Source organism: Artemia sp. Qi Xiang Cuo, unplaced genomic scaffold, assembly GCF_049724085.1.
Source record: "Artemia sp. Qi Xiang Cuo unplaced genomic scaffold, ASM4972408v1 HiC_scaffold_22, whole genome shotgun sequence".
In the NCBI taxonomy this organism is placed as follows: Eukaryota; Metazoa; Arthropoda; class Branchiopoda; order Anostraca; family Artemiidae; genus Artemia; species Artemia sp. Qi Xiang Cuo.
This window is the reverse complement of record NW_028297431.1, coordinates 5,200,943-5,343,248: the sequence shown is the minus strand read 5'-3', so window position 1 is coordinate 5,343,248 and position 142,306 is coordinate 5,200,943. Positions and strand designations below refer to the sequence as shown.

The window sequence follows — 142,306 nt, the reverse complement described above, 5'->3', positions numbered from 1 at the left end:
AAGAGACAGCCAAGCCAGTAGCTCTGTAGCCCACAGAGTGAATCAAAACGAAAAGGGCTAAATAGTATTAACTGAAAAGCCCGCCTGCTGTGAAATAGAAGAAGAAGAAAAAGAAGCCTTATCTGTATATTTAGAGATTGCCAACTATACCTGCACACAGAGCATAGAAATCGACATCTATCATCTCATAATTGAACTCCTAAAGTCGAAAGATCTACTGAAAGATATCTGAAATTATCTAATAAATATGAGGCAATCAAGCCAGTAGCTTTGTAGCCCACAGAGTGACGCAAAAGGAAAAGGGCTAAATAGTATTACTGAAAAGCCCGCTTGCTGATGAATAGAAGAAGAAGAAGAAGCTAAGTAATATCAACTGGAAAGCCTGCCTGATGTGAAATAGTAGAAGATAGAATTTAAAGGCGAAGTCTCTGCATGAGTAATACATAACCTGTACTGATTTTGTTGCAAGAACTAGCCTAATTAAGCTCAATAGGCCTATCCAGGCTGCGCAAAGTAGTTTAGGTTTGAAATGGTAGGTGTACTAGCATAGTTTAATAGTTTCTGTGCTCTTTACCCTCACCTACATTTCAAACTTCCTAAAAAGGCAAGTATTTGGCTGTCTAGGGTAGGATATCCTACTGTTTTAATGAGGGTAAATTTCTAGGTGGCACTATAGGCTAATTTAGCTAAGATGAAAGTGAAAATGTCATTTGATGCGGACATCCAATATACAGATAAATGAAAATAGTACAGTATATATATAAAGAAAAAAACCTTCGCCAAGCATTATATATAAAAAAAATGTCTAGTCAACTAGGAGGCTAATAAGAACGACCGTGTATATATATACAATCTTTAAATTAGCCAACTGGTTGGCTATTAGATTTCGGGGTACATTGTGCCAACATCGTTCTTTACTTAGGTCTCGCTATTGCGCTGCCTACGATAGTTAATAAAACTAAGATTATTCTTTATAAGGGTAAATTTTCTTCTTTTGAAATCTATTACATTTGGGACACAGTCCTACTCAAGAAGATTCAATTCTAAAACGGAGATTTGGCAACATTGTATATTCTAAAACTTGCTAAATTTAAAACACTAAGGACACAAAAAACAACATTTTTTCTAAATTAGAAATGAAAACCCGTATACCCAATTTATCTTAGTATATTAGAAAAAAGAGGGAATTCAATTTCTACTGAAAACGACCTCTATTTGTAGTTGTGTAGTTTTGGTAAGAGGGGGGAGGGGCTCTTAAATCCTGACAAATTATAAGGGATTTTAAATAACCAGCAACTTGACCTAATAAAAGCAAACAAAAAGGTCCCCTTAATTTTTCCACATAGATGACGTCTTGACACAAGATTCACAATCCAATGCATGATATTTAAAAGGCAATTTTAGACACAAATCTTTGATTCTTTTTGGTGGAAAAAAGACAATCAAGTGGATCCTTTCAAGTTGCTTAGAATGCTAATTTCGGTCAGTTTCTGCTGATCCCCTCTTAGACTGTTCACCAAACAAATCAAAACAGACTTATTGAGTCCATTTTTGGGAGGAGGGGACTTGCTCTTTTGCTACTTTTTTTCAGCATAAGAGCCCTTTTACACCATGAATTTGTCAGTATAAGTTCAGAATATATCCTTAAAAAATTGTTCTCATCCAACACCCTGTTCTCATCCCGCCACACTCGTCCAAAGTCAATAATGTCACTTTTGTCGGTCATCGTTACCTTTATCACCCTCTATTCCTCAACAATTTTCTTGGTGTTCCAACCGGGCATCTTGTATTTTTTCAACAAGCACATCAAGAGCTGAGTGGCTGACCAGTCCAAGGCCTTTTCCGTATCTACGAGTTCGGCTAGCAAAAACATTTCTGATTCAAAAACAAATCGCCTTTTTGTCTAAAGTATGGCTTCAACATAGAACTTTCTAGCTGCTTCGTATATCAGTTAATAATTTCTGAGACCACACTGGCTAATCATGATAAACAAAAAATCGAGAAGAAAGGAAACGAGGACAATTAACAGCCAGTGAAAAAATTATGCAAATATTTCGGTCAAGACCTCCGCTTGACCGTCCTCAGTCCAGAATAAAACTTATAAAAATATAAAAACCAAACCTTAAAATAAAAACACTAAACTAAAATTGGACGACCCTTTCCTAGTAACGGTGAAAGGGTAACTCACCGTTACTAGGAAAGGGTCGTCCAATTTTAGTTTCGTGTTTTTATTTTAAGGTTTGGTTTTTATATTTTTATCAGTTTTATTCTGCACTGAGGACGGTCAAGCAGAGGTCTTGACCGAAATATTTGCATAATTTTTTCACTGGCTGTTAATTGTCCTCGTTTCCTTTCTTCGCGATTTTTTGTTTATCGTATATCAGTAGTACAGACGCATGTAAAGCTCGTGTAAGATCAAATGTGTTTGATGTGTTTTGGGTTCCTCATCCAACACCAATCGGAAAAAAATTGGATTCTACTCGGAGTCCCGTTTTGGGGCAGCACCAGCACAATTATTATGAAAAAAACAAGTCTTTCAGTTTTCGAAATTTCGGTTACGTTGGTCAAGGACAGCGATTTAACGAAATCGTGATCATTTGTAGGTCCCCTCCCTGTCAAGTAAATCTTTTGGTCTACTTAAGCAAGCAAACGAAATCTAACATTCTAAAAATTTCAAAGTGATTCAGAAAGTAAATTTTTATCGCAAATTCTAATATCGAAACGCATTGAAATGTTGTATCGTAGATTTTCATTTTTTTCATTTTCAAGAAACAAAACAAAACTTTTCCCATGTACTGACAAAATAGAATTTCCAAGCAATTTGAAAACAAAGCTTTTGGGTCTTTTCTAAGATAATATATAGACACAGCAATGTTTTCAGTTCTTCTGTGCAGTTGGGTCTCATGGTCCAAAGATATATAATTCTGCACAATGCCATAAACAAAGTGGGGCAGCTGTGGCTGAAATTTATCTTACAGAGTTCGCTTTTCAATAAAAACCAGAGTAATTCAGTGAAGATTGTTTATAAAGAAGAAAAAGAAACGCATGGGCCAATTGGTTGCTTATAAATCCTGATTATTATGCATTTCAGTTTTGGACAATGTAAACTTCTGTTTCTATTGAGATTATCAATTAAAGAGCAAATTTTTCGGAAAATAGGGATTTGCCTTTTCGGCTCATGTGACTCCACGTTGGTCCTTGGATGCAAAGACTAGCTTCACTTGCAAAAATCGAAATTACCGGAAACCTATATAAATATCCAAAGTGTTAACTCAAATATGAGAATTAGCCAATTTAGAAGAGCTTTGATTCTTCATCAAGCTTTCTTCTTTAAATAAAAATCACTATGGTTCCAAAGGTCTTCTTGTAGTCTATAATCTCAGAGACTTTTTCTAGAATAGGTTGTTATATGCTTTTTCTAGAATAGGCTGTTAGATGCTAATTCAGAACAGATTTAAATGAAATTATTCTTTTGCACAAATCAAACTTAAATGGTGTCTCACATGTATACACTCATTTTAATTTTGTAATTTCTTACAACCATCACATTTATCACAATCAAGCAATTATTTATCACTATTTTTGTCAGAATGATGATGAAACTACTATTGAAACTAAACAAATGATAAAAATAGAAAAAAACCCTATTCGATGTATTACTATTTGGTTGTGAGGGTGATAACAACAAGCCAAAGAAGATACAGCTTGTGTTACAATAATCTTCCAGAACTCTCGTACACACTTTTTGATGCCTGTGGCAATTGCTAACATCAGAAAAGTTTTTCTACAGACATCACATATGAAAGGTTTCTCACCTATATGCAGTCTTTGATGTGTATTCACACTGAAAGCTTGCAAAAAACACTTCTAACATGCACACTATTTAATTGGTTACTCACTCGTATGCCCTCTTTGATGCTGTTTCAAATTTCCTGCTTGATAAAAGGTTTGGTCACAAATATCGCACTTAAACGGTTTCTCACCCGTATGCATTCTTTGATGGGTGTTCAAACTTCCTGTTTGAGAAAAGGTTTTGTCACAAATATCACACTTATACGGTTTCTCACCTGTATGCACTCTTTGGTGCTTGTTCAAACTTCCTGCTTCAGAAAAGGTTTTATCACAAACATCACACTTAAACGGTTTCTCACCCTTATGTACTCCTTGGTGCTTTTTCAAGTTTGCTGCGTGAGGAAAGGTTTTATCACAATATTCACACTTGAACGGTTTTTCACCTGTATGCACTCTTTGGTGCTTATTCAAATTTCCTGCTTCAGAAAAGGTTTTATTACAAACATCACACCTAAACGGTTTCTCACCCGTATGTACTCCTTGGTGCCTTTTCAAATTTGCTGCGTGAGGAAAGGTTTTAGAACAAACTTCACATTTGGTGCCTGTTCAAACTGTACAATTGAGAAAAAGTCTTGTCACATACCTTACATTTATGTATCTTTTTTTCGTCATGATTTCTTTGATACCCTTCCAATTTTCCATACTTTTTACTTGAAGGCGACTTTTCAAACCTGTTTTCTGACTTTCCAAGCCTTTTCCTTCAGATTTTGATGCAAATACAATTGAGGTAACGCCTGTAGATGGATTCTCTGAAACAACTAGTGACGTATTTCTCTGTAAGTGAAGTCCAGAAACATGTGTTGAAAAATGACCAATAAAAAAAAAAAAAAAAAAAAAAAACACAACACAAAATCAAAACTAAAAAAACGAAAACAATATCTCTCAAAATGTTTGGAAAGTCTACAGAGTTAAAAAAAAGAAGAAGTATGTCTTTCGAGAGGTTTTAAGAACTAATTTTACTTTGGATTCCTCTCCTCTCCCACATGGTGACGCTTATTTTGGCTTTTAAAATTACTTATTCTAATCAGAGGCAACGCTAAAGCGTTGCCTATAGTAAGGCCGTCAGGCTTCAATGTTTTATTATTATTTTTCCCCAGAGGCAATTCATAAGGAAGGGGTGGTAGTATGAGCTTTGGATGGGCTCATTCGATTGGAAATATGAAGTTCTAGCGCCCTTTTTAAGAGTCAAGATTGATAGGAGGGCATCAGCCCCCCCCGCCTTCATTTCCCAGATAAATATGATAAAAATTTGAGATAGCCATTTTGTTAAAAATAGTTTTTAAAAAAGATAACGAAAACTCCGCGGTCGACACAAACCCCCAGGGCCTGGGAGCAGGCGCTGTAAGTTATTCCCTGGGGGGATGTATGGTTTTTATGGAAATGATACTCGTTTAACCTTCAGAGAGGCCTCATTTCATTGGAAATTGAAAATTCAACTTCACTTTTTAAGACTCAAAAGAGATTGGATGACACTTACCCCCCCGCCCTTTTTTCCCTAAACCCCATCGGTAAAAAGTTTTGAGACCAGCCATTTTGTTAAAAATAGTTCAAAAGTCAGATAACAAAACTTCTGGGACAACACAACCCCCAAAAACCCTGGGGAAAGTGTTTTAAGTTATGCTCCGGGGGAATATGAGTTTTTATGGAAGAGATGTTCATATAAACTTCAGAAGAGGCTCAATCGATTCGAAATCGGAAGTTATAATACCCTTTATACAAGTCAAAAGTGATAGGAGGGCAACTAACCACCCCCCCCCCCACCATGCCTTTTTTCCCTAAATGCATCCGAGAAAATTTTTTAAATAGCCATTTGGATAAAAAATAAATCAAACATCAGACAACAGTACCTCCAGGGTGGACACAGCCTCCCAAGGCCCGGGGGTAGGCGTTGTAAATTATACCCCGGGGGTATATATAGTTCTTGTGGAAGGGATGCTCGTAGACACTTCAGAGGAGGTTTGTTTGATTGGAAAATGAAAGTTTTAGTTCAATTTTAAGAGTCAAGAGATAGTAGGGCCATTAGCACCCCCCCGTCCTTTGTTCACCAAACCCAATCTGATAAAAATTTTGTGATTGCCTATTCGTTAAAAATAGTTCAAACATCAGATGAAAAAACTCCGGTGTTGACACAACCCCCCAGCAAGCTTTTAAGTTATGCCCCAGGAGCATGTAAGGGGTGGTCGTATAAACTTCAGAGGAGGCTCATTTGATTGGAAATTGAAAGTTCTAGTTACCTTTGATGAGTCAAAATGACGGGAGGGCGTCTAACCCCTCCCCCCCCCACACACCCATATTTCCCCAAATGCATTGAATGAAAATATTGAGATAGCCAGTTTGTTTGAAATAGTCCAACGATCAGACCACAAAAACTTCGGGATCATTATAGCCCCCAGAGCACGGAAACGGGTTGTAACTTAAGCCCCGGGGGCATTAAAGGTTTTTAGGGAAGAGGTTGTCGCATAAACTTGGAATGGGACTCAAATTTTTAGAAATTGACATTTTTAATTCCCATTTTAAGAGTAGAAAGTGATTTGATGGCAACGAGCCCCCCCCCCCCCCCTAAGCCTCTTCCCTAAATGCGTCCAATCAAAACTTTTATGGACATTTTGTTCAGAATAGATCATATAACAAAACTCCAGGGATAAAACATCCGCCCGGAACCCCGGAGCAAGTGTACTAAATTGTGCCCCGGTGACATATAATATTTTTATGGAAGGAATGGTCAGATAAACTTCGGAGGGGGCTCATTCGATTGTAAATCGGAATTTCTCCTTTTGAAGAGTCAAAAGTGATCCGATGGCAACTAACCTCCCCTCACCAACCCTAAGGCTCCAATGTTTATTTTTTTTTTACCTTAGAGACACTTCATATGGATGGAATGTTCATATAAACTTTGGAGGGGGCTCATTCAATTGAAAATCGGAAGTAATAACTACCTTTTAAATAGTCAAACGCTATTGGAGGGCATCTACCTCCTCCCCTCCCCCACAAACACACACCCTCTTCCCCAAATGCATCCAATCAAAATTATGAGATACTTATTTTTTGTGAGCGATGATGCTCCAATTTTTGTGAGAGAGGCGAGGAAAAGACTGTATGAAAAGAAATCGTGTCCTAGTTCGCGAGGTATTACGTCATGGGTATCTAATACAGTGCCACCGTATCTCCATTTTGAACGACCGGGCGGTCGAAAAGTGAAGTTTACTTGTGATGAGTGGATCGATGAATTAGCTTCTGGACTCCCCCCCCCCCCACTCAGCGGATCCCGGGGGCCCTAAGAAAGGATTGATTTGATATTTTTTATTTTTTTTGTGGATGTTTGGTTGTTTAGAAAAATTATGAAAAGTTTAGCTTATGAAAAGAAAAAATGTTTTGTTGTTTGTTTGTTTAAGAGTAAAGATTTTTGATTTTAGTTTAAGGGATAAATATGAGAAGGTGGTAGCAGGCTCCTATGTTGTTGAATGGATGCGCTTATTATTGTGGCGGAATTTCCTTTCGCTACTTGTGTGTTAATTTGTTTTTCTTTTTTGTTTTTATTTTCTGTTCCATTTTTCTATAATTTGTTTTTTAATTTTTTTCCTTTTTTCAGATTTATACTCGTAGATACGGAAAAGGCCTTGGACTGGTCAGCTACTCAGCTCTTGACGTGCTTGCTGAACAAATACAAGATGCCCGGTTGGACCACCAAGCAAATTTTTGAGGACTGGAGGGTGATACAGATAACCATGACCGACACAGGTGACATTATTGAATTTGGACGAGTGTGGCGGGATGAGAACAGGGTGTTGGATGAGAACAATTTTTTATGGATATATTCTGAACTTATGCTGATAAATTCGTGGTGTAAGAGGGGTCTTATGCTGAAAAAAGTAGTAAAAGAGCAAGTCCCCTCCTCCCAAAAACGGACTCAATAAGTCTGTTTTGATTTGTTTTGTGAACGGTCTAAGAGGGGATCAGCGGAAACTGAACGAAATTAGCATTCTAACCAGCTTGAAAGGATCCACTAGATTGCCTTTTTTAACACCAAGACCAAAAAGAATCAAAGATTTGTGTCTAAAATTGGGTTTTAAATTTCATGCATTGGTTGTGTATCTTGTGTCAAGACGTCTTCTATGTGGAAAAATTAAGGGGACCTTTTTGTTTGCTTTTATTAGGTCAAGTTGCTGGTTATTTAAAATCCCTTATAATTTGTCAGGATTTAAGAGCCCCCCCCTCCTCTTACCAAAACTACACAACTACAAATAGAGGTCGTTTTCAGTAGAAATTGAATTCCCTCTTTTTTCTAATATACTAAGATAAATTGGGTATACGGGTTTTCATTTCTAATTTAGAAAAAATGTTGTTTTTTGTGTCCTTAGTGTTTTAAATTTAGCAAGTTTTAGAATATACAATGTTGCCAAATCTCCATTTTAGAATCGAATCTTCCTGAGTAGGACTGTGTCCCAAATGTAATAGATTTCAAAAGAAGAAAATTTACCCTTATAAAGAATAATCTTAGTTTTTATTAACTATCGTAGGCAGCGCAATAGCGAGACCTAAGTAAAGAACGATGTTGGCACAATGTACCCCGAAATCTAATAGCCAACCAGTTGGCTAATTTAAAGATTATATATATATACACGGTTGTTCTTATTAGCCACCTAGTTGACTAGACATTTTTTTTCTATATATAATGCTTGGCTAAGGTTTTTTTCTTTATATATAGACTGTACTATTTTCATTTAGCTGTATAGTGGATGTCCCAGGCTAAAGTATGTCCTGGGAAGGTATTTTGAAGTACCTACCTCAGTAAATATCTACCAAATCATATTATTGAGCTAGGACTAAAGTGAATTCACCATTTGATGCCTTTTTTATGCTGATTACAAATATGATAAGCATTTCTATCGGAAATGAATTTCAGCCCCCCCCCTATATCTGCCAAATATGAGTTTGGTGTGGTTGGGGTAGGTATATCTCGCAGGGGGGGGGCTGAAATTAATTTCCGGTATAAATGCTTATTATATTAATAATAAGCATAAAAAAAGGCATCAAATGGTGTATTCACTTTATTCCTAACTCAATAATATGATTTGGTAGATATTTACCCCTACCTCCACTCCTTTTCTCTGTAGAGGGTCCTGAAATTTGCTTACATGACAGGTCTATACTTATTGAAATTTAGACAAAATAATATTTTACCTTAATTTTCAGTTATCAGTTTCTTATTCTCTTGCTTTAGTTCTGAAAATACTATTCCTGTTATCAAAGTAGAATTTTAAGCCACATCAATTTTTTTTTCTAAATTTAGGAAATGCATTTGCATATCTTTAAAATCTTATAAATTGGGATCAAGCAAAGTTGTGAAGCTGAAAACAATTTTGTTGTACTTCATTTAAGCAGAAGATCTATTTTGCAAGGTTTCACTTCTATAACTCACATATTTTTAAAGGTCATAAAAGGTCACCCTCTAGGGTGAGAAGGAGTGGAGGTAGGTACTTCAAAATACCTTCCCAGGACATACATTAGCCTGTATACCCATCCCTGAAAGTTTCATTTTCCTAAACTAACCCCTTTCCAAGATAGCCAGAAGTAGCTAAAGTAGAATTTTACCAAAAATAGAATTGATCATTTTCAGGAGACATCATAGACAATAAAGAGACATTTGGTATAAATGTAGGACCATTCCAATCCACAAGGAGACATGTTAAGAAAACAACTCTTACTTCATGATATGCAAAATAATCCTTGTTAACATATTTTCCTGGGAGAAAACCTTTATCCTCACTATTTTTCTTGTTTTTCCAGTTTTTCAAGCACATTTTTCAACATTTGTGCTTATTCTCAAAGTCTTTAAAATCATTTATAAAGCAAACACCCAAGAGCCATCTAGCTAATCTAACCAAGCTTAACCCTAAATTTATCAATATTTGCCTGTTTATATCTTTTTGTTAGATGGCAGTGATGGTGTTTAACTTTCATATATAAACTATTTGAAAATGGATAAATGCAATCAAATCTGTTTATTTTTCACAATTAAAAAAAAAAAAATTTGCAACAGTGAAAGAAGTGATGATTAAGGTTTTCCCCCTGCAAAATATGTCAACTGAGATTATTTCGAATATTATGAAGTAAAAGAATTGTTTTCTTAACATTTCTCCTTATGTACTGGAATGGTCGTACATTTATACCAAATATTTTAGATTGCTAGTTTTATGCTGATGTTTATTGTTTAGTTTGCATTTTTGACAACTAGGCTAATCCCAGGCCCCTTCTAATTGTCTGCTGTAGCCTTGGGTGTATTCCCTTTTCTTCCAGTAGTTCTCTAGGCTTTGACCAAGCAGCTAACCAACTATGATGGAATCTTACTTTATAATATTCAGAACATTCCTGTTAGTACAATTATTATGTTCCTTTCTGTTGAAAATAAAATTTAGGTAAATATTGAAAACAATTTCGGACTAAACTTCAAGTCATTACACTACATCTATTGCTTCAAGTCATCAGACTTCATAAACACCTTTTCAATAGAAAACCAATTGCTTATGATAATGTTCAATAACAAAGAAATATATTATTAGTTGGGGAAAGAATGCATGACTTTTGTCTGAGTAATGAATCTTATATTGAAAAAAAACCCATAAAATAGGGAGTAAAATAGTCATATATGTTTTATTAGGATGTTTTCTTTCAGAAGAGCTGTAACTCTAGATGGTAAATTTGCAGTTGGCTATATAATTTAGCTAGGATGAAAGTGAAAATGGCATTTTTATGCTCTTTCATAACTCAGTTATTGCTTCTGGGTCTAATAGCATCTTGAGCCCCAAACCATTTTCCCACTGTTTCAATTTAACTGTTTATTTCTTGAATGCTGTCAACAAATTTAGTGCTGAACTTTGTGATTCAAAACTTTGCTGTCAACAACTCAGGGTATATATTTGCACACTAGAGTGGGCTGGTAAAGTTCATGGTGAATTTGCTGTGGGCCATGTAATTTATATCGGATGAAATTGAAACATCTTTTAATGTTTTTTTATGCTCTTTCATAATTCATATAAAATACCTTTGTATATTATATACATTACGTTTAAGGGCCCAAGATGCAATTAGCCCGAGAAGAAATAATTGAATTATGAAAGAGCATAAAAAAAGATATTAAATGACGTTTTCACGTTTATCCTAGCTAAATTATATAGCCAACTACAAATCTACTGTCCTTTTTTTTATTTTCTTTTTAATGATCATTTTACATGCAAATTTCCTTAAAATTTTTTGAGTGAACCCTAGAGTGATATCTAATTTCAACTATTCCATCTGTGGTAAAGCTTTCTAATTTAGTTAATTATTAATTGAGTAAAAATATATTAAGATGCAAAAACAAAGTTTCAAAATACCACTTTTTAAGATAAGGATACAAATTGTGGAATGTGTAAGCTTGGAGGGAACTTGCTCAATAACCAATTTCCTGGCTAAATGCGTCAATGTACCGGAAGGACGTGGTTAGTTTTTCATATATATACCCCGATTTTTGAGACTGAGGTCAGACTTTTTGACTTGCAGGGTGAACCTCTGCCCATTTATTTTCTTGTTAGAAATACCTTGGGATCTTGTCTGATCATTGTAAGTGTCTGTATCTTATTATATATTATTGTAGTTTCTGAGACTTGTGGTCTACTTGGGATAGCCAGTCCCAGTAGAATATCTATCTGTATTTATTATATGTAAATTGAATAAAAGTACTTTATTTTAGACAACCTCTCTACTATCTACCTTTAGCCCCTCAAACATACCCAGTTGGTATGCCTCATTAGTTTGGTCATAGCCTAAGGCACGCCAGAGTTTATCTCCCCTATAAAGGGAGAATAAAGGCATCTACGATTACACCCCCCAAATACCATAAATATACACTTCACAACAACTGGTGGTCGTTGGAAAAACTGGGTCGAGGAGACTAAATAAGGTTGCAAAATAAAAAAAAATCGAAATGACCGTATTAGAAGGGGAAAGTAAATGTACTTTTCTTTTAGCAGCGCTCAAATTAGTAGAATTTTGAGCAGCTTTGCTCGAACTTTGGCTATTAGAAATAGATTTGTATCCCCTCAAAGATTTTGGTACAATAGATAAAATGGAAAAAAGGCTTGATCAAGAATTGTAAAATAGAAAAAAAATACAGTATCTAGGTTTTAGCAAGTAGAAGCAAGTGTATAATTAGTAGTTTTTTTAGTGTTTGTAATAAATGCAATGTAGTAGTGCTGTATGTTACTAAATAATAAATTATTTGTACCGTGAATTGAAAGAATAAAATAAAAGATAATACGTAAAAAAAACAAAATCTAGCTGGACCAATGAAACATTGGTAGAAACAGAAGAATTTTAGGCATAATAGTAGCAAATAGGATCCTAATTCAGCCTTACTACAGGTACAGGCTATGGACTTATTGTTCAAGGATAACACTGCTACAATTTAGCAAAGACAGCACATAAATTGTGGTCCGAACAAGTATAGGTTAGATGCTGCCATTTCCGAGTGTTTTAGGAGTAAAGATGCTTCGAAAATATGACATCTTATGACGTAATAAGCAATAGAATTACCTTTGTTAAAGCTAACAAATACTAGGCTAGTTATGTAGTTTCACAAGCAAAAGGAAGGAAAAGACATATAAATATATAATTAAAGTACTTGAGGAGAGGGATGGAAAAAAAACGAGAAAAGTAACCTTATAAGTAAGAAAACAAATGTGGAAGCTTAGCAAAAGTCGCCAAAGGAAAAAAAAAAAAGAGTTGTTACCCAGCTCTGATGGGAACTCTGCGAAAGGTGAAGAGGTTGGTGAAAGAAAGCGTTATTCATAGAAAACGAAGGCATGGTGATAGGTCTGGAAAGGGTTTCCTATACCTAGACAGAGGACCTTCATCTGAATAATGGTGTTAGAAAAAGTTCAAATTCTGGATTAGCCGCACAAAATGCATCCAAAGAAAGTTCTAGTTTGAATTTCATGGCTGCTTTTGACCCATGTGGATGTGAAGCTACCAGTGTATGAGAACTGTTATGCTTGTTTACATAGAATATAAGCCACATTAGGACAAACAGAGAAGGCAATGCATCCTTTTGGGATAGCTAATATTGATAATTCTGGTCCGCTCTTACGGTTACTCAGGGTTGTTGAAAAAAAAAAACGAAGGAGGTTAGTCTACTGAAATAGGGTCATTGGAAGCTAGCAAATTTGGAGTGAGCTCAATCACTGCTGGTCTATTGTTGCTAAGTAAATGCAAAGCATCTACTGCCCTTTGACTCTCTCTTGGTAATACCTCCTGTCGAATTAGAAAAAAAATTTTGTTTTGAAGAAATTTAAAAAAAATGACAATTCGAAAGACAGCGAGGGTTTACATGAATCTGGACATGTATAAGCTAGCTGTAATCTTGTTATAAATAGTAGAAGATATAATAAATTAAACACTTAACAATAAGGACGATATATGTAAACAAGAAGCTGTAGATAAAATGGGTCAAAATTTAAAAAAAAGTATAGCACAGTGTAAAACAAAGTTTTCTTGGGTATAATTAATTTTACATATTAAATAAATTCACAACACACCATTAACGGAAATAACCAGGGCGAGGACATTGCAGGTGAAAGACACCAATGAAAGGACCATTGGCAATTCAACACGAAACTGCTAAACGTCTTGTCATTGCGGGGGATCCACCAAGCTAACCAAATAAATATCAGAAATAAAAGTCAAACTTGGGAGAAGATTTGAGCTGAATGTTCTGGTAGGGTCCTACGTCCTAGAAAAAAATAAATAAATATGACGTAGTCACGCTTCCAGGGCACTAAACCCATAAACTTGGAGAACAGGGTAATAGTCTTCTTCTTCTATTTAACAGCAGGCGGGCTTTTCAGAATAACTATTTAGCCCTTTTCCTTTTGCTTCACTCTGTGGGCTACAGAGCTACTGGCTTGAGTGCCTCATATTTATTATATATATTCAGATATCTTTCAGCAGATCTTTCGACTCTAGGAGTTCAAATATAAAATGATAGATGCCGATTTCTATGCTCTGTGTGCAGGTATAGTTGGCTAGGCTCTTGGCTGATAGTGGGATTTTGTGGTGTTTGAAGTATTTTAACAGTTTACAAAGCAAGGTATGTTGTGCAGACGTCAGCATATTACATTCAAATAGGCAATGGTCAATTGTTTCATTATTCATATTACAATGCCTGCAAAGAGGGGACAGGGGAATTGAACCACTTGAATTAGAAAGCTTATATGAGAATGCAAGGAAATTTTGTCCATTTGTTCCAGAACGAATTCTATGATAAATTTTAGAAAGATACTTATTGGGAAAGGGGGAAAATGTAGGATTAATCTTATTAAAATTAATATCTGATAGCCTCCATCGGTAAATATCTCTAATTGGGATTGGTCTCCCACTTTGCTGGTCAATATTTATAGCATTTTTTGCTATTTCATCAACCTGATGATTACCACTTATTCCAGAGTGGCTAGGAATGTACTGAAAGTAAGTTTTTATGCCGCTTGAAGCAAGATTATCAATAATACTGAGACAATGATAAGTGTCAATGTCCAACTTATATTGAGGAGTTGAGGCCAGCAACTCAAGGCTTGATAAAGAGTCGGAATAGATGATAATATTATTCGAATTTTCAATCAAAGGTTGGTTTTGCTTAAGGTGTTCTAATGCCATGATTATGGCATTTAACTCAGCAGACATTATAGATAAATTATTAAATAACCTCTCTCCCATTGCAATTTTCAGGTGAGGAAGGAAAACACCACTTGCAACCTTCTCATCGATTTTTGACCCATCAACAAATATTTGGAAGTGATTTTTATAGGTAATTGTATTAAGTTCAGCAAATTTTTTCTGGACAAAAGCAATGGGGGTTAAATCTTTATTCCATTTTGAAAATTCAGTATTTATTATGGGAAATGACCAAGTCCATGGAGGGGATTGGGGGAAAGTAGGTGCAATAGACTTTGCTGGTACAGGGAACTTCTTTTGAATATTGGCATACTCATCTGCAATACCTCTATACATGGATGGATTTCTTAATCAATTATGTAATGTGTGTGAACTATTTGATTCAATTTTTGTAAGATGTTTTATCAAGAGAAACTTATGTCTCTCCCTTATTGTGGCTAATCCACTCTCCATAAGCAGAAACTTGGTGCTTGTGGGTTTCCTAAGAGCAAATACGAGACGTATTATATCATTTTGTGTTGTTTCAATTTTTTGCATCTGGTTCTTTTCACATGAACAATAGAAGATGATCCCATATAAAATTTGTGGTCTTATATTTGATTTATAAAAAATTAGTAAGGTTTTCTCATTACACAAAAAGTGTGTTGAAAGAAGTCTTTTTAGTATATTTGCTTTTCTATAACATTTTTTTATTGTGTTTGAAATGTGGAGGTGGAAATAGTCAAATATCATAAAAAGGGACAAATTACACTCAATGACTGTATAAAACTAAGGCGCAAATTAAACTGAGGATAATACCAGACGCGAATAATATAAAAGATTATAGGGAAACCACAATACATAACCCCTATCTCTAAACAACTTTTGGCATGACATAGGCAATAATTTTTGGTAAAATACCACAGACAAGGAATATGTGTCTGCAATGAAAACCACACAATTTTGTGGGAATCAGGATATCATAAAAACGTACATTTTTATGAATGAATGAGAACTAGCAAATGCAGGGCAAAGCTTAATTAAAAATGTTCTAAAATCAGCTGGAGAAAAATGACAGTTGCAAACCTTAGGACCCCCCCCCCCCACCTCTTAAAAATATGGCGAGAATGAATTTGACCATAGAAGGGCAATCAGCATAAAAACTTGTTAAGGGTTTTTGAAAAATACGTGAAACATATAAATATAGGCTTAGGAGACATATTTTATTGAAAGATCGGGAAAAGACTTGAAAAAACTCTTATGCTCCATTGAAATAACGAATCCAAAAAAAAGATAAGGGTTAAAGTTGAAAATATAGCCAGACGAACTAAAAATGAAAATAAACTGAATGAAATCAGTTAACATCTGTAGACGCACTTATTGAGTTTGCTGAACAAAACTAGTATGAAAATTGTACTAAATAAGTAAAAAAAAGTAACATTAATTGTACTAAAATTGAAAATTGTACTAGCATGGCATAGAAAATTAAGAGTAAGGCACATAATAGCCTTTAGAACCTATAAATTAGTGTGTGCCATGAAGGCCAGGTATTTTCTGCAGAAGGGCCACTTTTTCTGAAAAAAGAATAGCCCAAGAGAAAACTGTGGCCACAAATTATTAATTAATTAATTATTGTGTGTGCAGGTTCAAAATAGTCCTTTTAGCTGTAGCCCATGACAAGAGGACCTGGAAACGTTATAAGGAGCTACCAGAAGGCAGTCTTGGTAAGCAAACCTTCAGAGTACAGGCAAAGTCATTTGATAATGGCATAACAGGTATAAGGTGAACAGCAAAATTTTTTAACTTATCAGATCTAAACTGTAAATGGAGCCTTATACCAAAAGGACATTAAAGCTGAAAAAAAAGAGATTAGTGACAAAAACGTCATAAAACTGTCTCAAGTACCAAAAATTCGAAAAAAATTGGAAAGCTCAAAAGTCTGAAAAGTTTGAGCAAAGTCAAGTTATATGAACTATTGCCAAGCCCTTAAATAGAGGCTAATCTTACTTATCAGTTATAGTGCATATATCTATTTGTTGGAGTTGCTTTTGTTTTGTAAATATTTTAATTGCAGTTAGGATTTATCATATAAAAGTCTTGACGGACTTATTTAAAAGTTGTACAAAGAATAAATATTGCAGTGATTAAATATAGTATTAAAGTACATAATTATTATTTGTTTTTAACAATTAAGTTATGTATCAACATAACTTTTGTTAATATATATATATATATATATATATATATATATATATATATATATATATATATATATATATATATATATATATATATATATATATATATATATATATATATATATATATATATATATATATATATATATATATATATATATATATATATATATATCCTAAACTATCCATGTAAATATAGTGAATTAAATGTTGAGTATTTGGGTTTTTTTATGTTTATATCATTCAAGAAGTATCCTACATTAATACTTTGTAAGCAATTAACAAAATAATAATTGGAATTATATCCAATGCTAATCTATACCGTGTATTATTTTTTAATGCTTTAAGTTTTAAACAGTAGTTAAATATCCTATCTAGTTTTGCAAAAAAAAAATACTTATGTAAGCTATTACACAATGCTTATATATATATATATATATATATATATATATATATATATATATATATATATATATATATATATATATATATATATATATATATATATATATATATATATATATATATATATATATATATATACTATGTTTTTATCAACTTTAAGTTTTAACTAGTGATTTAATGTTATATGTAAATGTTTGACCTCGAGTCAACGTATTAATAATTTTTATTGTGAAATAATCCGTTTAGTATTAAGTTTGAAAGAATAATCCAGCAAGAAACATAATGTTTCGATTTAAGCGGGATAGTATTTTTGGAGTAATTAAAAGAGAAAAGTAAATAAAAGTAATTAAACTTTACGAAGTTGAGTGTTTCTTTCTAATATATATGTAAAACTATATGCTTTTATATGTATTCTAATGTGAATATTTATTTTAGATACAGCCTTAGCTATTTTTTGGAAATCAAATTTTTCATAGCATCTTTTCGGATCCATTTTTCCTTCAATCATATTTTGACACATTTTTGGAAAGTAAAAAATTTTGAAGCCACTTCAAATACATCCTGATACTATCGTCTCATACCATCAGAAGCCAAACCATACTTGATCAACTGATATTTGAAAACTATAGCAGAAACACAGACTTTACTACAAGTTCATCAAAAGTGAAATAAGATCAGAACTTACTTTAGGCCTAGATATTGTGCTACATAGCCCAAATGGCTTATGTTATTGAAATATGTGAAAATACTTTTTGCTGGAAAAATATGTGAAAAATTATAAATCAATAATGTTATATATAATTTATCCAAGGTAATTCTAAAAACGAAAAATAAACGGTAGATCAACCACATCACAAAGATAAATTAAATTATTAAGGGGAATTATATTTAAACTCAAATAATTCATAAACTTGTCTAATATAACTTGAAATCTAATTTAAGCAAAACCACTAATATTATGTTTAAGCTGCTTGGGGTCAAGTTAAAACAGAAAATGTATATGAAGAAGGGTAAATGAGTAATTGTCAGTCCTAGAGACAGAGAAAAACAGAAACAAGGATGAATTTCAAATTGAAATTCTTCGACAAAAAAAAGAACATGGCCTATATTGGACCAGAAACATAATCCTAAGGAAACCCATTGAGGGTAGATGCACATAATGACCCAAAGATGGCAGCATAATAGCTGTAAACAAAATTAAATGGTTTTAAAAGTAAAATATTGAGAATTGGGAAAATTCTTCTTTAAATGGAGAGTATTGTGGTAAAGCTTTCTTATTTAGTAAAATATTAATTGAGTAAAAATATATTAAGACGCAAAAACAAAGTTTCAAAATACCACTTTTTAAGATAAGGATACAAATCGTGGAATGTTTAAGCTTGGAGGGAACTTGCTCAATAACCAATTTCCTGGCTAAATACGTCAATGTACCGGAAGGACGTGGTTAGTTTTTCATATATATATACCCAGATTTTTGAGACTGAAGTCAGACTTTTTGACTTGCAGGGCGAACCTCTGCCCGTTTATTTTCTCGTTAGAAATACCTTGGAATCTTGTCGGATCATTGTAAGTGTCTGTATCTTATTATATATTATTGTAGTTTCTGGGACTTGTGGTCTACTTGGGACAGCCAGTCCCAGTAGAATATTTATATTTGTTATTATTATGTGTAAATTGAATAAAAGTATTGTATTTTATACAACCTCTTCAAAATCTAATTTTAGCCCATCGAACATACCCAGTCTGCACGTCTCATTAGTCCTTTTAAAGCCAAAGGCACGATACCAAAGTTAAATTACCTTAGGGCCAGAGTTCACCTCCCCTATAAAGGGAGAATAAAGGCATCTACGACTACAACACTCGAATACCATAAAAATACACTTCGAAATTTAGGGGTTAAACTTATACCAAGTGGTTTTGACAATGCCCCTGGAAATAAATCAGCCAACTGTTTTAACAGGAAATACATGATACATAACAAGATGATAGACACAAAAAAATGATTTAAGACTGTAGATGAGACAACACTCCCCCCAGAAAATTACCCCTCCAAGCAATTCATCTTCTGCAGAAAATGTTTGCTCTGAAAATCTCCCCTCACCACATGTAAATTCCCCACCCATCTGATAATTCTCTCTCTGGAAAATTTTCCCCACGTGTCAACTAAAAATAAAAGTAGAGTTGCAGCAAAACCAGAGAATATACTCCTGGGTTATAGTTTACATTTTGAATTGCATTGGGAAAGTGGCGTTTTTTCTAGTTTAAAGGGAAGAAAAAAAAGGAAAACAGCCCCTTATTAAACATTTTTATTGATAAAGCATCTGAATTAGCTGCAAAATATGCCACTGGGCTCTGGTTTAGGCTCCAAATGAATTATGAGAATATCTCCTTTCCCATGCACTACATTTCTAAGGTAAAAAACTCAATTATGCAGTTTTACTTTGAATTTTGGTTATAAGTTAAATCCCAAACCTACTATAATTGGCACCTTGGAGAAAAATTAAGGTCCATACTGGATCTTTTGTGCTACACTTTATTTATCTTTCAATATGTAGACAACCTTTAAATTTTACTATTTTCTTTATTTAAAAAAAAAAAAAGCTAATGTCATTTCAAATCCTATTGACTGCTGAGGAAGTTTAACTTATGGTTTCAACTACATGAAGACACAATTAGCTTTGTGTTAATTCAAAGGAGTCACTGTAACTTGTGTATTTTCAGGGACTTTGTGCTTCTACTCACCCCTGTACTACTGGAGTATTCTATCCAAGTGTTATTGCTAGTAGAATAAATTTGATAAGCAGTATTTACTTGATTCAGAGGCTTTATTATGGACATCCCTCAAATTCCAGTGGCTGGAGATGTCACCAACTCTGAAGTTTTTGCTGTTAAGAATGGTAAGTTTTTCAATTAAATTTACGGTAACAAAATAAAATTAAAGCTATATTTGCTTTAGTAAAAAGTTTCTTGTGTTCTCTTGCTTATTAAGTATTGTTCAGGAAAAGTTACAAAGAAATATGCAACTGCATATACCCTTGTATCAAACCCTTAAGAGCTAAGGTAGATTAAAGTCTTTTGCTATACAAAGCAAATGAAACGTAAAATATTAACTGTAATTTCGTATGTTTGAGGAGGCAATATAACATCTGGCAGAAGAATTTTCTCTTTTTGTAATGCAGGTATAATAAAAAACAAATTTCAACCAAAAGTGAAGGTTGTTATCTGGCAGCCATAATATTTATCTGAATGATCAACTTATTTTACTAGTCATAACTCTTTTATACAACTTTTTAAAATTTTGTATTTAGATATTTTGTAGCTGGCCTAGCAAACATAAAAAAAGAACACAATTATATAGTAGCTACACATCAAGGATATGGAACGTTGCTAAAAAAAACATTAAAGGATGCCTTGTTAGAATTAAAGAACAATATTTTAGTGCAATTTCATAAAAAATATTGTAATCTGTATATATAATTTTCAACTTAAATTCTTCTTGGATTTGGCTATATTATTCTGTTTTCAATTTCTTTTTAAAGGTGTATCCAGGAAGGGGGAGGGGTTCAATCCCCTCCCGCCCCCCTGAAATGTTTGTCTGACTTTTAAACGTATAAAAAAATACATGTAAGCAATTCTTGATGCATTTTTTTTAGTGGTTATACCCCCCCTTCTCCCAACTAAAATCTGGAATATGGCCTTGAGTGTGGGTTTAGACATTTTTAACTGACTTAGTTTTACTTAAAAACCAAAAGAACCAAATTATATAGTAGCTACAAATAAAAAATGCAGAAGCTTGCTAAAATGTGTTCAAGGATGCTTTGTTGAAATTGAAGAACAAATTCTGAAAGAATTGGAATAAAATTAGAACTTTAGCGTAAAGAGCGAGGTATTGACTAGGGGGTGAACCCCATAATATAAGTATTAAAAATATAAGAATATAAAAGTTCGTTACGTAAGTTAATTTGTAGCTTAGGTATATTTATTACAAATAAAAACGTTCGTAAATAAAATTAAAAGTTTTAGTGTCTTTTTTGAGTAACCAAAAAACTGAAAGGCAACTAGACCCCCTCTTCCACCCCTTTTTTCTCAAAATCGTCAGATCAAAAATTTCGAGAAAGCCATTTAGCCAAAAAAAAAAAAAATTAATATGCAAATTTCATTTTAATTATTCATTTACGGTAAGCCAAAATCAAAACCTGCATTAATTCAAAAACGTTCAGAAATTGAATAAAAAAAGAAGTTTTTTTTAACTTAAAGCAAGGAGCGACAATAAAACTTAAAAAGAACAGAAATTAGTCCACGTAAGGGGTGTTTTTCAACACTATTATTTAAAATAATAAGGTTTCTAAAGATTTAGTAAAGTTTTTATGCTTTTATAGTATCCAACTGTGTATGTGTAATTTTGATGAATTTTGTATTCAGAATCACATGAAAGGCAATGTGAAGCCATGGACCCAACTGTGGAGAAAAAAATCTCCTGGACTTAGATTATGCTGATGATTTAATAATCCTAGATGAAAATGTGAGCAAAATTAATGAACTTTTAGAGGTTTTGCGAGTTCAGGGTTCTAGAATAGATTTGAAAATAAATGTTAAGAAGACTAAGTCACTAAGGCTAGGAATAAGGGAAGATGAAAAATTGACGTTGGGTAACGACAAAATCTATTAATATTTTTTTCCATATACAATATTATATATATATATATACAAAACAATATACAATATTTTTTTCAATGAAAAAGACTATGTCAATAAAAAACGAACAGAAATTATTTTAAAAACTTTTTCCACAAGACAGGTTTTCCAAAGAAAAGTAAATGGCTCCGTGAAGCCAAAAATGTGCAAAAATAAGGTGAACTATTCTTCCAAACGTAAAACTACCTCAAATCACTATCAATAAATAAATAAAACTCAAAACGCACAGAAATTACAATAGAACGCCGAGTCAAACTCAAAACTAGCAATAATTAACCCGAGTATGGCTGATAACTCTTATGCCTTCTCAATACCAGAAAAAAAATTGACCGTTAATGAAAACAAAAAAAAAGTTTGAAATGTTTCAACCTTTCTTACATACATTAATTAAAAATTTTTCAAAACCTTAACAAATAAATGTCATTATATGTCAATTTGACTGACAATCCACTTTTTTTTTTTTTTTTTTTTTTTTAGTAAAGCACAAATTGTGTTATGATCAGAAAGCATAGGGGTTATAAAGAGGTACTCTGAAAATCGGATGAAGATTTCCTAGATATTTTACATAGAAATTTTTTACGGATTGTTCTGGGTACCCAACTGACTGATCGTATTTCGTATTTAACAGTAGGCTGTGAAATACGCTGTAAAACCGTATTTAACAGCACTGAAACACGGGGACTTTTTAATTAGAATATGTAGCTTTTTTAAAAGTGCTAACAGATTTAGTTTAAAGAACAAGGTAATGAAAAGCGGGCAACCCTTTATATTCGGAAAAAATCTTCCAAAATTAATATGCAAATTTTGTTTTATGTACTATGAGCCAAATTCGAAACTGCATTAGTTGAAAAACGATCAGAAATTATATAAAAACAAAACAAGTTTTTTAACTGAAAGTAAGGATCGACATTAAAACTTAAAACGAACAGAAATTATTTAGTACCTGAAAGGGGCTGCCCCCCCCTCAGCCTCTCGCTCTTTACGCTAAAGTTTTTATTACTTTAAAAAGCAGAGTTGTGACAAAGAGTCAAACTTTAGTGTAAAGAGCGAGGCGTTGAGAAGAGAACAGCACCTTTCATATAGGGAATAATTTCTGTTCGTTTAAGTTTTATTGTTGATCCTTTCTTTTAGCTGAAAATAGCCAGTAGTTTATTTTTCTTTATCCGGAGGCTGAGCCCGTGTATTTTCAAATCTAGATTTTTCTGGCAAGTATTTATGTCATCGAAGCTTGTTTTTATAGCATGCACTATAATATATACTTTATGGCAAATAACATCGAGGCTATAATCCCTCTAAATTCTCTAAAGCCATGCGTTTTTTTGTGCTTTATTTAAATGATTTATATTTCGAGCAATGTGTTTTTGCTTGTCATAACATTAACAACCAGTGGTGTTGGTTAGGCGGCAAGAGGGCCTGTGTCTTCTATATTTTTTGGCACCCCTTAGACGTTAAAAAATACCTTTATTCGGGCATTTTTACTGAAAATGCCTTTTTTTGTTTTTTTCACAGAGAAAATTGAAAAAAGATCCCCACCCTCTTATATGTTGGAATATACATTCCCCCTCCCCCCTAAATTTTTGCTAATTTATCCCACTGAGAAAAACAAAATAAAGTCCAAATGCAAATCAATGTTTACAAATAAGAGCTATGACAAATGAGATTGAGGTCTCTCAAACCCTCTAAATGCTTGAATTTCACTTGCGATTTACTCAAAACTACATGTGTTTTGGAGATCATGCTTTTTATTTTTCAAAAGAGGTTGACAACATTTGTATATGCTATAAAGTATCTGTGGCAATATCAAACTAGAGATGCATAACAAGTCCTACCGGGCTTTAATAATAGAAACGAAAGACAGTTTTTGTGTTAGATATGAAATTCCATTATTGAGGTCCAGGGTGTATAAACCCTCGTAGAATTAGAAAGATATTTCTTTTGGGGTATTTGAAAACCGTATTTTTCTAGTACTTTTCATTGAAAAAAAATTGAAATAATAAAATAAAACGACAGATTTGAGGCCATTCCAGTGTGATATGGAGATACGTCATTTTGATACCCGACTGACAATATTCTGTGTGTGGTACTTTACCGAAAACAATTGCTCTTGCGTTCAAGTATTTGGTGAGGACCGGAAAGCTCTACTATGATCACCTCTAACGGCAATTACCGACTGTTTTGTGTAATGTGTTTACAGATTCTCTTAATCCTAAGATAACCCTTAATCCTGTAGTTCTCTAAATTAATTTATGCATCAGTTCTCAATATTAAAAAGTTGTTTGAACTAAAATTGAAAACCAGAGACAAAAAAGTAGCATTGTGATATATTAAAGCCACAAATATATTTTTTCGGATTTTTTTTTCTTTTGTTCCAACTTGATTTTATTCTTTTTTCTTTACAAAGCGCAAACAACTCTTACATTTTAGTAGTTTCAGGCCCCTCATCCATAAAGAAGACCACAGTCTACTTGCCAAGTGGTACTTTTAAGTTGCAGTGTAATAATAATTAGTGTAATTAGTTAAATTAAGGTAGTTATAAGTTTATGATCTCAATTCCTGACAGAAAGGTGATTAAAGAGCTTGAAAAAATTCCAGGCACTAGATGGTGTTGATATTTTTTTGTCAACACTAGTGCCAGTTCCCACTCCTATAAACTACCCCTGCACTTTGGGTATATCCCACTGAAGACTTACCGTCAATACTTTTTTTTTGTAATTTATTCGCTTTTGTCTAGCTCAAAACAATAGAAAACAAAAACTCTTGGAACAAACAATGTCTAATAGCTCTTGTTCATTTGAACTAGTTCGATTAATTGTAATTTCAAATTTTCCTGTTTTCTTTTTCTTAAAAGAGGAACGCTTTTTAGATTATTCCAAAAATTTGTGAAAAGGAAGACAATTAATGAAATTTATTGAAATAATGTTTAGATTATCACTCTTCAGTTTTGTTTGAGGGTTTCGTTTTACCACCGTTTTAAATTTTGCTCTCTGTTTTTTTTTTGCTTTCTTGGGTTTTGGAGGCGCATTGTTTAAGTTGTTGAGTAATTTGTCGAGATTGTGTTTTCATAGCTATTTAGGGTTTCTTTTTCCTTGTTATTTTTGTGTGTTATTGTAGGTGTTGAAGATTCTTTAACAAGTGCTGCCGAAACCCTGATGGAAACTTCAAATTCCCCTCTATCAGTAGAATATCAAAATTTCCCTAAGGCTTTTTTACCAAGGATTTCCACGTCACTTCTAGAATTTGACTCCCAGGAAGTTGACAGAGACTATCAAGGTATAATTAAAAGAATATTGTTGCTGAATAAATTTTTAATGATACAGAAAAAAATTTGTTCCAAGGATTCTTTTTGTTATGATAAAGCATAAAACATTACATATAGCTTCAAATAGCGTAACTGAAAGTTTTTACTTGCATTAAAAGTGTTACTAGCGTTAAACACGAAACGATTGTGAGATTTAATGTTGTACACCCTTTTTCATGTAGGCTAAAAGTTTTACAATGTTGACAAATGAATCTGTTTCTAATCATAAACATTAACTACTAACTACTTGATATGAAAATCTGTGAATAAAACTCTAAATTTCTGAAACTTGGTTCGTAACAATGAAATTTATCACTCTTGAATTTGTTCCCGCATCTTCTTATATCTAATTTTCCAAATTTGTAGACTGATATTTGTATGCTCTGTGGGTTTCATTCTGTCTGGGTAAATTATTCAAACAATGTTATTATAGATTGATTTTCTATATGTTAATTCCTTTTATTTTGTAGAAGCTGAAGCTGCTTCATCAATTGATACTGAAACGATGAGAGAAACTTCTAGTTATATTCCGTCATCTGAGCATCAAAATCGACCTTTGGATATTTCATTGGATATAGCATCTGAGACAGACTCACAGGAACTGGATAGAAATGACAAAGGTATGTTTGGAATTATCAGTGATACTTTAAAATTCAGGATTATTAAGGATCACTTTTCGAAAGATTTTTCCTACCTAACAAACCAGTTCCAGTTCCAAAAATTTATTCCAGGATGTATGAACTACCAATTAGTGTGTTCACCCTCTTGATTCTCCAAAAAGTATCATCGGATATTCAGAAATCCGTCGTCCTCTTCTGTAACTATGTCTACTTTCAGTTAAACAAAAAAAAAACAATCATCCAAATGAAAGTTCTTAAATCTATTGATGGGTTCTGGGAAGTGCAGTTACTTGAGTTTAACGTTTTTCACGGTTTTAGTATTTAAATGGTATTGCCAAAAATATTTTTACATTAAAATAAGTCATTAAGTGTTATTGCCAAAAGTCTATAGTAAGGCTTAGTTTACGTTTCGATTCGTAAGCAAGTAGATCAAAGGAATTTAAATACAAAGTACTGAAATAATATAATGCTAAAAGTGGGTCTTGAGCCTCTCAACATTAATCTAAAAACTTTCTTTTTAAGTAATTAGAAAGTTGCACTTTTGAAGACCAATTTTCTCTCGAACATGATGCTGCTTCAGAGAAAATTTTCAAACAAGACTAAATATACACAATTATAGAATTAAAATTTAAAGTAAATTATTTATTAAATAAAAAATAATTACTGGATTATCTGGCGCTTATTTTTTTTTCATTAGGGAATTTCTTTTTCTTCAGAACTATTTACAATTTTTGAAATCTAAATATTTTATGGCATCCGGAATTTATCAATAATAAATGATATTTTTTATAATATTATTTTTATTTCATCGGTGTTAAAATAATCTGTCACAACCGGAAGGTTCAGCTGTCTTTGGAAGATTATTAATATGTGAACGCTTATTATAAAATAATATTTTTTTTTCAAATTCAATGGACCTAATATGTTTTATTATACAATCTATTTTTTGTAATTATGGAAAAAAAAACCGAAACACATTTAATATAATGTCAAGTCGAAATAAAAGTTTTTTTATTTAAATTCTATAAAAATATTCTCGAATGATTTGAAGAAAGATAGACATTCAGCATGGAGAGCTTGACGAAAAAATTATTAATTGAAACCTTTCACACAAGCAAAAATTATATTAGGAAATCTGGAGCCATCTTCTGAATAAGTTGCGTAAAAACGAAAGAAAAAAATTGGCCGATATCCGATATTTATTTACCGATATCCGATATTGACACTGACCCCCATATAGGTCTGATAATATCAGTTGAGCCCGAATTTTCATAATGCTAATATCTAATTGTTTTTTCTTATTTTAGATCGTTTTTCTTATTTATTAATTTTGGTAAAAAAATTTTAATTTTTTTTTTACTACAGGAATGATGAATTATACTGCGTGCAGGTCTGTTGGTGTGAGTCAGCCAATACTCTTTGGCCCAAAACCCATCCTTAGTGTGAAAAAGCTGACAGAGAGGGCTATTGAAGAATTAACCGTTGGAATCTGGCGTTGCGGCTCCTGTGGAAAAGCAGAGAAATCCCTTTTGATTCTAGATCTTCACATTGACACTGGCTGTGAAGAGCTTTCACCAATAGAGTGTGATGTCTGCCCTGCAGTATGTCGTAATTACAGTAATTTTGTTGTTCATTTCATGGAACACCAAATGGGAGTGACAAGGAAATGTGCCATTTGTTTAAAAGAATCTAATCGCTACTACAACAACTACTATTTCTATTGTATCTACGATTTCTATTTCTATCTACAATTTCTATGTACTTGAGAAATGAGGTTTTTTGGCCCAAATCAGTTCCTTGATGAAATGTTGCTAGTCTTTGAATTTCTAGGGGTGCCAACTTTTAGAAAACTGCACACGTCAGGTGTTGCATGCCAAGCGTGCCAAACATGGCGAAACCGTACCAAGTGTGAAGGGATTACGCCAGTCTTGGCGGAACTGAGCGGCACATGTAGAACTCTGAGATGTACGCCAGGTGGCGCAAAATGGTAGACCCCCCCCCCTCAGAAAATTGAATACGGTACCGGCTATATGGAAGATTAGTCTATGCAATGGGCAAATATTTTCAAGATACGGCATTGCTTCGTAGGATAGGGAATGTACCCATTGCATAGACTTATCTTCGATATAGCCAGTACCGCATTCAATTTTCTGAGGGGGGGGGGTCTACCATTTTGCGCCACCTGGCGTACATCTCAGAGTTCTACATGTGCCGCTCAGTTCCGCCAAGACTGGCGTAATCCCTTCACACGTGGTACGGTTTCGCCATGTTTGGCACGCTTGGCATGCAACACCTGACGTGTGCAGTTTTCTAAAAGTTGGCACCCCTAGAAATTCAAAGACTAGCAACATTTCATCAAGGAACTGATTTGGGCCAAAAAGTATGTACCTCATTTCTCAAGTACATAGAAATTGTAGATAGAAATAGAAATCGTAGATACAATAGAAATAGTAGTTGTAGTAGCGTGTACATCTTGCGTTTGAGTCAATTGATAATCCCCCTCATCTTTCCCTGAATTTGGCCCTTTTGACAATCTGCATGAACATCGTGTGCTTTCATTTAGTTCAACATTCCCTGAAACCTTCACTTGACTGCCATTGACCTTTTTGGTTACCAAAGGTTAAAATTACCCCCATCCCAATAAAAAATACTATGTGTAAACAATGGGTGAATTGCATAACTTACAGCCGTTGCCTCTTGGGCTGTGGTTGGACCTTTCAACTATGCTGAATAAAATGGCTCTCTTGAAAAATTTGATTCAATGAACTTGGGAGAAGAGGTGCGTCGGAGGGGGCTGGTAGCCCTTCAATCGCTTTCAACTCTTAAAGAGGGCATTAGTTCTTTGGATTTCCAATCAATGCGGTCTTTCTGAAGCCTTTGATGGTGATTGGGTGTATTATTTATCCTAGATGATTGGGTGGGTGAGTAGGGTTAAAGCCTTGTTCTCTTATCTGTCTGAACTACTAAACCAGGAAAGGAGTTTTTTTTTTATTATTTTTTTTACCAAATAGTTACCTTTAACATATTATAAACTAGGGTTGTATCCATACATTTGAAGATGATAGAGGGGCAAAGGTAAAGCTGTATTGGAAGCAACTTCATGGAAGTCCTACAAATAGAAATTCTTAAGATCTAGTGGAGTACTTCAATCGAAGGAGGAAATAAACTGAAATAAACATGAAAAGGTCCAGAATCCGTTTTTAAACTGCATTCGTTCACATTAATTCAAACTGTCTAAAAACCACCAAAGTTCTCAAAACTTGTTCACAAACCTCGTTTTATATAGTTAGCAAATATTATTTACACCTCGTTATTCAGCAATCTGATAAAAATCACGTTGTTTTATACATAGGTCAACGCTAGCCCCAAGAAAAGAGCATTACTAAGCCTTGAACTGAGATTAACTTTTGAGCTGAGGCTCTCTAGCATAGGCACTTTTAAAGATTGAAAAAGGGTTCATTTTACCTGTTTCAAATATTTTTCCTGGGATAGTCGTTTGACTTATAGCAATAAACCTGGGTGAGTCACGTTTTAATGGTTACTAGAAAGATGTCTTCTGGTTGCGTTTCTTGGGCCAAGCAAATAGCCTATATGTAAATATCAATATATATTTTAAGTATTCTTTATGTTTCTTTTGTTGATTTTACTCTGAAGCGTGAATGAGGCGTGTAATTAGGTATGTAAAACAACTAGCTATTACAAAACTCGAATACATAAGTAAATTAAGTTTTAAAAATCGTAGATTTGCTCGCATTGTGGTACAAGTGAAGTATCTGAATTGCTTGGATGCATTATATGTCGGACCACAGATACTGCTCTTTATTTCTAGAATAAGTAAAAACTGGAGAGCAATTGTTACAAAAAGCTTAAGAGCCGTCTTCTGTTGAATTGCTTTCGTCTGAAATAAGTCTTAGTGTTTGTAGAATAGCACGTTAATGCAAGCGAATCTAGTGAAGAGATAGGATCCGTCACTAGATTAGTCCAAACTAGACAACACAAGTTCAAACTGCCGTTGTTGATCTCCATTCCACGACCGACAGTGCTGATCTTCTCCACAGATGAAAACCAATGCCTCAAGTGTGTGTCAGCTAGCCACTCATTCTTTTGTTCTTCAAGTTATTGTTGGGTTCTAGGAAAAATTTTATTTTATCTTTGAATCACCTTTTTGATCTCCAATTGCCTTCAAATGGCTCACAAGACTGATAGACTATTTGAGTCTTTCATCAGTTTGAGACTATCTCATGTCTTTAATCGCTTCCACAAAATTTATTCAAAGATCAATAGACTCAGAATTTTTTTCTGTGGAAACGTTTATTTTCCATAGAGGAGGGAAGCAGATTTCCCGGCATCATTCTAAGAAATTATCAAACAAGTTAAAAAAGACAAGTTTTTTAAACTGAAAGTTAGGAGCAGTATTAAAACTTATAAGAATACAAATTATTCTGTGTGTGAGACGGGCTACTACCTCCTCGATACTTCGCTTTTTACGCTAAAGTTTGACGTTTTGTTGTAGTTGTTTAAGACTGCCTCATGAACCATAAGGGCCGGGTCGCTCGATTAGAATCAGAAGGTTTTTTAAAAGTACTGAAAACTTTAAGGTGAAGAGCAAGGGATTGAGATGAGGGCAATCCCTTTCGTATATGGTATTATTGTTGTTCGTTTAAATTTATAATGTTGCTCCTTACTTTGAGTTGAAGAAAGTTTTTTATTTATTTAATCCAATGAAGGGTAGACATATTCCTAAAAAATTATTTACCTTTGGAAAATGATTAATGATCTCAAAAAATGATTTACAACATCTCTCAAACAAGAGATTGCTTGTTATTAACTGAATTCAGTTAATAAATGTGTACTAGTAGTGGAAAAAGTATAATAAAAAAAGTTGGTTGCTTACATTAACAGTGTTGATGTGTTAAGTTGTTATATCTTGTGACTCTGTTGTTAGTTTTTCTGTGGAATAAATACATTCAATGTTTCCCACAACATGGGGGAACGAAACTTTTCAATTTTTCTATATTTTGGAATCCTGTATATTAGACTGATGCTTCATTATGGTTGAACCCCCTCCCCCACGGATAAAATATGGTTCAATCATGATAACCCTAGTGGAAATGCGAATTGTAGTATTTTATACAAAAATAATGTATTTTGTTTGCTTTATGTTGTTTGTTTTTTATGGATTATTGGTAAGAATAAATGAATACGCGACAGCATCGTATTGATAGTACAATCATTATTTAGAAAGGAAACATTTAAGTCTGAATTTGAAAAAAAAATAATTGCTGGCCCTGAAATAAAAAAAATTAATTGCTAATCTAAAAATTAGCGTAAGAATTGAGGAAAGGTGGTGAAAGAGAAGGGTTGAGATCGAGGAAATGCGTCTGGAACTGGCGTTTTTGCTGCTCCGTTTTTGCAAGATTTTCTGGGAAATCCTCTAAATTTCGGGAATATTAAAACCCATAGGGCACAGTGGGCCTATTGGTAAGTTCTTAAGAAGAGTTTATAAATTTCTGTTTTAATTTGACAGCAAAAAGTAAGTTTAATAAAATATATAGATAAGTTTTTAAAAGGGAAGCCTGATTCTCATATCTTGGCTGCGAGCCAGGTAGGTATGATTAATGACTCAAAGAGGCATAAACAAGTTCTTGCCAACGGGGCCGTCACGTATGTGGGGGACCCCCCTCCTACTGTTTTTGGTCAGTAGGTAAACATAAAGATAGCAAAAATTGTGGCGATCTGCACCATGATTTTTCCAACGCCCTTCAAATTCTAGGTGGCTTAATAAAGACCACGAAAATACTGACATGTAATCTACAGGAATTTTGAACTTTTTCGGTAAACGCAGCAGTTCTTTCGACTCCTGCCGTGATTTTACAGAAGGTGTTCCAAATTTCCATTTGGTTAAATAAACAACACTAAAATAGTGACATAATCTAATATAGTAAATGCAGCGTTTTTACCGACTCTTGCAGTGAATTTACGTTTTGTATTTTAAACTAACATTATTCAAATTTTTTACAATAAAAGTCGTTAAAAATGACCAGCCAGTCGGTAAACTATTGTTCTCCCCCCCCCTCCCGTGTAAAAAAATTTTGGCTAGTAACGACCCTGCTTGCAACTAAGAATATTTAATTCTTTAGATGAGCGAAATATTGAATATGAAATTTCAAAAAAATTGAAGATCGTTCAAGTATAGTATTTTAAACTGGTTCTTTGCCTAAATGGATTTGATAATTTGGTGAGACATAGGTCATAGGTCATCATGGAGAAATGGAAGACAGGTGGTTATGACCAGACTTTCAGAAAAGCTCCTGAAGATGTCATATTTCTCTATTGCGAAAGCAACATATTTATTTAAACGCCCTGTATAATTTTAAGGATAGTTCATAACCAAGTGCAATAAAAAGAATACAGGATAAATTTGGCCTGAGTGATCTCTGGAACGAAAGCATGGGTACGGTGTGATAATGCAGAAAGCAAAGAAAAGGTCACAGGACCAGGAGATTCAAACATGGCAAGAGAAGATGGTGAATTATCAGGTACTAGATTTGTATGCACAGGTCAGAGAGGCACAGAAGGAGAAGATTTATTTTAGGACGAGGAGATTACTTGGGCTGTTAAAAGATGGCGAAGGAAGAAAGTATATGGATCAGGTAAAACTAGCAAAATAAATTGAGCTTGCAACTTGATTAATATTTTCTTTATCAATCATCACCTCTTGAACTTCACTTATTACCAGTCTTAGCTATTTCGTCTGCTTGATTTTAAGTTTCAAATGAAATTTAAGTTTTATTGCACTTTGAACTCCAAAATCCTTGAAAAATTCATTTATTTTTTCATTATAAATATCGGAGATAATTATAGTCCCATTCTTCTACCCATCAAAGTGCATCAAAGATTCTACGATTTCTGCACAGATTAATTATTTTCGCTTTATCAAAGTACTTAAATTTTATAGTTAACTGCAAACAGAATATTATTGAAATCTGATGACAATCTAATCAGAGTCCTTAAACCATTGATCCGGGCATAACAAAGAAGTGTTTGTAAGAAAAGAGTTTAAGAAGTTAAATGAAGGTACTTAGATTTTTTAAAATCCTATCTTGTCAAAAGATGGAACATCTTTGCAACCTAATAAGTCAAAACTGTTGGCGGATTTATTAAACGTATTCAAGTTCCAAGACTGGCATTATAACTTGCTTGATTTTTTTTTTTTTTTTTTTCAAACTGGAATTCAGACATTTTGTTTTAATTTTAGGCATAGGCATATAAAGTAAGTTTCTTTAGTCATTCATAAAGACCATACATAGGCCTAGGCTACTTCTGAGAAAGAAGCACTGAATAAATAGAGTAGCTGGCCTACAATTTAATTCCCTGTTTGATACTTTAAAGCTGATTGTTCCTTTCCTTTATAGTTATTGCTTCTCCCCTAATTTGTCTAGGTGTAGCCCTAATTAATACACATGGGCTTGTGTTTTTGGGTCAATGTATTAAAGATTCCAGAAATGACATATTTTGGGACAAGGTGAACATAGGCTTGGCAACTTGTCTCACTCCCAATTTATAAGGTTTTAAAAATATACAAATATATTTCCTAAATTTTGAAAAAAAAAACATTGATATGGCTTAAAATTCTACTCAAATAACAGGAATTGCATTTTCAGAACTAAAACCAGAGAATAAGAAGATGATAACCGAAAATTAAGGTAAAATGTTGTTTTGTCAAAATTTCAATGGATCATGTAGGCAAATTTCAGGACCCTCTAAAGGGAGGAGTGGAGGTAGGTACTTCAAAATACCTTCCCAGGACAAACTTTAGCCTGTAGACCCACCCCTGAAAGTTTCAGTTTCCTAACCCAACCCCTTTCCAAGATAGCCATAAGTAGCTAAAGTAGAATTTTATCTTATTGACTTACAAACAAAGTGAACATACCACTTGATGCCTTTTTTTAAGTGGCGTTCACAAGCGTGTCTAGCTAGAATCCTATGTCTAGACAAGTGTCTAGCCAGAATCCAATGTCTATACAAAGACTGTTCACAAGTAGATTTCGGCGCTTAGGTAGACACGCTGAAATTTAATTTTTTTTTTCTCATTAATTGTTTTTTTTTCATTTTAGGCGAATTTGCAACACCAGACATAATAATAAAGCACACTAAGGCAATTGTTTTGCTTATCTCATCGATTAGCATGTGACAGTAAAAATAGAGATTTTAATATTTGAAAGTTTTGCCCGCATAAGCTCTGTTGATTGGCTAGATTTGAAACTAAATTTGTAGTTTTAGCTAAGTACCGAATTTTACATGTGAACGGCCGTTGCCTAGACATTGGATTCTGGCTAGACACGTGTCTAGACATGGGATTCTAGCTAGCCACGCTTGTGAACGCCGCTTTATGCTCTTTACAAATATAATAATTGCTTCTATTGCAAATTCAAATTTACCAACCCCCCCCCACCCTAATTTGCAAATATATACCCTGAATTACAACCACACAAAGAAGTTATAAACACTACTTAAATTATTAAAAGTGGTTAAAAACGTATAACTAGTTTATAAATAAGTTGTTCAAGAGTAACGTATTGCAAAAATACTTATTTATAACAATTCAAACCTCATTTATTAGGCAACTCAAATATAAAATGTTTTCCTACCGTCTCAAGTTTTTTGAATGCTGTCAACAAAATAGTGCTGAATTTTGCTATAAAAACTTTGCCATCAACCATTCATGTTAGGTAGGCTACATTCCAATTCAAGGTATGTATTTGCAAATTATGGGAGTGAGTGTGAATTTGCGATAGAAGCAATTATTGTATTTGTAAAGAGCATAGAAAAGGCATTGAGGGGTATGTTCATTTTGTTCATAAGTCAATAATATGAACTGCATAAAAATTACCTGGAATTGAAACTTTTCAGGAGATTCTTGACAATAAAGAGACATATCGATGACTTCTTAAACCATATTGGCCTGCCATACATAAAGAAAGAAAACAATCAAAACTAGGGTTTTTAAACCCCATGCTAATAAATCTTCACCTAAAATTATGTACCTCGACCTTCCAATATGTAGCGACTTATCTTCTAAGCATAGCTAATCCCTAATTGCTGTGGCTAGTTGCTGCGCTCGGTTTACCTTTACAGAGGCATTTATCAGCCCTAGCTCCGTTTCGAACAAAATTTAGATTGACAATATTTAGAGAAATAAGAAAATATCTTCTAAGCATGGCTAACCCCTCATCGCTGTAACTAATCACTGCGATCGGTTTACAGAAGCATTTGACCCAATCCAATCTTCACGGTATGCCATAATAACTTAAGTGCTGTTTATCATTGTTATTTTTGTCAAATTATTGACACAGGAACAACACTTTTGTTCCTGTGCATATTTTTGTTTGTGTACAGTTTGGTTCGTGTTGTCGAGTTCTGTTTTATTTCAAATTTCGTTGTCCTCTTTTCCTTTGTTTCTACTGCATTTATAACATTTTGTAAGCTTGATAATGGGTAATAAAAGTAATAACAAGTACTGCAGGCACATGCGTGGGATCCTACCCCCCTCCCCCCTAAAAAAATCAACAACAGTTGATCACCTTCCAAGGTCGATTACTTACCTTGGAGAGAGGATGAATATGTTGTCCTAGCTTTTTTTAGTACTACAGTTTGTCATCATTTTACAAATAGTATATCACAATCAGTTCTTCCAAGAATTTTTATGAAGGCTTTAATTTCACAGTCGCTGATGGGAGGGTAAGAGGTCCAGATTGTTTAGAAATCTGTGTTACTTCAGCAGATATCACCCGTGATCCATATGCATCTTAAGGTCACGGGTTATTTTCTTTCTGGTTAAATTTTAAAGTCAGGATGCCATTTCCGAGGATCAGTATTCAAAAGTGCAGGAGAAATTGGTCTTTTGAAATTTGAATTTTTTTTCTTCATAAGGGAATGACCAGCAATTTCGGCAAACAACTCCTCAAATTTCTCCTTTTGCATTTGAGCTTACTAATTACAAGGTTCATGGTCTGCACTAACCTCAGTAAACCAGTTGAAACACTGGCTATGGTTTGACCTTTGGTTGTACCCAAAGACTAATTTTCCCAGGAAAAAAAAATCTACATTTTTTATATTGCTAATTTTGTTTATAACGAGGAACATATTGTAGGCATTTTCTACCATCAAAGTAGAGCAGCCTATTTTTAATGGGAAACAACTAAGCCTTAGTGCTATTAGAGTCAAAGTCTATGGCTAGAACCCTCTTATTGTATTTTTTTTTTGTTCTGAGTATAAAAAAAAAACCTATGGGACTGAAGGCTTGGCCTGTTTAAAGTTATTCTAATTTCCCTGTGACACCTTTGTCAGAATTTCATATTTGAGGGATAACATGTAGGCTAAATCACATTTGAAACCAGGGAGGGTAAGTGATGTAAAAGAAGATAAAACAAGAGCTACATGTCTAAATTATAATAAGGATGGATTTAGCTTTACAAACTGAAGGAAATCACTAAATATTGGAAATATTTACCTCAAAACCAATGCCAAACTTTCCCCAGGAGAAATTGGTCTTTTGAAATTTGAATGTTTTTTCTTCATAAGGGGATGATCAGCAATTTTGGCCAGCAGCTCTTCAATTTTCTCCTTTTTCATTCGGGCCCACTGATTATAAAGCTCATGATCTGTACCAACCTCAGCAAACCAATTGAAATACTGGCTGTGGTTTGACCTTTGGTTGTGCCCAAAGACTAATTTTCTTTTGTGGGTTCGGGGAAGCTCTTCAGTTTGCGTCCTTTGGCCCTCCTCTTCCTGCAAAAGCAATAACGCAGCTGCAGAAGTAAGAGCTGCAAAAGTCAACGACACTTTTCTGCTAGCCCACATTTTTTATTTTTGAATTTATCGCTGTTACACTCTTAATTGTCTTACACTGTATTTAAAACAAGGCAAAATCTACCCTCCATAATCTGTGAATAAGCTTCCTAAGCCACAAAATCCTTAACACCCTTGTTACACCAATTAAGACGGGGCTTAAGACGTTCCATATTCTGAAAAGATAGGATTTAAAGACAATCTGAGGACTTTAATTTGACTTCTTACAAGCATTTATTTGTTATGCTCTGATCAGTGGCTTAAGGACTCTGATGAGATTGTCAATAGATTTCTCTAATATTCGGTTTATAGTTAACTGTAAGATCTCAGCCCTTTGATACAGCAAAAATCAATAATCTGTGCAGAAATTGTAGAATCTTAGATTTGCAATCTTTACACTTTGATGGGTAGAAGAACAGGACTATAATTATCCCCAATATTTGTCATGGAAAAATAAATGAACTTTTCAAGGATTTTTGAGTTCAAATGGCAATGATGTTTAAAACTTAATGTCAAGAAGACAAAGTAGCTAAGACTGGGAATATTTGAAGTTCAAGAGGTGATGTTAGATAACGAAAAGATCCATCAAGTTGCCAGCTTAATTTACTTTACTGGTTTTTACTTATCCATATATTTCCATCGTTCCCCATTTGCTAACAGACCAAGTAATATTTTCGTCCTAAAATAGATTTTCTCCTTCTGTTCCTGTCTGATCTGTGCATACAGATTTAGTAGCCGAAAATTCACACTCTTGTCTTGCCACATTTGAATATCCTGGTCCTGCAACCCTTTATTTTCTTTCTCCCTAATCACAGTACCCATGCTTTCGTTCCAGAGATCATACAGGCCACATTTCTCCTTTACTCTCTTTATTGCAATTAGCTATTCTTTAACTTATACAGGGCGTTTAAATTAGTATGTTGCTCTCGCAATACAGCAGCTGACATCTTCAGGAGCTTTTTAGAAGGTCTGGTCATATCCACGAGTCTTTCACTTCTAAATGATGACCTATGATTCTCCAAATTATATAATCCTTTTACCTTAAGAACCCGTTTAAAATACTCTACCCAAACGATCTTCAATCTAGTAGCAATTTCATATCCCATATTTCGCCTATTTAATGCATAACAAATAATCTTAGTGGCAAGTACTTGTTTATATAGTGGATATAGTGGATTCTAAAACAATCAAAAATAGAAAAAAATGAACAGTATGGTTCACCCATGTTGGGGGGAACATTGAATGTATATATTCAACGGAAAAACTTACAACAAATTTCACAAGACTTAACAACATAACACATCACCACTGTCTTTGTAAGCTATCAACTTTTTTTTATACCTTTTCCACTACTAGTACACATTTATTAACTTAAATCAGCTAATAATAAGCAATCTTTTATATAAGAGATTGTTTAAATTATTTTTTTAGTTCATTAATCATTTTTCAAGCGTAAATAATTTTTTAGGAATATGTCTACCCTTCATTGAATTAAATAAATAAAAACTTTCTTCAACTCAAAGTAAGGAGCAACACTAAAAATTAAAACTAACAAAAAAAGTACCATATACGAAGGGGATTGCCCTCATTTCAATACCTTGCTCTTCACCTTGAAGTTTTCAGTACTTTTAAAAAAACCTTCTAATTCTAATCGAACGGCCCAACCCTTACAATTCATGAGACTGTCGTAAGCAATTGGGACAAAACGTCAAACTTTAGGATAAAAAGTGAAGTATTGAGGAGGGAGCAGCATATCATATACAGAATAATTCCTATTCTTTTAAGTTTTAATACTGCTTCTACTATTCAGTTGAAAAAACCTGTCTATTGTTTGTTTAATGTTTGATCATTTCTTCAAATAATGCCAGGAAATCCGCTTCCCTCCTCTGTGAAAAATAAACTTTTCTACATAGAAAAATTCTGAGTCTGTTGATCTTTGAATCAATTTTGTGGAATTATTTAAGGACTTGTGATAGTCTCAAACTGATGAAAGACTCAATTAGTCTATCAATTTGTTGAGCCATTTGAAAGCGATTGGATATCAAAAAGATGATTCAAAGATAAAATGAAATTTTTCTTAGAACCCAACAATAACTGGAAGAACAGAAGATTGAATGGCTATTAAATATGCAAGCAAAGCAAGGCTAATGCAAGCAAATATCCACTTGCATTAAAGTGTTATTCTACAAACACTAAGACTTATTTCAGACGATAGAAATTCAACAGAAGACGGCTCTGATGCTTTTTGTAACAATTGCTGTCCAGTTCTTCCTTATTCTAGAAATAAAGAGCAGTATCTTTGGTCCGACATATAATGCGTCCAAGCAATTCAAATACTTAACTTATACCACACTGCGTGCAAATTTACGTTTTTTTTACTTAATTTATATATGTATTTGCGTTTTGTAATAGCTAATTGTTTTACGTACCTAATTACAAGCCTAATTCCCACTTCAGAGTAAAACCAATACAGAAAGCCTAGAGAACACTTAATTTATATATATATATATATGTAAATATATATATATATATATATATATATATATATATATATATATATATATATATATATATATATATATATATATATATATATATATATATATATATATATATATATATATATATATATATATATATATATATATATATATATATATATATATATATATATTAGGGTGGTCCTTATTTTTCAAAGTAGGATTTCTTCAGCAGGCACCCCCTAATCTTGTTTCTATTGTTAAAATACCGCAAAATCCCAAAAAAGATCCAAATATATTGACATTAAGAGGTCCCTACCAGAGGTTAAAGTTTTTGGTTACTGCATGCTCATTGCTCAATGTTGCATGTCTTGCACAGTTTTCAACAGTCAACACAACACTATAGTACAGCATGTTAGCTTTCTGAACTGCTGGACTTATTTACTTGTTTATCTGCAGGCTTCCCACAATGCATTTCAACACAGGACGCCATTTTGTTGTATGCAATGTGAGTGAAAATGCAAATTTCAGTTTTTTTTAGTTTTATGAACTGCAATATATTAATTATGCTTCAAACTGATACAGGTAACTTTATTAATACGATATTTGGTTTCAGATACACTGACACTGACACAGCAATGAGTGACAGCATGGAATGCAAGGTTTGTACAAGTTACAGTACCGATGCAATATTAAAACCAACAACAAGAAGTAAAACAGACTTATGGCTCAGCGGACAATCATCAGACACTGATTTCAACAAAACTACCGTCGAAAAAGGATGTCATTGCGCTATTCTATAACTACAAGCAAGTGACGAACAAGACAGTCCGTGAAGCGGCACATTCCACAGCCAATGACGTTCTTGCAGTTTGGGCAAAGACACACATTCCAACGAGGCTCAAGAAACATGTGGTAAACAAAATTCAGTGTCTCTTTAAGGAGTATGACAACCTGAAGAGAAATAAAGAAAACAAAGCCAAGCGTTCTGAAACATTGAAAAAGAAGGAAGAAGAGTGGAAAGTGGGCCTCGACGTTTTGTTTGACATTGCCCACGCCAACGCAATGGAGATGATATGTATTCAAGAAGACCATGAGTTTCTGTTAGCGCAGCGGGAACCAGGACGCCGTGGAAAGATGGGCAGTGTCGACAAGGTATTAGAAATAAAGATATCATCATCTATGAAAATTAAAGAATACCATTAAATAATAATTGAGAAGGAGAGGAAAGAAAAAACAACAAGAGAAAAGATAGTGACACGGGAATCTTCATTTAACAGCGACATTGCCATCAAAAAGGTCAAGAAATGAAAGACCAAGAAACAGAAGATATGAAACCGTCAACCTCAGCAAAACGTCGAAAAAGAGGACGAGTATACATATTTGATGACAAAATGTAAGCTTGACTGGATGTGGCTAAAGTTAGTGACAGAAGTGCTGTATTACTTCTTGTTCCGACTCAACACCTTGGTCATGATCCTGCTGAATACAATGTCAATCGCTCTTCAATTCGCAGAGACAGAATGAAGCGGCGCCAGGCAATAGCCGAAAATCTACGACAGGAGTTTAAACCATCAGTTCCTCTAACTATTCACTGGGATGGAAAACTCCTAGAGGATATCTGCAGCAGACAGATTGTCGATCGCCTACCAATTTTGGTCTCCAGAGCAGGTGTAGATCAGCTTCTTGGTGTTCCAAAGCTAGCCTCGGGAACTGGCCAAGCTTCTGCGGCAGCAGTTTTTGAAGCAGCTGTGGCTTGGAACATTACAGATAATGTAAAGTGCATGTGTTTTGACACCACATCTGTCAATTCTGGTCCAAGAAATGGTGCTTGTATCCTTCTGGAACAAAAACTTGACAAGGACATGCTTTGGTTTGCTTGTCAACATCATATCTTAGAAATAGTCTTGCAAGCAGTGGTTCTTGATTCCCTTGGTCCTAGCAAAGGCCCAGAGATAACAATTTTCAACCGGTTTAAGAAAACCTGGCAGTTTATTAACAGAGCAGATTTTCAGACAGCTTCATCAGACGAGCGTGTGTTTACAACTGTTTCACATGTAATCACAGATATCATAGCATTTGCTGAGATGCAGACACTACTGTATCAACCCCGTGATGATTACCGTGAGCTTTTGGACTTGACAATCATATTCCTCGGTGGCACGCCCTCTAAGGGAATCTCGTTCAGAACTCCAGCTGGGCTGCATCAAGCAAGGTGGATGGCAAAGGCCATCTATGCACTAAAGATCTGGATGTTCAGAAGTCAGTTCAAACTCACGAAAAGGCAAGAAAAGGCTCTTGCTGATATTTGTCAATTCACTGTGATCATCTACGTGAAAGCATGGTTTCAAGCATCGTCAGTACCATCAGCCACTCGCATTGACCTCCAACTTTTAATGGACATCTACAGCTACAGAAAAATATCAGAATTGATATCAAAACATGCCTTGAACAAAATAATAAGACACCTATGGTACTTATCAGAGGAATTGGTGGCACTCTATATATATATATATATATATATATATATATATATATATATATATATATATATATATATATATATATATATATATATATATATATATATATATATAATATGTCATAATATGTTTCTGTGAGGCAGGTGACTAGAATGACATTTCATAAGTTTTGAAGGATAAATTTTGAAAATCGATTTCCTGCTCTAGAAGAAATGAACATTCAACCTGGCCCCCAAGGGGGTCATGGTGCAGGTGGAAGTGGTACAGGTCTAGATTCAGGATGCAATTCTGTGTAGGGGGCGGGGTATATACTCTGTAAATATATAGGTTCTCAAAAATTCATGAATTTCTTAGAAAAACTGCTAAAATAAGGATGAATTCCCCCCCCCCCTCAAAAAATGTGTAAGCTTTGATTATTTTGCACAATATGGAGTAAGAATTGTTTTCTCAACATGTTTCCTTATGTCCAGCTTGGCTCCTAGGCCTATAATAGGGCTACTAGTTGGATAATTTAAAGCTTTGTAGGTAAATTTCTAGGTTGCCCTATGATTTAGCTTAGACAAAAGGGAAAATATCATTTGATGTCTTTCTTTATGCTCTTTAATAATTCAATAATTGACTTCTTTTGCCAATTGCATCTTGAGCTCTTAAAGGGGCCCCAAAGGTAGGCTATTTCATTTCGGTAACCATGCAAAGAAGTTATAGCCTAACCTGACCTGCAAAATACTTGATTTTCAATTCAAACTGTTATCCTATTGTTTCAAGTTTTTCAAATGCCATCAACAAAAATAGCACTGAATTTGCCAATTTAAAACTTTCCTGTTGACAATTCAGGGTATATATTTGCACATTAGGGGGGGGGGGGAGGGTAAAGTTCATGGTAAATTTGCAGTGGGACTTATAATTTAGATAGGATGAAAGTGAAAACTTCATTTGATGCTTTTTTATGCTCTTTCATAATTAATATAAAATACCTTCAGGGCCCAGTTAGGGGCTCAAGATTCACATTTCAAAAGAAGCAATTATTGAATTATGAAAGAGCATAAAAAAGACATCAAATGATGTTTTTACTTTCATCCTAGCTAAATTATAAGGCCACCTAGAAATTTACTGATTTGTATATATAATACAAGCCCTTGGGCTTCACACATACCAACAATATTTTTTTTCATTTTCACTAGGAACCCATGTGAAAATAAAAAAATATTGTTGGTATGTGTGTAGTTCATGGTTATTGCTAGGGAAATGGTCTACCCATTCATGGCTTTAGGCATCTGTGAATAAGTTCTAAGGCAAGAGAGGAATTTGGAACAGTTTTTGGAGGCACCCACCAGTGTCTCTGGCAAGTGACCCAAGAATTTGTATTTGTCCAATAAGAGAGTTGTACTTACTCCTGCCATTTAAACATTTGCCTCTCAATTACTCAGACTATCTGTCTTGGCTTTTTCTACAATTGGCCATGTCTTGATGCCTATTGCAAAATACTTGATTTTCAATTCAAAACCATATAGAAGGGATACCAATAGAAGGGAGAAACCTTCTATTGGCATCATCCATATTTTAAAATAAAATTTAGGTAAAAATTTATATTAATTAGACACCCTAATTAATATACATGGGCTTGTATTTTTTGGGTCAATGTATTTAAGATTCCATAACTGTCATGTTTTGTGACAAGGCAAACATAGGCTTGACCTACTACCAATAGAGGAATAGAATTGAACTTTTTCAGGAGATTCTAGACAATAAAGAGACATATTTTTAGATTGCTAGTTTTATGCTGATGTTTATTGTTTAGTTTGCATTTTCTGTTGGTCATCATCAACCCCTTCTAGCCTAATTGTCTCACATAGCCCTTGGGTGTAAAAAGAAACTAACCAAACAATGACAAAATATTACTTTATAATATTTAGAATATTCCTATTAGTCCAATTATTATGTTCTCTTCTATTGGTATAATCCATCTTTTAAAATTAAATTTGGGTAAATATTGAGGTGTAAATTTATGACCTTTCCACCTCATAAGTAGATGTGTTACAAAATAATTCTTACTTTATTATGTGCAAAATAATCCTAGTTAACATATTTTCCAACAGGAGAACCTTTATCTTCACAACTTTCCTTATTTTTCCAGTTTTTTAAAGAAATTCATAATTTTTCACAGTAACATATTGTAAAATTTTGAAAAATCTGCTAAATGCCCTATCATTTTAAAAAGTAATTTATATGTGTTGCTATTGAAAACACAGTGGCAGAAGTATGGAAATATACATGCTATGGCAGATTGTTACTAAAAAACTGGTACTTGTCTGGAATGAAGTAAACATGTGATAAGTGAGGTTTTGTTAATGCTAATGAAAGAAAACAAAATAGGATTAAAATATAATAGTTTAGAAATAAATTTAGGCTAAATATTTGCACATTAGGGGGGCAGGGGTAAAGCATAGCATATATTAAATACATAACCTAGCAGAGGTACCTTTTTCCCCCCTTCAACCCCAAAAAACTAAAGTTTAAATCTTTGTCAGAGAGTGAGCAACACCTCACTAGGCAGTAGAAACCTGTTTTTCATATAGCATCTTTGAAATTCTGCATGCAGTCTTTCCTGCGTTTTTACTGGATTCTAGACAAGTTCCAAGAAACTTCTAGAAACTTTTTGCAGAAAGTGTTCTGCCATCTATAAATAAATTTGTAGGACAGCATATCTTTCAGCACAAATTTGAAAACCAGCAAAATGCTAATCAAAAGCATGGCTTTTTTCAAAAATTTTATTGCAAAACTGAAAAAAAAGTGAAGATAAAAGTCCTCCTGCTGGAACATATGTTATCTACAATTTTTTTGCATAATATGAATTAAAAATTGTTTTTTAACATGTCTTCTTATGAGGTGGAATGGTCATGCATTTACAAAAATAATGAAAACAGTTTCAGATAAAACTGGTTGCTTCAAATCATTAGCCTACACAAACACCTTTCAAGGAGGCACACTTGTGCCTCTATAAAGAGGCGACCCACCACAATGTTAACCGATTTCAGGTCCTAGAGGTCGCAGAGAGACGGCGGTAATCGCATTTTGTAGCCCAAGCTCAAACTAAGAAACTTGCAAAATTTCCTCCTCCTCCGACTTTATCTTCATGGGGTAAACTGGGCCGGAAGTTTGGATCCTCCCACCACAGCCCCCCTTTAACGTTGCCTGATTGGGCTGAAATTTAGAGGTTAAGCTTTCCTAGGGCCCGGGAGCTTATCCTCAAAATTTCAGCTCAATCCGATCACTCCTTCCCTGTTTTCAAAAAACCAAATATAGCCACTTAAAATTCATCATCATTTCTTTTTTTTCTTAGCCACGCCTACAGGCCACAGTTGGCAACGGATCCGGTTGAATGAGGACTCATTCGAAGCAGAATTCGACCTGTTAGGGCCTTTTGATATTTTCAGACCGAAAAAATCATCCCCCGAATTTACATTTACGAAAAACCTTAGTTTTTTTCAAATAATACAGATAAACAGGTTAGACATGCTTTGTTATGAAAATTGACGCGCAGATATTTTCATAACAAAGCATGTCTAACCTGTTTATCTGTATTATTTGAAAAAAACTACGTTTTCTAAAGAGTTAAAGAGGCTGAGTTACAAGGTCAACCCTTAAAACGTACAGGGATTAGGAGGCACAGTTGGGGGGGCTGTTAAAGAGGCTGAGTCACAAGTTCGAACCTTAAAACGTACAGGGATTAGGAGGCACCCTGTACGAGGTGATTTGAGTATTCAGGAATTAAAAGCCTTGACACAAGAATGTTCAAGAGCGGGGGGTTTGGGGGCGGCAGCCCCCCAACTTCAACACTTGACACGATCAGCTAACAGTTAGTCAAGCAATAATAAGTAATAAACTGTACAAAAACGTGCAGAAATTATTTGAAAAAAACTACGTTTTCTAAAGAGTTAAAGAGGCTGAGTTACAAGGTCGAACCTTAAAACGTACAGGGATTAAGAGGCACAGTTGAGGGCTGCCGCCCCCAAACCCCCGCTTTCGCAGCCTTTAAATAAAAAAAGTTTTTTAAACTGAAAGTAAGGAGCGACATTAAATCTTAAAACGAACAGAAATTATTCCGTATATGAAAGAGGCTGTGCCCTCCTCAACGCCTCACTCTTTACGCTAAAGTTTTTATTGTTTAAAAAAAGAGTTGTGAGAAAGTCAAACTTTAGCGTAGAGAGCGAGGCGTTGAGGAGGGCACAGCCTCTTTCATATACGGAATAATTTCTGTTCGTTTTAAGATTTAATGTCACTCCTTACTGTCAGTTTAAAAAACTTTTTGTTTATTTAAAGGCTGTGAAAGCGGGGGTTTGGGGGCGGCAGCCCCCCAACTATGCCTCCTAATCCCTGTACGTTTTAAGGTTCGACCTTGTAACTCAGCCTCTTTAACTCTTTAGAAAACGTAGTTTTTTTCAAATAATCTTTCAGATAAGACAGATTCTTTTTTGGCAGCATTAACGGAGATGATTTTTATTTCATTATATTAGCTCCTTTAGGTAAAATTTTCTTCGTTAATTGATCATTCCCTGTAATATATTAAAGTTTTTAATTTTAATTTTTCCTTAATAGTATAATCTGTTTTCTTAAAATTGTTAAATAGTTAATTACCAAACAGTTCATGGTAAAGAACTGTAAGTAAGGAGCGACCCGGCTCAATAGTAACCGAAACTGTAGAAAACGGAATTTTGATACCGATTCGATACATCAAAAGAATCAGATTTTAATGCTAATTTCAAATATATAAGTTTCATCAAGTTTAGTCCTACCTATCAAAAGTTAAGCGCCTGGAAAAATTTGGCTCATTTTCAAAAAAAGGGGGAAAGACCCCCTAAAAGTTATAGAACCTTAAGGAAAATCACACCATCATGTTCAGCGTATCAGAGAACCCTACTAAAGAGGTTTCAAGCTCCTATCTACAAAAATGTATATTTTTGCGTTTTTTGCCATAATAAATATCACGGATGCTTGTTTTTTTTTTTCAGTGGTAATCGTATCGAACCCGTGATCCCAGAAGATTAGGAGAGGGCTCATTCCAATGGAAATTAAAAGTTATAGTGCCTATTTTAAGTGAAAAAAAAAATGGAGGACAACTAGGCTCCCTCCCACGCTTATTTTTTCCCAAAGTCATCCGATCAAAATTTGGAGAAAGTCATTTTGTTCAACATTGTCGAAAATATGATAACTATGTCTTTTAGGATGATTTAAGCCCCCCGAAGTCCCCAGGGGGAGGGCTGAAAGTTATGAACTTTACCCAATGTTAACATATAGCATTCGTTATTGGGAAGTATACAGACGTTTTCAGGGGGGATTTTTTCTGGTGGGGGGGTGGGGGTGGGGAGTGGGTCTAGGGTGATGTGGGAGGATCTTTCCAGGAAGGGAGTTTTCTGGGGGGAAGGGACATTGCTATGAAGGGGGCGCCGTATTTCCCAGCATTATTAAAAAAAATGTCAGAAATTATATATAAAAAAAACAAGTTTTTCAACTGAAAGTAAGGAGCAACATCAAAACTTAAAACGACAGAAAAGATTACGTGATTCATTACGTGATTCATAACAAAGCATGTCTAACCTGTTTATGTGTATTATTTGAAAAAAAACTACGTTTTCTAAAGAGTTAAAGAGGCTGAGTTACAAGGTCAACCCTTAAAACGTACAGGGATTAGGAGGCACAGTTGGGGGGCTGTTAAAGAGGCTGAGTCACAAGTTCGAACCTTAAAACGTACAGGGATTCGGAGGCACCCTGTACGACGTGATTTGAGTATTCAGGAATTAAAAGCCTTAACACAAGAATTTACAAGAGCGGGGAGTTTGGGGGGCGGCAGCCCCCCAACTTCAACACTTGACACGATCAGCTAACAGTTAGTCAAGCAATAATAAGTAATAAACTGTACAAAAACGTGCAGAAATTATTTACGCTAAAGTTTTGACTTTCTCACAACTCTTTTTTTAAACAATAACAACTTTAGCGTAAAGAGCGAGGCGTTGAGGAGGGCACAGCCCCTTTCATATACGGAATAATTTCTGTTCGTTTTAAGATTTAATGTCGCTCCTTACTTTCAGTTTAAAAAACTTTTTTTTTATTTAAAGGCCGCGAAAGCGGAGGGTTTGGGGGGCGGCAGCCCCCCAACTGTGCCTCCTAATCCCTGTACGTTTTAAGGTTCGACCTTGTAACTCAGCCTCTTTAACTCTTTAGAAAACGTAGTTTTTTTCAAATAATTCAACATAAAAACCAATTGCTTATGATAACATTCAATAACAAGGAAATATATTACTAGGTCTATGCATAAAACTATTGGGAGGGGGGGAGAATGCATGGTTTTTGTCAGAGTAATGAAATTTATATTTAAAAAGAATATAAAATAGGGAGTAAAATAGTCACGTATGTTTTATTAAGTTGTTTCCTTCAGAAGAGCTCTAACTCTAGTCTGCTACCAAACATTCTAAATTGTTTCTTTATGTTATTGATGGAGATGGCCTTTCTTCTTTTTCACCATGTCCCCTAGTGGACAAATATATAGCCCAAATTGTAAGTATTTTTCTACTGTCCAAACAAAAACTGGGTTTAAAATTAGGGATGGTTCCACCTCTCTTACATTGAGAACAGGTGAAGACAGAGCTCATTGCCCTTTTTATTTTATTTTCAAATACCATAATCATTTTACTTGCAAATCTTGATTAAAGCTTTTGAGTGGACCCTACAGTGACATCTGATTTCAACAATTCTATCAAAATTGAGTGGTAAAGACTTATACCAAGTGGTTTTCACAAGTCCCCTGAAAACAATTCAGCCAACTGTTAACAAGAAATACATGATATATAACAAGATGGTAGACAAAATAATATGCAACTAGTTGTATATTATTTTCAACTATAGTTAAGATAATTCTCCACCCAGAAAATTATCCCTGCAGCCACTTCATCCTCTACAGAAAATTCTCCCCCCAAACATCCCCCGCCGCACCATGTGTAAAATCCCCACCCTTCTGAAAGTTTCTCCCTACAAAATTTAATACACATGTAAAACAAAAAAATTAGGATTTTAATCAAAACCAGGGACCATCTTCCTGGGTCCTAGTTTAGATTTTGAATAAGATTGAGAAGGTGTCACTTCTCCAAGTTAATAAAAGCCTATATTCTTCTGCAATTTTATTGTGGAAATATTTTGAAATTAAGCAAAAGATATGCTGTTTTTGAGCTTTCATTGCCTCCTATCCTAGAAAAGAAAGATGAGAAAACATCCCATTCTTAAGCATCTTTATTGAGGAAGCTGCTGAATTAGCTGCAAAATATGCAATTGCGCCCTGGTTTAGTCTTCAAATGAGAATATCTCCTTAACCATGTACTAAATTTTTCAAAGTAAAAAGGTAAATTCTGCTTTTTTACTTTGAAATTTGGATTGAGTTAAATTCTAAATTTAAACTTTGTTTACAGTTAGATATGGAGACAGGTTTTAAGTTATAGCATGCTCTTTATAAAAAAAAAAAAAAAAAAACTAATCATATTTCAAATGCTATTTAATATTTAATAATTTTAAATTATTATTTTAAATAAATAAATACACAATCAGCTTTGTGGTTATTTGAAGCAGTCACTATAGCTTGTGTATTTTTAGGGACTTTGTGCTTCTACTCACCCCTTGTAAAATGGAAGTAGCCTAGTGTATCCAAGTGTTATTGCCAGTAGTAAACATTGAATAAGTGATATTTGCTCAATTTGGAGGTTCTGTTATGGACTTGCCTCAAATTCCAATGGCTGAAGATGTTTCCCTTTCTGAAATTTGTGCTGTTAAGAATGGTAAATTTTTTAATTAAATTTCCAGTAACAGAATAATAATAAAGTTTTATTTGCTCTAGTAAACCATTTTTTTCTTTTCTTTTTATCTTCCTTAGGCTATTGAGTACTGTTCAGGGAAAAAAACACCAAAAAGTATGTAACTGTATATACCCTTGTATCAAACTCTTAAGAGCTAAGGTAGATTAAAGTGTTTTGCTATAGAAAACACATAAAAGGTTAATTTATTAACTGTAATTTTGTCTGTTTGAGGAGAATTTTTTCCTTCTTGAATGCAGTCATGATGAAAAAAACAACATTACAACCAAAAGCAAAGGTTGTTATGTGGCAGCAATAATAATTATCTGAAGGATCAGCTTCCTTTACTCGTCATTTTTCTTTTATACTATTTTAGAAATTGTTTATCTAGCTATTTTTTAACTTGCTCAACCATAGATAGAAAAAAAAAAACAATATAAGTATATAGTAGCTACAAATCAAAGATACAGAATATTGCTAAAATGCATTAAAGGATGCGTTGTTAGAATTAAAAAGTAATATTTTAATGCAATTTTATTAAAATTTCATAATTTAAATGCAAAGTTATCAAGCTTAATATCCCTTGGAAATGGCTCTTACCTTTTGAAAGTTTGGATTTGTGCCTTCTTTTCAATTTGTGTGAAATGTTTTTTTATTATATTCTTATATGAAATGTGGTTTGTTGATTTTCTATTGACTTCTGCTTCAATCAGAGGTGTTTTTAGAGGGCTAAAATAAATTTCAGTGACACAAAATTTTAAATAAATAAAGTAGCATTCATAATTGTCTTGTAATTTTGAAATTTTCTTTTCATCAAAATAAAGTAGAGGACACAGTTGCCAGTAATTATAAGTAAATTGAATCCGAAATTTTTTTCCCATATCTGTTTGTATATAAAGTAAGAAAAGCTCAGATTTTAATAAATAAAATATTTTGTTGTTAAATAAAATTTTGTTGAAATTTGGCATTACATTTTTTGGGAGACTAATCGGGGAGGGGGGGGGGCTAATCAACATTTCATATGTGCTCAAAAAGCTCAGAACCACCACTTGCTTCAATTGCTCTTTGTTACCAAGTTATATTCAAGATTGCAACAGAAGTGATCATATTTTTTTTTGTTGCTTGTGGTCTGTGTAAATTTAAAAATCCATTAAATTTATTAAAATGAATTTATAAACTATAAAAATATATAAAAAAAATGACAGTCTCAGCCCTTTCTAGAAAAACAAAAGTCTTTGGCCATAACTCTTTAGCCCAAGATAATTTCTAACCCCTTTCAAAATCAATTCCCACATACAAAAAATACCCATCTTTTCCATTAAAGTTTTAAGAAAGAAGCAACTGGTTCACATACCTGTTTAACAAAATATTCAACTAAAAAATAAAAAAAACAACTTTAATCCACTCCATAAGATATTTTTTAATATTTTTGTGGAACAAACTTAGTGAAATTGATTCCTTTATATAGTTGGGCAACAAAGTTCACACCTCTACTCCAACTTGTCGTAATGAATGTGCACTTCTATGGCTGTGGTGCATTTCTGACATGAGTAAATTATTTTCAGGTAAAGGTTTTGGGTATGGATCATATTCTGTAGCAATTTGAAACATAATAAGTTGTCTTTGTCCAGGTGGTGCTAAAGAATTAATACAAAATTTAACTTGGAACTTGAAGCTTAGGTATTTTAGAAACAGTTAGAACTTTTGCCAGTGAGAATGAATCACTTGTAGAGTATTTATATGAAAATAGAGTTTTTACTGTGTAATCATTAAGTAAAATAGAGTGTAATCATTTCATCAACAATTATTCCCAAATACTTCAAATTGGTTACCCTTTCAATCACTACATTTCCAAATGAAAGTATCTCATTTGTTTCGAAATGTTGTATATTTGAAAAAATCATGTATTTTTTCTCTAGAAGACCCACATGTCCTTAGCCCTATTCCTCTTTGTGGTAGTTTCTCCTCGTTTTCAGTTTGACTTGGTTATCCCTTGTAATTTCAGTTCTTTTTGGATTTCTTTTATTTATGTTGGTAGTTCTGGTTCTAGGCGTTTACCCCCCCCCCCTCCCGGAAAACACAACCCCCTCGTGGAAAATACTCCCCCGTGGAAAGTAATACCCCCGCCCACCTCTCCGAGGAAAATATCCCCCCCCCCCCGCGGAAAGTGCCTCCGGTAAATACTCCGGTCTCAATGATTAAAATTTGGTTGAGAGTTGTCCAGTTACCAAGTGACAGGTTGCTTAAGGCAGCTTATGAAGATTGACAGGGGAAAAAAAGAACATGACCACTAAAAAAAAACACAATTTAGACAAAACAGGGTTTTCTTTTGTTTGGAATGAAGGTAGAGGACCAATGGATATAAATGCAAAATAGGAAAATGAGATTAAGATAGTACTAGCGAATCAAATGATCCAAAAATAGAATGAGGAGATAGAAAAAGCAGAAACACTATTTAAAGATATTAATGTGGTTTATGGGCAAGAGTCCTACCTTAAGCAGAATTGACCATCTAGATATTTGACGTTCTGGATGCGGCTCAGAGCTTTTTGCCTGGCACATAGTGCAAGATTTAAAAGATATTCTAAAGAAAAATGTTCCAATGAAGACAGATATACTTACCCACTTTTCAGAGTTAAAGAAGATTATTTGGTGCATTGCTTGAGCTGGTGCCAGGGGCTCTCTACTGATAAGGGAAGGGATATTTGGAAAAGATGCTTCCAGGTGTCTTAAATGGTACATAAGTAAAAAAAAATCCCAGTATAAAGTAAATGTAATGTTTCATTTAAATGTTTTTTCCAAGTGTTAAGTGTTTTTTCCAAGTATTAAGTGTTTATTATTTTCAATGACCGTATTTCCAAGTATTAAGTACTATTATTAGGTCAATGTAGTGTTTTATGATTATTGCTGATCAAAGTTTATGTTATTTGTGCCTTCCATTTATGTTACTTTACTGTGTTCATGGCCGTATATTTGGCTTTAAATTACACTTATCTATCAATCTATCTAATATGAATAATAATTGCACCTAACACATTTTGCATGCAGACCCGCTATACTTTACCCCCCCCCCCCCTAATATGCAAATCTATAGCCCACATTTGTTTATAAAGTAACGAAAAAATTGGTTTGTTCTTGAGTTTTACACAGCGTAAACTTGAGTGAGTGGTGCATAATACCTAAGTACCAAAATTCCGTCCCCCTACGGAAATTAAAAAAACAAAACTCAAATAGAATTCTAAAATTTGGAAAGCCTTATTTTCCACGGGGGTATTTTCCGGCGGAGGGGGGGGGGAGGGGTAAGCGCTGACCGCCAGTAGCTCTATGCTTCAAAAATTATTTGACTTTGTTTCTGCTCATCTTTGGATTAATGTAACCATTTATTTTTCATTAAGACAGTTTTTAAAATTATTTATAAAATGAAAAACAGTTGGATTTGTTATGAAAGCTTCGCTCTTGTGCTTTATATCCCTTTTATTCATGTTTCGTTTTAGAAGTTGAAGACGCTTTACCTAGTGAGAGTGAGGAGCTCTTTGATATTTAAAACATTTGTTGGTCTCCTAAGCTTGAAGCTGTTCCTTTGAATACTTTTCCTAGCATTGCAGGACCATATAAATTGGAAGCTGACATCCAGGAATTGGAACCCATCAGTTTTGACAATGAAGGTATCTTTCAAACATTTGGTTTTGTGGAATCATGAATATTTAATAAAAAAAAAAACTAGGGTTCATGGACTAAATTTTAGTATTTTAAACTAATCTTTTTATGAAACTTTTTTATTATCTTATTCAGGTAAGAAGGCATTTGCTAAACCGGTTTGGAAGTTTAACAACAACTTTCAAAGTGTTAATTGAAAGGCCTTTTGTGAAATCCGTACATCGGGATGGCCAAGAATAAAGTTCTGAACTATAGTGTCTATTTTTCTTTCTGAATTAAGATATAAATCTGTTTATTATTTTCCTAATCTCATCTTTCTGTACATAAACAAAAATAATCAATACACTTTGTTTTGTATATTTTGAAATGAAAATAATTATATCATTCGTGCATGTATTTATCCATTACATTTATGTATATATATGTACAGATAGAAAAAAAGACTAGGCATCAGTATAACCTCTGTTGTCTTGTAGTGGGACTGATTTCTGCCTGGTAATATGGAACCCGGTGTCTGCAAGGACCTGGAATCTAATTCACGTAATGAAATAATTCAAAAGCTTCTCCGTAATAATTCAAAGAGGAAGAAGAAAAACAGCATAAGATCCGTTAGGAGAGGAAATAAAAATTGTGTATTGGATATAAATGATTATGCAAAATATAGAAAATCAGAAAAGGCACTTAAATTAGGAATATCATATCATCAGCGACCATAATTTGGTTTTCTTCAGTCATGAAGTCAATTGCCACACGAACCTCTTCGTCTGTAAACGTCTCATATCCTGTTTTTGTTTCAAGTGTAGAGCGCACAATTGACATTTCTACAGTCTGAGCATTTCTTGCCACCATCAGTTCTCGAATTGTGTTACGGAACAACTCAAACCTATAAATGAACACTGAATTAGATGACACAGGACTGAACGCTAGGATTAAAAAAGAGATTGCGATAGAAGAATAAACATGTCAGTTTAAAAATAAATATTCAACGCTTTTATCTCAGTTGTAGTAATAAATGAAAACAAAAAGAAAAATTTTCAACACTTAAAATAACAGTGTTTGGAAGGTGTGACATAAAGTCTATCCTCAAATACTTGTAAAATATTTCCGGATTCTCAAAAAACTTAGAATTTTCTTGACAGCAAGAGAAAAAAGTTATATGGTTTTTTTTAGATTTGGATATTAAATCGAGATCAAAGATCACTTTAATTTTTGGTAATTTGTGTGATTATTTTTCACGATTACAAAATTTTAACATGAGATTTATTTTCTAATACTCAAGATATAAAACTGGTCTTTTGCAACCTTGTAAGATTTTTTACCTTAAACTGTTCAACCTAAAGACCAATTAAGGAGAGCAGTGTGAAGGCAATTTCTAATTTATTATTCCCAGGATCCAAATCTTGGGAAAAATGCTAGGGAGTGGCAGTCATGGCGTGGCCTAGGAGAAACGGTACAGTACCTGTTATTTGAATATACCACCTTTTCACTTGAATATTATTTGGTATGAAAAAGACGATTAAAACTTTGTGAAATATACACTGAAAATTAAGCGTTTTAGTTCGTAATTGCACTTGTTCTTTTTGTATGCTTATAGTTGATTTATTCAGCAAAATATGGGTTTAACTCCTTAATATATTCATTAATACTACTACTACTACTACCAACTCGCCACAGCACCAAGCCACCTGAGGCCAACACTGCTACGTAGGCTCCCCTCCATCCGAATCAATTAAAAGCCTCTCACTTTACACCCTCCCAGGAAGTTTCCATTTCCCTTAAGTCTTTCTTTACTACATCCTTCCACCCCGCGAACGACTGCTTTCCCTTTGGCCATAGACGGTTGGCCGAAAAGAACTATCTTTGGCAATCTGTCATCCTTCATCCTCAGAACGCGCCCTAGCCATCTCAACCTTTCTCTCATTATAACCCCAGAAATCGAGACTGAAACAGACTTTTCGTACAGACTACTCTTCGAAATACGGTAAGTCAGCCGGGTATTCAAAACAATCCCTAGGCAATTTCAGTGGGAAACATCAAGGAAATCTTCCCCCGTTTTTCGAAGAACCCATGCTTCAGAACCATACTTGACCACTACATAACTGTAGCTTCCAATATTCTAATCTTCGTTCACACACTTATCTTCATATTCTTCGAAACTTTTTCAATTGCGAAAAAATCAACCTGTGCCTTGGGTATTATACTTTAAACATCATCACTGCTCCCACCGTCTTTACTGATAATTAATATAAAAAAAAACTTTCCGAAAAAGAATTTTCAAAGAAAAGTAAACGCCATCTTAAACTTAAGTTTTATACGATCCCGATCCCTCCGAAGTTTATACGATCACCCCTTCCATATGAAGTGCCCCTAAGGAAAAAAAATAAATAAAAAATTGAAGCCTTAAGACCTTTACTATAGGCAACGCTGCCTATAGTAAAGCGTTATGTAATTATAGTTTTATGTTGAACCTGAGTAGTTTGTCATCTGATCGTTAGATTATTTCAAACTTAATGGCTGTCTCAATATTTTGATCGGATAAATTTGGGGAAAAGATGACGTGCAGGTGGGTGGGGGGTGGGTAGATGCCCTCCGATGTCTTGATTCTTAAAAAGTGAACTAGAACTTTTAATTTCCTATCAAATGAGCCCCTTTTGAAGTTTATACGAGCCTCCCTTCCATAAGAACCATATATACCCCCAGGGCATAACTATCAACGCCTGTCCCCAGGCTTTGGGGGTTGCGTCATTCCCGGAGTTTTTGTAATCTGATGTTTGAGCTAATTTTAACAAAATGGCTATCTAAAATTTTTATCTGATGGGTTTGGGGAAAAAAGGGCGTGGGGGGACTAGTTGCTCTCCGATATATTTTGACTGTTAAAAAGTGAACTAGATATGTCTATTTCCTAAGAAATGGGCCCCCTCTGAAATTAATACTAGCATAACTTCCATACGAACCATATATGCCCAGAGGGCCAAAATTACAACACCTGCCCACAGTAGCGTAGGAAGGGGGTGCGGGGGTGGGGCACCCCGGGTGACAGTCCAGGAGGGGAGAAAAAATATGGTCTAAAAGGATTTATGATTGATTAGGGGCCGCCGTGCAAAAAGTGGGGTAGCAAATTAGCAATGCTACTTGGCAGTTTTCAAATTTGTTGGCAGATTCTGTCTGTAAATACCATTTTTATATATAAGTATTTTAGTATAATGTTTGACAGCAAACCCGATGCCTCGCACATTGATCAGATGAGTGAAGTTAATTCGTTACGTGCACATTGAGAGCAAGAAAGTTGAAGTAAAAGAGTCATTTTTAGGCTATTATCAGCTTACAGAAAAAGAGCCGTGGACATTACACTGGATATTTTAAATACAATGGAAGAAGACGGTCTGGATATAGCAGTGCGGAAGGCAGAGCTGCGACAACACCTCGACAAAGGCCTGAGTATATTCGGGAGTACAAGCTAGGACTCGTGAGCTTAATCCTAAAGCATTGTTTGTACCTTATGCCAACCATTCACTATATTATTGCGGAGTGCACTCTTTTGCTACAGTTCCTTCCTGTGTGACGTTTTTGGTACTTTGGAAAGGTTTTATGTTTTTTTTTCTCATGCTCAACACACAGATGGAATGTCCTCTTGGCAAATGTTGAAGTTACGGTCAAACGACTTACAGAAACCAGATGGAGTGCTCACTATGAAACCGTTAAGCCAGTATTTAAATGCTTTAAGAAGATTGTCGATACCATTGAAAAACTTTGTGACTCTTCAGAAACTCTCGACACTAGTGTCGAACTTTGTTGACTTCGATAAGGGATTTCTCATTTATGTGCTTTTTATGTTTATGGAATACTGTCCTTGAAGAAGTCAACCACATCGAAAAATACCTGCAATTTTTTTTAAATAAGTTTCGAAAAGTGCCTCATCAAAATGAGGAGTTTAAAGGCCTTTTTGAATGATAATAGAGATGGTCTTGCGGAAAAGGCAATGGAATTTGCAAAAAAGCTATTGGTGATGAGATGGACATTCCCCTAACCAAACGAAGAAATATTAGAAGAAGAAACTGATGCCCGAAGAAAAAGCTGCAGACGAGCCTCTAACTTTGGAAGAAGAACTAAAAATATCGATGTTAGATTGCATTGACCAACATCAATGTTAGTCAATGCAATTGACTAACAAGAGATGGTCTAAGATTGCATTCAACAAGAAATCAACACGCGTTGCCAAGGCACGGAAGGAATATCATTTCGGTTTGCTACCTTGGAGACCAGGAGCTTGCTAAAGAAATCAGAAACTGAAGTGCTAAAACTAGTGGGCTGTTTAGTTGATAATTACGAAGAAATATATTCAAGAAACATGTTAAATGAAATCCCACATCTCAGGAGGTTTTTACAAGCGGCAAACGCTCCTGAAGAATGGCCCTGGAGTGGAGTTCTTTGAGACTACTGCAGTTTATAGTTGAATATGAGCTTCCAGACTCTATTCCTAATCTAACTCTAGCATTAAGGTTTTACCTGACATTATGTGTTTGTTGCTTCTTGCAAGAGGAGTTTTTCTAAATTCATGCTTATTAAAAGTTATTTCAGGTCTACTATGAGCCAAGCTTGACTATCGAGCTTAGCCATGCTATCTATTGAAAACAGTGTAGCAAAAAATATAGATTTCGATGAGGCTATTTCTAAGTTTGCAGGAAACAAAGTTAGAAAGAAGAGGTTCTGAATGAAAACATGGGTTTTAAATACAGTACATTTTGTTAAATTCGTGCAGATAAAAAAAAATATATATATATATATATATCATTCAATCACCTGGGTGTTGTGAAGTCAAAGTACAAAAAACATGGATAGGCCTAGAGTAAAATACGAAAGATAGAGCTATTCTTGTGTTTATAATAGAGGCCCCTGCCCATATTAGGCTTATTTAATGTAAACCACGAATTAAATTTGTGTTGTTTGATATTCTAATAATATTGTTAATACGCATAAAGGTGTTGTAATTTGCTTGAATGTATGTAAGTTAGGTACATCATAATGTTTACATACCAATTTACTTTTATTTACCAATTTACCAATTCAATTTACATACCAATTTTTTTTATATAGCACGCAATTTACTTTTCCTGTCACTCCTTAATTTAAACACTTCAAATAGCTTTTTCTTTAATTGTATGTTTCCACCATAAACAAATTTAACTAAGCAATGTTTATATATTTGTTGGGGAGGGGAGGGGAGGGTGAGGGTAAGTTGAAATTCCACCCCGGATGTCACAAGACCTTACTACGCCACTGCCTAACCGTTTTGCTGACCTCGGAGTTTCTTTTATCTGATCTTTGAACGATTTTTAACGAAATGGAATTAACGAAATACATTTTGGGAAAAAGGGCGTGGGGGAGGCTAGTTGCCCTCTGGTCACTCTTGAATCTGAAAAAAGGGAGCTAGAACCCCTAATTTCCAATCAACTGAGCCCCTCCGAAGTTTATACGATCACCCCTTCCATATGAAGTGCCTCTGGTAAAAAAAAATAATTAAAAATTGAAACCTTATGGCCTTTACTATAGGCAACACTATAGCGTTGCCTCAGACTAGAACTTTCAATTTCCTATCATTTGAGTGCCCTCTGAACTTTATATGACCACATCTTCCATAAAAAACCTTATAACTATGGCCCCTGGGTACACAAGTTACAACCCTTTCCCCGGGCTGGGGGGATGGGTTATGTTGAACCCGAGTAGTTTGTCATCTGATCGTTGGACTATTCAAAAATTAATAGCTATCTCAAAATTCTTATCGATTGCTTTGGGGGGAAAAGAGGGGGTGGGGGTGGGGGGGGGTTGATAGATACCCTCTTTGATGACTTAGAAATGTAACTAGAACTTTCAATTTCCAATCAAATGAGCCATCTCTCAATTTTATACTACCACTCCTTACATATAGCCTTATATACCTCCGGGGCATAACTTACAACGCTTGCACCGGGCTCTGGAGGGTCGTGTCGACCCAGGAGCTTTCGTTATTCGATCTTTAAACTATTTTGAACAAAATGGCTGTATCAAAATTTTGATCGGATGCATTTGGGAAACGGAGCATTGGGGGGGGGGGGGGGCTAGTTGCCATTGGATCACATTTGACTCTTAAAAAGGGGATCAGACCTTTCAATTTCTAATCATTTGAATCCCCTCCAAAGTTTATACGACCACCCCTTCCATAAAAATCTCTATATGCTCCCCCCCTGGGGGCATAAGTTGCCATCCTTCCCCGGGCTCTGGGCAGGGGGGTTACGTTGACCCCGAAGTTTTGTTATCTGATCTTTGGACTACTTAAAAAAACTGGCAATCTCAAAATTTTGATCGGATACATTTGGGGAAAAGAGGGTGTGTGTGTGTGTGGAAGGGGGGGGGGGTAGATGCCCTCCGATTCTTTTGATTCATAAAAAGATGACTAGAACTTTCAATTTCCAATCAAATGAGCCACCTCCAAAATTTATACGACCCCACCTTACATAAAAACTTATATACCCCCCGGAGCATTAACTTAAAACACTAACCCCCAGAGCCCCAGGACTCTGGGGGGTTGTGTGGACCCCGGAGTTTTTGTTATCTGACTTTTGAACTATTTTTAAGAAAATGACTATCTCAAATTTTTATCAGATGGGCCTGGGGAAAAAAGAGCGCGAAGGGGGGCTAGTTGCCCTCCGATTTCTTTCGACTCTTAAAAGTGAACTAGAATTTTAAATTTCCAATCAAATGAACCCCCTCTGAAGTTTATACGAGCTTCCCTTCCATAAGAACCATACATACCCCCAGGGCGTAACTAACAATGCATGCCCCAAGGCCCTGGGGAGTTGTGTTGACCCCAGAGCTTTTGTTATCTGATCTTTGAAATATTTTAAACAAAAATGGGTATCTCAAAATTTTTATCGGATGAATTTGGGTAAAAAGGGTGTGGGGGGGGGGGGGGCAAGTTGCGTTCCTATAAATTAAGACGCTTAAAAAAGTAACGGAACGGACTATTGCAAATAAAATGAGTCCCCTTCGAAGTTTATAAGACCACCCCTTCCATTTGAAGTGCCTCTGAAAAAAAAACAAAAAAAAAAACAAAAAAAAAACGCTGGAGCCGTATGGCCTTTACCTCTAACCAATCTCTGATACTACCATAATACTTCATACTGCAGAAATTCATCTTCTCATCATGGCTATGATAACAAGAAACAAGTCCACCAAACAGCACATCCATTCAAGGGAATTAGACAATGAGGTTTACTTAGCAGGGCTTCGATACAAAATATCTTTCTCAGATTAGCAACTACATTTTTTTAGTTGTTTATATAACAGAAACTTAGTAGTTTTCATACCATCCATTCGATTAATGGCGTTATAATGTTTGCTAAAAAAAAAGGTCCAATTTCCAATGCCAGGAAGTCAATGGCTACAACTAGAAGACATTGAAAACAAAAACATCAAAAAAAAAAAAAAATTAAAAAAAATACACATAATCGAATCCTGAGAAAAACAAAAATCCTGGTAGTGCTAGCCCTTCCTCCTGTTTTGTAACTTCTCGCGGTGCTCTTGCACTGGTAAATTCAATTATATCGGGCAGTTTTGTCAGACACTATAAGCGGTAAGTTAGGAAACTACAGAAAGTAAAGCAAGAATAAAATCAAATAGTAAGATCAGTAGTAAAATCAAATGGTAAAAAAATAAGCAACAAATAGTAAATAAGAAAAATTTAAAGACTAAATGCAAAATATCGGAAATTTGGATGACAAAGGGGTTAGATGGATAAGTCAAAGGAAATGGATCAGGTCAATGGAAAAATGGATGAAACAAGCAGAAATGTTTCCTTCAATGATAAAACAAAGCACAGTAGAATGAAAGCATTTACATAAAATTAATTGTGACTTTTTTTGTCCTTATGATTTTATGTACAGCATAAGTTACCTAGTGAACATTTAGGATCGGGATGAATTCTGAAGACTTTACAATTCATATTTTGAGCGTGAGACAAATATAGCTAGCGCTGAAGTTATATCGTTAGTGACTCATTACAACATTATAAAATTATAATATATTATACAACAAAATAGTTCATTATAGGTCAATTCATCATAGCAAAAACCGTTGATCCCGAAGTGATGACTTGGAATCATAAATGGAATAAATAGAATTAAATTATTGAATAGGAAAATTGTTCAGGTTTTTTCTCGTCCAAAACTACTCTCTGCCATACCATAGGCTATAACCTTAAAAAAGAAAGGGAAGCTAATGATTTCGGCTTCCGAACCACTCATAGAAGCTTCTGAAGCGAAAATTATACGCCCGTATTCATTTACCTTTCTTTTGTTATTCCTCTTTCCTGGCTAGAGCCATCTGTCTGAATGCTAGCTTGTGTGTCTGTAGTTGACCTCTCCGACCTTGCTCCACGACTAGCTCGAGGAGTTGAGGGAACCACAACATCATCGTCAGATTCGAAGTCATAGACATCACTCGGCCCAGTTCTCTATAAAAAAAGCAATAAAATAGATTAATTGAAAATTGAAAATACCAAGCAGGTCCCACTATGGTTGGAAGTTTTGAGAGAATATTGAAATATAAGGAAAGGACAAGTGTATGATGCTGAAAAAAAGCTAACCAAAAAAAAAAAAAAAAAAAAAAAAGATAAACAAAGACAATACAGAACTAAATAGAAAAGGAGAAGCACTGATATAATACACACAGTTTGAATAAAAGGGTTTAAGACCAAATCACCTATTTGATTTTCTTCATAAATATTAATTTTGCCACAAAGTGACCCAGAAGTTTTTTTTTTGCAAAATTTTCTTTCAAAGCCTATAAAATAAGTAAACCTAAATGCAATGAAGTGAAAATTTAAATGATTAGCTTATTTTTAAGATAGCTATTAGTACAAACTCGTCAAATCAACAACCTAACATACTACCGAACTTACCTAACATCCTACTACAACAATAAAACTCAACCCATCCTAACACAGGACAGCTTTTGTCTCACCTTCTTGGGGTAGCAAAACTTTTCTAAGGATACAGTCTCTGAGCATTCAATGTTTTCCCTTCACACGACGTGGGTTTAGAGCACTTAAATCTACAATAAAGACTGTTGGCGACGTTAACGCTAGGAGTTACCAAAGACTATTGCTAAGAAATTAATTTTCTGAACAATTTCTAAGCAACTATTTCTATAAAAATCTAAAAGATTTACTTTAAAAACCTGCAAGTTCATAAGTGAAAAAAAAAACAACATAATATATATAGATAACCAAGATCAAAAAAAGAAGTAGCAAGAAGGGACTAAACGGGCTAGCTGAGCTTTATAATGCTCCTCCAAATCAATACCAATTTAACAACCAATAGAAAAAGAATAGCGATTTTGGTACTTAATATACTTATCTTTTATTGTCTAACCCTCTCTCTTTCAAAACATGAGTCAAACATGGGTGTAAGCTTCATATTTTCGGATCAGAAATGAAATAAATATAATTAAATTGTTGAAAATTAAAACTGTTCAGGTTTTTTTGCAAACAATTTTTTTTTCGTAAAAACCAAAAATACAAAATATCTTGAGGACCACCTGACATACTGGAATTCCGACGTGATACCCAGGCCAGATCAAATAGGTACAGGGCACTAAATTTAAATTCTATCCAAATTCAGTATTTTAGATAGGTAAACTTTTACATGAATAAAAAAATAAAAATGTCCAAAAATACAAATACATTTACTGGACGTAAATTTTAAATCAACCTCTAAGTGTTTCTGTAAATTCTTCTAAAATTAATTGCAAATCTAATTTTTTTACGTCTTCATCTTCAATCGACATAATTGCTAAACTATTTCATCAGATAGTATTTTATTAGATTTAGCCTGGAAAATGATCTCTTTACAGAAGCAATGCTTACTGGCATTGTTAAGAATATTCGGAGAGCAATACACAAGTTTGGAAATGCAGTTACTCAACATTTTCCGATAAAATTTCGATATTTTAAATGGATTTTCAAAAATATTCCGATAGAAAAATAGTCTTGAAAGGTTCCATTTCTTCAACTTACATTTTTCTGCTATAATTATCCACTATCGTTGAAAGTAACTTGTCTTCAATTTCGCTTTTATTGTTCATTTTGGTGGTAACGCGGGGCTTTTTCAAATGAGGGGCCCGATTGGGCCCAATCGCTCTTATCACCTTTTAACCGTCTATGGTGATACCAGCACATACATTTGACAAACCACTTCCTGCCTGTTTCGAGTTGCTGCAACCAAGATTGGCCAATCAAGGGTGATAAGCGTCAAATTCACTTAAGAAAAAAAACAACAAAACAAAAAAACAACAACAAACAAACAACTGCCAATTCCAAACAGCAAAGCCCAATCTCACTTGAAGAGATTACAACCTGCAGTTAATATAATAGGCAGCGCAATAGCGCTGCTCATAGGCAGCACAATAGCGCTGCCTAAGTAAAGAACGATATTGGCACAATGTATTATTTATTTATTTATTATTTTTTTTTGTTCTTTAGACCAGGGCACTTCGTATCGAAAGAGCTGTCGTAGAAACTTCAAAAAGGGCTCATTCGATTGGAAATTGAAGGGGTTAGTGCTCTTTTTAATAGTCAAAAAGTGACTGGAGGGCAACTAAACCCCCTCCCTCGCCCACAATTTCTCCAAAAACATTTAATCAACATTTTGAAATAGCCATTTTGTTCAATGTAATTGAAAGGTCCGGAAATTATGTCTTTGAGGATGACAAACCCCCCACATCCGTCAGGGTACAGGTTGCAAGTGATGCCCTGGAGGCATATAAGGTTTTTTATAGAAAGCGTTGTCGTTACAAATTTCAAAAAAGGCTCATTCAATTGCATACTGAAAAAGTGACAGTCAAAAGTAATTGGAAGGAGAAACACCCCCCCCCCCGCTCCCATCATTTCCCCAAGACTTCCGATCAATATTTTGATATAGCAATTTTGTTCAACGTAGTTGAAAGGTCTGGAAATTGTGTCTTTGAGGATGACAACCCCACCCCCCCCCCACAGCCCTCAGGACAAGGGTTGTAACTTATGCCAAAATTTGGATATATCAATTTTGTTCACTGTAGTTGAAGAGTCCCGAAATGATGTCTTTGAGGAAGACACCCCTGCCCCACAGCTTTCAGGGCAACGGTTGTAAGTTATGCCCTGGGGCATATAAGGTTTTTATAGAAAGGGCGGTTGTATATACTTCGGAGGTGACTCATTGAACTGGTAATCTGAATTTCTAGTGCCCATTTTAAGAGTCAAAGTGATCAGAAGGCAGTTATCCCCCCTCAATACGTCATGTTTTCCCGAAATACATCGAATAAAAAATATTGAGACAGTCATTTTATTCAAAATATTCCAAAGATCATATAAAAAGGCTTCTGGGGCTGAAACAAACTACCAGAGCTTAGGGATGAGAGTTGTAAGTTCTGCCGCGGGGTATTTAAAGTTTTTATGGAAGGGATGGTTGTTTAACTTTAGAAGAGGTTCATTTGGTTGAAAATTGGAAGTTCTTGTTCCATTTTAAGCGTCAAAGTGATGGAGGGCATTTAGACCCTCCCCCACTCCGACAAACCGTTGGCGAAACCCCCCAGAGCCCTGGGACAAGGGCTTTAAGTTATGCCCTGGAGGTATATAAGGTTTTTATGGAATGGGTGGTCGTATTAAATTTAGATGGATTTTATTTGATTTTAAATTAGAAGTTATGGTGCCCTTTTTAAGAGTCAGTGATTTGAGAGACCCCCCCCCACCAATCATTTCCCATGACAAGCAAACATCCAAAAAAGTTTTGAGACATCAATTTTTTACAGCCTTGTTGAAAGGTTCAGTAATTATGCGTAACAGTAGTTATAGTAGTAGTAGTAGCATTAGTAGCAGTATGCAAATAGCACCTTTTTTTTTAATCAACATCCCCTTCAAAACACGATAAAATCTTTAACTTGATACTATCAACCGGTCCTGAAACATTGCTGATACGTCCTCTTGACAACCTGTGTGGGTATAGTGTATTTTGATTTATTTCAATGGAGTTACAATATTGCCCACAAATTTCGCCTTATTACCCTTAGGTTTATTATCAGTAGCAGTAGCACCAGTAGTTATAGCAGTAGCAGTAGGAGTAGAGTTAATAGTAGTAGTTGTAGGAGTAGAAGCAGTAGTATTATGATGCAAATTTTATCTTTTGTTTAATTCAACACCCCCCACAACAAGTGATGTAAGTTTTAATTTCACACACGAAACTGTTCCTAAGATATAGGTGATTTGCCCTTTGGACAACCTGCATACGGATGGCAGGTCGTCATCTGTACAACATATATTCTCTGAAAATTTCACCTTCATACCTTCACAGGTTGTGGATTTTGAACTAGCCAGAAGACACCGTGCGTATACATTTATGCTGCTTTTACGGTTACTGAAACTAACGACACTAACGGCATTAAGTTGAAACTTTTAGGGATCGTTTAAAGGAAATTTCAATAAAAAGAAAAAACTATATACATGCAGGTATTAAAAGGGCATATAAGCAATATAGGGCATATAAGGACATAGGCAGTGATGCTCTATCATAGCTAGTAATATCATTGATGTTTTAAAGGAGCTAATTTGACTGAAAATTAAAAGCTCTAGTGCCCTCTTAAGAGTAAAAAGTGATTGGAGGGCAATCAGCCCTCCTCTTTGGCTCACAATTTTCCAGATATTTCCAATCAAGATTTTAAGACAGCCATTTTATTCAGCATAGCTGAACAGTCTAGTACATATATCTCTAGGGTTATTGGGTTGGCCAACCCCCAAAGTTATGTAATCTGCCCATTATGCTTAAAAATGAAATTTTGCTTTAAATTAAATCAAAACGCCCCTTTTGTATGCTGGTTGCCAATAAGACATCTCAGCAATATATCAAGAATAACTAAGGGTATTAAGCTCAAACTTTCAGGGCTACTTCTATTGCTACTTCTGCTCTTAAAATTTAAGTGAATCAAAAGAGTGTAAGTGTATCCAGGCTGTCAAACAGCACAGACATAATTTTTTTGGGAATTGTATCAAGTTTTGTCTATCTGGTCGACTAGGGGATGTATGACTAAATTAAAACTAATATTTGTGTCAAGAATTTCGAAGGGTTTTATGAAGTTTAAAATCGCTGAAAAAGTTTTTCCAGCATACAAATAGCAAGCCAAACTATAAATTCTTGAAAAAAACGAAAAAATTCAAACTATTATTTTCTTTTTCCCTTAAAAAAGACTATGTCAATATAAAACGAACAGAAATTATTAAAAAAAGATTTTCCACAAAATAAGTTTTTTAAAAAAAAGTAAAGAACTCCATTAAACCAAAAATGAACAAAATAGAATCAAATAATCCACCAAGCATACAACTACCACAAATCAGTATCAATGAATAAATGAAACCCGAAACGAACAGAAATTGCAATAAACACCCGAGTGAAACTCAAAACGAGCAGAAATTATCATGAGTAGGTTTAAAAACCCCTATGCGTTCTAAAAGCCAGAATATAATTTGCACTTTACTAAAAAAAATTCATATTAATGTGCATTGTCAGTTTAATATATATATGCTGATATTTATTCATTAAAATCTTAATTAATTTTTAATTTCTTAAAGTTATAAAAGTGAAAACATTTAAATGAATTTTTTCAGAAAAGTCAAATTATATTCTGGCTCTTAGAAAGCATAAGGGTTTTGGATCCTACTCATGTTCATTTCTGCTCGCTTTGAGTTTGGCTCAGTTATTTATTGTAATTTCTGTTCGTTTTGGGTTTCATTTATTCATTGATGCTGATTTGCGGTAGTTGTATGCTTGGTAGATTGTTTGATTCTATTTTGTTCATTTTTGGTTTAATGGAGTTCTTTATTTTTTCTTGAAAAACTTTGTGGAAAGTTTTTTTTAATTATTACTATGAAGAAGTCGGATATTCCTTTTTCTTAGGGAATTCCCTCCAATTCCTTATGTATATTTCCCTCCAATTCCTTAAATATATTCATTTATTTTAAAGGAATATTTCTGGAATAAAATGGGGGCAGTTTTGGTAAATAGATATGAGGTCGCAGACAACAGAGAAAAAGTTCAGAGCTTCTTTTCTTTGATTCAGAATTTCATTAGTACTCATTCGAGTAACATATTTCTAGTTTTACGTAGTTACCACAAATACACTTATTAGCAAACCCACCTTCAAAAGGATCTTGAGCCCGGACATAAATTTGAAATCTTATAATATGTCAACATAAACGGCACCTCCCCTTTTTTTTCGGAACCCAACAGATTAAAACTTGTTTTGTATTGAAGCTAATTTTGAAATTAAAAATTCGAATTAAAACTAAATAAAACGGCAATTTGGTAAAATAGGCAATTCGGTAAAGTCGCAATATCCTAGTGATATTTTCTAATATTTACTAAATTTTATTTCTAAGGGGAATAGAAGAAAGCTGTATCCTAAAATATATCCTATTTACATATTTACCACAAATGCACTTATTAGCAAACCCATCTTCAAAAGGATCTTGAGCCCGGACATAAATTTGAAATCTTAAAATATGTCAACATAAACGGCACCTCCCCTTTTTTTCTCGGAACGCAATAGATTAAAACTTGTTTTGCATTAAAGCTAATTTTGAAATTAAAAATTCGAATTATAACTAAATAAAACGGCAATTTCGTAAAATTGGCAATTTGGTAAAGTCGTAATATCCTAGTGATATTTTCTAATATTTACTAAATTTTATTTATAAGGGGAATAGAAGAAAGCTGTATCCTAAAATATATCCTAATTAGATATAATTCTTTTTTTTACAGGTAAGCTCCAGATGAAGCGAATGATTTAAAAAAGAAAAAAGAAAAAAAAAGAACTTTAAAATTTTCCTATATAACCAATACCTTAGACTGTAAGATAGTTGATGTTGTAGTATAGCTGAATCTTGAATCCTCGTTGAGATTTAAAGGAACAAAATATTGCTCGCGAATTTTGCTCATGGAATTCTAAAACAGAATACTCATAAATTACTTACAAGTCCAATTGTTAGAAAATATTGCTGATATAAAACTATTACGTTGTAACAAAAAAATTAAGGTAAAGGTTAAGAATAGCAGCTTTTAGAACAAAGAGAACAAAGAGAGACATTTTTAGATTTCTAATTTTAGACTCATTTTTAGAATTTTGTTTGCGTTTTTGACAACTCATACCCATGGTCTCACATAGCCCTAGGCTATAAAAAAAACGAAAGATTAGAAATGATGAAATTCTTACTTCATAATATGCAGCAAGTATCAATGAATCACATTTCCTTGTTTTTTCCTATTTTCACCCATATTTTTCAATCAGTTTTCATTACCAAAATTCCTTCCAAAATTATGGAATCAGAATAAACATGACGCCCTTTTATTATGATTCTTAAGATGCGGACCGTGAATTCCATTTTATTTTTTACGCTGGCAACTGTGTCAGCACAGAGTTGCCGACAAAAAAAAGAAAGTGAAAGAAAATAGTTGGCGTTTTGCATGAGAAACATATAATTTAGTCTATATATTTGAACATTAGGGGGGGGGGGCAAGGGATAAAGTAAATTAAAGGGTTCAAAGGAATGATACAGGTAATCATAAAACATTTTAAACACTTACTTATATCATTCCTATTAAACTTCACTTTTCTTTACTCCCCCCCCCACCTTTCCTGTACAAATATATAACCCGAATTATATATTTAAGATGGGTTTTGTAATGCGTCACTTTATTTTCTATTTAATAGCCATAAATGACAAGAAAATTCATTTTAAATTGCAGTATAGGCATAAAGGAAAATATCCTAACTTTTCGTCCATGTGATTATTGTCAATAGGTGAATTGTTTTATTGGTGTACTGAAAACCACGGAACGCATCATAAGGATCACGACGAAAGGTTGCCATGTTTATTCTGATTTCATAATTATGAAAGATTTATTTTATAAAAAACATTTGAAAAATATGGATGAAAATGAAAAAAAAGGAAATATGATTCATTGATACTTAATGCATGTCATAAAATAAGAATTCCATCGATTTTTAGTTAGTTTCTGTATATAGCCTAGGGCTACAGGAGACCATTAGAAGAGGGCTGGGGACGAATTGTCAAAAACGCGAACCAAACTATAAAAATGAGCATAAAATTAACCAACTAAAATGTCTTTTTTTTCTCCTTTTGAAGAGCTACTATTCTTAACCTTTACCTAATTTTATTTCGTTAAAAATAAATAGTTACCATATCAGCAATATTTTCTAACAGTTGAACCTGTAAATGATGCATGAGTTTTCTATTGTAGAATTCCACGAGCATAATTTTGCTTCACGAATGTACTAATCTTATTAATATTTTGCTCCTTTAGATTCAAATGAGAATGAATATCGTTCAGAATAGGTTTCAGAATAGGTTTCAAGATTAAACTACTACCTTGTAACATCTACCTTATAGTCTACATATTATCGACCTTAAGGTAGATGGCTATAACATCTACCTTATAGTCTACATATTATTACCTTAAGGTAGATGGCGATAACATCTACCTTATAGTCTACATATTATTACCTTAAGGTAGATTGCGATAACATCTACATTAGAGTCTTCATATTATATCTACCTTAAGGTAGATGGAGATAAAATTTAAATTAGAGTCTACATATTATATATACCTTAATGTAGTTGGCTATAACATATAAAGTATAGTATACATTATATCTACCTTAAGGTAGATGGCGATAACATCTACCTTATAGTCTACATATTATATCTACATTAATGTAGAAGGCGATAACATCTACCTTATAGTATACAGATTATTACCTTAAGCTAGATGGCGATAACATCTAACTTATAGTCTGAGATATTGGTATATTCAAAGTTCAATATTCAATATTCAAATAACTTATTACGAAATCAGCCGCTTCATCTGAAGCTCACCTATGAAAAAAAGAATAATACATAATTACGATACACGGTAAATAGTAGGAAATATCATTAGGATATTATGAACTATATATAACTCTCCTAAACAGTTAAACTTTGGTTTAAAATTTTTCAAAATATATCCTTCAGTGTGAAAAATTTTAAGCAATAGTACATAAAACAATTATTTTATGATTCAGGAGTTATTTTCTATGTGGACGCCGGAACTGTAATTCAATTCCAATATTATACAATAGGAACAACGCTTCTAAATTGCAAATTTGAGCTTCTGATATTGCTTTGATTCAATGTTCAACATTGGATTACTCTGGTATCATCAAAGCGACTACGAAACTTACCTCTTTTCGTTGTTTCTTTGACTTTTGAGTCGACTCCGTATCATCGTCGCCGTTGACATCAGCCTCTGATTCTTCAGATTCTTCATCATCCCTCCTTCTTTTGCGGGGTTTTTCAAGGACCTGAAAGTAATTTTTTTCGTATTGTTAAATTTTCTTCATTATAATAGACCAATTTTTCTTCAATATAATAGACCTTCAAGATGGCGTTACTTGGGGCATGTTATCCGTATGACGGAGGATAGACTTCCTAAAACTGTACTGGAATGGCAGCCGCAGGGATCCCGTAGAAAAGGACGGCCAAAAAATACACTTCGTCGCACCTACCAGCGGGACCTCAAACACATCAATGCGACGATCCAGCCCCAGTGGGACGATATATGGACAGCAGAATATATGAGGGATGATTGCCGGCTCTTCCTGGATGCCCTGGGTGCCTCTGGTGGCACAGGAGGAACTAAGGTCTAAGGTAAGGTATAATAGACCTTCAATATAATTTTCTTCAATATAATAGACCGGCCTCGGACAATACTCATAAGCAAACAAAGGCAAACTTTTACCTATTTAAGGAGTAAAAAAGCAGATAAAATTTCAACTTAAATGGCATCCACAACGAGTTTTCTCCAAAACTGAGTAACTCCAGGTTGAAACGGCGTTTTTTTTTAAATGAGAACCTACGGCTAAGAGACAATGGATACGGCAACAACGTAGAAGTATTGTAGTCAAATCAGTTCGCTGGACTTGTTGTAATGTAAAGAAGCAACTGTAGAAATAGTTATTTAGGTAAAAAAAAGTGAAGAAAGTCTTTCATTAGGCTTCACGGTACACTCACAGATGGCAGGATAGCTGATCGTAAATATATATAATTCGTTTTTTGGATCTCTATTTTCAGATTAGCCTATAAAATACAATAAGTTCTCACAGTAAGCATAGTGTCTTCTGGTATTATGATTTAGTCCTTAGACTTATCTTGCTGTTCCTCCAAAACTCCAAAATTTTTAACTGAAAAGCCTACCTCACACCTTGATTATCCAACAGGACTAATTTACATGGAAGGAATTTTCGTTTATTTATTTTTTTTCAAAGGGGTGAATGTTTCTTCATAGCTAACGGTAGAAACAAAACAGTAGCAGGGACAACAGGGGAATTATTTATGAGCCACCCGCATACAAATGAATTTATTTTGAGTCCTTATGTTTGTGAGTGGTGGGGGGTAAATCCGTCAAGGGCTTCAAAAACAGATCCATCATACATTAGTTTTCTTTTAAGCTGAACAAATCTGGGCATTTCACCCCTCCAATCCTCTTGTGTACGTGGATGTAGAAGGCCGTATCTTTTATACGGCCGTGGATGAGGCGTATAAAATTACAGATCTTAGAAATGGATGGGGCGTTGATGAGGCCGTGTGTTCTAAAGCGCATAAAATTACAGATCTTAGAAATAGTTTCTTTCAGGTTGTTTTTGAAAGTAGCAAAAACAGAAACTTTTTTTTTTAATTATCTAAACTGGAGAAGCAGAACCCAATCTTTGAGTGAACAAGTACAAACTTTTACCTGCGAAAGGTTGTCTCATTTTTAGCTAAACAATTTTGCAGGGCAATCGTAATTGTTAAGCTTTTAATTCAATAATAGTTAATGTATGCGTAGTTGAGCCAATTTTTTCTTTCAGGGAGATATTAAACCAACAATGGGTATATTCTACGTACATCGTCTAATGAGCATTCGTGTACGCCGAGTACAAACAAAAAGGGAGCAAAACATAGAAAATTTACAATCAGTGTAAAATTTGAGAAATAGTAAATACTTCATTACAAAGTAAACTTACAAACAAGTAAACGAACTCATTTTTACCATTATATTAAATGGATCGTTCCTATACTTCTAACCTATAGTAAGCAGAAAAGTGTATTCTTAACTACTACTACTACTACTACTACTAACAACTCACCACAGCACCAAGCCGCCTGAGGCCAACACAGCTACCCACGCTCCTCCTCCACCCCAATCTATACAAAGCCTCCCTTTTTACACCCGCCCACGAAGTTCCCATTAAATTTGTCTTTATGACGACCTCCCACCCCAGACGGAGACGACCTGCTTTCCGTTTAGCCCTAGATGGTTGGCCGAAAAGAACAATCTTCGGCAATCTGTCATCCTTCATCCGCATAACGGGCCCTAGCCACCTCAACCTTTCTTTCATTATAGCCCTAGAGAGCGGTATTGAACCACATTTTTCGTATAGCCTATTGTTCTAAGTGTATAGCCTATTGTTCTAGCCTTATAGTGTATTCTTAAACTATCTTTACTTGCATACAAAACGGGTACGGGTAAGCTACCATGTAGAAAATAGGCTAGTTAAAAAGAATTTATAAAATATAAAAGAACCATTTTGCTCGTTCGGAAAAAGTGGTTCTTCTATCGTTGGAAGAATACAAAAGGGAAAAGAATATATGTTAGTCAGATTTAGGTTCCCATACTCTTTAGGAGGGGAGGGGGGATCCATAATGTAGGCCTATACAAAATAATCTATATCAACACCTGACGAAACAACTTACAGTTTTGAAGCAGGCGTACTGAAGAAGCTCAATAGCGGCAGCTGCGTCATCTGCTTCAACCTTTTTAGACATCCGTGCACGAGCATGGGCAGTGGATAAGCGAATCAAAGTTTCAAGGGCACGAGCTGTTACAGGTTGAGTCTATAAAACAAAAACAGAAGATAAACTCCATTCTTTTTTTAAAGTCAAATACTGGTAATATTGATACAAAAAAGGGGAAGATAATGAAGAATTTGGGGAAGACAGTGAATAACAAGGTTGTACAATCTATTCGAATATTTCGGCTATATATTCAACAGCCTTAATCAGCGAAACACAATATAAAACAAATAAAAAGAAAACAAACTCATTGAAAATATCAGATCGATAAAACAATTTTTTTTTTAAAAAGTCCAGGCTTCTTCACCTTACATAGGTTCAGCCAAGACTTTTAGGGTTTTCGACAATGGCAATTCCAATGGTGTAATGTTTGATTTTGAGGTGACACCATTTTGGAGGAATATCTGGTTCTTTTTGAAATTCTTATAAATGTGTTTTTAAAATACTCTTTTATAATTAACAATAACCGAAATAATAGTTAACATTCCTAAATCAGCTCCACATTAATTCTTTTTTCACTAGACATTTTCATCATAACATGATTTAAATTTTGGTTAGTATGGGCTGTGGTTTGCTCTTTGCTATGATTAAATAAAAAAAAAAGAAGTTTTTTTTTTTAACTGAAAGTAAGGAACGACGTTAAACATTAAAACGAACAGAAATTAGTCCGTATATGAAAGGGACTGTCCCCTCCTCAACGCCTCGCTCTTTACGCTAAAGTTTGAATTTATCACAACTCTATTTTTTTAAAAAAAAAAAAAATTTAGCGTAAATAGCGAGGCGTTGAGGAGGGGACAGCCCCGTTCATATAAGGAATAATTTATGTTCGTTTTAAGTTTAAACGTCGTTTCTTACTTTCAGTTAAAAAAACTTGTTTTTTTTTTAATTTAATTTTGAACGTTTTTGAATTAATGCAGGTTTTGATTTTGGCTCATCGTACATGAATAATTAAAACAAAATTTGCATATTAATTTTACTTTTATTTGGTTAAATGGCTTTCTCGAAACTTGTTTAATTTTATTTACGAACGTTTTTATTAGTAATAAATATACGTAACTTACGAATTAACTTACGTAACGAACTTCTATATTCATAGATTTTTAAAACGTATATTAGGAGGGTTCGCCCCCTAGTCAATACCTTGCTCTTTAAGCTGAAGTTCAAATTTTGTTCCAATTCTTTAAAAATGACCCCTTAATCACAAAGGCCGTTAATTAGAATAAATATCTCTTATGAAAGTACTAAAAAATATTTGGCTTAAAGATCAAGGTATTGATTAGGGGGTGAACCCAATCATATATGTAATATTTTCTGTTCGTTTTAAGTTTTGATGGTGCTCCTTACTTTCAGTTGAAAAACTTTTTTTTTATATTTAATTTCTGATCTTTTTCTTTAATAATGCTGGGAAATCCGGCGCCCCCTTCATAGCAATGTCCCTTCCCCCATGAAAACTTCCTTCGTGGAAAGATCCCCCATATAACCTCTGACCCCCTCCCCCTACCTAAAAGAAATAATCCCCCCTGAAAACGTCTGTATACTTCCCAATAACCTAAGCTATATGTTAAAATTGGGTGAAGTTAATAACTTTCAGCTCTCCACCCGGGAGTTCGGGGGATTAAGTCCTAAAAGACAAAGTTATCATATTTTCGACCACGCTGAACAAAATGGCTATCTCAAAATTTTGATCGGGTGACTTTGGGAAAAAAATGAGCGTGGGACGGGGCCTAGTTGCCCTCCATTTTTTGGTCATTTAAAAAGGGCACTAGAACTTTTAATTTCCGTTCCAATGAGCCCTCCCACGTTAGTCTAGGACCACTGGGTCGATACGATCACCCCTGGTAAAAAAAAAACACACGCATCAGTGATCTTTCTTCTGGCAAAAAATGCAAAATTCCACATTTTTGTAGATAGGTGCTTGAAACCTCTACAGTAGGGTTCTCTTATGCGCTGAATATGATGGTGTGATTTTCATTAAGGTTCTATAACTTTTAGGAGGTCTTTCCCCCTTTTTTTGAAAATCAGCCAAATTTTCTCGGGCACGTAAGTTTTGATAGGTAAGACTAAACTTGATGAAACTTATATATTTGAAATCAGCATTAAAATTTGATTCTTTTGATGTATCTATTTGATATCAAAATTCCGTTTTTTAGACTTTCGGTTACCATTGAGCCGGGTCGCTCCTTACTTTTAGTTCGTTACCACGAACTGTTTGATAACACGATAACAACACTAACGATCGAAGGCGCTTTTATCTGTCGAAACAATAACTTAAGCATATTTCACTTCATAGCTTATAAGGAGTTCATTTGTTGGTCTTAAACTAGGGTAATCCTGACATTCGCTTGAAATGTGGTGGAGAGGTACTTACAGGCACTGCATCTTTGAAGAAATGTTATACCGCTACGGTTCAAGTTGCGTGAATCAGCAAGCTCAGACAGAGTCGATTCAGCTTCAAAAGGGTACCTCGCAAAATTTGGGAAGGTAAACAAAAAGTCATCCTAAAAGACATAATTATCATATTTTCGACCACGCTGAACAAAATGGCTATCTCAAAATTTTGATCGGGTGACTTTGGGAAAAAAATGAGCGTGGGACGGGGCCTAGTTGCCCTCCATTTTTTGGTCACTTAAAAAGGGCACTAGAACTTTTAATTTCCGTTCCAATGAGCCCTCCCACGATAGTCTAGGACCACTGGGTCGATACGATCACCCCTGGTAAAAAAAAAACACACGCATCAGTGATCTTTCTTCTGGCAAAAAATGCAAAATTCCACATTTTTGTAGATAGGTGCTTGAAACCTCTACAGTAGGGTTCTCTTATACGCTGAATATGATGGTGTGATTTTCATTAAGGTTCTATAACTTTTAGGAGGTCTTTCCCCCGTTTTTTTAAAAATCAGCCAAATTCTCTCAGGCGTAAGACTAAACTTGATGAAACTTATATATTTGAAATCAGCATTAAAATTTGATTCTTTTGATGTATCTATTGGTATAAAAATTCCGTTTTTTAGACTTTCGGTTACCATTGAGCCGGGTCGCTCCTTACTTTTAGTTCGTTACCACGAACTGTTTGATAACACGATAACAACACTAACGATCGAAGGCGCTTTTCTCTGTCGAAACAATCACTTAAGCATATTTCACTTCATAGCTTATAAGGAGTTCATTTGTTGGTCTTAAACTAGGGTAATCCTGACATTCGCTTGAAATGTGGTGGAGAGGTACTTACAGGCACTGCATCTTTGAAGAAATGTTATACCGCTACGGTTCAAGTTGCGTGAATCAGCAAGCTCAGACAGAGTCGATTCAGCTTCAAATGGGTACCGCGAAAAATTTGGGAAGGTAAACAAAAAGTGTTTTCGAAAGCAATGGATGACTGGCCTTCAGCCCCCAATTGCACTTCTCGGCTGAAGGGCCATGAAACAAAGATAATTACTGCCGGTTTGGACAGTAAAATTTGATCCCGCATCCTTCATGCAAAGAGTATGCTTGATTTTATTAGTAATAAGAGAGAATAAAAGTTTAAGTTGCACATGTGATACCACACTCTACCTTAACTCCAAATGCAGAAAACGAAATGACAAACTCACCCAAAACCAATGGCCATTAATCGGTGGTGGCAGAGACAAGCAATAGCCTTTCTTTTTGGCCCCAAGAAAAAATTTTGAGAGCTCTTCAAAAGAGAATGTCGCATTCATAAATTCAGCCCGATATCCACACTCAGTAAAAACCAAAGGGGTTAGAACTTTCGAAAACAATTTCTCGAAGTAAACCGAAATTGGCAACAAAAAGAAGAAAAAAAATAGACAAACCAAAATTTGGCTCCCTCAAGACTATTACTTTTGAACGTTATGAGCGCTGTGAATCAATATGAGTAAACAAATTACAGATAAAACGAACCAAAATTTAAATTAATAATCAAGTCAAACTTAAAATAATCAGAAATAAGAATGTAGATGTCACCCCCTCAAACCCTTAAAGGCGTCTGCCTTACTAAAAAAGACATATATTTTGAATAGTGTTTTTTTACCATATCAGAACATAATCTAAATACCAATTAGCTTTAGTAAAGAAAATAACAATTCTTTGAACGACTATATCAGTAAACTTAGTTTTTTAAAAAAAAACAAACTTGATTTACTTATAATTTGTCACTGCATTTCTTTTTCATTCCATTTCAATCAAAAGCATAGCAAATTTACAGCTAAATTAACCTCTTAAGACGTTTCATAATAATCTTTAAACCCTCTGATTTGTTTGCTGAAGCTATTATTTTAATGCGCAAAAGAATACCGGAATCACCGATTTATTTTCTATAAAATTGAAAGGAATTTATTTGAAAGAAAGAAAATACTGATGATATAAGAAGATAAGAAATAGACAAACCGTGGATACCCCTCCCTCTCCCCCTAAAAAAAAATAATAAAAAAATCAAGGAGCTGATCCCAAAGAAGCGCAGCATTTTCAAAGAAGATAACTTCAAAACGATAAAAGAGAATCCAATTTCAGTTATAACACGTAATAAAATTCAAAATAATACTGTGCTCCTACAGGAGCAGGCAATACGAATTACTTACTCTCGCCATATTTGTGTTCTCTGTTTCAAAGCAACGAAGACGGGAATACTCTTCAGCTAGAAGATCAGCAGCTTCTTGAGTCAGCGCAGGTTTGATAGCTCTTGCAATGTGAATGTATTTTCTCATAAATGCCAAACTAACAATCTTGTCGCTGAAAGAAAGGCGCTTATGAGGGATTTATGATACAAAAAAATTAAAGACGAAAAACTTTGAAAGAAAGAACCCCATCGAAGCCCTTGCAATATAAATGTGTTTTTTTTGTAAATACCAAACTGAGAGTCTTGCAGTTGAAGAAATTGAGCTCAATTTCCCCTTTAAAGGGAAAAATCTGGTACACACTAAACAGATTTCTTTCAAAATCTTATCATTGAAAAAAATGAGCTCGCGAGAGACATGATAAGAAAGGTAGAAGCTTCGCAAAGAAGGAAGGGGCTAATAATACCACAGCAATATGAATGCATTGCCTAATAAATGCTAAACTAACAATCTATTACTAAAAGAAAGGAGCTCATGGTAGACGCAATAAGAAATGTACAAGTTCAAAATGGCGTTCGAAAGGAAGGAAGGAGCTAATAATATCACTACAATATGAATGTATCTCCTCAAATTCTTATGAATTAATATCTCTCCTTGTAATAAACAACCAATTTGTCATTGAAAGAAAAAGGTTGTGACTCGCTCGCAATATAAAATAAAGGAACTCATTATAGCTTGTGTATACCTAACGAGAGACACGATGAGAAAGGTAGAAACTCAAGATAGCTTTCAAAAGGCAGGAAGGAGCTAGTAATACCATTGCAATATGAATGTATCCTCTTAAAATTCTTACAAATCAATTTATCTTTCCACAATAAACTAACAATTTATAACTGAAAGAAAGGAAGTCGTGACGCACTTGCAATAAAACAAAAAGGAATCCACGATAGCTCCTACAGTGTAAAGCATTTTCTCATAAATGATATTATGACAGTTTTATTATTGAAAAATGGAGGTCATCATGATCCAGCCTTGATAATACACCCAGGGCCTTGCAACATAAATCTATCTCCTTCTATACAGTAAACTAACAATTTTATCGTTGAAAGAAAGAAACTCATGATATATTTAAATTACAAAAAAATAACCCGTCATAGATCATGATAACCTTTGAAGAAAGGAATGCGTGGTAGTTTTCGCAATATAAGTGTATCTTTCGTAAATACTGTTACTGAAAAAATGCAGCTCCTTATAGACTTGATGTCACCCCAAAGACGATACATACTTAAAGAAGATTGGATACGGGAAACAAAACCTGCAAATTTTATGTATCGAAACAGATTTTACTATTCTGGTTTCAGGTCTCTCTTATCTAAAGCAAATTATCCGATATATCGTAATTATATAAAAAGTGAAATTAAAGGACCTTTATTGCAAACAATAGAACTTCGTCTATACCACATCTGAAAAAACAATTACATGCTAGTACTAACATATAGCCTGATATACCAAAATATAGCCTGAGTGCATGTACAAACACAGGGGAGGGGGTTGTGTATATACTTGTACTAAGCCTCCCCCCCACCCGCTAAAAAAAAGAATGCAAGCACCCATGCCAGATCGGATATCCAAAGTCAAGGTAGACTACAGATTTTTGAGTCCGTTATCAACATTAAAATAGCTTTAATAAGAGACGGGAAAACGTTTTGTTAAAAAAAAAAACAGCAGCGCCATCTTCTTATTATACGATGTCAAAGGTTAATTTTCTCTAAAACAGAAACAATTTCAAGGAAGTGGGGTGAATTAAAGCACCATCAATTAAGCATTACCTGCGCATATTCCGAAACCACTATATAAAATAAAAGGATGGATCTTACGTTTTTTTTTAACAATAGGTTAGAAAACAGAGGAAATCCTTTAACAGATCAACATTCAATTGGTCCCACTAAAAGACATATTATATATTCCGCAAATACTACCATAAAGAAATCATATTATCAAGTTATACTACTGCTACTACAGTCAACTAAACGCAGCACCAAGTCGCCTGAGGCCAACAAAACGCTTCCTATTTTTCCATCTAAATTCAGAACTTCATTTTCAGTTCCTTTCCCACGAAGTTCCTATTTCCTTAGAATCCTATACGATGAGCCTTCCCCATCTATTCGAGTCCAACGTGCTTTTCTTCTGGGCCCATACTGTTTGCCAAAAATTACATTAACTAGCTAGAAGAAAGGAGAAAAGTTGGAGGACATACTGTTTTGATCTTGTAGCGCCGTGAAGAAGCGGATCATATTTTTCGTAAATTGGTGTGTCATCTTCCTGGTTGTCTGGCGACTCAAGATTGCCAGTAGATAGTAAATCGACAGTACTGGACATTGGCAACACTGCTCCTTCAGGCTCATTGTGAGATCTAAAATGAATATGGTATTTGTTCACGTGAGGTTATAAGTAAAAAAACAAAAGCAGACAAAAAAAGGACTAAGAAAAAAAAAACGGCCAGAGGAGTTGCAGAAAATTTTTACTTCTGTTGCTACCTCCCAAGGCATAGTTCCACGTGGAAGGGTTATGCAACTGATTAGCAAGATTGTAACCTTGCTGATTTGTCAGCCCACACATCTTTAGCACTTCCGCAAAAAAAAAAAAATCAAATTAGCTTAGAGGGCTAAATTTTTCTTTTCCTCGTTGATGATTTTTTTTTCTTACTCAACTTAATCTTTTCTGAAACCCTCGAAATTTCGACGATCGACAAAAGTAATGTACAGCCGACAGGAAAAAGCATTTAATGTCAGACACAGGTTCTTTTAAACAGCGGGGATAAGTGGATGGACCTTTACAGTTAGTAGTTACGGAATAAAACAAAACAGAAAATAAAAGGATTGGTGAGAATAACTGGGGCTTGACTACTTTTCTACAACAGAATTAATATTGAAGTACATGCTTTAAATCCGTTCCAGAAAAAAAAAATGACGTTACAGATTACAAAATAAAAGTGAGCTATTCTCTTCAAAATAGAGGATGAGATGCCCAGCTTCTTGTGATAGAAAGAGTGCTTCCATTATCGATAAATTATAGAGGATTCCCAGGCAAGAAAATTGATCTTCCCCCAAAAAACGAAAATCAAAGCCCCAAAATTAAAGGTTTGCATAACAATCCATAATTTTTTAATTTTTTTTTTTACTTTTTTTTTTAGGGGAGTAACATGCTTTCTTTCTTTGTTGGCGGCTTGATATTTAGTAAATCACTCATGTTTCGTTTTAAATTTAACCATGATATTTGAACATGAGGAATATTTGACGAGACAGACGAATTAAAACATTATTTTAAATTTCCACAAAAGCATTGCAATGGTTTTTATTATGTTTTCTATGCCTATATGAGTATTCTGGGCTAAAAGGAACATTTCAGTCAAATTGTCTATCTGCTGTACAAACTGCAAATTTCTGTGGCGTCTGTAAGTGTAAAAAAAGACATGTGCCTCGCGAAATGTTACAGCAACTGTGACCCACGGGGCACGGCTGTAGACCAACAGAAGAGATAATCCCGATCGAATTGGGATCAAACACTCTAAAGCGGCAGTAATAGGCCTAGTTACGTATTCCTATTAAATTGAAAATTGAGTTTGAGAAGCGTGAGTTTGAGATCGGATAGATCAGTCTCATGGATGCATATGACAATAATTCAGCCGTTTCCTCATATAAAAAAGTCCCATCGAACACATAGTTGTACTTGTTGGCCAAGTTTTGTTGAACCAATTTTACCAGCGAACCTAGTAATTGGGCTTCTGAAATTAGATGTTGATACTTTCCCCTGCCCCTCCCAGAGAGAGTAAATCGGGACCAGCTCATAAAACAACCAATTACGAGCTTAGCTCATACTTTCCACCGAGTTTGAAATGACTCCAACACACCTTTGGCATCCGTCACTCCTGTTGACCCCCCCCCCCCCCATCCCAGAGTCAGGTCATCAGGTGCAAGTTTATCAGGTGCAAACCATGAAAAAGACCAATTGCAAGCTTGTCTCACTTTCGACCAGGTTCAAATTTAATCCGATACTTCTTTTAAGCATTGGTGTTTATGGCAAAAATATAGGAATCGCACCTTCTTCTCCTTCGCAAAAGATTCTGTCAGTGATAGGAGGACTCCGCCAATACACTTATTATAGTTTTTTCCATATTATGCTACGACGTCATGGCAGATTGTGAATTGTTTGCCCTTTGGGAACTAATATCATTACATTTCCATTTTTTCAAGAATATTCTAGTCTTTGTACATTCTCATGGTTCCAAAATTATTTTCTTAGTGTAATATATTTATTCTGCACATATTTTATATGGGCAGCTTGCTTATTTCTTGCTTGTATCAGCGTAAACGAAAACATGAATATTGATACCAATACTGATTGATATTGATATTAATATCAGTGCTGAATAATAATAATATCAATACTTCATGTTGAATCAAGTTCAATATAATGTACTTTCTTTTACTGAATTTGCAGCTAATACAGTAAAAAGAAACAGAATTATTGAAAATTAGAGCTTTGGTGTAAAAATGCGCAAGACCCAAAAGCCTGAGCAGCCGACCGCTGTGGACCTAGCCAGTTGGCTGTTGACCAAGCCAAAGCGAAAAAAAAAAATCTGGAAAAGCTGGCGTTTTGTAAGCGGAAAAGCTGGGAAAGTCAGGTCTTCCCTTTGTTTTTCATAGTATGATTTTCCTTCTTTCTGTGTCCATTGCTATCTTTCTATCTCCTGAATAGAGTACTAAATGAACATTGAAGCGAGAAAATAGACTTTGCAAAAGAATTTCGAAACCCTGGGTATTACTGTAGGCTATAACAATTTCAAAAATTATCACATAAAAAACCCCAATGAAAATGTTATCATCTGTAAGCTATATTGCGAGGATCTAAGGCCTGAGTGGAGCTAGCAGAAGGATGCAACGCAAGGTCACAAAATGGTCTCTTTAATAGACAAAGAGCCGTGTCTGCAATCCTCGTAGGCTCAATTAACCAGCACAGCGTAGGCTCCATTAATTAGCAGAGCTTTAACTACACAGGGAAAAACCTAACAGATACTTTATTGAGTGCAAAATGTTCCCTATTCTTACTAAAATTTTGGAATTCAGTTCTAGAATAACTTTTAATTAAAAAAACAATGAAGCGCACATTAAATACGTACAATAATTTTTAGCAGCGAAAACTACCTAATAAGACTTATTAATGCAAGTGGTCATGCACAAAAATTACAGGGTTTGGCAACAGGGTTTGGTCTAAGAGTTGGGACATCGCTGTTTCACTTTCTTGAAAATCGGCGCTTGAGCTTCAAAACTAATCGATTTGGGTAGTCTGTTGGATACCTTCCTTTGTAAAGACTTCGAGCAAAATCAAAATTTGTGATCAGGGGATGATTTTGTGCAGTGCAATATACACTTTCCAGATCTAGATCATCAAAGACGACACCTCGTTCCATTATACGCTTAAGTGTATTATTCAAACTATGCCAAAAGAGTTTTCTCTTGCTTTTTGAAAGCGTTTGGATTCCATACATGTTTCTTGAATTGAAAATGGAACCCGACTCAGGATGCTCAGCAATTAGAAACCCGACGTTTCCGAAGCCATAGAAATCTTTGAAATCGAGAGTGCAGCCTAAATCCCGAAGTTTTCTGTAGATTACCACGTCCAGCGGCAATAAAACATCTATTTCCGCCTGACCCCATTGCAAAAAATTGGCTTCTTCCTTCCTAAAGTCTATATCCCTTAGTTTTTTTATGAGTATCTTCTGTTGATCAGTTTTTCTAAAACCTTCAACCCAACTACCGGAAGGCGATGGAAAGACTACACGTTCGGGAAAGACAAAGTCATATTTCTTTTTGAAGAGAGATGATGAAAGGTGTTCAATCTGAACAGTTCTTCTTCTAAACTTGTTCCTTCTGAATTTTTCTGAAGCGTTACTTGTCCGAGGATCTTTTACATAAGCACTTCTTGCTCTCTTGCTAGACGCTGATTCGGTCATTTCTATTTTTTCGTCATCTGTTACATTCAACTTATGAGGTCTTTTTTCACTTACTCTACGGCGGCAAGTATCTTCACTTGTGTCTAACCGCGAGGGTGACATTTCTAGTATATCTTGATAATACATCTGTAATATCGTTTTAGTTTTTCAATTGGTGAACTTTAATTAAACTGGGTACCATATGCGTAGAAGCTGACATGTATATACCGTTGATGATGTCACTAATTATTTACGTTTATGACGCTATATATTTTTCGCTATGACGTCATATTTTCTTTTATTTTAGATTTATCTGGCTTAATAGTAAAAACACATTTTTTACACAAATGAGTAAAGTACCCTACGAAAAATAATTGCCTGGGTTGGATGTTCTAAAAAAAAGAAAGAAAAAGTAAAAATGTTTTCCAATGTTGAAGAGCAAAAAAAAAAAAAAAAAAAAAAAAAAAAAAAAAAAAAAAAAAAACTTGAAAGTAAGGCTATCTTTTTGCCCACTTCCTTCGTCAAATATTAGAATACAATTAGGCCTTTCCTTAAAACATAGAAATTTCAAAGAAAAATACAAGATTTGAATCCTGAATATGAAACAACTCGGTTGGTTGATGTACCATGACGGTGCTCACGGGCGCATCTTAAGTGAAATTTAATTTCAACTCCTTCAATGTGCAATTTTTCAAGCAGCACCATATATTGCAAGCCGATAAAATTCCTGAAATTTCTTTAAAAATATTTAGCAAAGGGAAAAACATGTATTTTGTTGAGAATTGAAAAAGCACGGAAATTTTCGAAGAAGTTCTATATTCTTTTCGCGATCGGCCTTTGGATTCACTATGCTAATTCTCAGAGAATACGCATATTATTGATTAAACTACCTAAAATTCAGCAAAAGCAGGCATGGGAGGATCATCATACGCTGAATCAACATCACATATCGTTTCACATTTAGAAATTCAAATCATTCGTTTTGCTTCAAATCTTCAGTTTTATATATTTGATTCATTTTTTTGCTAGGACTAAATTTGCTAATTTGCCATGATTCCCTCTTTACTTGGATGAAGCCACAGCTACGACCATGGTAGTACAAGCAAAAGAGCCCATTGCGACGACTCTTCAGCTAACAATGAGTCGGTTTACCGGGATTTTTCGTTCACCAGTCTTCACCACCCTCCACGTACTTTGCTCACTATAACCATCAGCTTGGACCTTCGGGCTTCACACGCGTGTTACCATGGCGTCAAGTTTTCGGTTTTTTTTACCATAGATAAATAGAAGAAGAGTAAAAACACTAGGACAATTTTATATTGCAAATAGTTCAAATAATAACGCATAGCCATCTGTTTGATAAATGAAGGTTCATATGCAAATTGGAACAACTCCATAAAAACCTAACAGCCAAGAAAGTAGAAAAAACAGAAGTTTTATTTGAAAGAAAATTAACACAATTCTAGTGACCCCTTTTAAGAGCCATTTTGGGAAAACTTGGCAGTTCGAAAAAAATTCACGAGAATAATTTTAGTCACAAAATCAAAATAAAAACTAGTCTCCGAATACTTTGAGGGTACCAAGGAACAGATGAAATTAAATATAAGAATTATTTGTCGTGATCATCTCTGGCTTCATGAAAAGAACGAATACATCGTTTTAAATTAAACAATCACGGCTGCTCCCTTAATGATAACCTGGTAAAGAATGAACCCTAGCCCACAGTATCCAAAAATTTTTTGAAAAAAAAAAAAACAGAGTCAGAGGAAAAACACAGACAGAGAATTAGAGTCCCCCAGCCCTTTTAATGTCAATGCATCTAGACTGGAAAGGATGACTTTTATTATATAGTTTTGGAAAAGTCATTCGCAAATCCAAAAATTCTGTTTTGTTTCATTTTTGTGAATCTGCTTTTTTTTTCTTTTTTTGAGTGTGACTTAAGTAATTATATTCAACGCAGGTACTCTAATTTAGTAAAGAGTGACGTGGCTCTCATGTATTATATCTTTATTTTTCCTATTTACGACTCTTTATTATCTAGAACAAATGGTCTTAAAATTATGATAGAGGAACTTATCAATAACCATGTATATTATATATATATATTATATATATATTATATTATATATTATATATATATATATATTATATATATATATTATTTTTTATTAATCAATAAAAAAAGTTTGACAAAACTATCAAATTAATTACCCACAGTGAGAATAACTCGTGTGTGGGTTTATATACACTCAACAATAAATAACTAATACTATCTCCAGATACCGTAATAAAAAGATTGCTCTTCAACTCTCCGTACGGTAGCAACAAACAAAATCCGCAAAAAATCAAAGTAACCAAATAAATAAAATGAAATGAGGAGCATCCACCCCAAAAAATAAATCAAATTAATAATTACTAACTAAATGATTCATTAATCTAATTTTATTATTAACCAATGAATTATTCAAATCTATAAAACTATGAAAATATATATATATATATATATATATATATATATATATATATATATATATATATATATATATATATATGAAAAAATATTACTTTATAATATTTAGAATATTCCTATTAGTCCAATTATTATGTTCTCTTCTATGGGTATAATCCATCTTTTAAAATTAAATTTGGGTAAATATTGAGGTGTAAATTTGTGACCTTTCTACCTCATAATCATATCCCCCCTTGGGTGTCCACATGTTCCCATGAGACACTGGATCAAAATTGAGAATATTTGTTAAAATAAAAACCGTCAAGCTAGCCACAACACAGTGGCAAAATGTCATTTAGCAGTAGGTCCTCAATGATATTAGTAACGTTAAAATATGAATATAAAAATACGTGAAAACCCGGCTTGGGCTTCCAAAAAGCTCAAAAATGTCACTAAGGGAGACCATGCCAAGTCCTGTCATTTGTGATTAATCAAAGGCAGCGCAATAGCACTGCCTAAGTAAAGAACGATGTTGGCACAATGTATTATTTATTTATTTTTTGGTCATATCGAAGGAGTTGTCATAGAAACTTCGAAAAAAACTAATTCGATCGGTAATTGGAAGGGCTAGTGCCCTTTTTAATAGCCGAAAGTGATTGGAAGGCAACAAACACCCCTTCGACGCCCACCCTTTTCCCCAAACACATTCAATCAAAATATTGAGATAGCCATTTTGTTCAACGTAGTTGAAATATCTTGAAATTATGTCTTTGAGGAGGACACACCCCCCAGAGCACTCAGGGCAAGGGTTGTAAGTTATAACCTGGGGGCATATAAGTTTTTTTTTATAGAAAACATTGTTGTAGAAACTTCAAAAAGGGCTCATTCAATTGGAAATCAGAGGACTAGAGCCCTTTTTAATAGTCAAAAGTGATTGGAGGGCAACTAACCCCCCTCTCACGCCTACCGTTTCCCTTAACACATCAAATCAAAATTTTGAGATAGACATTGTGTTCAACGTACTTCAAAGCTCTGGAAATTAAATCTTTGAGGATGACAACCCCTCCCCAGCCCTCAGGGCAAGGCTTGTAAGTTATCCCCTGGGGAAATAAGGTTTTTATAGGAAGCATTGCTGTAGAAACTTCAAAAGGGGCTCATTCGATTGGAAATTCAAAGGGCTAGTGTTTTTTTAATAGTCGCAAGTGATTGGAGGGCATCTAACCCCCCTCTCAAGCCCGCCATTTCCCCAAACACATCCAATCAAAATTTTTATTTAGACATTTTGTTCACCGCGGTTGAAAGTTCTGGAAATTAGGTCTTTGAGGATGATAACCCCCCCCCCTCTCCCCAGACCCCTCAGGACCAGGGTTGTAAGTTATACCCTGGGGGCATATAAGGTTTTTTTTATAGAAAGCGCTGTTGTAAAAACTTTAAAAAGGGCTTATTTGATTGGATATTGAAAGGGCTAGTGCCCTTTTTAATAGTCGAAAGTGATTCGAGAGCAACACACCCCTCTCTCACGCCCATAGTTTTTCCAAACACATCCGCTCAAAATTTTCAGATAGCCATTTGTTCAACGTAGTTGAAAGTTCCGGAAATTAGGTCTTTGAGGATGACACCTCCCCCACACTTGATTTCATATAAGGTTTTTATAGAAAGTGTTGTCAAAAAGGGCTCATTTGAATGGAATTTGAAAGGGCTAGTGCCCTTTTTAATAGTAGAAATTGATTGGAGGGCAACTAACCCCCCTCTCACGCACATCATTTCCCCAAACACATCCAATCAAAATTTTGAGATAGCCATTTTTTTCAACGTAGTTGAAAGTTGTGAAAATTATGTATTTGAGGATGACGACTCCCTCACAACCTTCAGCGCAAGGGTTGTAAGTTATGCGCGGGGGGCATATAAGGTTTCTATAGAAAGTGTTGCCGTAGAAACTTCAAAAAGGGCTCATTCGATTGGAAATTGAAAGGACTAGCGCCCTTTTTAATAGTCAAAAGTGATTAGAGGGCAACTAACCTCCCTCTCACGCTCTCCATTTCCCCAAACGCATCCAATCAAAATTTTGAGATAGCCATTTTGTTCAATGTAATTGAAATGTCTGGCAATTACGTCTTTGAGATTGAAGAACCCCCTACACCCCTCAGGGCAAAGGTTTTAACTTATGCTTAAGGTGCGTATAAGGTTTTTATGGATAGCGTTGTCGTAAAACTTCAGAAACGGTTCAATAAATTAGAAATTGAAAGGGCTAATGTCATGTTTAAAAGTCGAAAGTGATGGGAGAGTAACTAGCCCCCTCTCAGGCCCCCCCTTTTCCCACACACATCCAAACAAAACTTTGAGATAACCATTTTGTTCACCATTTTTTAAAGCTCTGGATATTTGGGATTTGAGGTTGACACCCCCCCCCCCCATAACCCTCAGGGCAAGGGTTGTAAGTTATGAACCGGGGGCATATAAGGTTTTTATAGACAGGCTTGTCGTATAAACTTAAAAAGGGGCTATTCGATTGAAAATTGAAAGAGCTAGTGCCATTTTTATAGTAGAAAATGATTGGATGGCAACTAACCCCCCTGTCACGCCCACCATTTGCCCAAACACATCTAATCAAAATTTTGAGATAGCTATTTTTTTCAACGTACTTGAAAGTTCTGGAAATTAAATCTTTGGACGAGGGTTATAAGTCATGCCCTGGTAGAATATAAGGTTTTTTTTATAGAAAGCATTGTTGTAGAAACTTCAAAAAGGGCTCATTCGATTGGAAATTCAAAGGGCTAGTGACTTTTTTAATAGTTGCAAGTGATTGGAGGGCAACTAACCCCCCTCTCACGGTCACCATTTCCCCAAACACATCCAATCAACATTTTTATATACACATTTGTTCAAAGTGGTTGAAAGTTCTAGAAATTAGGTCTTTGAGGATGATAGCCCCCCCGCCCCCCCACCCCCTCAGGACAAGGCTTGTAAGTTATGCTCTGGGGGCATATAAGGTTTTAATAGAAAGCACTGTTGTAAAACTTTAAAAAAGGCTCATTTGACTGGATATTGAAAGGGCTAGTGCCCTTTTTAATAGTCGAAATTGATTGGAGAGCAACACACCCCTCTCTCACGCCCACCGTTTTTCCAAACACATCCAATCAAAATTTTCAGATAGCCATTTGTTCAACGTAGTTGAAAGTTCCGGAAATTAGGTCTTTGAGGATGACACCCCCCCACACTTGATTTCATATAAGGTTTTTATAGAAAGTGTTGTCAAAAAGGGCTCATTTGAATGGAATTTGAAAGGGCTAGTGCCCTTTTTAATAGTAGAAATTGATTGGAGGGCAACTAACCCCCTCTCATGCACATCATTTCCCCAAACACATCCAATCAAAATTTTGAGATAGCCATTTTTTCAACGTAGTTGACAGTTGTGAAAATTATGTATTTGAAAATGACGACTCCCTCACAACCTTCAGGGCAAGGATTGTAAGCTATGCGCGGGGGGCATATAAGGTTTTTATAGAAAGCGTTGTCGTAGAAACTTCAAAAAGGGCTCATTCGATAGGAAATTGAAAGGACTAGCGCCCTTTTTAATAGTCAAAAGTGATTAGAGGGCAACTAACCTCCCTCTCACGCTCTCCATTTCCCCAAACGCATCCAATCAAAATTTTGAGATAGCCATTTTGTTCAATGTAATTGAAAGTTCTGGCAATTACGTCTTTGAGGATGACAAACCCCCCCACACCCCTCAGGGCAAGGGTTGTAAGTTATGCTCGTGGGGCATATAAGGATTTTATAGATTGCGTTGTCATAGAAACTTCAAAAAGGGTTCATTCAATTGGAAATTGAAAGGGCTAGTGCCCTTTTTAAAAGTCGAAAGTGATGGGAGGCAACTAACCCCCCTCTCATGCCCACCATTTTCCCCAAACACATCCAATCAAAACTTTGAGATAGCCATTTTGCTCAACGTAGTAGAAAGTTTTGGAAATTTGGTCTTTGAAGATGACAACCCCCCCCCCCCCCATAGCCCTCAGGGTAAGGGGTGTAAGTTATGCCCCAGGGGCATATAAGTTTTTTATGGAAAGGGTTGTCGTAGAAACTTCAAAAAGGCCTCACTCGATTGGAAATTGAAAGAACTAGTGCCATTTTTATAGTAGAAAGTGATTGGAGGGCAACTAACCCCCCCTCTCACGCCCACCACTTGCCCAAACACATCTAATCAAAATTTTGAGATAGCCATTTTTTTCAACGTACTTGAAAGTTCTGGAAATTAAATCTTTGAGGATGACAACCCCCCCTCCCCAGCCCTCAAGACAAGGGTTATAAGTTATGCCCTTGGGGGAATAGAAGGTTTTTATTAGAAGCATTGTTGTAGAAACTTCAAAAGGGGCTCATTCGATTGGAAATTCAAAGGGCTAGTGCCTTTTTTAATAGTTGCAAGTGATTGAAGGTCAACTAACCCCCCTCTCACGCCCACCGTTTCGCCAAACACATCCAATCTACATTTTTATACACAAATTTTATTCAACGTAGTTGAAAGTTTTGGAAATTAGGTCTTTGAGGATGATAACCCCCCCCCCTCCACCCCAACCCCTCAGGACAAGGGTTGTAAGTTATGCCCGGGGGGCATATAAGGTTTTTTTTTAGAAAGCGCTGTCGTAGAAACTTTAAAAAGGGCTCATTTGATTGGAAATTGAAAGGGCTAGTGCCCTTTTTAATACTCGAAAGTGATTGGAGAGCAACTAACCCCTCTCTCACGACCACTATCTTTCCAAACACATCCAATCAGAATATTCAGATAGCAATTTTTTCAACGTAGTTGAAAGTTCCGAAAATTACGAATTGAGGATGACACCCCCCCACACACACACACTTGATTTCATATAAGGTTTTTATAGAAATAGTTGCCATGGAAACTTCAAAAAGGGCTCATTTGAATGGAATTTGAAAGGGCTAGTGCCCTTTTCAATAGTAGAAGGTGATTGGAGGGCAACTAACCCCCCTCTCATGCACATCATTTCCCCAAACACATCCAATCAAAATTTTGAGATAGCCATTTTGTTCAACGTAATTGAAATATCTGGAAATCATGTCTTTGAGGAAAACAAACCCCCCACAACCCTCAGGGATAGTGCTTTAATTTTTGCCTTGGGGTTGTGTAATGTTTTACTAGATAGCGTTGTCATAGAAACTTCAAAAAGGGCTCATTCGACTGGAAATTGAAAGAGTGCCCTTTCTAAAAGTCGAAAGTGATGGGAGGCAACTAACCCCCCTCTCATGCCCACCATTTCCCCAAACACACACAATCAAAACTTTGAGATAGCCATTTTGTTCAACGTAGTTGAAAGTTCTGGAAAATTGATTTTTGAGGATGACAACCCCCCCCCCCCAACAGCCCTCCGGGTAAGGGTTGTAAGTTATGTCCCGGGGGCATATAAGGTTTTTATGGAAAGGGTTGTCGTAGAAACTTAAAAAGGGCTCATTCGATTCAAAATTGTAAGAGCTAGTACCCTTTTCATAGTAGAAAGCGTTTGGAGGGCAACTAGCCCCCCTTTCATGCCCACCATTTCCCCAAAAACATCCAATCAAAATTTTGAGATAGCCATTTTTTTCAACGTAGGTGACAGTTCTGGATATTTGGTCTTTGAGGATGACACCACCCCCCTCACAACCCTCAGGGTAAGGGTTGTAAGTTATGCCCTGGGGGCATATAAGGTTTTTATAGATTGCGTTGTCATAGAAACTTCAAAAAGGGCTCACTCGATTGGAAACGTAGTAACCCCCCTTCATCCTAAGGTTTTTATGGAAAGGGTTGTCGTAGAAACTTCAAAAAGGGCTCACTTGATTCGAAATTGAAAGATCTAGTGCCCTTTTTATAGTAGAAAGTGATTGGAGGGCAACTAACCCCCCTCTCACGCCCACCATTTGCCCAAACACATCCAATCAAAATTTTGAGATAGCCATTTTTTTCAACGTACTTGAAAGTTCTGGAAATTAAATCTTTGAGGATAACACCCCCCCCCCAGCCCTCAGGATAAGGGTTATAAGTTATGCCCTGGAGGAATATAAGGTTTTTATAGAAAGCATTGTTGTAAAAAATTCAAAGGGGCTCATTCAATTGGAAACGTAGTAACCCCCCTTTCACACCCACCATTTCCCCAAACACAACCAATCAAAATTTTGAGATAGCCATTTTTTTCAACGTAGTTGACATTTCTGGAAATTAGGTCTTAGAGGATGACACCCTCCCCCACAACCCTTAGGGTAAGGGTTGTAAGTTATGCCCTTGGGCCATATAAGGCTTTTTATAGAAAACGGTGTTGTAGAAACTTCAAAAATGGCTCATTCGATTGGAAATTGAAAAGGTTAGTGCCTTTTTTTAACAGTCGAAAGTGATTGAAGGGCAACTAACCCCCCTCTCACGACCACAATTTCCCCGATCACATTCAATCAAAATTTTGAGATAGCCATTTTATTCAACGTAGTTGAAAGGTCCGGAAATTATGTCTTTCAGGATGACAAACCCTCCCCCCCCACAACCCCCATGGCAAAGGTTGTAAATTATGACTTGGGGATTTACAAATTTTTTATAGAAAGTGTTGTCGTAGAAACTTCAAAAAGGGTTCGTTCAATTGGAAATTCAGACGTCTAGTGCCCTTATTAACAGTCAAAAGCAATCGAGGGGCAAAAGCCCCCCCCTCCCACCCCCCACCCACGGCCATCATTTCCCCAAACACTTCTAATCAATATTTTGATATAGCTATTTTCTTGAACGTACTTGAAGGGTCTTATAATTATGTCTTTGAGTATGACAACCTCCCCCCCACAGCCCTCAGGGCTAAGGTTTTAAGTTATTCCCTTGGGGCATATAGGGTTTTTATAAAAAGCGTTGCCGTAAAAACTTCATAAGGACTCATTCGATTGGAAATTGAGAAACTTGCCCTCATTCGATTGGAAATTAGAAATAGAGCCCTTTTTAATAGTATGCCCTTGGGGCATATAAGGTTTGTATAGAAATTTCTGTCGTAATGCCTAATTTATTAGTCGAATGTGATCACAGGGACAATTTCCTCACCCCCCCCCCCCCGCGCCCATCATTCCCCAAACACTTCCAATCATAATTTTGAGATAGCCATTTTGTTCAACATATTCGAAAGGCCGGGAAATTATGTCTTTGAGCATAAAAAATCCCCCAGCCCTCAGGGCAAGGGTTGTAAGTTATGCCCGGGGGCATATAAGGTTTTTATAGAAGCCATGGTCTTATAAACTTCGAAGGGGGCTCATTGGATTGGTAATCAGACGCTCTAGTGCTCTTTTTAAGAGTCAAAGTGATAGGAGGGCAGCTATACCCCCCCATACACACGTCGTATTGTCCCGAAATGCATCTAATAGAAATTTTTAGATACCCATTCTATTCAAAATAGTTTAAATATCATATAACAAGGCTTTTGGGGTTGAAAAACCCCCAGAGGTTAGAGGCAAGGGTTATAAGTGATGTCTAGATGTTATTTAAGGTTTTTATGGAAGGAATGGTTGTTTAGCTTATGTCAATATAAAACGAGCAGAAATTAAATAAAAAAACTTTTCCACAAAATGAGTTTTTCAAAAAAAGTAAAGAACTCCATCATAAAGAAATGGGGTTTTTAAAGGGGGTTTCTAAGCCAAATGAAAATACTAACAAAACACGGGGCAAAAATGGGGTTTATCAAGGCCAAATGAAAATACTGACAAAACACAACAAAGCGAATATTTCGAAAACCCCATTTTTGCTCGTTTTTCTTTCTTTAGCTATGTCAGGCCAATGTGGTTTAAGAAATTAAACAACTCCATTAAACCAAAAATGAACAAAAGAATTAAATAATCTACAAAGCATACAACTACCGCAAATCATTATCATTAAATGAGTGAAACCCAAAACAAACAGAAATCCAAACAACTGACAGAATCAAATTTAAAACTAGGATAAATAAAAATGAGTAGGGTTCTAAACTCCTATGCTTTCTAAAATCCAGAATATAATTTGTACTTTACTGAAAAAACTTCAACTGAATTTACTGAAAAAAATGTGCATTGTCAGACTAATATACATATGCTGATATTTATTTCTTAAAATCTTAATTTTAAGGAATACATCCTCCATTTCCCGTTCCTCCTATTCTTTAATATAATATTTTAAGATAATATAATAAATAATAATATAACAGGATTAAAGAATAAATTACAAAACACTTTGATTTGTAACAGGATGTAACCTTGGCAAGTTTTGATGTTGAGGTTATTATGAAATTAGTTACTCTAGTAAATGAATTTTCTTTTTATTTTAGTTTCAGAGCATAATTTTTACAAGCAGGTATTCGGTTTGCCGATAGCAGCGGCCCTTAGTTTTCTGTTGCCAAATCTTTTCATGGATTTTATTAGGACGTCCACTATACGGAATTTTAGACTTACCCCTTGTTTCTGGGGCAGATTTATGGATTCCGTAGTTTGCATTTGGAAATACGGTTTTGAATCCTTAGACATTTCCCGTAAATATTTAAATAGTTTTGATAAAAACATAAAATTTACAGTTGAGTCTGAAGAAAATAATAAGTTACCTTTTCTTGATATTAATAAAAAAAAAACTCCGAAAAATATGTTTTTCAAAGAAAAGTAAAGGCCTTTTTAAATTTAAGCTCAGAATATACAATTACATTTTAAAATTCAAAATAAAAACGACCAGAAATTACTATTAAAGAATAAATGAAATACAAAACGAACAGAAATTAAATAAACAATCATAGCAAAAACATACAACAAGTAATAATATAAATGAATAAATAAGTCTTAAAGCGAGTAATGCTTAGATTGAATATGAAAATCAAGCTTAAGACTAAAAAAATATTTTCCTATTGAAGTAAAAATGAAACTTAAAACGAACAGAAATTAAATAAACAATCAATGCAAACAAACATACAATAGATATTAATGTAAATTAATAAATAAATCTTAAAACGAGTGCTCAAGCTTGAATCAGCTTGAAATCAAGCTTGAAACGAACAAAAATCACCACAAACAAGAGTTTGGGTATGACCTCCTTCTCTAACTGTAAAAGTCTAAAACTTACTGCGTCATTGGCGCTTTTCTGAAAACCAATTTTATGACAAATATTTTCTTTTGTACTTAATATTGAAAATAAAAATTATAGTAACATTTTGAACTGATGAGCTTTCAGCAACTAATATCATTATACATCAAATATTCAGTTTAATTTATTAGCAGTTTTTAAAGTTGTTAAAGACGAATATAGTTTCACTACAAACAAGTATTTGGATACTGCCTCCTTTCCTAACTGTAAATAAAAACCAGCCTACTGCGTCATTGGCGCTTAACTGAAAACAGATTATATTACAAATATTTTCTTTTCCAGTTCTTACAGCATTGAAAATAAAAATACAATTACAGTGAAATAAATTGTTGAACTGATAGATCTTTGAACAATTAATATCATTATATATCAAATATTCAATTTGATGTTGTTTATACTTCCCAAGACTATTCAAGACGCATATAGTTTTCAGTAAAGCGCCAATGACGCATTACGTTTTAGACTTTTACAGTGAGAGAAGGAGGTCATACCCAAACTCTTGTTTGTGGTGATTTTTGTTCGTTTCAAGCTTGATTTGCACATTCAATTTAAGTTTCACTCGTTTTAAGATTTATTTATTAATTTACATTAATAGCTTTTATATGTTTGTTTGCATTGATTGTTTATTTAATTTCTGTTCGTTTTAGTTTCATTTGTACTTCAATAGGAAAATATTTTTTTCGTCTTAAGCTTGATTTTCGTATTCAATCTAAGCATTACTCGCTTTAAGATCTATTTATTTATTTATATTATTACTTGCTGTATGTTTTTGCTATGATTATTTATTTAATTTCTGTTCGTTTTGGGTTTCATTTATTCTTTAAAAGGTATTTGTATCTGCTGAGCTGAAGTTTAAAATGGCCTTTACTTTTCTTTGAAAAACTTATTTTTCGGAGTTTTTTTTTTAATTAATATCAAGAAAAGGTATAAACTTCGATAAGAACTATATATGCCCCTAGACCATTACTCATAAAGCCTACCTCCAGGCCCTGGCGGGTTCTGTCGACACAGGAATTTTTCTTATGTGACCTTTGAACTATTTTTAATGAAATGGCTATTATAAAAAAATTATCGGATGGGCTTGGGGAACAAAGAGTGTCTGGGGAGGGGGGGCTAGTTGCCCTCGGATATCTTTTGACTCTTAAAAATTGAACTAGAACTTTCAATTTCCAATCAAATGCGCCCCCTCTGAAGTTTATACGAGCATCCCTTTCATAAGAACCATATACGCCCCCAGGACAACACTTACAACGCCTATCCCCCGGGCTCTTGGGGGAGTTTTTGTTATCTAATTTTGAACAAATTCCAAAAAACTGGCTATCTCAAAATTTGAAGCGGACGGGTTTGGGGTCAAAAGAGCGTGGGGGGGCTAGTTTAACTCTCTTGACTCTTAAAAAGTGAACTAGAACTTTCAATTTCAAATCAAATGAGCACTCTATGAATTTTATACGAGCATCCCTTTCATAAGAACCATACATGCCCTTAGGGCATAACTTAGAACGCCTTCCCCTGTGCCCTGGGGGGTTCTATTGTCACCGAATTTTTCTTATCCGATATTTGAACTATTTCTAACAAAATGTCTATCTTCAAATTTTTATCAGATGGGTTTTGAAAAAGGTGGCGTGGGGGGGGGGGGGCTAGCTGCCCTCGGATCTCTTCTGACCATTAAAAAGTGAGCTCGAACTTTCAATATCCAATCAAATGAGCCCTCTCTGAAGTTTATACGAGAATCCCCTTCATACGAACAATATATACGCCAGGGCATAACTTACAACGCCTAACCCCGGGCCCGGGGGGGGGGGGGTTGTGACGACACCTGAATTTTTTTTATCTGAATTTTGAGCAATTTTTAAATTAATGGCTATCTAAAAAATTTTATTGATGCATTTGGAAAAAAAGGGGCGGGGGGGGGGAGGGGCTAGTTGCCCTCCAATCTCTGTTGACTCTTAAAAAGTTAACTAGAACTTTCAATTTCCAATCAAGTGAGCCCTCTTTGAAGTTAATTCAAACATGCCTTCCATAAGACCGATATATGCCCCCAGGGCATAACTTACAACGCCTGCCCCCGGGCCACGGGGGGTAGTATCGACACCAGGATTTTTGTTACATGATTTTTGAACTATTTTTAACAAAATAGCTATCTTAAAATTTTTATTGGATGCATTTGGGAAAAAAAAGTTTTGGGGGGGGGGGGGAGCTGGTTACCCTCCAATATCTTTTGACGCTTAAAAAAGTAAACTAAAACTTTCAATTTCCAATCAAATAAGCCCTATCTGAAGTTTATACGAGCATTCCTTCCATAAGAAGCATATATGCCCCCAGGGCATAACTTATAACCCTTGCCCCTGAACACTGTTGGGGAAGAGTCCTGCTCAAACATATAATTTCCAGAACTTTCTACTACGTTGAACAAAATGGCTATACCAAAATTTTGATTGGATGTGTTTGGGGAAATGGTAGGCGTGAGAGGGGATTAGTTACCCTCCAATCATTTTCGACTATTAAAAAGTCCACTAGCCCTTTCAATTTCCAATTGAGTAAGCCCTTTTTGAAGTTTCTACGACAAAGTTGTCTATACAAAACGTTATATGCCTTAAAAAAATGGCTATCTAAAAATTTTGATTAAATGTGCTTGGGGAAAAGGTGGGCGTGAGAGGGGGGTTAGTTGCCCTCCAATCAGCTCTGAATGTTAAAAAGGACACTGGCCCTTTGAATTTCCAATCGAATGAGACCTTTCTGAAATTTCTGAGACAATGCCTTTTATAAAAACCTTATATGCCCCAGGGCATAACTTAAAACCCTTGCCCTGAGGGTTGTGGGAGTGTCGTCATCAAAAACATATTTTCTACGTGGAAATCAACCACGCTGAACAGAATGGCTATCTCTAACTTTTGATGGGAGGTATTGGGGAGAATGATGGGCGTAGGGAGGGGGGGCTAGTTGCCCACCAATCCCTTTCGACTATTAAAAAGGGCACTAGCCTTTTAATTTCTAAAAGAATGAACCTTTTTTAAAGTTTCTATTAAAACGCCTTCTATAGAAAACCTTAAATTCCCCCAGGGCATAACTTAAAACCCTTGCCCTGAGGGTTGTGGGGGAGTGTCCTCCTCGAAAACATATTTTCTGTCTGGAAAACAGCCACACTTAACAAAAGGGCTAACACAAAATTTTTATTGGACGTGTTTGGGGAAATGATGGGCGTGGGGGGGGGGCTAGGTGCCCTCCGATCACTTTCGACTATTAAAAAGGGCACTAGAACTCTCGATTTCCAATCGATTGAGCCCCCTTTGAAGTTTTTACGACGACCCCTTCCATATGAAGTGTCTCTGAGAAAAAAATAATAATAAATAAATAATAAAACATTGGAGCCGTATGGCCTATACTATAGGCAACGCTATAGCGTTGCCTCTGATTTTATTAATCAAAAGAGATTTCCATTTGCTTTTTTCACTTTCATTCGTGCCACCCTATATTGGTGAAAAAGGGGGATTGTAATTTCACTAGTGGATAGGGCCTTTAGAATTTGCTCCCAGGAACTACTAGATTGGGAATTATTGTATTTAAAGGAAATTTTATTTTGTAATAGTTACCCAATTAAATTCATAAATGAAATACTTACTTACTTACTTGTACTTGGATCAGGACACAAGCTATGTTGCTCTCCCTGGCGACAGGATCTGGCAGACTGTTGAATTCCACAGATTACGGTCTTGGGTTAATGGGGCGATAATTTCAAGCCATGAAGGGTCCCATCTGCGACCATGTCTCCGGAACCCGCCAATCGACTCGAGGTCAGATTTGACGGTGTTGAGCCAAGTTTTGGCTTGTCATCCATGTCGTTTTCTGACAATCAGGTACTGGTTTGCAGCGTAGGTTTTGACTTGTAAAACTTTCGGCTGGTCTTCGGTAAACATGGCCGAACTAGGACAAGCGGCGGCGTCGAATGATAGTTGTGATGTCGTACTTCTAGTCACATCGTTGGCGGATGATCGTATTTGGTATTCGGTCGCTGAAAAGTGGCCCCAGTATGCTCCTCAGGCATCTGTGTTCAAAAGTGTTGAAAGCGTGTGCCTCGGCGACTTTTAAAGGCCATGTCTCGCAGCCGTAGAGTATGACCAATCGGACTAGGGTATCGTAAATACAGATTTTTGTTTTCCGGTGGATTTCCTTCCTTTCCCTTAGCGGCATCACAGCTGTGCAAAGCCAGCAGAAGCTGATGCAATGCGACATTGAATTTCTTCGCTACATCTGCCGTTGATGTCGATGTACAATACGAGGTACTTGAATTAATTGACAACTCTAATCATCTTTTGTTCAAGGGTTATAGGTTATAGAGTTTATATCCGGGGCATTAGACATAGCTTTAGTCTTGTCAAAATCTATGTCTTTAGACATAGCTTTTAGTCTTGTAAATCTTGAGCCCTAATGGGGTAGCAACTTCGGAGACTTTCAGAAGCATGTTCTGGGCTTCGCCAACGGATTCACCAAGAGGAGCTACATCATCGGCATAATCCAGGTCAGTGGTACTGAAATCAGTGCTAACCTTGACTCCTTCGAAGTTTAGCATTGCTTTTTTCATTACCCAATCAGCGACAAAATTGACTAGTTCGGGAGAGAGTACACCCCCTTGCCTCACACCAAAAACAACTTTGACTTTGGCATGAATGAAATAATGGAAAATAGACATATTAAACATAATATTAAAGTAATTACAGTTTCACAGTCTTCTATTCAATTCAATTTATTCAAATAAAAATAAAACAAAACAACACCAATAATAATAAAGATCCTGGAGGCTAATTTGTTAAGGACCATAACAACGTAAAATTAAAAATGAAGAAGAAAAAGAAGAAGAAGAAGAAGTAAAAAAAAGAAGAGAAAACACGGGTAATTAAAGCAAATTGATTAAAATATTTAGAGATTGATTTATGTTATCAAAGTTTAGTAACAATGTTATACAGCGTACGAAAACTTGTGGATAGCTCGACACAGGAGGGTATTATATTCCATTGGAGAATAGATTTATAAATGGGTGACCGCTGGGCGGAACTAGAGACACACTTGGGGACAATGAAGGAATGGTTGGATGAACGGAGACAGAGGCCTTCAGAATTATTACTATTAAAGTAAGATAATAATTGGGGAAGAAGATTTTTATGGTAAGCGGAGTGTGCAAGTGATAGATTTAACTTTTTGATGATTTGTTCAAAAGGGATAATACCAAAACCGGAGTACAATTCCTGGGTGGGATATAGTCGGGGTAGCCGAAAAACTGCTTTGACGGCACGGTTTTGGGCAGATTTTAATTTGTTGGTAACAGATGAGTAAGTACTACCCCAAACAGATCCGCAGTATGAGATATATGGGTAAATAAAAGAGTAATAAAGGGTGACAAGGATATCGGGAGGAAGAAAATAATTCACACGATTAATCATACTTACCTGGCACAAGATTCGGCCTCGACCGAGTCCGTTGATTTTGAATTAAAGTTATCAAGTATTTTGCAGTAGGTTGCATAGGTTGCATCAAGACATGGCCAATTGTAGACAGAGAAAAGCCAAAGCAGATAGTCCAAGTATTTGAGAGGCAAATGTTTAAATGGCTGGGACACGGGTAAATGGCAGGAGTAGGCATGACTCTCTTATTGGACACATACTTGTTTGTTAGTTTTTGGAAAGGCATGCCTGCCTAGAGGCATGCTGGCATGCTCACCAAGAATTTAAAATTGACATAAGACCGTTAGAGTCAATGTGGGCACCAATAAACTTCGCAACTTCGACCTGCGGAAGGAAATTCGTGGAATATTTGAGGCCAAGTGCTTGCTGAGCTTCATTTTTTTTTTAAAGGGGTTTGAAATAATACAAACTGACTTTTCTTGCTGTTAATGGTCATGCAGTTAACGAGACACCACTCCTGTACTCTATTCAGAAGGATTTGAGTAGAGGTGACGACGGATGGTAAATTAGGGCCGGTGATGAAAAAGTTGCTATCGTCAGAAAAAAGTACTTGGTGGACTGGTGGACCCAGGTCCGTGATTAAATCATTAATATAAAGGAGAAAAAGTATTGGACCAAGAACAGAGCCCTGCAGGGCGCCCTTCCGGACAGGTAGGTGATGCGATGTCACCCCGCCCATACTCACAATCTGTACTCTACCAGAGAGATAAGAGCCGAACCATGAGAAGGAAACCCCAAGAATCCCGTAGCTGTTGAGTTTACTTAATAAAACACTGTGATCAACCATGTAAAAGGCCTTAGAAAATTCAGAAATATACCCAATACAGTATTTTTAAGGTCAAGTTTGGAACGTATAAACTGTGTGGGGTCAACTATTTGGAATTTTACAACTATATTGGAACTGTGTGGGGTTCAACAAATTTGGAACGGAAGCCATATTGATGAGGAGAAATCAACGAATCTGAAGGATGAATCCCAAATCAAAAGAGAGAAAGACCTCGGAAGATAATTCTCTCGAGTACTTTAGATATAACTGGGAGAAGTGAGATTGGACGACAATTACTTATCTCAGATGGATCGCCCTTTTTATGAATCGAGATAACAATTGCTGATTAAATATTTCTGGGAAGGCTTCTTTGGTCATACTTGACTTACTTGACTTAAGGCTCCTGCCGAGGGTTCGGCGTAGAGAACGATGAGACTAGGCGCCTCCAGGTTGACCTATCGCTTGCCAGGAGCGCAGCTTCTTCCACCGGGATGTGAGCTTGGGCGAGGAATTCATCGGCTTTGTCTTTCCACCTAGTGGGTGGGCGTTCTCTGGGTCGCTTCCATCCGTGTAGGGTGGGGTCGAAGTCGAATGCGACTCGTGCTGGGGCGTCGCGTGGCATGCGAAGGAGGTGGCGGTACCACCGAACAGTACGCTGGGCGAGCTGCGTCGAGAAAGGAGTTTGAGCCATACGTGACTGGAGAGTCTGGTTGCCAACGAAGTCAGTCCAGTGAAGTCTTTCGATTCTTCGGAGATGTTTCGTCTGAGCGACATCGACGGCGCTGAGGATAGATTTTGCAGCTGGCCACGTCTCCGCTCCATACAGCAGGACGGTACTGACTGACGCATTGTAGCTGCGCATTTTGGTAAAGCGGCTTATGTTTGACTTTCGCCAGATGCTGTTAAGCCTCCCAACAAGTTCTGAAGCTTTGGCAATTCGAGATGTAAGCTCTTTTGTGATCAAGCCATCATTCGACAGAATAGATCCCAGATAAGTGAAGTCTTCAACCACATCTACTCGGTTGCTTCCGATGTTGACTTCCTTTAGAGTAGAACGGGACGTGGGGGGCTCAAGGAGCGTAACTTTGGTTTTCTGCCAGTTGATCTTCAGTCCAACTTTCGAGGCTTCTTCTGAGAGCACCTGGAGAGCTTTGGTGACCTGTTCGACGGTGCTTGGAACTAGCGCTATGTCGTCAGCGAAGTCAGCATCAGAGAATAACTGGTCTCCGAACTGAAGACTAAGCTGAGGGCGATTCGTCGTGCTCGTCATATAATGGTCTATCACGCAGATGAAAAGCTCAAGAGCGGTGGTGCAATCTTTCCAGACGTCAGTCTTCACCGCGAATGTGGGACTGTGTCTTCCCTTGACTTGCAAGCAGATTTCCGTATCCTCATACAGCTTTTCAAAGAATGAGCAATATTTCTTGGGTGGACGCTTAGTTCTTAGTATTTGCCAAAGTGAACGGCGATCAACAGAATCGAAGGCAGCCTTAAAGTCCACGAATGCGATGTACGCTTTTTGGTGGAACTCTCGCGTCTTCTCGATAAACTGGCGCATAGTAAACATTTGCTCCGTCATCGACCTGCCGGGCATGAATCCGGCTTGCTGGACTCTTCTCTTTCTACGCAAAAAGGTGGAACACCTGTCCAGGAGTGACATGGCGAAGAGTTTACCAGGAACGGAGAGAAGTGTGATCCCACGATAGTTGGAGCAGATTTGACGGCTGCCCTTACGTTTCCAGAGCGGCAATATGATGCCAGCACGCCAGTCATTCGGTATGCTTTCTGTCGTCCATACAGCTGAGAAGATTAGCTGGAGCCACAGAATCATCGCTGCACCACCGTGCTTGAGGAGTTCTGCAGAAATACCACAGACGCCGGGGGCTCGATTATTATTTAACGTTTTACAGCCTTTTGGATCTCTAAGATGGTAAACGGTTGCAATACGAGGTCGGAAGTAGCCTCGGGTGTGGTCATTGCTGCTTGAATCAGATCAGGGTCGGGATGAGCAACTGCCTCAGCATTCAGAAGCGTTGAGAAGTGACTGCTCCAGGCAGAGGTCCTTTGGTCATAGCAGGTTTGCTATTTGCACAATGGGTTCACAAACATAGGAAGATACGGTCCTAAGAAGCTTATTACTTATGCCAAACGAGTCGGGTGTGCTACTATTAGAGAAAGATTCACCCAATCGACGACAAAACTGAATAGTACGGGAGAGAGTACACACCCTTGTCTCACACCAAAAACAACTCTGACTTTGGCATAAACGAAATAATAGAAAAAAGACGTATTAAACATAACATTGAAATAATTACAGTTTCACAGTCTTCAGAACTGAATTTGTCTAAAAGTTCTATTTCTTTGCCATATATGCTGGGTTTAGAGAAAAACTTAAACGAATTTTACAGAAATATTACATTGATACATGTTTCTAGTCAATAGGTTCTTTAGGCAATTTCCTTAATTCTGGAAAGGATTTGACATGGAGCAATTGGGTAAGTGGGTTTTATAGTATTCCTTGTTCTTGTGGGAAGTTTTACATTGGCAGAATTCACCATACATTTTTTTAAAGATTTATTGACCATCACAACTCAAAAGAAAAAGCTCTACAATTGAACATGAAACCTTTGTTTGGGTTTCCTTTGTTTCGGTTACATGAAACCTTTGTTTCGGTTACATTGAACATGAAACCTTTGTTTCTTGAAACCTTTGTTTCGGCTTTGGCAGAACCCATGTTCTACCATCATGTAAAATTCGATGATGACACGGCCATTTCTAATAATAGAGGTTTCACTCAACGGGCGAGGGAGGCTATTGAAATAAAAAAAAATCATATGTTTGCTAATATTTCAATAAACTGGGATACAGGAAATTTAAATATTGACCCAATTTATAACATTCTTCTGAAAAATGAACCAGTTGTTAACGAGGGTATTAAGATTATACAAAATCATCAGGGGACGAGATTAAATACAAGACCAAAGAGAATTGCGTCAGTGGTAGCAAACAACAGGATTACTTCACAATAGAATAATTAACTTCATTTCCATTTTATATTATTTTATCTAGTTGCTTCGGTGTTCTCATCGAAGTAACTCTATTAGTGGCAGTCACCTATGTGGATCTCTTGCGGCAGTTGTAGTTTATTAATATTGGTGGTGGTTTTTATTTGTGTTTAGTTTTTTATCTTTGTTTTTTTTCTGCGATGAAGAAGCCTTGTTTTATCCAGGCGAAATATCCGCGTCGTTTTATCTTTTCTCTTTATAAGCCGTATTATATTGTTTTTTTTTCTTAAATGATTTTTATCTTTTTTTTTGTTAGTAATGGCTGGCCAGTTCTGCTTAAGATCTTTCAACCCTAACAGTCAAGAAAGTAAAAACGGAGAAGTTTTATTTGAAAGAAAATTGACACAACTCTAGTGTCCCTTTTTAACAGCCGAGAATTGTTGTACTCTCCCATTAAGTTTTTGGCTCCTTTGCTCATTTCGGGGAAATTTGGCATTTCGATAAAATTTCAAGAAAGTAAATCGAGAATCAAAATAAAAATTGGCCTTGGAATATTTTGAGAATACCAAGGAACTGAAGAAATCAAAATAAAACAACTGCTACAGAAGGAAATCACTAAAGGAGAACTATCTTTCTTTTTTTCCGATCGATCTTTCTTTCAACAGCCTCGGTTAGAAGACAAGCGACAAGTATTTATAGAAGCATTAGACAAATGTTTTATATTTTTACCTGAATCGATGCATTCTGACCACATGATCTGCAATCATTCTATCTGTACTTTGATCAACCGTATCCAGAAGAATGAATAGTAAATCAAAACGAGATAATAAGGAATCTTGTAGACCAATGTTCTCCATAGGTGTCTTGTATGGATCATACTAGAATGTAACACGCCAAAATTATTGAGATCTTCTATACACTAAATACAAAAAAAAAAAAAAAAAAAAAAAAAAAAAAAAAAAAAAAAACAGTAAAGCGGTCTCTGGACTCGGTCACATACGCAGAGACTTGCAAGAAGAGGACGGCTAAGGCTTAAAAAACAACAAATACAAAGAAGCATCAAAACAGGGGAATTATATGAACAATAAACAATATACATAAACAATAAACAATATAAACATAGACAATAAATGCAAACAAACAATGCAAACAATTATATAAACAATGAATGCAAACAACCAATACTCAGGTTTTGGTTGACGGGGACAGTGTCCTTAACATTTACATTGGATAGTGAGAGGTTTTACACCGATTGACCTTATTGGCAATAGGCTCAATTGTATTGTTATATTTGTCACATGTAGCAGTCATCACGGATCACTTCGTCTGTAGAAAATATCTGATGTTTTTTTTTTTTTTTTTTTTTTTTTTTTTTTTTTTTTGGTGCAGCAAAATAATCCTTTTCTCTGCTTGGATTCAATCAGCTTTGCGAGTCAGCTTTTTTAGTCTTATGCAAGCTATCATCGTAAAAGTTAGATCAGGTTAGATTATGTTAGTTTAGGTCAAATTTGGTCATACATATCAATAATGGGTTAAAAACTTAAGTTAACCCAGGCTAACATTCACAAATTTCAGATATTCACGGTAACACATTTATATATATATATATATAAATTGTTTTTCCCTTCTTCCGACCTTATTTCAATTGAATTGTTTCGTTAATCTTGTGTTTAGTGCCCTACAGGCTAAAGGTTCCGTGAATTATTATCAATATATGTATATTTTTGGACAAATAAGCCCCACGGTTATTTAAAGTCCTATAATCAGCCAAGCTTACCCATCCTGGATCCAAACCCTAGACACAAAGCCGACTAAAAATTAAAAGAAATGAAGATCGAGAATGGTGATTTTTAAAGCCAACAAAAATACAGGACAAAGAAAACGAATATTTCGGGAGGGGCACCACCTCCCTTTTTCTGCGCAGTAAAGAAGGAAATACGTTCAGATTTCCCAAACAAAAAATTGAACGAAACAACTGACATGAGAACAAAAACTGATAAGAGAAACAACACAGAAAGTAAACAGAAAATCTAAAAATTAAATAAAAGCTAAATTCAAGGAATTAGAAACCCCAAAATCAATCAACAAGGAGAAAAAAAACCATAAAATCCAAAATTGGCCGATTTAGTTTTTTTCTTTTTTGGTCAAATACCTAATTTCAGTAGCGAGTCATTCACAAATATTTATGATTAGCAAAAAGTATTGTCACTCGTTCAATACTAAATAAGTGACTGAATTGTCAAAAAATCTCAATTTCCTTGGTAAGTTTTGGTTTAATTTTTTTTCTTTTTGCTTTCCGCGTTTTTTTTTTTTATCAGTTTTCCTTCAGAAAATGGGAACGTGTTTTTCTTCTAACTTTTTCTTAAAGCGCTGAAGAAGGGAGGTGGTTGTACTCCCGAAATATTTGTTTCCTTCGTCCAGTTTTTTTTTTCGTTGACCTTAAAAATCTCCGTTCTCGATCAGCATTTCTTTAATTTATTTTTTGTTATGGCAGGCCAATGCTGTTAACGAAAAATTAAAAGAGAAAAACGGGTGTAATTTAAATAAAGCAGTGGAACAAAAAATGTTTCTTCCAAAAAATGTTTTGTTCCACTATCGGTTTATTGTACCACAGCTTCATTTAAATAAAACCCGTTTTCCTCTCTTAATTTTTCATAAATGGAAAAGCAGTGTGCTCTAAGAAATTATTCACGTTGTTAACGATGTTATCTTCTACAAGCCTGACAACCAGTTTCCCGGTTGATTTAGTGGTTGATTTAGTGATTTTCTTCAATAAACTAGTGATTTATGTGCTGATTTAGGTTTTTTTTACTTTAGCCAATATAAAAATCACTAGAAATAGAGACAAATCACTAGAGATGGCAACCCTGCTGACTGCAAACAAAAGTAGACAAGCAAGTTTAATCATACTCTTCCATAAACAGGGTTGGCGGCAGCAAGTACAGAGCACCTAGCATTCAGATGAGCTTGGATACCAGCTTTAGTTATAGTGACTCTTCCTTGTTCCATAACTTCATGAATAGCAGTTCTATCCATATCAGACATTTTGTCGAATTCATCAATGCATACAACACCTCTATCGGCAAGTACCATAGCGCCGGCTTCAAGTCTAAAAGAAAATTAAAGATAGAAAATATAACAAAAAAGATGGTAAGATGAAAGGTATTATTCTGCTTGTTATAACACCAAGAAAAACAGCTAGCTCAGTTCCTAAAACGGAGGTAAATAGAATACAATAGCCATTAAACAAGGAGACTAGATTCACTTTCAATATAATGCTAAAGTCAAATACTCTTTTTCAAAACTAAACCTGAGCAGTGATATAATAAGACCAAAATAATCAGAGGTTCATATAAGTATTATCCCCATCCCTAAATAAATGTCTTAAGACCTAAACCGCAGCCTTGTTTTGTCCTAATTTTATCCCTTCTTTTTGATAATTTTTCAGGTTCCATTCCCAAACCCCAATCTTTAGCCACCGTAACAAAATTATGAATAAAGGGCAATGCACTAGCGTTGTTTTAGTTGAAGAACCGCGTGCCTTCAATGTATTTTTTATTTTTTGGAAAAAGATCCAAAAACTTGAAAGAACTAGTTTATGTCCCACTGACACATCTATTAAATATAATCGTTAGAGCTGCAATATTAGAAGTAAATCAAAAATCTTAGTAACTGAATTTTACACAAAATGACTATCAGACATAATAGTCACTATATCATTAAGATATGGTGATTTTTGATTTCATTAAGCTTAATGATTTTTTTATCATTAAGTTGTTAGTAAAACTTATCTCATTGTTTCGGACATGCTTGCTAATTCCTACATCTGGCTGTTTCCCTCGCAATACCCTCGCAATTCCCTCGATACTCAAGACTCTAGTCTTGATTGAATTGATTTTCTTTGATTAAAATAAAAGAAAAACCAACCATAAAATAGCCCATGTTTATTATTTTTGTTTTTTTTTCCTTTTTTCAAAATGTTTGACCTCTTTTTGATTTTTAGACCATTTTAATTTTAAACTCATGAATTATGCTTGTTAAGTTTTTTCTTTTTTTTAGTTCCTTATTCAAGGTATAGTAGGAAATTTTTTGCCACGTCATCTCTGTAATAAAAAATAGAGAATGTGGGAGCAAGGGCAACAGTAAGTCTAGGGCGGGGCCGAAACCAACGCATAAACCAGTTCTAAGACCTTTTTTGCTAGTGTACCGTTAATTTGCTAGGGTACCTTTGCCAAGCCAAGGAATGCACCAAAATGAAAAAAGATAAAATAGTCTGGAGACCTTCCATAAGAATCACTACCAAGACTGGGAGACAAGGTCAGTCATATGATAAGCAAACCCGAATTCGAAGTTTTCTGTCAGTTTTTGGACGAAATCATTGGGGTATGATCATATGGGACAAGATACGGCCCAGTGAAAGAATGTACTGGTCCTTGTCAGACGACCTAGTAACCATACTTTGCAAATAATAATGAGCTCTAGGACAGTCACAAAATGGCTAAAGTGAGGCCATTTGTAGATGCCATGAACACTAAACTTCAGCAATATGGAAGTTCTGTCAAAAACTTTCTGTGGACGAACAAATGATACCTTTCTTTGGTTGTCAAATCTGTAAACTGTTTATCTAAGCAAAGCCGAACTGATTTGAACACAAAGCGTAGGTGCTAGCTTTTTCTAATGGACAAAATCAAGCTGCACTGTGGGATAAGTGACTAACAGCAAGCAATGCCCTAGGTTTATAGGTGGTCACAAGTCTATTATCTGTTGTTGAAAAGCAGCCCATCACGAAGTCTTCTTTGATAATTTCTTGTCACGATCTTAACACACAGCTTCACTAGCAAAGATTTCTTGCCACACTCACTGTATGTGAAAATCACTTTAAAAGATATTTTCTCAAAGAAAAAAGTTACTGAGAAGAAGGAACGTTGTTACTATGACTACGGGTCTGGAGTGGTTCTGGCTGTAAAATTGAAAGATGCCACAGCAGCTTGTGTAGCAACAAACTACAACTCTGTAGGACCAGGGAAAACACGGTTTCGTTCATCAGAACAAAACCTACGGTACATGTCATGGTGAGTGCTCAGTATCACTGCAGGTCTACCATACGAAATCAGCCACTCATGTATTGGCGACATCAGAGACGTAGGATTGATGCCAAGTATGCAGGGAAAAATGCACGACTCGAGTGCAGGGAGTGTCAGACTTCAATTGCAAATGTGTTAAGTACAATTTCATGCCTAACTTTAACTTATCTTTTAGACTAACTCTTATTAAACATGACGAAAAATATACATCTATATATGTCCTTCAGTTCCAAGGACAACTTTAACGCCGAATGTTTACAAATGGGAACATAGCACCACGGTTATACCGTTGGTGCGAAAAAATATTTAATACCATAAATCTTCAAGTGAAAACCCTATTTCATTGCACTAAAGAAACCATCGCAAAATTTTACCGGTAACTGTTCTTGGGCGTTGAAAGGTTAAGCTAGCTTAGGTGAAAGAAGCTTTGGGAAATCACTTAAATATCAATTTACGAAAATGTTATAATGTTTCATTCACGAGGTTCAAGAAGACTACTTTCTTGAAAATAGTAAAGAAAACAGAATTCAAAAAGGAATTATGTATCCTAAGCATAGGATATGTACTAGTAACCTTACATTAAATAAATGTGTTTTGACTTGTACTCTGCTAAAATTCAAGAAATAAAGGTTAATTTTTCTTATAGGACAGAAAAAAAAGAAACAGAAATATCATTTAATTTATCATTCAGCTCCTTTAGAAACACTGAAGCCCTACTCTTTAGTAGTCCTGCTCCAGTTTTTACTAGTAATTTCTGTTCGTTTTAAGTTTCAATTAAAAAAAAAAAAAAAAAAAAAAAAAAAAAAAAAAAAAAAAAAAAAAAAATTCAATGAAAGTAAGGAGCAACATTAAAACTTAAAACGAACAGAAATTATTACGTATATAAGGGGGGTTGCTCATCCTCAACACCTCGCTCTTTACGCTAAAGTTTTTAGTACTTCTAAAAGAAGCTTCTTATTGTTCTAATTAAAAGAACATAGTGTCTCAGGAGTCATTCTTAAATAATTAGGACAGAATCTAAACTTTAGCGTAAAGAGCGAGGTGTTGAGGAGGAGCAGCCCCCCTCATATACGTAATATTTTCTGTCCGTTTTAATCTTTAATTTTGTTTCTTATTTTCAATTGAAAAAACTTGTTTTTTATTTAATTTCTGATCGTTTTTTTTAAAAAATGCCAGGGAATCTGACTACACCTCCACGAAAAATCCCTCCTCCTCACGAATCTGTTCTCTAGATCAGTGATACTCAAACTGTGGTTAACGTACCCCTTGGGGGTACGAAAACATTCGTAGGGGGTACAGCCAGCAAAAAAAAAAATAATAAAACAACCCTATACCTTTAGGACTGCTAAATTTAATTTATTTTAACAATAGTTTACTTAGTAGCGGGAACTGGGAAGGGGTACCTAAAATGTTTTGTGGGTAATAAAGGGGTACAGTGTCTAAATAAGTTTGAGAACCACTGCTCTACACAATTCAATCCTGGTGAAAATTATCCAGGGCACTTACCCTTAACATCTCCACGCGTAAAATTGAATCGATAAAGAGAAAGCAAGACATGAGAAGAATCTCGTATAGGAATTCTGGTAATTTCCCCAGTGTAAAATTTCCCCTGAAAAATTCCCTCACCACGAAAAATTGTCCCCGTGGAAAATCCTACCCGTAGAAACTTCGCTCCCCTGACCCAAAAATGTATGCATGCGTCCCAAAAGCAAATACTATACGTAAATAATGGGCAAATTTTGTAACTTAAATACCTTTCCCCAGGGGCTGTGGGGGTCGTAAAATCTCCAAAGGAATATTCATTCGGGCTTTCAACTATGCTGAAAAAAAAATGGCTATCTCAAAATTTTAATCCAACGATTTTGAGATAAAAAGGGCCGTGGGAAGGGGCCTAGTTCCCCTTCAATTTTTTCGGTCACTTGAAAAGGGCACTAGAACTTTTAATTTCAGTTCGAATGAGTCTTTCTCATGGCAAGAAATACAAATTTCCACATTTTGCAGATGTGCACGAGCTTGAAACCTCTACAGTAGGGTTCTCTAATACGCTGAATTTGATGGTATGATTTTCCTTAAGATCCTATGATCTTTAGGGAGTGTTTTCCCCTTTTTTTCGAAAATAAGGCAAATTTTTCCAGCCTTGAAACCTCAAGGCTTTTTGGGTAAGACTAAACTTAATGAAACTTAAATATTTGGAATCAGCATAAAAATCTGATTCTTTTGATACATCTATTGGTATCAAAATTCCATCTTTTAGAGTTTTGGTTACTATTGAGCCGGTCGCTCCTTATTTACAGTTCGTTACTACGAACTGTTTGATAGATCATTCATTTTAATTTCTGTCCGTTTTAAGTTTGATTCATTATAGGACTTTATTTCTAGTTGGGTTAAAGATTTTAAAAATGGAAGAGCCCACTACAACTCGAAAGTTTTGACTATAGCACCAAAAATCACTGTGTAGCACGCAAATTTGGGCAGTTGAAGCACTTTAAGAACTAACCGTGGTGGCAAACATGCGCAGCACACTTTAAAAACAGTCACAGGAATATGGGCACTTAGGCAAAGTTCAACATTGCTATAAACAGTGGATAATGTTACAGGCACTTAAAATACGTTTGTAAGCTGCTGCCTAAAATCAGAGTTACCATCAATAGAGGCTTGGCAGCCTCTATTTATGGCTCAGTTTTCAAACTGATATCAGAATTTATCAGTTTTCAAACTGATAAATTTTTAGATTTCTAGACGTTAGAAGGATTACCTACACTACAAAGGAAAAACTACACTTTGGAACAACTACAATCAAAACCCTGTTCCATATTCCCCTATCCACACGGCCCCATTGGACAAAGACCGACCAGAGACAATTCTAAACAGATTACGACAGTGACCCCCATTCCTTTCCAAACGAAAAGATTCAATAGAAATTGCATTCTTTCCTTTATACTAATTGTTAATGACATTGGCGAGCGTGTTTATGACCATTCAATTTGTTACTTGTTTTCTATTCACTTTTTTCCGTTCGTTGTACACTAATAACAAACACTTGCACGATTTTAGAAAATGCGCTTCACCAAACCCACAGAAATCAATAATTAAATCAGAAGCAGCTAATATTGCTAGCCGAACAGTTGATAAGTGGATTGTCTGAAGTAAGCGCCAGTCAAAGCACAAAGATATAAAGAAGAAGCTTTATTTCTCTTGAGATAGAAAATCTAATACGTAAGGTTTTCGCAGAAACACATTTTCACATTTTATTTAGCGCAGTTTGAAAGTGTATTTACAGAACAGAAGAATAAAATAATCACAGCAAAAGAGGTAGAAACAAACAAATTTTACAGATATTTAGTTGAATTATGGGTTATTTTTTTTTATTTTTTTTTTGTTTTAAATATAATATTTTACTGTGATCGATAATGCAGTTTCATTAATAAATTTTCAGTAGCCATTTTTGTGCAGCCTCTTTTCAGTGGCGTGTAGCCACTTCTAAGTGGACTATTAAGAAAATTCTGATCTGACTGCTGGTGTCAGATAAAAGTTGTCAAGTATTTTTCCATTGTTCTCTTTTTAATTTGACTATACCCCGCCAGCTCTTGATTTTTAATATCATTTAACTTTTAACTTTATTGTCTTTCATTGATTTTTGAACTTATTTTTCTTTGCTTTTCTGTATGATTGGCCCCTCCCCTCTCCTGTTGCATTGATTGGACCCTCCCCTCTCCTGTCTCCTGACATGCATTGATACTTTTTTTTACATATATTATCTTAAATACTTTCTAAGACCACACTGGCTATACATGAAATTAAATTGTTATAAATTGGGCTTAATAAAATGTCTCCGGTGTCCCTATTTAAAGCCAAATTCCTGTTTATATATTTTTTTTTTATCTCAATTGCCTCTTTGAAAGATTGCGGTAGGCCATTTACAGTAGATATTAAAGTTGCCTCCTTAAAAAGCACAAGATGTGTAGGATTTTCGAAAATATGCAGGGCCAATGCGGAATCAAAGTTGTCATTTTTATTTTTCAATCTCAGGGACTTATCTAGTGAAATGTTCTGGTCATGCAGATATTTACCAAGTTGTTGGAGACTCTGATGAACGTAAAATTTCCCACATGAACACGGGACTTAGTAGGCACCATTATCGATCGTAGGGTCAGTTTTATCTTTTCTTGAGTTACAAAAATGTTCAAATTTTTGTTCATTTTTGAAAGAAACAGAGAAATTGTGCTTATTTAAAAATTTTCCAAGTCTATCACTAAGTTTTGAGGTGTATGGAAAAGTGGTGAAAGTTTTTTTTCTCAAGTGCAGGAGCAATTGAATCGAGGCAGACGGGCTCCCTATTTTCCTTTTATATATTTTGTAATCGTCTATCTATGGTATTTTCAATAAGGTTTATTGGGTAGCCATTGCAGAATAAAATATCTTTGATATAATTTAATTGAGAATTTACATGATTAAGTGAACAGATTTTTAAAACTCTGTCGACTAAAGAGATTAAGTGAACCTATTAACATATCTAATGAAAACCGAAATGGCAGAAGAGCAAAAAGTATTGCTAGGCAAAAGATTCTTGCACAATCTCTTCGGTAAAATCCTTTTTTTTTCATCGGTTTCGGCTTTGGTCTTTCATTCAGTGTTTGTTCGGATCTTGTCTAGTGAACTCTAAAAGTTAGATTCTTTTTTTTTTTTTTTTTTTTTTTTTTTTTTTTTTATTACTGAGGACGACTTGGCAGAGGTCCTTGTCGAAATATTTGCAGGTTTTTCGTCTTCATATTTTACCACTGGCTGACATAATCCTCGTTTTCTCACCTTTTTTGGTTTTATTTATCGCTTATTATTTCCTTTCCTCTCTTAGCTTCATACGACATATATTATCGTTTGATATTAAGCTTGCTGTCTGTTTATGAAGTTGTAAAATACAGTATTCTTTATTTACTTTTTTGTTAGCACGTCTAATGTTTACTCTTTTGCTTCTTTTCCACTCTAATCTTTCTTCAATTTTAAAAAAAATGTGTTTAAAATTAGGCTTTATACTAGTATTATCAGACAATCATAAAGCCTTAGAAAAGAAAATTAGACAAAATTGAGAAATTTTATACCGAGTAACAGCTTAAAAACATTTGGCGGAAAATTTGCTTCGGTAAAGAATAAGAACCCATCGCTCAGTGTCATGTCATACTTCTGAATGTCACTCTTATCTGCCACAATGTTGTCAAACGGAGTTCCGGAAGGCTTTGAATACAGCCCAATAGATATGTTGAGAAGTCATTTCAAAACTTTCCCGTTAGACATAATTGGCAACAGATGTGCTTAGCATGGTAACAAGTTTTAATAAAAAGCGAGCCGAAGTAACCATGCGAAAGGCAAGAGGAAAAACGAGACTAAAATGAAAAATTAAAATAAATCATATCAGAAAGGATTTTAAAAAAAATACCTTCTTTCTCCTGTTTCGTTATCCGTGGTAACTGCAGCTGTAAGACCGACACCTGACGATCCTCTTCCGGTTGTTGTTATTGCTCTTGGTGCTGTATTTAGCACATATCTTAACATCTGCGACTTAGCAACACTGGGATCTCCAATCAGAAGAATATTGATATCTCTACGAAAAAAAAAATATATATATATGACACATTTTTAACACCAGCATTTAACAATAATAGGGGTTAAACATAAAATATACCGCCAAATTCCAAGGACTTTTTCTAAATCATCAATTACCGACAACAATTCATAAATAGGAAATAATGGTGATTGTGAGATGTTTCGAAAAACAAACATGGAACAGAAACGGCTACCATCAATGCTGCATGTGTATGTGTGTGTGTGTGTGTGTGGGGGGGGGGGGTACCTCCCTAAATGGTCCAAGGGACACACAAGAAGACCGATGTTTTAGTCCCCTTTCCCAAACGGAGAACTGTACCCCCCCCCCCCACACAAAGCTTGAACCTGCGTTCACCTATGTCTACCATTATACCTGCACCTAGGGGAAGGAGGGAATCTTCCCTAAAGTTGGTCTATTAACCCCTCTCTAAAAAAATAAATACTTGTAATAGGAAAAATCCAAAGATTCAATCCCACCCCCCCCCCCCCAATGAAAAAAGGATGAGTATTACAATAAACTGTTAAATGATCTAAAGCCAAACTGGCCAGCCATTACAAAACACAGAAATAAACCTGAAACGGGTTTAAGGCCAAACGGGTTTAAACAAAAGACAAATGGGTTTAAGGCCAAACGGATTTAAACAAAAGACAAACGGGTATAAGGCCAAACGGGTTTAAACAAAAGACAAACGGATTTAAGGCCAAACGGATTTAAACAAAAGACAAACGGGTTTAAGGCCAAACGTGTTTAAACAAAACACAAACGGGTTTAAGGCCAGTAGAGCCGTTTGTTATTTTCGTTTGTGGATTTCTTTGTTTTTCAAAAACTGCGACCAAATACTGCAAAATACGACTGTGGTTAACATAAAAGCAGTAAGAAGCTGAATATACTAAAACCATCTTTTAACATTTTAGTGTCAGAGCACCTGACTTGCGTTATCGACTTCGTATGTTAGGATATTCTAAAAAAAGAAGGCATTGGTTTGCTTATAATACAAAAACTAAATTGCTCAATGAGCGCTAAATACATTAAAATTAAAAATTATTTTTTTTTTTTTTTTTTAATTAAATTTTTTTTTTTAATTAAAATTAAAGTTAGTTTAAAACCTCACTAACAAAGTACTTAAAAACATTCTTCACACAGACATTAAAGCAAACATCAAAAGACGCTTCGGGCATTTTTCTACCAAACGATTGCAATACTAAAATACAAACCGACATACACATTTGACGAAATATCTTTAAGCGTAAAGCATCCGACTTGGCATTCTTGTTCTTGCAAAGAATTATCGATATGCATATGAAAAATATCATGCATTTTTTATTTTTTCTGGAGGGGGGGGGGAGAAAGAGGGAGAAAAATTTCCTTAAGAAAAATCTAGGGCAGGATCTTATCGAACAATTTGATTAGTGTGCTAAAAGGTCTAAGACTTGATTTGAGATAAACATATTCATTAAAATAATCAACAATAACAATAAAAAGAATATCAGAAGAAAAAATAAGGATAGTGCAAATGACAAGAAGAAAATTTTACCCTCGAAGACTGGTTCCATTGGGCAGAAGCTTTTCCGTGCCGCCTAGTATTAAACAGAGACGTGCCTTTTTGACATAGTCATGACCGTGAATAGATGGCGCTCGTGACTGCAATAATTGCGAAAACGTCTCCTTTTTGGCGGGAAAACTGTTTGCAATTTTTAACATCCTCGACATGCATCGATATGGACGCTTATTTTTTTATATGAATTATATTGTTATCTATAATCAGGTTTATGAAAGGGAAAAAAATTAAGGACATGAAAAACTGGAAACGATCAGGAAAAATGTAATGAGTATAACGTACTATGAAAATAAAACCTAAAATTTGTAAATTGGATATCCAAATCACGTCAATCATTTGGAGTATCATTTGTCGTAAGTGACAGATAATGAAGTTGCCAATGAATATGGAACGAGTATATGAACAACTTCCAAAAATTGCCAAAAACACATCATCTAAAATTTTACCGCATTTTTCTCAAATGGCGGTCTTTTTTTTACAATGACAGCAATGTCATTGCGATTGAGCAATGAGCAATCACAATGTAATTGTGTTCACAATCACAATGACAATGACAGCAGAATGTTTTTAATTTTCAGATGAGTTGATTGATTAACTGGCTAATAATTGAATTCGCCATTCAATACACTTTTCGAATATTTTAATTCCTACCATTTCAATTGAATCCCGGCCAGATTGAATCCACCATTTTTTTTTTTATCCTGGGTACAAAACCTATATACAAAAAACCTTAAAGTAAACAAAATCACAAATTTTCACAAATCTTGAGGAGACAAAACTAAAATAAACCCATTCAAAGAAATCAAATATTTGATTTTTAAATTCTATTGACAGAAAGTCTACTCGTAGCAGCGGGATACTTAGGTTTTACTTTAAAGCGTTTAAGGCATGGGAGAATATTGAAAACTTGATTTTTATGCTAGATGAAGCTCCTCCTAATTCAAGAGGCTTATAGCCCTTTTTTTAAGCCATCATTTTTCTTATCCTTTCAAGTGCTGTAACTAGATCATATCTGCGCAGCAGAAGTAAAGAGCGACGTTTGCACAATGTGTTTTTTTTTTTTTTACCATTTTAATCTATAAAGCGTCAATTCTCTTTTCGATTATTATAGGAAAAAAAAAAATATAAAAAAATAACCAGTCTTAAAAAATAGATGACAGTGAACCTTCTCAGTCATGAATACTACTGCATCTCTGGACAGAGTAAGGGAAAAAGAAGAAAAGCAAATAAGAAACTATATTATCGTGTTACACATCAAAATTTCAAAATATGAACCAAAGTAATTTCGTCGTGTTTCTTGCCTCCCATTCTGGACAAGGCAGTCTATTAGAAATTCTCTATATCTGCCATTGTGCTGGGGAAAACGATCCTTTTCTATTGTTATTCAATTATTTCTTTCTTTAGGAAAGAATCAACAACAGTCATACTTTATTCTTGTATTTTATTCAGTATATTCTGCTATATTTTATAATTTGTTTTTAAATATATTTTGTTCAAGAATACTGTTTTAGCCACCCTGGTGTCTGACCTACCACACTCTTTAAGGAAAGTGTCATCGAATTTCAATTCTAGCTTCAAAAGTCATCAAAATTACAGCCTACGAAACAGATTGACAAGGTTATAGTAACACTTTTGAAAAAAAAACAACAAAATGAGTCTATTTTTATTCTTGCATTCAAAATTATTAATATGCATAGAAATATTAATATATATATATATTAAATATTTGGAGATATATATCAATATTTTGTAGAGCGCATTGGCGTCTCCACAGAAGGGGTTCTACGTGATAGATCCGAAGGATCTTTCCTCCCCGAAATGTTTTACGATTACGGTCAAAAAACGTACTGTTCAATTTTCGAAATTTCTAGCCACTAAGTCACTGAGTCACTCCTCTCACTCAATAGCACAGCCATATCTACAGATAGGAATAAAAAAAGAAGAAAAGCGTGTAAGACATGGTAGAATCGGGAATACAATGCCAAGCAAAAAGATAAACTTGATGAGAAAGAGAATGGATTAACACAGGAGTGAAAGAAAATAGATAGAGAAAAGTATCCACTGAAATTAAAAAAAAATCTTACCTAAATGTTCCTGTTGTGAAAGATCCCTGTTTACCGGGTAGGCAACGATAAATACCAACTGCTTGAATCCTGTCACCAGGTTTACACTTATCAACTAAGTCATTGTCACAAATTACGTCGACCGATCTTGGCAACTGTCCTAAAATTTATAAAACAACAATTAATTATATTACAATGAATTTATAAAGCAACAATTAACAATAAAATTAATAATTTATTAAGCAAAACCTCTATGAATTGACGAAATCAGAAAAGAAAAAAAATGTATTTTGGCCATAACTGAGGTTCAACAGCTAAAAAAGGTAGAAAACGTTTCTTGGTTGTGGCGCGATTTATTTCACCACTCAAAAAGGGCAGTACATATTTTTAGTTCCATTCAAATGAGTTCTCTCTAAATATTATAAGACCATGAGTTCAATGCGATCATCCCTGTTTCAAAACACCGTGCGGAAAAAAGGAAACAGATGAAGATGCTTCACAACTATCCGTTCAAAAATGAGATTTTCCTTGTCTTTCAGAATTGAAGACTGGAGACCGACGATGGAAATTACAGTGATATTTTTGGAAATGTTTTGCAAATTTCATTTCGATTTGATGTCATTTTTGAGTTTTTTCAAAATTCCAAACTATTTGCGTTTTTCTCACTCTGTTTTGTTTTTTTTCCACTCAATTATTTCCTGAAAACCACATGAGAGCGATCACGGAAATTTCCTCCAGGATTAGCCTAACTTAAATTCTGGGACAAGAGCCAAAAAGGATAAAAAAAAGACGTTTTGGATTTAACGTCTAATATTCTAAAACCTTCTCAAACCCTTTTGCTCTAGTGATCTAATTTTTGCTCAAGCCTTGGCGATATGAAACCATTTCCATTTTTACCAAATGATTAGTTACACTATTCATTCAAAAATGGAATAGAAACCTTGCTTGCCACAGGCGAATAGTAGATGAGAAAGAACCCCAGTTTTTCTCCTGCAATTAACGCAATATCATCTAAGGATGTTGTGGAAAAAAAAATCCATAAAGCAGTAGAAATAAGAACTGACATCATATTCAGGGCATTGGCGACACCCAAATCCTCAGGCCATACTTCTCAAGTTGATGGATACGAGTTTTTTTTTCTTTACTGCGTACTGCAATAAGTACGTTTTGATAATAATACTGCTTTATAAATACGAAGAGGATGGCTTAGCGGAGGTGTTTGCCGAATTATCTGCTTCATTTTCTCATTTTAATTCTACTGGTAGAAAATCAGTAGAATCCTTTTAAAATGACTTCAAATAGGAATCTGAAGATCAAATTCCTATTTAAAGCAAATGAAAATGAATGCGATAAAAATTTATACACCCCTCAGTACTATATTCTCCACGATCCGCAAATGGGATCTTCTACAATATCCCATCTTTTACTGGCTGGAAATCACCCTCGTGTTATTCTTTGCTTCTGTCGAACCAAAGGAGTGGGGTAGACATTTAAGAATAGAATAGTTTGACTGAAAAGTTTGATGTTTATTTAAAATAATGCAAACGTTTCTCAATATTTTAATTTATATAATATAAAATTACAGATGTATTTTGACTTCCCTAAGGGAAAAAATAGCCCTCCCCTAATATTAGGGCGTTCTCAACATCAGACTCCCCAGGCCACACTTTTCAACCAGACGGAATCGAAGTTTTTCTCTACCATGTATTAGGTAGCGTGTACCAAACCGGCATCGAAAGAAAACTGTGGCTTTATCTACTGGAGAACTAAGAGTTACAATTTTTAATTTGCCCAAGTAGGCCTATTGCAATGGTTTATAAGAAGAAATACTTACAGAAAAGATACCTTGCAACGAGGATGCAATAAAAATCAGTTGATTAACGAGACTATTTTTCTTTAACTCTGCTTTGCTCGTTATTGAAATTAGTTCGTTTATAATGCAAGCCTACGAGTATCTCTCTGACAATCCCTCTTTAAAATCAGGTGGTTATTTTATTTTTTTATAAAAAAATATCGTCTTCTAAGGTGGGCTACACTTATTAATTATACTCAATATTATGACCCTTTCAAGTAAAATGTAATTTTTTAATTTAATCAGGAGTTAAGAAGGACTGTGCACGAGTCACGGGTAGATGTATTATTTTGATGGACTTTTTTCTAAGGAATACGGCAAAGGCTATGGGAGAGGATGGAATTAAATAAGAAGGCAAACCTCTTCCAGATATAAATTATGAAAATGATTTGAGGGTCCTATATAAAAATATTAGCAAAATGAGCGAATTTTCGGAAGTATTTGAGAGTTACGGGCTAAAAATATTTTTTAAAGTGACTATTAAGTACACTCTAAGGCTGTGTCTGATAGAGGGTGAAGTACTGATGTTTGGCATCAAGAACAATAATCAGCTGAATAACTGCAGTTATACGAGGTCCAGGGTAGACCTCAACAGAGAAAAAAGGTTTGGAAGAATAGGAAGATAAGTCCGTGAGCTAAATTTAGACGACTTGAAGAATATTCTAACGCTTGTATTCTAATGGAATTAGAATAAAGTAATGAAAGTGGTCCAATATGGCTCTGAATCGTGAGCACGAAGTCTGAGTTTCGAGGGGGCGAAAGCTCCCCTATTATTACGAAGAAAAAAAAAATCGTTTTGGAACATAACACTAAATTCCAAAAAGCATACAAAGACGAATGATCTGGTTTCTCGAAGAATTATTCTAGTTGAATTTATTTCCTTGGGAAAATAATGGAATTTATTTATTATAGGCTACATATGTGTTTTTCATTAGAAAAACACAGCTTCGCTAACCACGCTTCGCTATATCTCAATTCTACCAACTGAAGTAATTGGAACCGCAACAGTGTTGCCGCATCATAAGGTAATAAAAAGATAATAGCCATCTTTTATTTTTTTTTTATTTATTTATATTCTTCTACTTAATTGTTTTTATGGCTGGTGTCAAATTCCTCAAAAAGCGAGGGTAACAAGAATGATCCAATCTTCGTCATCAAGAGTATTGATGTCAGAGATGACAGCTCTTTAGGCAATGCAAGCGAAAAGGGTGACGAGCATATAGAGATGCAAACATATTTCCTCTATATCATGAGTTCCCTGTGCTCACAGTGTGTGGAAACTCTATACGCTCAATAATTTTCACAAATAGGCCTATTGCATTGGTTTACTTGATGTCCGTAAGAATGTAAGCCTATTTCTGATTGGTGGATTATTTGTACCTGACAAATCAAAAATAGTATAGCATTCTTATAGTAGTAGCTTAGGCTTAGACCTGTTTTAAACTTGAATGAAACAGCCATTCTACAGAATGCCATTCTTCAGCCGTTCTACAGAATGGCTGAAAAAGTAACATCTATTTTAAACTGTATTTGGAGCAGAATTTGAGTATATTAAACATAAATTTATGTATAAAATGAAAGATATTTATTTGGAATTAAATCTAAGCACCCACACAGGTGCATAACAACAATTTCGACGTTATTGTAGCTGAGTTTGCTTCTTTTCTGGTAACTGGAAGAAGCTTCTGAATTATTTTGAGGTTTTTCTCATAGTGTTGTTTATCGTCTAAAGATAGATTTTTGTATAAGTAGTTCTTGTAAAACCTTCTCCAATTATTGGAATAGACCTTTTCCCTGGGTATTTTCACCAGCACCATCTCTTTCTTAGGTAGGTTGGCACGTCATCTATACTATCAAAGTTCATAGCGCCATTTTCAATTTCATACTGTTAAGAAGATTACTGGGAACTAGCAGAAAAGGGGAAAGAACCTCCTGCAAGCGACGTATTGTACCCGCCGGTATAAAGATATTCGTTAATTTCAGGCACCAGTTGGGGGGGGGGGGTTCTTAAAATTCATGTTGTAATTGGGTACTTAATTAAGTATTTTGTAACCCGTCGGGGCTTTTGGGGTATACCCCTGGTTTGCAGGTTTAACTTATGTTATTAATTTTGTCCAAAATAGTGTAAAAAAAAAGAAAAAAAAGGCTTATCTCCAGATATTATGAAGAAATATATGCCTGAATTTTTTACGCTCGCCCAGATTTCTGAAGCGAGGAGGCAAACCTTCCAGTTTTGCAATCCTGGAGAAATTCAGCCTAAGAGAGTGGGTGCAACTGAATTTATTAACAGTGTCTCTGATATTATCGATATTATCACAAAGTTCGATGCTGATGATGTTAGTATGTCAGTCTTTGTTATCCGCCATCCTAGTGAAGTACCACTCATTCCTGCCGATGCATTTTGTGCGTTGAGTTGCCGTGTAAACTCCTGTTTGTCTCGGTTACGCTCTTTGTCTGAGTGTGTGAGAACTCTCCTGCCTGGAACAATTGGACGTTCTCCGTTATTAATGCAAGTGTTCTGTCTCTTCGAAACCGTCCTATGCAGTTATTCTAAAAAACCCACCTACTGACCTCAAAGATCCTATTGAGCGCAAAGAGACCCTTGATACCCTGGATGGTCATGATGGTATCGTAAGTGTGAGACCTGATCCTGTCAAGAAAAGATGGGTAGTTCATACCCAAGATAAAGCCTCAGCCGTCTCTCTCACCGCCGCTGCAAATAGTCAGCTTAATGTGTCCACTCATGTCCTTAATCAAAAAGTGCTTGGTATTGTGAGTGACATCCCTGCTGGTGTGCTAAAATCAGAGCTTTTTAGTATGATTCCCGGTCTTGTTGATGCAACTAAAATCAGAAATTCCAGATCCTTTCGCCTTAAATAAAGCTATAAACGATGGTTTGAGTTTGGGATACGAGCTTTTTAAAATTAGACCTTTCCAGAAATTACCTCCTAGATGTTACCGTTGTCAATCGCCAAACCACATAGTTGGTAATTGCTCACTCTCATCGACTAATCAAAAGTATTCACGGTGTGCCGCAGGACATTGTAACACACGTCATAATCCTTGCACTGAAAGCCCGAATTGCGCCAACTACGGTGGAATTCATGTTTGCTATAATCTCAGACTACCAGTGTTAAAAAAAGCTCTGAACAAGGATAAGAAATTATTGCTAATGGCAAAAGACTTCGCTTTGTTTCACTTAATATTAACGGAACCAAAGACAAAGATCTTCTTATTGATGAGCTTCTTTTTTATGATATATTTTTCCTGCAGTAAAAATTTATAAAAAACCATAATACATATACTATTAACCGGACACCCACCAACCCCCCTTTTTTACTTTAAGATAAAAAAAAAAAACGCACGGTCGACCCTCTGAGGGGCCTTACAACTTTAGTTTGCCTCGCTCATAAGCCTGAGCTTAAATCTTCTGATCATAATTTACTGGCAATAAAGTGCGGTAATATGGTCCTTGTCAATGTCTATATGCCATGCAATCGTAAGAACATTTCTTCTCTATCTTCCTTCGTGGGTTCTTGCCAGCGATTCAGGACACTTCAGCTAAGAGTGACTAATCAGGGAATAAATTGGATTGTAGTTGGTGATATTAATGCCAATCTTCTGTCCAAATCTGACAGAAGTGATCTGTTTTTTTATGCTTTGCCTAGTGGCTATCAGTTAGGCAATAAAGACAAACAGTTTACCTACATTCATAACCGTTATGGTGCTAGATCAAACCTTGATCATATTATAGTTTCAAACGGATCATTTGTGATTCCTCCTGTCACTGTTTTGGATGATAAAATTGAGGATAATCACTTACCTTTAACTTGTGAAATTGAGGCACCTGCTCTACTGGCTTATGACCATTCTTCTAACTATAATAAAGGGTTTGATAAGCCAAATTGGAAACGAGTAAATTCTGAAGTTTATTTGTATATTCTTTGCTCGTTAATGTCAAGCCTGAAAGTCCCTTTTTACCTTTTACAAACCTCAGTAAGGCCACCGACAGCTAAGATTGATTTAGATTGTTACTATTACCAGCTCGTGCATTGTTTTAGGTCAACTGCTTCCGCTTCAGTTCCTGCTCAACGTGTTAGATTTGGCACCAGAAAACCGTTGCGGAATGTGTGCCAAAAAGTGAAAAAAGCTAAACAACGCGTGAAGTTTTGGCTTCGCCTTTGGATTGCTTGTGATCGGCCCAAATCTGATGAAGTATTTAAAATTAAACAAAATCCGAAACGTCAGTTTAGATCTTTGCGTCAATCCCGCCTGATTGCTTTGGATGGCCCCTCGGATCGGAAGTGTTGTTTCAATGTAATTAAAAGCAGCAAGTTTGTGCCTGCTACCGTTTCGATTATCAAAATCAGTGATTTTGTTGCTGATTTTACTCGTGTTTTTTCTACATTTAATCATTCTATCCAGTCCATGTTTTCTTCCTTGTTGCATACTTCTATTCCTCAAGTTCGACAGCAAGCCCATACATTGTCAATATCTAATGGTGATATCTATCGGGCTTTAAAGAGGGTTAAGAAATCAAGTGCTTCCGATATGGATAGTCTATGTTAAAATCACTTCGCCATTAAGTATCCATTATTGTTAACACACATTCAGCTCCTATTCCAAATGTGTTTAGCCCAGTCGTTAGTTCTAGATAGTTTTCTTTCGGGAAAAGTAACATCAGTTTTTAAAAAAGGAAATGGCGCAGATCAGTTTATCAGTTATCGACCAATTACAGTGTCCTGCTTCAATAGCAAGCTGTTCAAGTATGCCGCATTGCCTGTATATTGGACTAAATGTGATTTTTCTGATTATCAAGTTGGGTTCAGAGCTGGTTTTCGTTGCTGTCAAGTCCATCATATACTTGGTCAGTTGCTAGTCTCGGCAAAATGCAAAAAAGGCCATTTTATTTTTGCTCGGTTGATACTTCGGGCGCTTTTGACAACGTTGTACACTCGCAGGCGCTTTATTACTTAGTTAGGGCAGGAGTCTACCCTTCCGTCGTAAAAGTTCTTCAATGTTGGTATTTCAATTCGTTGGTTCGGTTAAAATGGATGTCTGATATATCTGAGCCTATCTCAGTAAAGAAGGGAGTCAGGCAAGGTGATGTGCTGTCTCCATATATTTTTAATGCTGTGCTTGCAGACTGTTTGCGAATTGCGAATGACGTACTGCTCGCTAATCATACTGGGTCAGGCCTCACAAAGAATCTAAATGTTCTGATTAATACTTTGAGTATGATTGGGCTTTCTGTAAATGCTTCAAAATCAGAGTTTCTGTGTTTTAATATTTCTAACCCTGCTCCTCCTTTACATTTGGGTACAATGCTACTCGAGTGTGTCTCAAAGTTGAAATGGCTTGGGATTACTTTTTCTGATACACTTTCGACTATATGCTCATCTCTCGTTGCTAGTTCTCTGCAGTGTATTCGCGTCTCATATGGTAAAATCTCGCCTAATAGAGGGAGGTACAGCCGCCAAGGCTTGTTTAACTTTACCATAGTTTTTGTTCTCCTACAATTCTTTTCTTTCCAGCTTTCAGCCTTTGTTGCGGAATAAACACCGACTTCATATAAGGAGAGGCTATTTTAAACATTGTAAATTACTCCTATATTTACCAAGATGGTACAGAAATCACAAGATTATTTCTCATTTTGGACTTATCGATCCTCTAGTGCCGCTTGACAACATCGCTAAGGATCTGATGACTAATACTCCAAAGAAGACATGTGCCAGTGATCCTCTCGTTTATTTTTTATTTTTTTCTTTCAGATCAGTGATTCTGTGGATATTGTTATGTTATTTATTGTGTTTTTTACTTCTAATTAATTATGGATTATATTATTTTTTTTTTTCGTTTTTTACTAATCATTTATTTAATATAATTAAGTGTTAAAAATAAACATCATAAATGTAATAAGAATTCAACATAAGTTGTATATATCGCTTAATGTATATTTTTATAATTTTTTAGTAATATAAGGTCATAATAATTTATTTATTAACATTATTTAATCAAAAAAACTACATTATTGGGAACCGCCCTCCAGAGAGTCATCTACCCTGGATGTTCCGCGAGCCAAACCGACCGAGACTACAATCACGGGGGTGGGGGGGGTCCGTCCGAACGACCAGTGGTTTACGGGGTTCACAGTCGAAAATATTTGAAAGCATAAAATTGGGCAAGAATAGTCAAGTATTAAAACTTAATTTTGAAAAAATTTAAATAATTCAAATCCAAGTCTATATTGGTTCCAGTGGTTATCCTTAAATACTTAATAGTTAGGACCTGAAACATGGACGCTTTTCAGTGAGTGCTTAACTAATATTTAAAATTACATGTCGTTTAGTCTCAATTTAAGTACTAATTAAGTATATTTTAGCCCGGGTACTCGATACTTAACTTTAAAAATAAATAACACATGGTCGGTAATTATTGCTTAAATAAAAATTATAATTAATCGAAACAGCACATATTGAATTATTCAAAGAATTTTTTGAGTAATTTATAAATTAAACCTTGCAGTAAAATTAATAAAAAACACTTTTTTATTGGAAATAATTAAAAAAAAAAAAAAAAACTGAAAAAAATTAACACATTAAAATAAATATATATATTTACCAGCAGGAGACTTCTCTGGCATTTCTTGAATGGTTATAGTCTGATGATCTTTGAAGGTGCATAATCCATATTCCGTAACCAGAGGATTATTATCATCATCCTGGAAAGAAATATGTAATTTATGGCAACAGAAATGGTATCATGAAATAATATATGCCAATAGAAATAATTTATGACAACAGATAAATGATACAATTATTAGTATCCAGTTCAATTTATTTCAGCTAAAACTTTAACCGAGGAAAAAAAAAGCATATATCTAATGACAGTATTTGTGGCTGCCACTCTTGTTGCAGAAATTTTGGCCGTAATTCTTACACCAGGAATTTTATGGAAATTCCTACAAAAATTAGTACAGGCGTTCATGCCCTACCCAGTACTAATTACTTAGCAACTATGCAATTCGTCGCATCCTAGTTAAGTTTTGGCACCAACCAAGAAATGAGTAACTCTACTAATTTTAGCTAAAACCTGTAACGAGCAATAATAAAAACAAAAAACATACACTAAGCAACAACATTTATAGCTGTAATACTTGTTGTGGAAATTTTGGCAGTAACTTGTACTGCAAGAGTATTGTGCAGTTTCCACAGCTTCACAAGACTCCAGGTCGTAGCATGGTCGCTCACCATTAGGCTATCGAATAGGAAAACACCCCCTCCAGTTGGTGTACTGATGTACCGTATTTGCATTCATTAGAGTGCAATATTGGGGAGTAAAATAGTATTCGGAGCATGGAATTATGATTTAAGTCGATTATCTAAGTTTTTACTATTATATTTCGTCCCTGAAACTGTTGATAGTTTAAAACCATATGCATTTTTTCTTCTTTGATAATTATTGTCATAAAATATCTTTGAATGTTGTCACGTTTAAAATAGTGCTGCCCATGGAGACAATATTTTCGTTCAAAATCTTAAAAGATTTTTTCGTTCAAAAACAAAGCGCATCAACAATTTGTTTATATGCATTTTGTTACTTTTTCACATTTTGGACAAAAATTGCGGGAGGGGGGGGGGGGGGAAACCAGGTAACCCCAACCTCCAAATACTACTCCGAATTTTCTTATCCATTTCTCAATGAGATCTTGGTTTAAGGATGAAAAAATACGGTGATCAGAATAAGAGTAGTCCCAAAACAATCAACTTCAGCGCTTTAACTGAGTTATTAACAAATATAATCTTTAGTTTTTCATACAAAACAGAACACAAGCCGGTGCGACTATTTAAGCAAAAAAAATATCCAGCAGTCTGTGGTCTGTTGATAATACCGAAAGGAAAAATCGGCCGGTAAGAAGTTGCGTCCGACAAAATTTCATTAAGTAAATTATCACCTCGAATCGCCATAAGGACACGGGTACTTGTAATTCTTAAAACTTGGCAACCGTAGGACTGTTCAAATATTTTGTTGTTGTTTTTTTATTAGAGGGTAGTATTTAAAAATGCTTGTAAGTAAAAATTTACAATAAGAAAAAGTCATCTTTTAGAAAAAAATATAAAAAACAAAAAAAAAACGGAAAAAATTAGTGGTGAAAAAAAGAATAGTAAATTAAAATAACAAACGACAAGGGCGACACACATTAATTGGCACCTAAAACATGATTCGACTTTAAATAAAGATACTTAGGCTGAAACTACAAAAAAATTCAAAAAAGATATGCCAATACAATTGCAAACACGGAAAATTTTTTGAAAATATAAATTTTCAATAGAAATAAGTATCAAATTTTTAATTTCCCAAAGTAAATGTCCTTAGTAAAATCTTTACTCAAAACCAATACCCCCACTCCCTAAAAAAGCTTATAAATGGTTTAAAAGTTGATGATAAAAAGCATGCTGGTGAAAGGGTAGCTCTCCACTCCCCCAACAAGGACATTTCAACAAGGACAAAATGCACAGTAGGCTATACATTTTGCGCACTAGCGCGTATATCCTTGTCCTTTGGGAAACACAAGTTATGTTGCGATTGTTGGTAAGTGCTACAGGAGAGGACCTGCCGTTTCATTGCCAAGATTATTCTTTAATATGTAAAACTTGTCATCTAAAATTTCCTATATAGCATAAAAGAGCGTCATCAAAGGGCACTTATCCCAAAAGGGGGCGGTTAATCAAAAAGCTACAACAACATGAAAACAGAACAAAAAAATAACAGCAAATCTATGCTGAACCAAAGCAACAAATCACGAAATCATGTAAGTGGCTCGGTTTTTTTTTTTTACCCCTCCCTGAAAACACCAACTCTCGGACCACCCCCCCCCCTAAGGCTGAAACCTAGGCTTACTCATGAGAGGATTCATCTGATCCCACGTTACCCGGTCGCGAAGTCCAGTTTGGAAATTAATTTTGACAGAGACCGTAGTTGTGTAGACACCAGAATACTGTTATTATTCATAAGATGTAAGATCGGTATATTTCCGTTCCATAGATTTACCAGTTGCAGGACAGAAGTGCACACTTCTTACTAATTTTGGGTGAACCATTGAACCTAAAAGAGAATTGGAAAACATTACAAGATGCAAGAAAAATCTCACTTCCGTTGGTAAGTGTCCCTAACACCAAGCCAATCACTAATCAGGAAACAGTCACGGTAACGGTTTATCACGTGTACTTTATGATCATTTAGTTAATTTTCTGATGATCATAAGAGAACACATATTTTTTACTAAAACGCATTACTAAAACGAACTATATTACATATTTGAAATTAAAATCAAAATTGCAGGTGAATCAAAATCTTTGGCTGATGAGCTTTCGGCAATTAATTTTATTATACATTAAATATTCAGTTTAATTTTACTAGGTCTTTCCAAGACTAATCAAGACACATGTAGCTTTCAGTAAAGCATCAATGACGCTGAAGGCTTTATAATTTTACAGTTAGGGAAGGGAGCAGTCGCTACAACTCTTGTTTTTAGCGAGCTTGTTTTAAAATTGATTTGCATATTAAATTTATGTTTTACTCGTTTCAAGATTTATTTACTCATTTATATTAATAACTGTAGTATTTTTATATTATATTATTTTCTAGTTAATTTGTGTCCCTTTTGGGTTTTATTTATTATTTAATAGTAAAAGTTTTTCGGTCGTTTTAAGCTTGATTTGAATATTCAATATAAGTTTTGCTCGTTTTAAAATTCATTTATTCATTTAAATGAGACATGTTGTAAGTTTGTTTACTATGATTGTTTATCGAATTTCTCTTCGTTTCGGTTTCATTTATTCTTTACTAGTAATTTCTGATCGTTTTGAATTTGAATTATTATAAATTTTTATTTCTGCTGATCTTAATTTTAATATGCTCTTTACTTTTCTTTGAAAAACTTCTTTTTCGGAAAGTTTTTTTAATTGACCTTTGTTCGTTTTTGATTGACAAAGTCTCAAGTTTTTCAAAATTCCCTATTTCATCAAAGAACCAAAACTAGTATCAAAGTAAAGAAAGTACCAAAGTAACAATATTAAACTTGAATAACTTACAGCCCTTGCCCACTAAAACTAAGTTGCTCCATAAACCAGAAAATACAAGTTAAAAATAAAAAAAAGAATCCCAGTAACAACCCCCCCCTTGAATAGCTCACCCCCCTGTCCCCCGGGCCTGAGGGGGGGGGGGTTAACCCCCCCGGCCTTTTTATTTATACGATGGACAATTTTTAAAAAAATGAAAAAAAAAAAATTTTAAACGGATACCAGTGGAGGGAAGGGGATGGGGCTGGTTGCCCTTTGATCACTTTTGACTCTTTAAAAAAAAAAATATAAGTTTAAATTAAAACTAGAAATAGACAGTTACAAAGTTAAAACTAACACCACTTCTAAAAAAACCTTATATGTTAAAAATGGCCAACTTTAATCAGTTACAACCCTTGCCCCGGGTGCTTTTACAACCCCAAATTTATCTTTATACTAATTTTGAACAAAAGGGCAATTACAAAAATTTAAACCAATCCATGGGGGCAAACATCCCGCACTGGGGGGGGGGCTATTGGCCCTCAGAGACCAGGTGAATATAAACAACGGCAAAAAAAAAATAATATTTACAAAACAAATATCAACCTTAAAATACAACACCAAACAAAAAAAATTATATTAAAACGCTGGGTCACGAGCCGGATTTATAGCCCTGGCCCCGAGTGCAGGAGGCGGGGAGTTTCCAAACTGGAACCTTATTTACGTAACCGTCGGACTATTGTCAAAAACAGCCTGATCACAAACGTACAATCCGCGATCTGGGGAAAAAAGGGCGTGTGGGGGGGCTAGTTACCCTCCGATCCCTTTGGACTCTAAAAAACGAACTAGAAATTTCAATTTTCAATCAAACAAGCTTCCTCCGAGGTTTATACGACCATCACTTCCAAAAAAACATGATTTTTATTTGAGACATAACTTACAACCCTTGCCCGGGCTCTGGGGATTGTGTCAACCCCTACGGTATTGTTACGTAATCTTTGGACTATTTTGAAAAAAAATAGTTATCTCAAAAGTTAGATCGGATTCATTGGCGAAAAAAGGGCGTGTGGGGGAGCTATTTACCCTCCGATCAGTTTTGAATCTTTAAAAGAGAAATAAAAATTCTAATTTTCAATCAAATGAGCCTCCTCCAAAGTTTATACGGCCACCTTTTCCATAAAAACCTTATATGCCCTGGGGGCATCTTACAACCCTTGTCTTAGGACTCTGAGGGTTGTGTCAACCCCAAAGTCACTGTTATATAGTTTTTGGACTATTTTGAACACAACGGCTATCTCAAATTTTTGATCGAATCCATTTGGGTAAAAGAGGGGGTGGCGTAGAGGGGGGGGGAGATGGGGACTGGGACCCTCTAATCACTGGGGGATGTTAAAATAGGGACATAGAACTTTCAATTTCCAACCCAAGGAGCTTCCTCCAAAGGTTATACGACCACCCCCTCCCATAAAACCTTATATGCCCTGGGGTATAGCTAACAATACTTGCCCCCGGGCTCAGGGGGGGTTTTGTCGGACGAAAGTGCGACAAAATTGCAAGCCTGTTTACTAATTTTTGCGACTAGATTTATAAGAGCCCAGTGATTGAAGTCAATAAATTAAACACCTAAAAAAATGTACCCATCAATTAAATTGCTAAAACTAAGTTTCATAAATTCTCTTTAATATGATTTGACCATATAATTAGATTTTTTGTAATACAGTTTAAATTGTACACTAAGCCTCAGATATTAAAGAGATAAGAACAATCACTAGTTAAAACAACACGAATAAAAATTTAAATTTACTTCTTCTCTGATAAGGTCTAAGGCTCATGGATTCAAATGGTAGACTTCTTTTTAGTATAAGAAAGACAATTTTTGTGAGTGTCCTCACACAACAAACTGTTGGGTAGTTTAATGACAGATTTGACTTCATTTTCGGGACTAATAGGACACTCTGAGGACGTGTGGTCTCTTTAGCATGTCACCTTGAATACTTTTCCTGATGATTTAATCATCCTTGATAAAATTCTGATCAGGTCTGCAGCTGTACTGACCGGGTTAGTATTATTAGTAGATACGTTGGGAACAGTGAAGATTTTAAAAGTCGAATACCCAAGGTTAAGGGTATTGTTTCAAAGTTAAAAAAGTTTGGAAGACTATGAAGACAATTCTGAAAAAAAAGATTAGAATATTATAATCTACAGCGTTGAAATAGGTCAAATATAGCTGTGAATTATGAGCTCAATAAAGCAGATTACGATTTTCTAGATATATTCCAGATGACCTGACTACGGATTGTCCTGGTTACCCAGCTGACTGACCTCATGTCAAATAGTAGACTGTACCCAACCTGTGGTTCAACCCGGCTTTCTAGAGCTCTAATGAAAGAAAGGTTGATATGGCTAGGGCACGATGTGTCTGTGAAGTATGACAGATTGCCCAAGATTGTTCTTGTCCGCTAATCGTCTAGGGATAAACTGAAAGCAGGTCGTCCTCGTATTATGTGGGTGGACGTCATAAAGAAAGAATAAAAAAAAATGGAAACTTCCTGGGTGGGTGTAAACAGGGAGGCTTTGAAGAGATTGGGAAGGAGGAGGAGCTTACGTAGCTGTGTTGGTCTCAGGCAGCTTGGTGCTGCCGTGAGTTGCTAGTAGTAATGAAAATCAGTGTAATGAATAGTTATTTTGCCTCTTTACCATGTTCTATACAGGTACACGAATGGGAAGGGTGTAAAATAACCCCCTCCCCTCTAGATATGGAAAAATACCTTTAGATTGGGGTTAGTAGTGGGCACCCTTAATATGCGATTAGTAGTAGTAGGGCACTTATCCACCCAGCTGATTTTTTGTGCTCGGGTTGTGAACGAGAAAACTTAATTCGGTTAATTACCAATATTTTCCGATATTTTTTTTTTAAGTTATCACAAACCACTGGTTTTAGCTTTTTATTAGACAAATTTGTCCTTATACTGTATTATTTACCAGTAAGTTATTGAAAAACAAAAAAAAAAGAAATTGCATATAATCCATAAAAGACAATACTACTTCCAGATCAACACTTTTCAAATTTTCGGTTTTAGATCGGTTTTAATTTATAGATTCCAGTGCCAGATCTCAGATTCTAGACCGTATGAATATATTTTATTTATTTGTTTTTCTTTGCCATTATTTTTTCCTTCTTTATTACTTTTTTGCAACACCCTCATTTTTATTTGAATTGGTACGAAGGACTGACATGAATGATATCCAACCGGTCGCTTTTTCAAGCATTATTTTTGTTTTGATTTTATATATATATATATATATATATATATATATATATATATATATATATATATATATATATATATATATATATATATATATATATATATATATATATATATATATATATATATATATATATTATATATATATATATATATAAATCAATAGTCTTTTAACACATCCAGCTCTTTCAATAAATCAATATTAAGTCTCGTCTCGGGATCCCGTAAGTGTCCGTGGTTTAATTACTCAGCTTGCAGACCTAATTAATCTACATTATGATTACTAATAAAAAAATACCACCGCTGTCACCCTTTTGTAAGGGGGGGAGGGTCTTGTCATGGTGATGACTCCATGCCCAACTCAGCCATGAGACCCAAGTACCCCTAATTAAGCCTCAATAGACGAAATGTACCAAGTGAGAGAGATATCTTGATAAAATCCTGATCATCGTAATAAAATATAAAAGACAACACATGTATAAGAAAAACTAAGATTTTATTATTAAACAAGAGAAATTTTTAATTAATATTTATTTCATAATAAATCAATATTAAGTAATTATTATTCATAATCGAAGATAAATTCTTTTTTTATAAATTCTTGAAGTAAATTTTATTATTATTTAAGGAAATCAATCATAATAACTAGTATATTAAGAATAATATGTTCCTGCTTAAATGAATTTAATAATAATATTGAAGAATGGGATATATATATATATCCATTTAATAAGATTTTAACATAATAAAATTAAGAAAGAGCACGGACCATATTCTACTTACATTCTACTTGCATAAACCAGCTAGAGCAAAGCCAAAACACCCACTGACTTCTATGATCAGTCCCCCGCTATATAAAAGATATCGTCCCTTTGTTCTCAAACAACGTAGCTAATTCTAGAAATTCTAAGAACGTGTTACTATTGTAAAATTAAGATATTCTAAGGAACGGGTTCCTATTGCGACAGTGAAAGTTTACGAAGAGAACTTTAGTGGGTTAAAGGCACTGGAAAGGGCAATGTATTAAGCAGAATTCATAGCAACTGATATTAATTCTCAAATAAGAAAGACATTTATTACAAAATATCATGTTATTATAGTAATTTTCGTAGAAAATTCAAAAAAAATAATTCGTTCTTACATAAACCGGTCTTTGTCCGTATTTATTATTCTTGTGTTTGGATTTTCCCTAGCCCCCCCCCCTCCCTTGCCCATTATTCCTCAACCCACTTTCACTAACCATTTGTAGATAGCCATATTGTTCATCTTATTTTTTTTTAAGATAGAAAATTTTTCTGATGAGAACAATCCCCCACCATTAATTCAAAGGGCGAGATACCGTATTACGCTTCTACAGTGAGTGGCGGGCCACAAGCGCCCCCCCACGCCCCTCAGGCCCCCCAACACGTCCGATCAAAATTTTGAGATAGCCATTTTGTTCAGCATATTATATTTTCAGACAAATTGTTTTTTTTGTGAGTACTCCCCCCCCCCACGCCCAACATTCCCCCCCACAACAGCCCGCCACTTGTTTTATGTGCCCGGGTGTTGCGGATAGTTTATTTTCTGACAGAAAAAATTTTTTTGTGGGGATTAATACCCCACAGCCCTCAGGGCAAGGGTTTTAAGTTATGCCCTGGTGACATATAAGGTTCTTATTGGAGTTTTCCTATAAAATTAAAAAATATATCAGTATATTTTATTTAAAACTTTCGATGTCAATATTTTAGAGTCGCTTTTTCTTTAATTTAGGAGCCCCCCCCCTCCCACGCCCATGAGTTCCCAACACCCTCTATTTAAAATTTTTTTGATATAAATTTTTTTTATATATCACAGCGCCCCCCCCACGCCCATCCTTCCCCCCAACCCATCCGATACATATTGTTTTATTGCCCATTTGTTCAGCGTATTAGATTTTCATTACCAAAATATGTATTTGAGGAGCGTAATCACCCACAGACCACAGGTCACTGGGAATAAGTTATTACCTGGGTTCTTCTACGTTTATTAGTTGATTATTAGTCTACAATTATTGAATATATTTTAAATGATTAAATAATCATGTCTCTTTCTATGTTTTATTTTCTTGTTTTTTTAGATTCCCTCGTCCCCCCCTCCCACGACACTGCTTAACCCCCCACATGACACACCCAATTTAGATTTCTAAATATATGTACTCTTTTTGTATTTACTTATATGTTAAATTTTGTTTTTGATTTTCCAAAACCAAAAACTTACTTTCCAGGTTTATCATTTCGATCGTGTTGTTTTATAAGGTTTTTATTGATATATTTTAAATATAAGATTGAAAAAAGGCTAAGTATATTTTAAAATAATTTATATGACCATAATTAAGATTATAAATTGATGAACTATCTATTTTGTTGTTGTTGTTGTTGTTTATACAAGTTCACATCGTATCGAAGCTGTCGTGGGAACTTCGAAAAGAACTAATTCGATTGGAGATGGCTGATGCCTTTTTTAATTGTCGATAGTTAATAGAGGGGAACTAATCCCTCTTCCAGTACCACCCACCCAATTTCTCATTATTTTTAAAAACATAAATTTTCCTTTAAAGAATCAATAAAAATTCACAATGGTAATGCTAATTCCCAATAAACCATCTCAGCAGTACCTCAAGAACGACTGAAGCTATTATGTTCGTTTTTGGGGCTGCTTCTGCTCTTAAAATTTAACCAAATTAAAATAGCGTAAAGTGTATCCAAGCTATCAATGAAAGTAAACAGATTTTTTTGCGAATGGTATCAAGTTTTTAATTTAAGGTCCACTAGAGGACGTATGAAACTAAATTAAACAGCACTTTTTGTGTCTAGATTTCTAACAGGGTGTTGTTGAAAATTGATGAAATTTCCCCACAGAATACAAATAGCAAGCAAAACTATAAATTCATAAAAAAAGAAAATATTTAAATTATTATTTTATTTTTCAATTAAAATAATATTTAAATATAAAAAACACATAAATTGATAAAAAAAAATTTCAAAACAATAATTTTTTAAAATACATTTCAAAAGCTACATTAAATAAAAAATTTTAATAAATAATATAAAATACTCTATCAAGCATTAAACTACAAAATCTCATAATATATAAATAAGGTAAACCCAAAACGAACTTAACGTAAAATACAGAAAAAATTCACACTCAAAACTAGCGGAACCTTTAAGTATTGTTTATAACAAGTAATCATAACCTATTAAATTAACTTATATTAACTTACTCAATACGTTATTTTCTTATAAACAGAGTTTATGAATTCAGCTAGTAATGGTAAAATTCTGTTCAATGTTTTTCTCTGAAGAAAGCAATATAAGAACAATGTCATGGTACTATTTAATTTACAAATCAACATTTTTTCCAAATATAATGATTGCTACAATAACAGTTGCACCCCATCTTCCCCACTGGGACCAGATAGAGCCGGAGACTACACACAGAACTACATTAGAATAATCAAACTTTACTCCGCAATATATTATGATTATTTTTTGCATGTTTTTTTTTGTGGAAATTTTTTTTTCTAATTTCAGTTTAAATAAAACATAACTTATATAAAAACGACCTGAATTACTGTTTTTCTCTTAATAAAATCTGTAAAAGAATTCGTTCAGTTATTATATGTTTTAAATCAGTACGTTGTTTTATAGGGAGAACCTTTAAGTTTTAGAAGAATCTAGTAGTTCCGCTGTATGATTTGTATAAGATGGCGTGTATTAGTTTTAATATGTTAATTAAGTAAAAATTATTAATAAAATTTTTTGAGATATTTTCTATTTTATCTTTAATCTAATCAAATCTAGCTTTTTATTGACGAGAGTGGTGCATTGGAGTCATTTTTTGTACATAAGACTTATTTAAAAAATGCTTTAGTTTAGTAGCAATGGCTTTGCTTTTGTTACTTTGGTGACTTTGGCGACTCTGCGACTTTGGTAACAGAAGTTTCAAATCGGCATAGAACATTTTTAGTTTTTAATATGCGTGGGGTTTACATGTTTAAGGCTCAGGTGGATCCTTAATATGAAAGGTGAAACAGCACTCATAAGATATCTGTATCTTAAGTAGCACACGGAGACCAAATGACGCAGAATAAGTAACAAAATCTCCTAATTCATGAACAAGATTGCTAGAAGAATCTATAGTCATACCCACCTCTTCTTAGCATTTTCGTTTCCTCTCTTTTCCTTATTATTCTTTCCTTCATTATTTGCCTCCTTATTGTCTCTCCTTTCCTTGCAAGAAAACGAGAACAGCTTATCCTTGTAAACGTGAATCTGTTCAAAATTCAATAAATCAAGGTTGCAGGGATGGCTGAAACCTATTAAAGTAATAAGTATAAAAAGTTGTTGTAAATGAGCTTATTTTATTTGTTATTAATATATGCATTGTTAACTATAATGCCATAAAATAAAGTATACGTTTGACCGTTATCTGTAAATTAAGAAAATACAAAAAAAAATCAGAAAATGATCCAGTAATAAAACGTACATAAATAATAACATAAAAATGTTAATCCGCACGAAAATAATCTTATTTAAAAGGTTTAATTTAGATGAATCACATAAGGTAAGGACTGAATTAAAAATTCAAATTAAAAAAGTTGCCCTAGACTACTATAAAAATAAAATTAAAAACTTACGACATGAGAAATCAAAGAACTGGTACTCTGAAATTAAAAAACTTACCGGCAAGAGGCAAGAACACCAAAATTTTAATATAAATGAACTTCCAAAGACCACAGCTAATGACCACAATGAGTGACAGTATTCTATTTTCCAGATTCTCCCACCACTATCTTACGCATTTCCAGATATTCCTGATCCTATTTCACTCCAACATATTTCTCCACTTGAAGTTGTAAAAAAAATTGAAAAACTAAAGCAATCAAGTATTTGCCCTTTAGATATTCCTGTTCCTCTGATTAAGGCTTACAGTGATTACCTCTCAAAACCCCTATCCACCCTGTTAAATGAGATTACTGAATCTGAACAGTTCCCTCAATATTGGAAACAAGGCTTTATTACCCCAATCAAAAAGAAAAATGGGAAGCCTGGCTTTGATGGCGCAATCATCCTATTACCCTTACCTCAATTTTTTGAAAATTGTATGAAAGTTTTCTCGCAGACTGGCTTAAGATGAAAGTCCTCTCCCTCATTGATCTTAGACAGTTTGGTAATCTCAAATCCACGTCAACCTCTCAGTACCTGATCCATCTTGTTGATCCCATTGCTAAATTACTTGAAAAACCTAATACTTGTCTTAATCTGATTTATATTGATCTTCAAAAAGATATAGATTTGATTAACAACAATTTGCTAATAGATAAACTCATAAATGAATTCCACATTGAAACTTTCCTGGTTAAGCTCTTTGCCTCTTTTATCTTTAATAGATCTCAAGCAGTTAAATATCTAAAGGGTTTCTCAGATCATCTCCCCAAATTTTAATGACATTCCTCAGGGGACTATTCTAAGCCCTCTCTTTTTTTCTCTTATGATTAACAGCCTTTCAACCCTTTATGACAATAGGTGGAAATTTGTCGATGACTTGACAGTTTTAGAGATATGTCATAAAAACATCTTTAGCAACCCAATGGGTATGTTCCAAGATATTGCCTGTGAGGCCTCGTCCCTTGACATGACTGTTAACCCTTCTAAATCCGCAATAGTCTCAGTAAGTTTCCTTAAATCCCCTCCCCTTTTTCTTGCTCCCATACCTCCTGAAACCTCTGTCACATCTCTTAAACTCCTTGGTGTTACAATTTCTTCTAATTTAAAATGGGATGCCCATATAAATAATATCCTACGACAAGCAAACTCCTCGCTTTCCCTCCTTAAACTTTTAAATAAATTCAGGTGCCCCGAATCACATTTACTACAAGTATACATTTCTTTTGTGCGTCCCATATTATAGTACGCTTGTCCTGTGTGGCACCCTGGCCTCTCTAATGAAGCAACACGAAAAATTGAAAATGTCCAAAAGAGAGCTCTAAAAATTATTTTTAAAGAGTGCAAGATACCGTATTTGTATTTGTTAAATATTTCAAGCCTAGAGACCCTCGAGAGACGAAGAAATAATTTGTGCCTCTGTTTTGCAAAAAAGGCCATAACAAACCCTTGGACGGCAAGTATTTTCCCCAAATGTCACTCTCCATCCAGATTACGGCCGCCTCGAGCTGTTTCTGATCCCATCCCTGTTTTGTCCCCCATTCACTGCGTTACTTCGAGATATGAAAAAACCTTTGTCCCCTTTATTACAGGAAAATTGAATAAAATGTTCCAATAGTTTCTTTTTTTACTTTCTTATCTTTATCTTATCTTTAGCTATAACTGAAACAATTAATAGTTTCTAATTTGTACCTAAACAATTTCTTGTATTGCCAGTGTATAAAGTGTTTCATAAATTGTTATTTTAATTTCCTGTTCGTAATTATTCTTTTCTTCATATTTTTATTTTTTAAATGACCTCAGAATTTTTATCTTTTTATTTGAGTTGAGTTGTTTTGTTTTTTGTTTTTTTTGTGTGTTAGTGTCTGTTATTTGACTCAGAATGCGAATTCGGCCTTCAAAGGCTAGTGATAGTTCATTTTTGGAATAAATCTTATCTTATCTTATCTTATCTATTTACATTGTCATAGCTCCTCTTCTAAATTTTCTTCATTTTTGTTACAAGTGCCCGTGTTCTTCATTATTTCTGTTTTTCATTATTTGTTCCTAGAAAGTATAGTGCCCTTCTGCTTTTGTTTTTCGTTGAGCTCCGTCAGTTTTGTTGTTAATACATGCTCGGAACCAACTCCTTCTACACTAATTACATTGTAGTAGTTGCATAGTGATTTAGCTTGTATTTTATAGTGCTCTGTCATTTCCTTACTGTAATAAGATAGGTTTTCAATAAATAATAATAATATTTTTCGTGTGAACTGAATAGTACATTAATTAACAGCCACATGAAACTCAGGAGCCTCTGTTTTCTATTTTTTTGAGGATCTCATTACACAAAATTTTCTTAAAGAACAAGGTTTTCTATTTACATCACTTTGTTTTTTGGAACTACATCTTTGCCCTAAATTTGCTAAATACTTTTTTTGTCAAATTTATTTACATTTTTGTCGAAATTGTTTTATATCCCTGTTAATTTATCTTTTTAGAAGTTGATGATGCTTTACCAAGTGACATTAAGAAGCAGGTTGACAGTTCAGACCCATTTATGTTTCCCAAACTTGAAGATGGTCCGATGAGCACTTTTCCCAGCATTTTGGCATCATGTAAATTTGAACCCGAGTCTCAGGAATTTGACTTCACATCTATTACTGATCAAGGTAAAGATTTCAGAGTTCCTGGATCAACAAAATAGAATAATATTGGCTAAAATTTTACTTGAAAAAGAAAAATCTTAAACTCTAACTTGAATACTACTGCTTACGACTGAACGCAGAACCAAGCTGCCCTAAGCCAAGAGACGTACAAATCTCTCTTTGCGTTGAACTCTACTCAAAGTACAGTCTGATTAGCATATTCAAAAATTTGGAGCTTCCAAGTTTGCATTTTTTTTTCTATGGATCAAGTAAAAACAAAAGGCAAAAATATTTCTGTCAGCGGACACTTAAAGTTACAGGCTAAGGGAAACTGGGAATATCTCAGAAATAGAGCACCCTTGCAAAACCTGGTAGATCATTACTATTGAGTATTAACCAGGGTCGTGTCTAGGAGGTTTGAAACCCCCTCCCGAAATAATTGTTGGATTCGTAAAATTTTTCTATCTTAACATTTTCATAGGCATAGATCCTTACTAATAATAATGCCAAGTTAAGTGAAATATCTTTTTGATCTATCTTCTCGTTACCCAGTATTACTCCTCACTTTTACTAATTTTGATTCAATGTAACTTAGTCTTCTTAACATTAATTTTCAAAATTATTATTGCACCCTTAACTCTCAGAACCTTAAAAAATCTTTCATTTTGCTTAATATTTCAACTTTGACCGTCAAATCATCAGCATAATCGATGTCTTGGACAATTTTTACTTTCTCTTTTTGATTCCATGCTCTCTTATAGTTTTTACGTAATTTGACAAAGTTAATCACACATCACAACTGATCCGTATTGATGAGCATAAAACGTAACCCCTCTTGACTCCTGATTAAGTAATAACCACAGCAATGTTATCAGAGGCAATATTTTATCGTTATCTTTAAAAAAGACCATATAGCTTCAATTTTTTTCCAGAGGAAGGGAAGGGGGCTCATTCAGTTGGAAATCGGAAGTTCTAGTGCCATTTTTTAGAATGAAAAGAGATTGGAGTGCAACTTGTCCCCTGCCCCTTTCACGCTGTCTTTTCCTCAAATGCATTCAATCAAAACTTTGTGATAACCATTTTGTTCAAAATAGTTCTAAAATCAAATAAAAAAAAACCGGGCTTAGCAAATTCCCCCAGAGCCCAGAGGCACGTGTTGAAAGTTATTCTCGGGGTG

General features: G+C 34.9%; 3 protein-coding genes across 3 annotated transcripts; 1 reads left to right on the top strand and 2 right to left on the bottom strand.

The window, feature by feature from the left end:
- Positions 1 to 3,737: 3,737 nt before the first annotated feature.
- On the bottom strand, positions 3,738 to 19,107 carry LOC148939085 (uncharacterized). Its single transcript, XM_089107300.1, has 2 exons — positions 19,047 to 19,107; positions 3,738 to 4,394 (listed from the first exon to the last, which is right to left on the bottom strand). The coding sequence occupies exons 1-2, from the start codon at positions 19,105 to 19,107 to the stop codon at positions 3,892 to 3,894; spliced, it is 564 nt and encodes a 187-aa protein (XP_088963426.1). The 3' UTR covers positions 3,738 to 3,891.
- Positions 19,108 to 19,968: 861 nt separating this feature from the next.
- On the top strand, positions 19,969 to 25,900 carry LOC148939084 (uncharacterized). The gene is made up of 3 exons (XM_089107299.1): positions 19,969 to 20,035; positions 24,945 to 25,103; positions 25,602 to 25,900. Exons 1-3 carry the CDS (start codon positions 19,969 to 19,971, stop codon positions 25,898 to 25,900), a joined length of 525 nt encoding a protein of 174 aa, XP_088963425.1.
- Positions 25,901 to 53,738: 27,838 nt separating this feature from the next.
- LOC148939083 (zygotic DNA replication licensing factor mcm3-like) lies at positions 53,739 to 114,962 on the bottom strand. Its single transcript, XM_089107298.1, has 9 exons — positions 114,847 to 114,962; positions 107,242 to 107,440; positions 105,061 to 105,209; positions 79,815 to 79,970; positions 77,582 to 77,732; positions 72,907 to 73,047; positions 70,356 to 70,475; positions 61,379 to 61,545; positions 53,739 to 53,940 (listed from the first exon to the last, which is right to left on the bottom strand). Exons 1-9 carry the CDS (start codon positions 114,960 to 114,962, stop codon positions 53,739 to 53,741), a joined length of 1,401 nt encoding a protein of 466 aa, XP_088963424.1.
- Between the last annotated feature and the right edge of the window lie 27,344 nt (positions 114,963 to 142,306).

Coding starts and splice junctions, on each gene's coding strand:
- LOC148939083 (XM_089107298.1), bottom strand. CDS start 114,962: ATGTTAAGATATGTGCTAAATACAGCACCAAGAGCAATAACAACAACC. Junction 107,441..114,846: donor AACGAAACAGGAGAAAGAAG/GTATTTTTTTTA, acceptor ATTTTCTTTTAG/ACTTGAAGCCGGCGCTATGG. Junction 73,048..77,581: donor AGAACACAAATATGGCGAGA/GTAAGTAATTCG, acceptor TTTGTTTTATAG/ACTCAACCTGTAACAGCTCG.
- LOC148939084 (XM_089107299.1), top strand. CDS start 19,969: ATGGACATCCCTCAAATTCCAGTGGCTGGAGATGTCACCAACTCTGAA. Junction 20,036..24,944: donor AGTTTTTGCTGTTAAGAATG/GTAAGTTTTTCA, acceptor GTGTTATTGTAG/GTGTTGAAGATTCTTTAACA. Junction 25,104..25,601: donor AGTTGACAGAGACTATCAAG/GTATAATTAAAA, acceptor TTTATTTTGTAG/AAGCTGAAGCTGCTTCATCA.
- LOC148939085 (XM_089107300.1), bottom strand. CDS start 19,107: ATGTATTTCCTGTTAAAACAGTTGGCTGATTTATTTCCAGGGGCATTG. Junction 4,395..19,046: donor GGCATTGTCAAAACCACTTG/GTATAAGTTTAA, acceptor CAGTTTGAACAG/GCACCAAATGTGAAGTTTGT.